This window comes from Gopherus evgoodei, unplaced genomic scaffold, assembly GCF_007399415.2.
Source record: "Gopherus evgoodei ecotype Sinaloan lineage unplaced genomic scaffold, rGopEvg1_v1.p scaffold_31_arrow_ctg1, whole genome shotgun sequence".
In the NCBI taxonomy this organism is placed as follows: Eukaryota; Metazoa; Chordata; order Testudines; family Testudinidae; genus Gopherus; species Gopherus evgoodei.
In genome coordinates, this window is record NW_022059983.1 from 3,957,918 (window position 1) to 4,099,363 (window position 141,446).

Sequence of the window (141,446 nt, forward strand, 5' to 3'; positions counted from 1 at the left end):
CTCTGGACTTTGGCGAGGGAAGCGGGGGGCGGGCCGCGGGCAGAAGGGGTGGACTAGGGTGAGGGGTAGGGGAGGGAGGAAAAGAGGAGACTAAGGAGGGATATGATAGAGGTATATAAAATCATGAGTGACGTAGAGAAAGTGGATAAGGAAAAGTTATTTACTTATTCCCATAATACAAGAACTAGGGGCCACCAAATGAAATTAATAGGCAGCAGGTTTAAAACAAATAAAAGGAAGCTCTTCTTCACACAGTGCACAATCAACTTGTGGAACTCCTTGCCTGAGGAGGTTGTGAAGGCTAGGACTATAACAGGGTTTAAAAGGGAACTGGATAAATTCATGGTGGTGAAGTCCATAAATGGCTATTAGCCAGGATGGGTAAGGAATGGTGTCCCTAGCCCCTGTTTGTCAGAGGGTGCAGATGGATGGCAGGAGGGAGATCACTTGATCACTGCCTGTTAGCTTCTCTCCCTCTGGGGCACCTGGCATTGGCCACTGTCGGTAGACAGATACTGGGCTAGATGGACCTTTGGTCTGACTCGGTATGGCCGTTCTTATGTTCTTATGGGAAGGAGGGGCTCTGGACTTTGGCGGGGGAAGGGGGGGCGTGCCGCGGGCAGAAGGGGTGGACTAGGCCGAGGGGTAGGGGAGGGAGAAGGAGGGGCTCTGGACCTTGGTGGGGGAAGAGGGGGGTGGGTCGCAGGAAGGAGGAAGGGGTGGACTGGGCCAAGGGCTCGCCTCCCCAAGCCTCTGGTTCACCCACTGACAGATTGCATCTGTCTTTCCCCCTTGAACTGAGTACAAAACACTGCAAGTATAGACAAGCTTCTCCACAAGGAGAAATTCTCCCAGTTGCCAACCTGAAGCACTCAAAAATCACGAGTCAGGCCCTAAAATCATTAGAAGAGCTAGGCAAAGAATGGATTTTTCACTCATTGGCAATTCTGAAAAATCCCCCCTCCCCCCAAATTATTTTGGGTTGAACTGAAAATGAATTTTTTCTAAATTTTCAGAGAATCCAAAAGCTGAAAAAATAATCGCAGGCCAAACATAATGTTTCGTTTGTCCTGAAACTAAGTATTTCGTTTCAATCCTTTTGTGACATATTTAATTAAAAAAAAAATCCCGCAGGAAATTTCTAAACAAAAAAGTTCTTTCGAATTGAAAAATTAAGACGTGTCATTTCAAAAATGTCAGAATGTAATATTTTGATTTTTTTTCCCGAATTTTTATATTTTAGGATTTTTGCCCCTGAAGCAATTAAGTGAAATCAACATGATTAATGAAATCTGCTTTTTTAGATGAAAAATATCTGCACTGTTCACCAAAATTAAAAAAAAATGTTTTAGTCAAAAGAATTGCCCAAGTCTAGTCAAAAGATAGGCTTAAAAATCATCCGTTATTTTGAAATAAAAGATTTAAGGTTTTTTCTGTTTGTGTTCTATTTCTGGAGCAATTTGGATTCCTTTTGCTCTGCACTCATGAAGACTAGAAACTTCTGAAAAATCAAAACTGAGATTCTCTTGACTGCACCAATGGAAGCCTTAGAAAAAAAGACCAAATATTGTGGGACTTGGGATAAAACCTCTTCTTTTTCCGGAACAGCTCATAACGTGTGCTCCCAATGTATGCATTATTGGTTGGTTACAATAGGACATGTGATTTAACTCTCATCCCTGATTGGTTATATACAATAAATCATTCCATCAGAAGCAGATGCTGCATGGCCTATTGTTTCTAGCCATAATGATGCAAACTGAATCCTGGCTGATAACTTCAAAGCCATTTAATGCATTAGGATGCCCAATTCCCAGTCAAATAAATGGGAACCGGGCATCAAAATCCAGTGGCTGACTTTCAAATCCCAGCCTAACTCCAGATCATCATTACTATACTATGGTACAGTAAAGGGCTTACATGTTGGGGAAATCAGGTTTGCTAATATGCTAGAAATGACATTTATTGTGACTGGATATTTTTTAGCCAGACCATTTTTTCTGGTGAAAAATCCAGATTCGGCAACACTATTTTACCAATTTGTGTCGGTTTCCAAATGGTTCTATTAAAACCAAAATATGAAAAAATCCAAAATGTTTCATGTCGACAGTTGAAAATTTTGATTATTTTCGTTCAAAATTTCCCTTCATTTGATTTTGAAAAAACATTAAAAAACGCTCAGTATCAAAATGAAATCTTCCGTTTCAGGTCATACAAAACATTCCATCCCACCGAAACAAAAAAGTGTTGTTATACTTTTCGATTTGTTGTACATTGTGAAAAATGTGAACCCCAAACCATTTTCCCCCGATTTTTCAGCAGTGCCAGTGAACTGAAAAATCAATTCTTTGCACAGCATCGAAATGGATATCGAGGAAGAAATTTCCCTTCTGCTTCCAGAACTGCCAACCCCACACATTCCAAAGTTGTGAGTCCAGCCCCACCAAATCACGAGATTGGCGTAAAAATCAGGAAATTACTTGCAATTTTTTAAAACTACAGACCAAATACAGCAAGAAGTGCAGATTTTTATTATTTGTTTAAATTTACCACCTGGTTACAGACTCTTTCAATTTCTCAAATTTTCCAGCTTTTCTCCCCAACTAGGAAGGTGGAAACTTACTTTTCTTGTTACAATGGAAGCCAAGATACTTTCATAATGACTGGACTCCAGGGGCTGGGACTTGGAGAAAAGCACCACTAACCACTGGGGGACTATTGGTAAAATAGCAATGCTGGGCCAGATCCCCCAGTTGGTGGCAATTGGTTGTAACCCCACTGGAGCAAATTTATGCCATTTGACGATCTAGGTCACATTTCCAAGTACCCTATACCGATCAGAGCCCCATTGTGCTGAGCATTGCACAGACCCAGAGACAGACAGCCCCAGCTGAGTTTGGGGCCCTGCTGTGCTGGGCTCTGCCCAGACACAGCCAGGGACAGTCCCTGCCCTAGGTGGGATCAGGGCCCTGTCGTGCTGGGCTCTGCCCAGACACAGCCAGGCAGAGGCGGCTCTAGACATTTCGCCGCCCCAAGCACGGCGGCATGCCATGGGGGGCGCTCTGCCGGTCATCGGGAGGGCAGCAGGCGGCTCCGGTGGACCTCCCGCAGGCGTGGCTCAGGAGGGTGCACGGGTTCCGCGGTCCACTGGTCCAACCTGCGGGAGGTCCACTGGAGCTGCCTGCTGCCCTCCCGGCGACCGGCAGAGCGCCCCCGCGGCATGCCGCCCCAAGCACGCGCTTGGCATGCTGAGGCCTGGAGCCGCCCCTGCAGCCAGGGACAGTCCCTGCCCCAGCCGAGATCTGGGCCCTGTCGTCGTGGGCTCTGCCCAGACGCAGCCAGGGACAGTCCCTGCCCCAGGTGGGATTGGGGCCCTGTCGGGCTGGGCGCTGCCCAGATACAGCCAGAGGGGCCCTGCCTGGAAGCTCTTACACTCCACAAAACCAAGGCCCCAACAAAGAGCAGGAGGAGGTGAAACATGTTCCGAATCTCACACCTCCCACATCCACCAGCACAGCTAGTTATACAGCTCCCATTGCCATAGCGTCTAGGCCTCTTTCCCCTCTCCATCCCCCTGAGAAGCAGAGCAGGGCTGTTATCCCCATTGTCCAGATGGGGGAAACTGAGGCGCAGGCCGGCTCAGTGAGCTGCCCAAGGGAAGTCAGCATCGAGCAGGGAATGGAAGCTGGGTCTCCTGAGCGCCCGGCTCGTGTTCTAACCGACAGCCCCCCCTCCCTGCGTCCCCCCACCCAGCCCTTGGCTCCTTACCGCTTGGTGTCGCAGTGGGCAGCCGTCAGCACCCAACTGGGGTCAATCAACACGCCCCCGCAGCGCACGGTGTTGGGGGAGTCCATCAGGGCCACTTGGTAGGTCTGCTGGTGCCGGCCACAGGACTGTCCCCCGATGATCCGCTCGTCCTCAGCAGCCACTAAAGTGTGTGTGTGTGTGTGGGGGGGAAATGTCAGTGTCCGAACTAGGGTTGCCAACTGTCTAATTGCACCAACCTAAGCACCCTTGCCCTGCCCGTCCCACCCCTTCCCCAAGGCCATGCCCCTGCCCCGCCTTTCCTCTGAGCCTCGCCCCCACTCATTCCAGCCCCCCTCCCTACGTTTCTCGCTCTCCCCCACCCTCACTCACTTTCACCGGGCTGGGGCAGGGGATTGGGGTGGGGGCTGTGGGTTGGGGAGTGGGACTGAGAGGTTCGGAGCATGGGCTGATCCTGGGCCAAGGGTGCAGGAGGGGGCTCCAGGCTGAGCCTGAGGCAGGGGATTGGGGTGGGGGCTGTGGGTTGGGGAGTGGAGCTGAGAGGTTCGGAGCATGGGCTGATCCTGGGCCTGGGGGTTAGGGTGCAGGAGGGGGCTCCAGGCTGAGCCTGGGGAAGGAGATTGGGGTGTGGGAGGGAGTTTGAGTGCAGGAGGGGGGGTCAGGGCTGGGGCAGGGGGTTAGGGTGCAGGAGGGGGCTCCAGGCTGAGCCTGGGGCAGGAGATTGGGGTGTGGGAGGGAGTTTGAGTGCAGGAGGGGGGTCAGGGCTGAGGCAGGGGGTTGGGCTGCAGGAGGTGCTGAGGGGTGTAGACTCTGGCTGGACGGCGCTTACCATGGGTGGCTCCTGGTAGCGATAGCATGTCCAGCAGCGTCTCCTAGGCTCAGGGGCGGCCAGGCGGCTCTGCGCGCTGCTCCCACCTGCAGGCATCACTCCCGCAGCTCCCATTGGCTGTAGTTCCCTGTTCCAGGCCTCTGGGAGCTGTGGAGTCAGCTGTTGGGGTGGGTGCAGCGCGTGGAGACCCCGTGTCCGCGTCTTCTCCTAGGAGCCACTGCTGAGCTGGGCAGTGGCCCCTGGGGCTGGGCTGGGACCTGGAATGCTGCAGGGGGACAGGGCAGAGGGATGGGGGGAGCTGGGATCATGGGGGATCTATGGGGGAGTGCAGGGGTCTAGGGATTGGGGGACACTCACCCCTTGTTTGAAGATGTACAGACATGTACAGACCATATTAAACGGTTGGTGGAGGCTCCTGCTCATGGCAGAGTAGGCTCGAGTGCAGGGGATGTGGGGAGCACAGGGGATGGTGTAGGGGAGTAAGTGGGGTGGGGAGCACTGGGGATGGGGTGGAGGAGTATGTAAGGTGAGGTGAGGTGGGGTAGCGGAGTATGTGGGGTGGGGGATCACTGTGGTTGGGGGCAAGGGAGTACATGGGGCGGGGTGGGGGAGTACATGGGGTGGGAAGCCCGGGAGTAGGGCAGGGGAGTATGTGGGGTGGGGAGCACAGGGGTGGGGGTAGGGGAGTACATGGGGTGGAGAGCACAGGGGTTGGGCAGGGGAGTACGTGGCATGGGGAGCACGGATGGTGGAGCGGGCGAGTATGTGGGGTGAAGATGGGGAGTATGTGGGGTGGGGAGCACAGACATAGGGCAGGGGAGTACATTGGGGGTGCACAAACATTCTTCCTGAGCCATTAACTGCCCTTGCCCAGCCATCCCTTCATGTCTGATCCCCCCCATGTCCCTCCCCGAGAGCCAGCCCCTGAGCTGTCCCTCCGAGCTCTGCTCTGCTAGCACCTAGGGTCACCCAATGGGTGCTCGGCAATGCTGGAGCCTCCTGCCTTGCCTCACAGACAGACAGACACCCTGGTATACACACACGCATGCAGGCACACACAGTAACACATGCATGGTAACACACACATGCACATACAGTAACGCACACACACACAAGCAGTAATGCACACACATAAACAGTGACACGCACACATACAGCAACACACACATACGCAGTAATGGATAAACACATGCATGCATAGACACAGTAACACACACATGGGTATACAGTAAAACACACACACATACAGAGTAATGCACATACATATATTGTAACACACACAGTAACACATGCACAGTAACACACACACCAACACACACATACTGTAACACACGCACATGTGGTAACACACACATGCGTATACAGTAACACACTCATGCATGTGCACGTGCCCCCCACACTCATGTACACATTTAACACGTACACACACACATATACACAGCCCTGTGGCTAGACACACAGACACAGAAACACATGCATGCACATACACAAATACTTGACTTATGTATACGCACACGTGCACACACAGAGACATACACATCCCTGCACACCCTGACACAAACTCATACACAGACACTTGCACACTTGCCTGTGCCATATACAGACACACACGCACACCCTCAAGCACATGGACATTCACACAGTCACCCACACTCACAGGCGCACGCCCACACCCACAAACGCACAGCCGCCCCCTGCACGCACTCAGATGCACACTCACCCCCAGCCCCCTTTCACCTGAAGCCAGCAGCAGCATCACCGCAGCCAGCAGGACCATGTTTCGGGCGGGCGGCTCGGTAGCCTGGCCTCCTGGCTGCACGGGGCTGGGCGGCGGAGAGCCGATGGTTTATTAGCAGGGAAATTCACCACCCTTAAATCCCCGCCGGCCCCACCTTCCTTTGGCACCTGGCCAGTCAGAGCTGAAGTTTCTGTGGCGGAGAACACGCCCTCCCGGTAGGTGCCTTGCCCCAGAGGCAGAGCAGAAACTGCCCTCGCTTTCCCCAGCCTTCCGGAGCCCCCCGATCCATGACTCAGAGGCCACTGGGGTGGGCACCACGAGGCTTGGACACAGGGTTGGCCTTACGGGTGGGAGATGTGGGCCACCACCCAGGGTGCCATGGTTGGCGGGAGGGCTCTGTCAGAGTGCGGCAAACTGGAGGGCCTAGGCTGAGTGTGGGCTTGCCTGGGGGCTGGAGCCCCTGGCCATTCGGGCTGGGGGACCCACCAGCCTGACAAGGAAGCACAGGCAGAGGGGCTGGGCTCTGGGGCCAGGAGCTGGTCCTTGCATCCCGTGCCCCATGCTGCTGGCCTCCAACGCAAAGAAAGGGTGGCAAAAAACATTCACCCAGGGCGCCATGTTCCTTCAGGACGGCCCAGCTCGCACAGCAGTGGCAGCGTGGCCCCAGCAGCCGGCAGGCCGAGCATTAAGGCCCTCACCTGGGGTTGCTGCAGGGCTGCGTTTAATTCCCTCCTCTGCCCCTGACTCCTCAAAAAGGTCACTGAGTTGCTCCATTCCTCAGTTTCCCCAGCTGCCCAGGTGATGCGGGGAAGGCAGGGAAAAATCTGAAGATGGGTAGGATTAATTAATGCATCTAGGTCTAAGCATGTCTACACCTATGCTGCTTTGGTCATGGGTGTCACACATTGGTCTACAAATGTATTTGTCCCCCCCTCATGCCCCAAAGAATGTCAGTGCCTCACAATATTAGTGGACTTTATCCTTACAGTGCTCCCGCACCTCACATCCTTGTTTTAGAGGTAGGGAAACTGAGGCACGATGAGACTCAGTAACTTGCCCCCACAGTCTGAGATGGGAGTCAGGATTCAAACCCAAGTCCTAGGTTGGTGTTTTAATGGCAAAAAAATGGCCTTTCCTTATACCAAAACCAAAGCTGCCCACCTGCAAACCACCCACAAGCCTTTGCAGCACACTCAGAATTACCCATGAACTTTCTTTGCTGGCCAACAGTAAATTACCCACAATCCTTCACTGACCACAGGCAAATCACTCACAATCCTTTACTGCCCGCCTGTGGTTCTGGCATGACAGGGCCCTGATCTCAGCTGGGGCAGGGACCGTCCCTCGATTTGTCTGGCCAGCACCCGGCACAACGGGGCCCTAATCTCAACTGGGGCAGGGCCTGTCCCTCACTGTGTGTCTGGACCATGCCTAGTTACTTAAAGCAGCCTGGATTTCTGAGGATGGACATTCAACTGCTCTGAAAACTGGGCCCCTTTATGTTGTCCTAGAATCAGATATCAGTTGTGGAAACCTTGGGTGTATGGATTTTCTCCTTTACGATGGCCTAGCCCGGTTTCACTCAAACTTGGTTCTAATCAACTTAAGCTAGATAAGTGCTTGGTGTACGAGAGATTAAACTGGCAGCATTGAGGGGGGATTGTTGCAAAGAGGAGGCAGTGAGGTCTAAGGGAGAGAGAACCTGCCTGGGACCCAGTCTGCTGCTGGGCAAAACAGTGGTTGGGTAGAAAAGCAGGACAATGCAATCCCCCAGGGAACAGAAAGCAGGAGACAAATCATGTACCGTTCCCCTGTCTGTTCTTACTTTGCCTCCTTCTTGGCTTCCTCATTCCCGTATTAATTTGAGGCCAGTGGCTGATACCCAGCAGTGCCCCTGAACCAAGGAGACAAGGGCTGAAGTGGCCTCAAAGACAGATCTAGTCATATCTTCCACCACCAACTGCTATGAAATTAGTTACTCCTGATTTATTCCATGAGGAGTGAACAGGGAGTTGGGTTACAAGCAGCGTCTAGAAATAGCCCGGAGAGCTGTTGTACAGCAGGGAGCCGGGCAAGCTAGACTCCCATCTCCCAGAGACAGATCGGAACGGGCTGGCGCTAACTTACGCTCAGGCTGGGTGGGTCGATTGTGGGAGAGTTTTGGAAGGCAGCTCCAGGAGAAGCAGGTCCCTTTTCCCTTGGTAACAGAACAGGGATAACTCTAGGTTAATTAGGACACTTGGGGTCAATCAAGGGCCTGCTAGAACCTGTTATGAGCCTCCCCTCCAGCCAGAGAGAGGTGTAGGATAGAAGCTGTGGGAGGAAGGCGAGCTACTGGTGAGCTGGGTGGTGCAGAAGAGGAAACCAGGAGGGAAACCCCACAGGTACAGGGGCGAAGGGCAGGGGAAACCCTGCCCAACAGGGCGAACAGCACTTTTGGGCCCCTACGGTCTGAGGGAAGAGACCCCACCAGAGGGAAGAGACTGAACGGGGGGTCTGGCCTGTTGCCACCACGCCCGGAGGGGCTACCAGAGACTAAGAGGCTCTCCTTCCCCTCCCCCCATCAAGGAGGCTGGGAGGAAGCCTGCTCTGGCAAGGTGTGTACCCCGGCCCGTCACTAAACGGAAGCGCAGAACCCACCGAGGAGGTGAAGGAGCTCTGTCACAGTTATTTAAAAAATCTCTGAGCTAGATTGATCTAATATAAACGGGGATATTTCTGGTTTCCAAGGCAGTTTTCACGTATTAATTAATTAATTATTCTTGTCATTATGGTGGCAGTGCCTTTGAACCTCAGTCATGGAGCAGGACCTCACTGCGCCAGGTGCTGCACAAACACAGAACAAAAAGATCGTCCTTGCCTCCAAAGAGGTTCCATTCTTAGTAAGTTATTTCGAAGATGGTGGACTGTATCCTGGAGATTGGTGATACTGGGAAGGACCCAGGAGACCTGATGGGGCCAACAGCCCATGAACTCCCTGGGAGATGCTTTGGTTAAGAGGCTGAATGCAACCCTGGGCTGCAGAAGCAAGTGAAGGGCGAGTAGGAGCTGGAAGGTGGGATCTTCTGTGGATACAGCATTGAGGAGCTCATGACTGGAGATTCCCCCAGCTCTAGGGGGCTGCACATCAAACAAGATGTCAGGAAATCGGGGAGGGTTCAGAGAAGAGCGACGGGAGAGATCCAAGAGCTGGAAAACCTGCCTGAGAGCCAGAGACTGAAGAAGCTCGATCTGTGGAGTTTTGCTCAGAGAAGGCAGAGTTGAAGCTAACGAGAGTGAGAAAAAGAAGAAAGAAAGGTCAGAATCAAAACAAAACATTTTGAAATGATCGAAACAGAATGTTTCCATTGACCCATAATGGAGACCAAAAAATCCTTTTTTCGGTTCATGAATATTTTCAGGATTTTGACTTTGTGTCCCAATTCGAGACGGGAAAACATTTTGAACTCCCCAAAAATATTCATGGGAGTTCATAGATTCCAAGGCCAGACACTGTGATCATCTGGTCTGGCCGCCTGCATAACACAAGCTAGACAACTTCTGCCAAATAATTCCTAGAGCCGAGCTTTTAGAAAACCATCCAGTCTGGATTTAATAATGGTCAGTGATGGAGAATCCACCACAACCCTTGGTAACTGTTCCAATGCTTAATTACTTTCACCATTAAAAATGTCTACCTCATTCCCTGTCAGAATTTGTCTAGCTTCAACTTTCCCAGCCATTGGATCATGCTAGACCTATCATGTTAGGCCTATTGGATCATGTTAGACAGGTATCCCCTGATGCTGTGCCTTGTCTTCGCTGTTGGCCTTCGTGAATTCTGGGATTTTTCTCATGGTGCATGGTGGGAAGCCAATGGTCCTCTTGGAGTTGGGGGTCAAAAACTCCCATGGTTCCTTTCTTTCCGGGCAGATGAGCACCATATGGAGAGAAAGAGCAATTTTCAAACTGCTGGTCGGCCATCACGGAGGGTGAAACTGATGACCACTAAACAGAAGGGCTCCTTGGTTGATCTGAGGAATGGAAAACCTGTCTATAAACACATCAGAAAGATAAACACTAGGCAGGGAGAGGAGTTATTTAAACACCAATGTGGCCACAAGAACAAATGGCTATAAACTGGTCATCAGCAAGTTTAGGCTTGAAATTAGCTGAAGGTTTCTAATCCTCAGAGGGGTGAAGTTTTGGAACAGCCTACCAAGGGGAGCAGTGGGGGCAAAAAGCTGAACTTGCTTCAAGACTGAACTGGATAAGTTTATAGAGGGGGCTGCCGACAATGGCACATAGCCAATCTGTGACTGCTGGCAGCAGATATCTCCAACGGCCCAGTGATGGAACACTAGGTAGGGAGGGCTCTGAGTTACAAATTCTTTCCCAAGTATCTGCGTGGTGGGTCTTGCCCACTTGCTTAGGGTCTAACTCGGGGGTAGGCAACCTATGGCATGCGTGCTGAAGGCGGCATGCGAGCTGATTTTTCAGTGGCACTCACACTGCCCGGGTCCTGGCCACTGGTCCAGGGGGCTCTGCATTTTAATTTAATTTTAAATGAAGTTTCTTAAACATTTTAAAAACCTTAGTTACTTTACTTACAACAATAGTTTAGTTATATATTATAGAGTTATAGAAAGAGATCTTTGAAAAATGTTAAAATGTATTACTGGCACGTGAAACCTTAAATTAGAGTGACTAAATGAAGACTCGGCCCACCGCTTCTGAAAGGTTGCCGACCCCTGGTCTAATTGATTGCCATGTTTGGTGCTGGGAAGGAATTTCCCTCCAGGTCAGATTGGCAGAGACCTTGGGGGGGGGTTTCTGCCTTCCTCTGCAGCGTGGGGCATGGGTGACTTGCAGGTTTACACTAGTGTAAATGATGGATTCTCTGTAATGTGAAGTCTTTACATCATGATTTGAGGACGTCAGTAACTCAGTTAGAGGGCAGGGGTCTATTATAGGAGTGGGTGGACAAGCTTCTGTGGTCTGCAATGTGCGGGAGCTCAGACTAGATGATCACAATGGTCTCCCTTTTCTCTGCCTCGGTGCTGCCCTGCATGTGGGAGGAGGAAAATCTACACCGCAGTCCCACTCTGTGGGCAGCGAGGTTGGAAAAAAAAGTCAGTTTAGGGGACAGCAGGGGCTGACGGGGGGCGGGGAATGGGAACAGTTGTAGCAGGGACCCAAGCTCAAGGGGGTCCTCAAAATGCTTCTAATGGCAGAGGGTGAGGGGGGGAAGGTGGCTGAAATGGGAGGGTGTGGGGCCCAGCGAACATGATGTAGCACTGGTCCAAATGTCTCCAGAGGGGCTTAGGGAACAGGCCTGGTAAGGGCTGGCTGGAAAACAGAAATTCCACTTTAGGAACAATTCTGATGCATCCACATTTGTTTTCAGTCCAGAATGAAACCGAGGACTGTTTACACTTTTCAGGAACCCCAGAGCAGGCCACCAAGGCCTAACCCGCAGCCCAGTAGTGGCGGCCCTGCCCTACCCCAGCGACTATCTGATTCTTTAGACAAAGGGGATGAGCACCAGCAGCTCGCTGAGGGTCGATGCGTTTTAAGCTTAGTTGGTTTTTCAACCCAGTGGTGGCTGGGGGGTTGTTTGCTGAACTCTGTGGGGCTCTCCTGCTTCATCACAGGGTGTTTCCTTTTCTTCAGCCCTGCCCTCTTCCCAGCATGACTGTGAGAAATTATGCCCCGCACTGCTCTCTGCCTCCACCCCTACACTGCTGTCTGCCCCTGCCCCCGCATGGATGTCTGACCCCACCCCTGCATGGCTGTCTGACCCCGCCCCCACACAGCTGTCTGACCCCACCCCTGCACGGCTGTCTGATTCTGCCCCCGCATGGATGTCTGACCCCACCCCTGCATGGCTGTCTGACCCCGCCCCCACACGGCTTGCTGACCCTGCCCCCCCCACAGCTCGCTGACCCCCGCCTCCGCACATCTGTCTGACCCCGCCCCCACACAGCTGTCTGCCCCTGCCGCCACATGGTTGTCTGATCCTGCCCCCACACGGCTCTCTGATCCCACCCCTGCATGTCTGTCTGACCCAGCCCCCTCCACGGCTCTCTGACCTCGCCCCCGCATGGGTGTCTGAGCCCACCCATGCACTGCTCTCTGATCCTGCTTCCTCACCCTCGCTTAGGGTTGCCAGGTGTCTGGTTTTCGACCAGAACGCCCAGTTGAAAAGGGACCCTCCCTGCCACGTCTCCACATGGCTCCCAGAAGCAGTGGCATGGCCCCTTCTGGCTTCTATGTGTAGGGGCAGCCAGGGGGCTCCACACGCTGCCACTGTCCCAATTGCCAGCTCTGCAGCTCCCATTGGCTGGGAACTGTGGCCAAGGTGAGCTGCAGGGGCGGCACCTGCAGACAGGGCAGCGCAGAGCTGCCTGGCTGCGCCTCCAGGTAGGAGTCAGAGGGGGGGACATGCCGCTGCCTGAGGTAAGCGTCACCTGGAGCCTGCACCCCGACCCTCTTCCATGCCCCAACCCCCTGCCCCAGCCCTTATCCCCCTCCTGCCCTCCAACCCCTCAGTCCCAGTCCAGAGCATCCTCTGGCATCCCAAAACCCCTAATCCCCAGCCCCACCCCAGAGTCTGCATCCCTAGCCAGAGTCCTCACCACCCCCCCATCCCAACCTTCGCACCCCAACCCCTCAACCCCAGTCCGAAGCCCCTCCTGCATCCCAAATCCCTCATCCCCGGCCCCACACCAGAGCCCACCTCCCGCACCCTGAACCCCTCATTTCTGGCCCCAGCCTGGAAACTCCACCTCCAGCCCAGAGCCCTTCCCTGCCTCAGCTCGGATCCCCCTCTCATGCTCCGAACACCTTGCTCCACCCCCTAGCCTGGAGCCCTCTCCCGCACCCTAAACGCCTCATTTCTGGCCCCATCCCGGAGCACACATCCCCAGCCAGAGCCCTCATCCCCTCCCGCACCCCAACCCCCTGAGCCAGCCCCGTGAAAATGAGCGAGTGAGTGAGGATTAGGGACAGCGAGTGACAGAGGGAGGGGAGATGGAGTGAGTGGGTGGTGGGTCCTCATAAAAGGGGCGAGGCCTCAAAGAAGGGTGTTCAGTTTTGTATGAGTAGAAAGTTGGCAACTCTACCCCTGCTGCTTTCTAGCCCCGCCTCCTTGGCCCACACTGCTCTCTGACCCCACCTCCTTGCCCCACACTGCTCTCTGACCCTGTTCCATGTGAATTTTGGGCTGCTTTTGAGACTCATTTCAGGCTTGCGGTCTTGAAAAAAATCTGGCAACCCTGATGCAAGTGAGACTGAAAGCCCCCACTCCCCCCAAGGATTTCCAGGTACTTAGGGCATGCACCTGGGGGAGGTTCCTGCCCCTCTCCAGAAAGATCCAGGGTCTGCCAGACGAGTGGTCCAATCTGGGCTATTAGTCATTAAGCTCTAGCTTTGACCATAAGTCCCATCCTGGACCCAAGAAACCTTTGTGACAAAAGTTTTGTCAAAACTTTTCTGCCAAAAGTTTCGGTTTTGTGAAATCAGCATTTTCCTGGTGGGAAAAAAAATACTCCCCACTAGCTCTATGGGCCAATGTCTCCCATGAGCCCCACGCTAACATACATGATACATGCAGCTAAGGATGGGCATGCCCAAACTCCAGTGCTTCCTCAGAGTGTCATGGCTCCACCCTGATTTACAGCTCAGCTGCTCCCTGCAAATTAGTGGATGGGTTGTTTCGCCCTGTGGGGATGGTGATGGTGGTGTGTGTGCAATTTCACGTCACTTAACAATTTAACGAGCTGATAAGCGGGTGCGTTCAGGGATGTGAGTGGCTTTTAAGTGCAGCCACAATTAATGGCCTCTGAAAAAACAAAATCTCGTTCTGTATGTTTTGTTTCAAATAGCTCCACCCAGGAAAGAGCGCTGGTTTCGACACCTGAACCCTGGTGTCTGTCTCTGCTCCAAGAAGGGGACGTACCCTGACCTTGTTGCATGCATCCATATCCTGGAACCAAGGTAGGTGCACAAGGCGTCTGCTGGCCTCTGCTGACACTGCCAGAACATGAATGCCTGGAGTCGACCTGCAATGGCGTGAGGGTGTGTCTGAGTCCCACCGGGGCACAGGACAAGCCCGAGCACGTGGCATGGGGTGTCTGTAAGTGCATCGACACCACACGTGCAGGGGTTTCAAAGACGGCTCATGGCATAATGCAAGCGAGTGAGAGCTCCTGGAGCGATGCTGTGTCTTACGTCTTGTCTACACAATGATATGGAGCGTGGCAAGCTGGTGGCAGGGGGGGTGAGATCCTGAGCTCCAGCCTGACCCTGTAATATCCCCACTGTCAGAGATGTCCAGCTGCAGTGTAGACATATCCAAAGACAGCCATTGGTGCTTTTAAGAACAGGTTGGATAAGCGCCTGTCAGGGATGATCCAGGTTTACTTGGTTCTGGGTCAGTGGAGGGAGGCTGGATTTGATGCCCTCTCAAGGTCCCTTCCAGCCTGACATTTCGAAGATTCTACATGGGGAAATTGACCAGATTTGCTGTCTGTGTGGACACGCTTATTCCAGGATAAAAGTGCCTTTTCCAGATTTAGCTTAATCCTCTTGGAAATAGAACCGGGCAAAAAACTCCGTATCTGACCTCTCCATCCTTATGGTCAAAGGGAACCTGCACAACACCTTCAAAAGATGAGCTGGAGAGCTTCAATTCATAATTTTGCTAGACCCTACAACTCCTACAGAGTAAACAAATAAATCTGTTAGTCTTTAAGGTGCCATCGAATTCCTTGTTGTTTTTCTGGATACAGACTAACACGGCTACTCCCTGATACTACAGAGTTAGGTCAGCTCACATCTACCTAACCTTGTAAGTGTCTACGCTCAAATTTCACTCCCGTTGATATAACTACCCTGCTACGCTGACTTAACAACTCCACCTCCACGAGTGGCACAGAGTCACAGTCAACATAGTTAGGTCGACACAGTGCCAGCGTAGATATGGTATCATTTATGTTGACTGTTACTGGCTTTCAGAATCCATCCCACAATGCCCCACCCTCACAGTTCAATCAGTTTTCTTCTTTGTATGGCTGACAGAAATGTAGGGCAACCACTAGACGTTTACATGTAGATGGTAAAGCCAAATAATCACGTCTGGAGTTGCACACTGAGGACGCAAACCGCCGACACAAAGAGCAAAGTGTGGATCCACACATGCGATGGAATTACTGTGGCGGCTGTATGCCAACGTAAGTTAGGTTGACTCAATTGTGTAGTGTCAACATGGCCTCAGTAAAGACAGTGGATTTCTGGCTCATTACAACAATCTGTAACCCACTGACCCGCCTTTGTCCTACGACTGCCAAGGGGTTAGCTGTCCACTTCATTTTGAATGGTCTCTTGCAACATGTGTTAACTGCTTCGGCTAAACAATCTGGTCAACCTTGTATTTAGCTGGAACTTCTCTGAGGGACCTTTCCCAGACTTGAAGAATGAAGGCTCTGCGTAAGCTCAAATGCTTGTCTCTTTCATCAACAGAAGTTGGTCGAATAAAAGATATAACCTCTGCCACCTTGTCTCTATAATTGTTATAACTATAATCAGCATAAATGATAAAGTTTCCCATGTTCCCTTTGAACACGAGTATCCAGTTGGAGGAGGCAAGGAGGACTCCTTTTAGGGCACCTTTTCCAGCCTGATGTTAGTGTCTTGAATCCAGGTCTTCAGGGGTCTCTGGTGCTAGCAGTTTCCAACCTGCCACCCAGGGACCTGCTAAGCACTCACAGATTAGGAGCTGAACTCACAGGGCTCTAATACTGGGAGCTGATTGGCCAAACACTGGGGAGCCCTGATTGGTCCACAGCCTCTATTTAAATCCAGCACAGGAACAGGAAGATGTCCATGCAAATGGGATCCACCCTGCTCTGCAGTGTGTGTCTTCCTCTTCCTTTTCCTCGCCCTTTTCCTCTTCCTGGTATCCTGACCCAGCCTGACTCTGGTTGTTGATCCCTGGTTCTGCCCTCAAGTTTGGCTCCTGCCTCTGATCTCCTGGTAACCAGACCCTGCCTCCCGACACTCCACTCTGGGTTTGCCCTCGGGCTTGTCTCAGACTCTGACCTCCCGGTACGTGGCCCGGCCTGATTTCCCAACTCCTGCTTTGAGCACTAGGTCAGACTGCCCACGACCTGCCCTCCCAATGCAGAGGAGTGGAGTGGGCCCTAAAAGGGCTGCTCGGTTGTGGTTGCGGCTGCCGAGTTGCAGGCTGCCTCTGTGCAAATGCAAAAATGACCCTCTGACAACCACCGCTTGTGTGCTGGTCGGTGACCAGGAGTTTCCGTCACTGATCGCCACAGGACTTAGATGTGACTATGGAAGACACTTGTGTGTGATTTCTTTTAACATGGAGACTCCATTGCACATCAATGTCCACACGGTGCTTGGCAGGATGAGGCTCTTCATCCAAGCACCAGGAAACCGAGGCGATTAGAGATCGCCATCCTCTGCAGCCTTCATCCGCCTTCACAGACATTGAGAGAAATTGTGTCTTTGTCAGCCTGCTCTGCCACTGGGGAGTTATGGGAAACCCAAGCCCTCCAGTGTGTGAAATGGAGAAGGACCTTGTGGGAAGGATCCCAGCATTACGAGACCCAATGAAGAAAACAGGAAATGGAGGAATGGGAAAGGAGGAAAGAATGACGTGCAGCCCGACTCCATAATCCAGATCTGCCCCTTCCACTTGGGGCCGTCTGCCCCATTGTGATAAGATATGCGGATCCAGATTGGTCTTGTCATGGGATAAGAGGGAAGATTCTCTCATGGATTGGTAACTGGTTAAAAGATAGGAAACAAAGGGTAGGATTAAACAGTTTTCAGAATGGAGACTGGAAAATAGTGGTGTTCCCCAGGAGTCTCTACTGGGATCAGTCCTATTTAAAACATTCATAAACAATCTGGGAAAAGGGGTAACCAGGGAGGCGGCAAAATTTGCAGATGATACAAAACTACTCAACATAGTTAAGATCCAGGCAGACTGCGAAGAGCTACAAAAGGATCTCATAAAACCGGGTGACTGGGCAACAAAATGGCAGATGAAATTCAAAGTTGATAAATGCAAAGTAGTGCTCATTGGAAAACATAATCCCAACCATACGTGTAAAATGATGGGGTCTAAATTAGCTGTTACCACTCTGGAAAGAGATCTTGGAGTCATTGTGGAGAGTTCTCTGAAAACATCCACTCAATGTGCAGTGGCAGTCAAGAAAGCTTAAAGAATGTTGGAAATCATTAAGCAAGGCATAAATAATAAGACAGAAAATGTCATGTTACCTCTATATAAATCCATGGTACTCCCACATCTTGAATACTGCGTGCAGATGTGATCGCGCCATCTCAAAAAAGATTTACTGGAATTAGAAAAGGTTCAGAAAAGAGCGACACAAATTATTAGGGGTACGGAACAGCTGCCAGATGAGAAGCAATTCATAAGACTGGGACTTTTCAGCTTGGAAAAGAGATAACTAAGGGCGGATATGATGGAGCTCTGTAAAATCATGACGGGTGTGGAGAAAGTCAAGCAGGAAGTGTTATTTACTCCTTCACATAACACAACACCAAATGAAATTAATAGGCAGCAGGTTTAAAACAAACAAAAGGAAGTGTTTTTTCACACAATGCACACTCATTGCCAGAGGATGTTGTGAAGGCCAAGACTATGAACTAGATAAGTTCCTGGAGGATAGGTCCATCAATGGCTATTAGCCAGGATGGGCAGGGATGGTGTCCCAAGCCTCTGTTTGCCAGAAGCTGGGAATGGGTGACAGGGGATGGATCACTTGATGATTCTCTGTTCTGTTCATTCCCTCTGCGGCACCTGGCATTGGCCACAGTTGGAAGACAGGATACTGGGCTCGATGAACCTTTGGTCTGACCCAGTATGGCCGTTCTTGTGTTCTTATTAGCCACCTGAGGATCCACCAGGAGTAACTAGCTATCATTTCATGCAGGATCATAGAAACAACATATTTTTAGTATAGAAACATAACTTTTCAACATGAGCAAAACATTTTTGGGGGCATTTTTGCCACATCAGCTGTTAAGAAATTTCAGCTTTGCATTCCCGTGCACAACAGATTCTTCCCACCACTTGAAAAGTCTGAATTTCCCATGGAATGAGAGTCTCAGCCCTGGTTTATGAGCACAAACCGAGTCTCTCTTCTTCAATCTCTCCTCTGTCATAGCTTCTTCTCTGAGGTCAGCCTGTGCTTTTCCCACCTCTTCTCTGTGGTTGCTAGTATCTCCTTCCACAAGAGTTCAAAATTTGCAAGTCTTGGCTCACCCAAATTTGTGAGATTGGTGTAAAAATCAGATGATGTAAACTACAAAACAAAACAAAAAAACCCAGACCACTAGTGATTGAGTATTCAGGTTTTTTGAGCCTCTCAGGGTCAGTTTCCCAGCTTTCTCTCCCCAAAACCTAGGTTTAGAAAGTGACTTTTTCTGACAAAAGCTCAGATTCTTATGGAATCACATGACTCCCGGAGCTTGAGGCTTTAAGAAACACACCCACCCTCATGAGATGTGTCATAAAAGAATGTGAGATTTGAGTCACTGAGTCTCACCACTGCCAAGTCTCGCAGTTTTACCCTGAGTCTTGCGGGAATGTTAATGGCTACAGTACATGTAAATGTATCCATGTAGGAACAAAGACTGTCCACCAGACTTAGAATATAGTGGACTGTCTCCATAGAAGCAGTGACGCTCCGAAAGATTTGGGGGCTGTGGTGGATAATCAGCTGAACATGAACTCCTGGGGCTTGTCTATGCTACAGGCGCTGCCGCTATGTTGCTGTAGCTCCGTATAACAAAGCTTGAACTCCATGAGATGTCAGAGTTCATGACTTCAGAGCAGTCACAGCCGCTTACGCCACCCCTACTAATACAAGAGACCAGATCAAAGACTTGTGCGCTATTTATGCATTTTAAAACCAGTCTCATAATTTTTAATCCAACCTCATGATTTTTAAAACCATCTCACAATCGTCAAGCTGATCTCATGATTTTTACAGCAATCTCATGGCTTTCCAGCTAATCCCGTGATTCTAAACCAAATCTCACAATTTTTAAAGTCAACCTCTTGATTTTTGAACCAGTCTTGTGAATTTGAGACTAATTCATGATTTTTAAGCAAAACTCCCCATTTTAAACCAATCTCATGATTTTGTAAAGCAATCTCACAATCTTCAGGCTGATTCATCCTTTTTATAAACCAGTCACACATTTTTAACCCAGCCTCAGGATTTTGTCAGGCCTGGCTAGTAACTGTTAGCTGTTTTGGGCTGACCCACTGCAGCTCCCCCATTCCAGTTCCACCTGGGCCAGCTCTCCCCACCCCATTCAGCACCCCCCAGGTACCGTAGTGAGATGAGGAGAGGTGTGGCTGGGGTGTGTGTTGGTGGGTTATTGTGGCCAGCGTGAAGCGCTGTGAGCTCTCAGGCCGATCTGGCGCACTTCCTCCCTATGGTGCTCCTCATCCACTGGACAGCTTTGCAGACTTTGGCATAGATCCCAGGCTGTCCGGGCAGGGCACAGACAGACTTACCCCAGGAGACCACACTCTGCAGCTGCCCATTGCAGACCAGTGGGCCTCCTGAATTGCCCTGCAGTGAGAGACAACACGGAGCCATCAGCAAAACATAGCCATGCCCCACCTGCGCAAACACCCAGAGCAGGGCTCATCCCCTCCAGCAGGGGGCAGCAGGGACACACACACACACACACACACACACACACACACATATATGCAGAGCAGGGTCCATTCCCTCCAGCAGGTGGCGGCAGGGACACACACACACACACACACACACACACACACACACACAGAGCAGGGCCAATCCCCTTCAATAGGGGGCAGCAGGGACACACACACACACACACACACACACACACACACACACATCCAGAGCAGGGCCAATCCCCTTCAATAGGGGGCAGCAGGGACACACACACACACACACACACACACCAGGGTCCATCCCCTCCAGCAGGGCGCGTCAGGGACACTCCCAGAACAGGGCCCATCCCCTCCAGCAGCTGGTGGCAGGGACACGCGGACAGGAAGGATTTAAGGAGCAAAAATGGGTTCAGATGGCCCCAACTTGCTACACCTGTGCTGGGAATCGGGCACATGAACTGGACTAAGCCCAGCCCTTAGGGCTTGGTGTGGCTGGAGGGCAGATCAGCTGCTTTTACATGGGGCACGAAGGCTGGCTGGGGCCAGGGGCTGAGTGATGACAGCCCCTCAGTAGCAGGCTGAGAAGGATTTGCAGGTCGTAGGTGATAAAGAGTATTGAGCTGTGTGAGCTTCGACACCTGGCACCTACCCTGCTCTCCGGGATGCCCCCTTACCTGGCATGTACCTATGCCACCCTGTTCCACGCCAGCGCACAGCGTATTATCTGTGATCCTGCCCCGGTAACTGTCCTGGCACCTGGCCTGGCTGACGCTATAGACATCTGCACACTGCATGGTGGCTGGGAACCGCCCTGGGCAATGACAGAAGAATAAGAGATCATGAGCAGGGAACAAGGTGCAAGAGAAGAAAACTTGGTGTAAGTCCCTCAACTGGTGTAAACTGGCACAGATCCACTGATTCCAATGGAGGTATGGCACTGACCCCAACTGGGATCTGGCCCCATTGGCTCCAAAGGAGCTGTAGCTGATATGGCCACATTCATTTTCCTGAAAAGGAAATTTTTGATGAATGGAAAAGCCAAAAAAACAAATTGTTTCATTTAGATCCAGTATTTTATGTCATATTATAATATTTCATTGTGATTTGAAGCATGTCTGTAATGTTTTAAAATTGTTTTGAATACGAAAGGAAAGAAAATTTCAAAATAAAATGTTTCAGATAGAACAAAAATCAAGCCATTGTGTCCCAGTGTTTTCAAAATGCAAAGTTTTCACTTTTTTGGAATTTTTTTTCTGAACTGAATGAAAACGCCTCGAATTTGTGGAACATTTTGGTGTTGTCAAAGCTGAATTGTCCACTAAAAATCATTTCAGATGAAAATCCCAGGGAAAGACCTTTGTGAGTCCATTAACAAGATCTCCTTGAAGATCTTCCACTACCTCCCCAAGCTGAGCCAACCTCAACCCCTCGCCTCTACACCCCAGCACACTATACTTTGGGGGGACTTGATGGTGCCCCATCCCGACACACTGCATCATGTTCCAGGAGAGGGACAATGGGTAGTCATGTTGATTGTGTTCACGTAGTTGTTGAGTTGAGCGGGCTCATCCAATTCCAGAAGCATGAAGTCGTTGTCACGAGGGTGGAGGTTATACCCTGGGTGCATGAAGAAGTTGTGGATTCTTCGTATCTGTTCTGTGCCTTCCTTTGCCGGTAGCTTATAATCTCCCAGATGCACCCGCAGAGAGCTGCATGGAGAGAAGGAGAGATCACAGGGTATCTATTCAAAGGTCATAGTGGGCAAGCAACTAGAACTGGGCCAATAATAGATTTTTTGATGCCAGGGTAGCGTCCAAGATCTCATCAACTTGGCTTCTCAGGAATTCAGTTGACTCCAATCTCATCTGATCTCATTTTTTTAGACTCCACAGGGCTGGTCAGAATCACATATAAGGAGTGGGTACGAGGCATACCACAGATCCAAAGAATACAAGTATTGGTTACTTTACATACAAGTTTATCCCTAGTCTAATGTATGTCTAACCCCCACACCTTCTGGATGTGGTGTTCTCAGGGCCGGCTCCAGGGTTGTTGCTGCCCCAAGCAGCGAGAACCCCCCCCCCCGCGATCGGCACTCTACTGCCGCCGCTTCATTCTTCGGGGGCAATTTGGCAGCAGGTCCTTCCCTCCGAGAGGGACTGAGGGACCCGCCGCCAAATTGCTGCCGAAGAGCTGGACGTGCCGCCTCTTCCCCTTGGCCGCCCCAAGCACCTGCTTGCTGCACTGGTGCCAGCCCGGGTGTTCTGTCCCATCTAGTGGTACCGAGACCACTTACAGACACTTACAGCCCATTGGGTTTTGGTTCATGCACTAACCTCTAGAGGTCCTGCCCGGTTTGATCCTGCCCACTGGCAACTGGGGTCTGGCGGCGTTGCATATGCATCCTCCATTTTACAGGATATCATGCACTTTGTCACAGAACCATAGAATATTCGGCTTGGAAGAGACCTCAGGAGGTATCTAGTCCAACTCCCTGCTCAAAGCAGGACCAATTCCCAACTAAATCATCCCAGCCAGGGCTTTGTCAAGCTGGGCCTTAAAAACCTCTAAGGATGGAGATTCCGCCCCCTCCTTCCGATGCCTCACCATCCTCCTAGTGAAATAGTGTTTCCTCATATCCAACCTAGACCTCCCCAACTGAAACTTGAGACCATTACTCCTTGTTCTGTCATCTTCTACCACTGAGAACAGCCGAACTCCATTCTCTTTCGAACCCTCCTTCAGGTAATTGAAGGCTGCTATCATTCCCCCCCTCCACTACACACACACTCTTCTCTTCTGCAGACTAAATAACCCCAGTTCCCTCAGCCTCTCCTCGAAAGTCATGTGCCCCAGCCCCTGATCATTTTTGTTGCCCTTCGCTGGACTCTCTCCAATTGTCCACATCCCTTCTGCAGTGGAGGGACCAAAACTGGACATACCAGTGTGGCCTCACCAGTGCCGAACAGAGGGGAATAATCACTTCCCTTGGTCTGCTGGCAATGCTCCTACTAATACAGCCCAATATGCCATTGGCTTTCTTGGCAACAAGGACACACTGCTGACTCATATCCAGCTTCTCGTCCACTGTCATCCCCAGGTCCTTTTCTGCAGGACTCCTGCTTAGCCAGTCGGTCCCCAGCCTGTAGCAGTGCATGGGATTCTTCCTTCCTAAGTGCAGGACTCTGCACTTGTCCTTGTTGAACCTCGTCAGGTTTCTTTTAGCCCAGTCCTCCAATTGGAAGATTAATTTTAGGCCCAGTTCCTGTACATATCATGCTGTGTTCTCATGCCACATGTACACAGCATATTTTGTTGGTTTTCTCCCTGTCTGCATAGTCACCTTTTGCACATTCTTAGCTACTGTTGCTGACCCTATTTCTTTCACCTGGTTTTATATAGCTGTCCTTGTCCTCGGCTTTTGCATAGATTGACCAGACGTCCCATTAATATTAGGGGTTTTGTCTTATGTATGCCACCATATCCCTTTCAATGAAAATAAGTGTCCCAGTTTTTCACACTTGCTATTTGCTCACCCTACCTTTGGTTATTTTTACTTTTGCCTTATCCTGGGTTACTGAGACTCGCTCATGCCAAGTTAAACCAACACGCAGAGCACTGAGAATTGCAAAGACTTTAAACCTGGGTCAAAGAGTTTTGAAATTTCCACCAAATCGAAAAGTTGAGAGAGAAAAGTTCAGTTCAGTCATCGCGAAACGTTTCTGAAAATCAACTCACAGGGCACTTTGAAAGAAAAAGTTCTTTCCAATGGAAAAATGAAAACATTTATAAAATGCTGACACAAGACATTGCGATTTTTAATGTATTGTTTATGTTTTAATTAGTTTTTCCAAATACAACAAAGATACCAGCTATGTCCTAACACACAAAGAGAGTTAGGAGAAAAGCGGAGGTGGAGGGTGGGAGGACAGATCTATCTGCAGCCCCTGCAGTAATTACGGAGCTCTAAAGAGGCAGCCTGAATTGCTTTCAGGTTTTCTGGCTCTCACCTTCTGCAGCATACAAGGCGTTCATTCCAGGGCTTAAATTCTCATCCGAGTATTTCCCAGAGCCCCCCATGCCCGACCTCCATTCGGGGCTCCAGGCTTCAGCTGTGGGGTGGGGCTACTTGGCCTTTAGCCCTGAAGGGTGCAACAGGGCTTGTGGCTTCAGCCCTGTGGGAGCCACCGGAACGCAGGGCTCAGGTGTTCCAGGCTTCAGCTGCGGGGCCCAGTGGACACCCTGAATCCAGCGGGGGGCCACAGACACCCCCAGTTGAGCGCCAACAGCATCAGGCTGGAGTCAAGGGGAAATATTTCCCAGAGCTCTGCTCCATTCCATCAGTTCCTAGAGCACCTTCACATGACCTGCCAGTGGGATGCTACAAGGGGTAACGCTGGTGAGCGTGGGGTGAGTTTTTCTCTGTACATGCCCCTAGGGAGACTAATACAGGCATGCTGTGTCCAGGGGAGTGTGGAGGGGGAAGGCAGATTTGAAGAAGGACATTGGAAAACCACAGAGGATGTGTAGAAGTGCCACAAAAATGATTTGAAGGATGGGAAAAAATAGAAGAGATTGTGGGGTGCAGAGGGAGACCTGGGCATGGATGGGGGACACCAAGAGAGAAGATAAGGACTAGGAATGTGGGTTATTCCCATGTATCTCCCTCTCTCCCTCCACCCCCGCACTGACTTACCTGATCCGTCTGACCCGTCTGCCGCAGTGCGCAGCAGTTAGCACCCACTTTGGGGCTATCAAGCTCCCACCACAGTAGATGCGGCCGTTCCTCAGGAGCACCAACTGGTAGGGCCGCGAGCGGGAGAGGCAGAAGCTCCCCCCAGTGACCTGGTTTCCCTCTGTGTCTGAGGCTGCAACGGAGAGTGGCAAACATCAGGCACAAGTGGGGTAGTAGGCGGAGCGACCATCGGTCACGTCCGTATGGAGCCATGGAGCCATCGCTTGCATGTGGCCGTGCAAAAGCAGAAGGCGATCCGAGGTTGTACCAGGAGGCATATTTCCAGTCGGGATAAGGAGGCATTAATGTCACTGGGAAAACCTCCAATTCCAGTCACCCATGGGCACTCGGATGATTCAGGGAACAAAGGGCTGATCTTACAAGGGGAGACGGAAAGAACTCAGCTTGTTTAACCTAAAAGGAAGGCTGAGACAACATCTGATTGTTCTCTCTAAATACAGTGGGGGGAAAACACCAGGGAGGGAGAAGATCTGTAGGAGATGGAGACCAGCGTTGGCCCAAGAACAAATGGGGATAAGCACCATGGATAAATCTAAGCTGAAATTAGAAGACAGTTATTAACCATCAAAGGAAGGAAGTTGTGGAACAGGAGTGGAAGGCAAAAAACCTCTTGAGTTTGAAGATGGAGCTCAATATGTTTCTACGACCGAGCTGCCCATGGTAGCAGGGACTGGTCATGATGACCCAGGAGGACCCTTCATTTTTTAATATTCAAATGATTTTCCAACCACTTTTTGCAGTGCTCTAATGCCTTGGCAGCAGGGACTTGAAATTTTGCAAGGGAATAGCCCTGGAGTCAGGGAGGTGCCTTTTGCTGTTCACATGAAAATTCACCTAGATTTGGTCAGATTATAAACCTCTGGAAATCACAATTTACACATGCTCAGAAGAGTAGGGGTTGGTCAGTGACTGGCATTTCTAGGCTTTTCGGCATTACAAATGATTAAAACTGTCAAACTTTTCCGGATGGAATGCTTTCCCATCGGAAAAATGCCATTTTGTCAAAATTGAAATTTTTCACAGGAATGTGTTGATTGTGATGCATATTCTTTTAAAAAAAGTTTAATAAAGCAGTCTCCTCTATGGGCAGGGCTCCATAATCAAAATACTTCTCCCATGATGCCTCACAGCCACGAATTTCCACGATGCACTAACTTCTCCTCACCAAGTGGTGCGTGGTCCTTCATGGGACAGGTAGTCTCACCAGAGCATTGAACAGTATCAGAAAGGGCCATTTTGATTTGTTTTTATTTTTTTAAATAGTTTTTGTTCCCACGTTTTTCTTAAAAGTAGTAACATTATATTAGAAATGATGCTCTGTAAAAGTTATATATTTTCATATATGCTTTAAATTTAAAGACATCAAAATCTCAGCAAAACAGATTTTTTTTCCCCAAAAAACATTTTGTTTTGTGGGAAATTTCAAAATTCTTTTCTTCTGTCCTGATTCAAGACGCAAATAGATTGTGAAATCATGGCTCCCTGCCTGCTCTACAAACAATAATGAATAATCAGAGATGAGGCCAGAACATATTAATTATTGTTCGCAACACATGGAAGTGATAACAGGACTGCTGGGAACTTGGTAAGCAGCAACCTGTCTTAAGCAACATCTCTGAGACCATCCTGGAAGGGCCTGCGGTGAAACTGCTGAGCCTTCTCACCCAGCCCAACCTTGGCGTCTCTCTTCACTCTTTTTCCTACCTGCAGCTGCCCCGAATACCAGCATCGCGATGATCAGCAGTTCCATGGTGGTTGTGGCGATGGATATAGTCGGCGGAGTCATTGGCTTTCCTGCAGGGAAAGAGATCGGAAGGGAATTGTTGGCCAAGGGCGTCTTGAGGAGGACGGATGCCTCGTGGGGAAGGTGCACGCTTAGGATTCAGTAAAATCAGGCTTGAGTTCCTGTTCTTCCACAGACTCCCAAAAGCAGCGGTTTCTCTGCACCTCTGCTGCCCTGCCTGTAGCAGGAGATGACAGCACTGCCCGACACGTGGAGGGGAAACACTCTGTGATTGTCTGTTGGCAACGGGGGCCCAGTGTCCCCCAACTCAGCTCCATCTTCCACTTCCGCCTGGTCCCAGATGCCCCCAGCGGCATGTTCCATGAAAAGATGTGATCTGTTGGTGGGTGTGCGGAGAGAAACTAAAAGTCAAGCCAGATGACAAAGATTTCCGTGAGCTGGCCTGAGCCCACCCCGTTGCCACTAGTTCCCCTTCTAACAATAACAGAGGAGGGTGAAACCCTCACAGTCAGCTTAATAACAGAGAAATTAATAGATCTGAGGTGGTATCTGGCATATTACATGCTATATTATGGTAGTATCTGAGCACCTCCCAATCTTTGCTGTATTTATCCCCACAGCTCATTGGTGAGCAGGGCAGGGCTATGATCCTGACTGTACATATGGGGGAACTGAGGCACAAAGAGGCAAAGAGATTGGGCCAAGGTCCTGCAGGGAGGCAGCACCAGACCAGAGATTAGAATCCATGTCTTCCAAGTACCAGCTGAGCAGCCAAACCACCAAGTCATCTATCTTCATTGAGTGCCTCATTCCACCCTATAATCTCCCCAATAACAGAGCAGAGCCCCCATTCTATCCCATCCACAGCCCCAAAACAGAGCAATGCCCCCTAGCAGCCCATAATTACTCCCAATAACAGAACAATGCCCCCTTGGATTCCATAATCACCCCCAATAACAGAGCAGAGCGCCATGGCAGACCATAATTATCCTAATAACTGCAAGATGCCCCAAAACGGCACCCCATGTTGCTCCCCAAACCACAGTTATCTCTTTTCCACCCCAGCACCCTGCTGCCCCCCCCCCAGGAATCCCAACAACAAAGGCTGGACTGGCCCTGCTTCACCTGTAGCTCCCGGCTGGGGGCCCTCGGAAGTGGAATAGACTCCGGTGTTTGTATCTTGGACAAAACTAAGGATCCTCCGGGATGGGCCACTTCATATGTTGCGAAAATGGGTTGTCCCTGTGAGTCAACATGATTGCCATATCTGGGGAGCTGCCCTGCATGTTGGCATGCAGGCAACTCCCTCCGCCCTCGTGCTCCAGTAGGTTGTATCTGGGGGAGTTGCAGAAGCAAGCCAGGCTTTGTTCCCGATTCTGTCCTCTGCCGAGGATCCTGGCAGGAATTAGCCCTTGGAACGGCACTTTCTCCATTGCCAAAAGCGACTCCTCGAACCTCCACTCAGCTCTGGAGTCTGTGCCTTCCTCTTCTTCATCCGCTTTCTGGTACCCTGACCCAGCCTCACTCTGCGTGTTGATCCCTGGTTCTGCTCTTAAGTTTGGCTCCTACCTCTGATCTGCTGGTAATCGGAGCTTGACTTCCAACGCTCGACTCTGGGTTTGCCCTCGGGCCTGCCTCAGACTCTGATTTCCTGGTTCATAGCCTGGCTTGATTTCCCAACTCCTGCTTTGAGCACTAGGTCATACAGCCCATGTCCTGCTTGTAACAACCCCCAGCACCCCGCACCCTATGCAGGGGAGCAGAGCGGTCCCTGAAAACAGTCGCTCAGTTGTGTTGCAGCTGCTAATTTGCAGGCCTACCTCTGTCCCAATGCAAAAATGGCTCCCTGATAGCTGCTGCCTGCATGTCGGTCGGTGAATAGGAGCTTTTGGTCATCGCTGTCCCACTCCCGTCACCGATCACCACAGGACTTGGACATGGACAGTGGCGGATTAGTGCACAGGCCAACGGGGCCCACGTCCAGGGTCCCGGGCCAATTTGGGGCCCCCAGAACCGCAACCACCACTGCAGGCCTGAGGCTGGGGGAGCCCTCGCTTCAAAGCTTCTTCGGTCTCAGGGTGGAGGCGGAAATGAGCATCTGGGCTGTGGGCAGAATGGGGCGGGGTCATGAGGGAGGTGACAGAAAGTGGCAGGGTGACGAGGAGGGCGGAATGGGTCAGGGTTGGGGCAGAAAGGGGCGGGGCTGTGTGCAGAAAGGGGCGGGATCATGGGGGAAATGGTGGAATGGGTCAGGGTTGGGGCAGAAAGGGGTGGGGTTTTGGGGGGATGGGTGGAATGGGTCAGGGTTGGGGCAGAAAGGGGCAGGGGTGGAATGGGTCAGGGCTGTGGGAGAAAGGGGCGGGGTTGTTGGGGGGAGGAGTGGAATGGGTCAGGGCTGCGGGCAGAAAGCGCGGGGAAGTGGGGGGAGGGGCGGAATGGATTGGGGCTGTTGGCAGAAAGGGGTGGGGTCATGGGGGGAGGGGCACAATGGGTCTGGGCTGTTGGCAGAAAGGGGTGGGGTCATGGGGGGAGGGGCGTAATGGGTCAGGGCTGTTGGCAGAAAGGGGTGGGGTCATGGGGGGAGGGGCGTAATGGGTCAGGGCTGTGGGCAGAATGGGAGCGGGGAGATGGGAAAGGGGCAGAAGAGGGTGAGGCCATGGGCAGGGCCATAGGCAGAAGAGGTGGGGTGAGGACAACTTCCTGGACCCGGGGCCCCCTCACTTGTTCCAGCCCAGGGCCCCAGGAGACCTTAATCAACATCTGGACAATGATGTGAATATGGAAGACACCAGTGCGTGATTTCTTTGAATGTGGAGACAGGGGCGACAGAAGCTCCAAAAAGTGGGAAGGCCACTGGTGCGTGAACCATGGTCCCACCCTCACGCTGGCCTTTCCCCTGAGCTCCTGCCCCCACACCACCCTTCCCCCCGAGGCCTCGTGGTGCTCATTCCCCCCTGAGGCCCTGCCCTCGCACCGCCTCTTCTCCCCAACACCCTGCCCTCCGCGCGCACCTCTCCACCTCCACCCCCTCTCGTTCGCCCTCATGGCCAGTACAAAGCGGGAAGGCCATGGCTTCTTGACCCTGCCTGTTCCAGTGCCCCTGCGTGGAGATGCCATTTCACACCAGAGTCCACGTGGTGCTTGGCAAGATGAGGCTCTTCATCCAAACACCAGGAAACCGAGGTGATTGGAGATCTGCATCGTGCTGCAGCCTTCATCCACCTTCACAGACATTGAGAGAAATTGTCTCTTTGTCTGCCTGCTCTGCCACTGGGGCGTTATGGGAAACCCAAGCCCTCCAGCGCCTGAAATGGAGAAGGACCTTGTGGGAAGGATCCCAGTATTACGGGGCTCAACGAAGACGACAGGACATGGAGAAATGGGAAACAAGGAAAGAACGCTGTGCAGCCTGATTCAATAATCTGGATCCACCTCTTCCACTGGGAGCCATCTGCCCCAATGTGATAAGATCTGTGGATCCCAGATTGGTTTTACTGGCCACCTGCAGACCCACACCAGTAGTAACTGGCTATCATTTCATGCAGGATTATAAGAATGACATGATTTTATTACAAAAACATAACTTTTGAACATGAGCAAAACAATTCTTTTGGCATTTTTGCTGCATCAGACATTAAGAAATTTAAGCTTTGTATACCTGTTCACAATGGATTCTTCCCCCCATTCCAAAATATCTGAATTTCCCATGCAATGGGAGTCTCAGCTCTGGCTTATGAGTACAAGCTGCCTCTCTGTTTGTCACTCTCTCCTCTGTCACAGCTTCTACTATGGAGTCAGCCTGTTCTTCTTCCACCCGTTGTCAAGGGTCGCTAGTATCTCTACCCCAAGTGTTCAAAATTTACAAGTCTAGGCCCAACCAAAATTGTGAGATTGGCATAAAAATCAGAAGATGTAAAAAGAAAAACAGCCCCCAAACTACTAGGGTTTGTTTATTCACAGTTTTTTTGAGCCTCTAAGGGTCAGTTTCCCAGCTTTCTTTCCCCAAACCCCAAGTCTACAAAAAGTGACTTTTTTCGACAAAAGCTTAGATTCTTATGGAATCACATGACTCCAGGAGCTTGAGGCTTTAAGAAACAAACCCACCCTCAAGACATGTCATAAAATCATGTGAGATTTGGGTCACTGAGTCTTCATGGGGATGTAAATGGCTGCATATAAATGCATGCATCCAGGAACATAGCATGTCCACCAGACTTAGAGGATGGGGGACTCTACCTGGAGAAGTGGTGACTGTCAGAAAGATTTGGGGGTTGCGGTGGATAATCAGCTGAGCATGAACTCCCGGAGCTTGTCTATACTACAGGCGCTCCATTGCTCTAGCTATGTTGCTGTAGTACTGCACAATGAAGCTTGACCTCCATGAGACGTCAGATTTCGTGACATCAGAGCAGTTATAGCCGCTTATGCCAACTGTACCAATGCAAGAGACCAAATCAAATATCTATGCGCTATTTATGGCATTTTAAAACCCGTCTCATAATTTTTAATCCAGTCTCATGATTTTTAAACCCATCTCACAATCGTCAGGCTGATTTCATGATTGTGAAAGCAATCTCATGGTTTCAAAAGCACTCTCATGGCTTTCAAGCTGATCCCATCATTCTAAGCCAAATCTCATGATTTTTAAAGTCAACATCTCGATTTTTGAAGCAGTCCTGTGAATTTCAGGCTGATTCATGACTGTTAAGCCAATCTCTCCATCTTAAACCAATCTCATGATTTTTTAAAGCAATCTTTTGAATTTCAAGCTGATCTCATGATTTTTAAAGCAATCTCACAATCTTCACACTGATTCATGCCTTTTAAACCAGTCACACATTTTTAACCCAATCTCAGAATTTTGTCAGGCCTGGCTCATAACAATTGGCTGCTGTGGACTACGGCTCCCCCATCCCATTCACACCCAGGCCATCTCCCCCTACCCCATTCAGCATCCCCCAGGTGCTGCAGTGAGATAAGGAGAGGTGTGGCTGGGGCATGTGTTTGGTGGGTTATTGTGGCAGGTGAGAAACCCTGTGATCTCTGTCTGATCTGGTGAGCCTCCTCCCTATGGTGCTCCTCACCCACTGAGCAGCTTTGCAGACATTGGCATAGACCCCGGGCTGTCCAGGCAGGGCACAGACAGACTTCCCCCAGGAGACCACACCCTGCAGCTTCCCATGGCAGACCAGTGGGCCTCCTGAATCGCCCTGCAATGAGAGACAACACAGAGCCATTAGCAAAACACAGCCATGCCCTATGTGTGCACACACACAGAGCAGGGCTCATCCCCTCCAGCTGCAGGCATCAGCGACACACATACACACACACACACACAGCGGGACTCATCCCCTCCAGCATGGGGCAACAAGGACACACCCATAAACACACAACACACACACACACATGGTTCGTCCCCTCCAGCAGTGGGCATCAGGGACACACACACACTCACACACACACACAAACACACACAAAGGGTTTAAAGAGCAGAAATAGGTTCAGGTGGTCCAAGCTTCCTACCGAGAGCTGGGGATCAGGTCCAGAGGTGCTAAAACTAGGGGTGTTGAGCACCTTTGTCAGGCCCAGGTGCTGGATGAAGCTCAGCACTTAGGGCTCCGTGTGGCTGGAGGGCAGATCGGCTGCTCTTCCACAGGGCACGAAGGCTGGCTGGGGGCAGGGGCTGAGTGATGACGGCCCCTCAGTAGCAGGCTGAGAAGGGTTTGCAGGTCGTAGGGGATAATGAGTATTGAGCTGTGTGAGCTTCGACACCCAGCATCTACCCCACTCTCTGGGATGACCCCTTACCTGGCAAGTGCCTATGCCGCCCTGTTCCACACCAGCGCATAGCATGTTCTCCGTGATCCTGCCACTGTAACTGGCCTGACATCTGGCCTGGCTGATGCTATAGAGATCAGCACACTGCATGATGGCTGGGAACTGCCCTGGGCAATGACAGAAAAACAGGAGATCATGAGCAGGGAACAAGGTGCAAGAGAAAAAAACTTAGTGTAGGAACCTCAACTGGCCGCATTGACTCCAATGGAGCTATGGCCCATTGACCCCAGCTGGGATCTGGCCCATTGACTCCAATGGAGTTACAGCCGATTAACCCCAGCTGGGATCTGGCCCATTAACTCCAATGGAGCTACGGCCCATTGACCCCAGCTGGGATCTGGCCCCATTGACGCCAATGGAGCTACGGCCCATTGACCCCAGCTGGGATCTGGCCCCATTGACGCCAATGGAGCTACAGGCGATTGACCCCATCTGGGATCTGGTCCCATTGACGCCAATGGAGCTACGGCCCATTGACCCCAGCTGGGATCTGTTCCCATTAACGCCAATGGAGCTATGGCCCATTGACCCTAGCTGGGATCTGCCCCATTGACTCCAATGGAGCTGCGGCCCATTGACCCTAGCTGGGATCTGCCCCATTGACTCCAATGGAGCTGCGGCCCATTGACCCCAGCTGGGATCTGGCCCATTGACTCCAATGGAGCTGCGGCCCATTGACCCCAGCTGGGATCTGGCCCATTGACTCCAATGGAGCTGCGGCCCATTGACCCCACATTCATATTCCAAAAAAGGAAATTTTTGAGGAACAGAAAAACCAGAAAAAAAGCCCTCATTTCAGGTCAAACAAACTGTTTCATTTAGATCCAGTATTTTATGTGATCTTATAATATTTCATTGTGATTTGAAGCACGTCTGTAACATTTTAAACTTGTTTTGAAAAAAAAAGGAAAGGAAATTTCAAAAGGAGACATTTCAAATAGAGAAAAATATTAAGCCATTGTGTCCCAGTGTTTTCAAAATGCAAAGTTTTCACTTTTTTTGAAATATTTTTCTCTGAAATGAATGAAAATGCTCCTAATTTGTGGGACACTTTGGTGTTGTCAAAGCTACGTTTTTAATTAAAAATTGTTTCCCCCAGGAAAAGCCAAAGACCCTTGTCAGCCCGTTAACAAGGTCTCCTTAAAGAGCTTCCACCCCCTGCCAAAGCTTAGCCCAAGCTCAACTGCTCCCCTCCACACTCAGCACACCATACTATGGGGGGACTTGATGGTGCCCCATCCTGACACACTGCATCGTGTTCCAGGAGAGGGACAACAGGTAGCCAGGTTGATTGTATTCACGTAGCTGTTGAGTCGAGCAGGCTTATCCAACTCCAGAAGCATGAAGTCGTTGTCACGAGGACGGAGGTTATACCCAGGGTGCATGAAGAAGTTATGGATTCTTCGTATCTGTTCTGTGCCTTCCTTCACCTGTAGATTATAATCCCCCAGATGCACCCGAACAGTGCTGCATGGAGAGAGGACAAAGGAAGAGATCAATGGGAGCTATTCAAAGGCCATCGCAGACAAGCAAGTACAGCTGGGCCATGTCATGAACATACAGCTAAGGGTAGCATAAAATCCTCCTTTACGTGTAAAGGGTTAAGCAGCTCAAATAACTGGTTGGCACCTGACCAAAAGGACCAATAAGGGGAGAAGATACTTTCAAATCTGTGGGGGAAGGTTTTTGCTTTGTGCTCTGTGTTGTTCTCTCTGAGACAAAGAGAGAGACCAAGTAAGTAATCCAGCTCCTCCTGAAATGATATATTTAATTTTACAGAAATAGTAAGTAATAGCAAGGAAATGCATTAGATTATCTTTTGTTTTAGCTTGTGAATTTTCCCTGTGCTAAGATGGAGGTTTATTTCTGTGTTTTTTTTTTGTAACTGTAAAGTTTTGCCTAGAGGGGAATCCTTTATGTTTTAAATATTACTACCCTGTAAAATTACCCGCTATCCTGATTTTACAGAGGTGCTTCTTTTACTTTTTTCTTTATAATAAAGCTCTGTTTTTAAGAATTCGATTGGGTTTTTAGTGGCCTAAAAACCCAAGGGTTTGATCTATGCTCACCTTGGTTACCTATTTGGTTGGTATATTATTCTCAAGCTTCCCCAGGAAAGGGGGTGAAGGGGCTTGGAGGGAATATTTTGGGGGAAACAGGAACTACAAGTGGTCTTTTTCCTGAATCACTTGGTGGTGGTAGCAGTACCATCCCAGGGCAAGGAATTTGTGCCTTGGGGAAGTTTTTAACCTAAGCTGGTGGAATATAAGCTTAAGGGGGTTTTCACGTGGGTCCCCACATCTGTACCCCAGAGTTCAGAGTGGGGAGAGAACCCTGACAGGCCAACAGTGGATTTTTGATGCTGGAGTAGCCTCTGAGACCTCGTCAGCTTAATTCTTCAAGAACTCAGTTCGACTCCAATCTCATCCTTTCTTGTGTTTTTCTTGGCATACACTTAGACTGCACAGAATTGGTCAGAGTCACCTGTAAAGGGTAGGTATGGAACATGTCACAAAGTATTGGTTACTTTATATACAAGTTTAACCCTATTCTGACACATACACCATCCATTTTACACGTACTTTTTGGTTGGTCCAGTTATTTTCAAGCCCAATTGCTGTACATATCATGCTTTGTTCTCATGCCACATGTACACAGCATATTTTGTTAATTTTCTCTCTGTCTGCATAGCCACCTTCCACACATTCTGAGCCATTGTTGCTCACACTATTGTTTCTTGCCCTTTGTTTTACACACTGGATGAATACTGGTGAAATTGCCCCAGATTTGTGGGATAGTTTGTTATGAAAGCTGCAGTTTTCACCAAAATTCATGAATTCCTTGTCCTTGGCTTTTGGGTAGGAGGGCCAGACATCCCAATATCGGGATTGTCACAATACTAGGGGTTTAGTCTTATATATGCCACCATACCCCACTCAATGAAAAACACTGTCCCAGTTTTTCACGTGTGCTATCTGCTCACTCTACTTTTGGGACCCACTTAACATGTTTATTTTTACTTTTGCCTGGTCCCAGGTTACTGCGGCTCGCTCGTGCCAAGTTAAAACCAACATACAGAGCACTGAGAATTGCAAAGAGTAAACCTGGGTCAAAGAGTTTCAAACTTTCCACTGAATCGAAAAGTTAGGGAAGAAAAGTTCAGTTCAATCATCGCGAAATGTTTCTGACAATCAACTTAACAGGGCACTTTGAAAGAAAAAGTCTTGAATGGAAAAATGGAAACTTTTGAAAAATGTCAACGAGACATTGTGGTTTTTAATGTACTATTTATATATTTTCATTAGTTTTTCCAAATAGAACAAAGATACCAGCTTCGTCCTAATAGAGAGTTAGGAGAAAAGCGAGGGGCGGGGAAGGACACATCTATCTGCAGGCACTACAGTAATTACAGAGCTCTAAAAAGGCAACCTTAATTGGTTCCAATTCTTCTGGCACTCCCCCTTTGCAGAATGCCAGGTGTTTGTTTCAGGGCTTATATTCTCATCGAGTATTTCCCAGAGGTCCCCACATCCCTCCTCTATTCTGGCTCCGGGCTTCAGCTGCTGAGCAGGGGGACTTGGGGCTTCAGCCCTACAGGAGGTGCCAGGACTCAGGGCTTCAGCAATGGGGTCCCACTGATGCCCTAAAACCAGCAGGGAGCAGCAAACCACACACTCACACACACACCCCGGGTTGAGAATCAACAGCATCAGGCTGGAGTCAAGGGAAAATATTTCCTGGAGCTCCGCTCCATTCCATCAGCTCCTAGAGCACCTGCACATGAACTGCCAGTGGGATGCTAAAGGGGCTGATGTTGGCGAGCCCGGGGTGAGTTTCCCTCTGCACACACCACTGGGGAGACCGATACTGGCGTGCCGAGGCACATCTGTACGAGGATGCTGGAAAACTGCAGAGGGTGCACACAAGAACCACAAAAATGATTTGAGGGCTGGAAAAAAATGGAGGAGGATGGGGCTGGGATTTAGACAGTGCAGAGGGAGACCTGGGCATGGATGGGGGACACCAAGAAAGAAGATAAGGACTGGGGACGTGGGTTATTCCCATGCATCTTCCTCTCTCCCTCCACCCCCGCAGTGACTTACCTGATCCGTCTGCTGCAGTGCGCAGCAGTTAGCACCCACTTCGGGGCTATCAGGCTCCCGCCACAGTAGATGCGGCCGTTCCTCAGGAGAGCCACCTGGTAGGGCCGCGAGCCGAAGAGGCAGTTTCTCCCCCCAATGATCCGGTGTCCCTCTGTGTCTGAGTCTGCAATGGAAAGTGGCAAACATCAGCTGGAAGCAGGGCAGGGGGAGGGGCAAGCATCAGTTATGTCTGTGCAGATTGGCCGGTGGCAGGATGACCATGAGCTGCTGCTCCCACATGGCCATGTAAAAGCAGAAGGTGATCTGAGGTTGTACCAGGCGAGGTATTTCCAGTAGGGACAGGGAGGCATTAATGCCACTGGGAAAACCTCCAATTCCTGTCACCCATGTTCCAGAAAGAGGTATTCCAACTGGAACTCATGAAGAGAAGGGGGCTAGGGTGATCAGGGGAATGAAAGGCAAATTTTACAAGGGGAGACAGAAAGAGCTCGGCTGGTTTAATCTAAAAGGAAGGCTGAGAGGGGATCTGATTGTTCTCCCTAAATGCAGAGTGTGCGGGGGAGGGGATGGGGGAAATACCGGGGAAGGAGAAGAGCTAGAGACCAGCGTTGGCACAAGAACAAATGAGGATAAAGTGGCTGTGGATAAATCTAGGCTGAGACTTAGAAGAAGATTACTAACTATCGGAGGAGAGAGGTTGTGGAACAGGAGCTGGTGGGCAAAAAACCTCATTAGTTTGCAGATGGAGCTCAATATGTTTCTATGACTTGAGTTGCCCATGATAGCAGGGACCGAACATGATGCCCCAGGAGGCCCCTTCCAGCCCTATGATCTTACGTTCAACTCTTCTAACAGGGATCAGGGCTGGAACCAGGAAGGACGCAGGTTTTTTATGTTGCAGGAAATCCCACAAGTTCATTTTTTTAGTCCATGTTCTGTTACGGAGCGGAAGCAATCCCTCCCCCCCCGCAAATTTCCCATGAAATAAATTCAGGGTGTGTGGGGAGGAGGAATCAATTTCAGGTTGATCAGAAGAACTTTTTGCTTTTGACAAAATCATCGCATCATAGATATATGGGGTTGGAAGGGGCCTCAGGAGATCATCAAGTCCAGCTCCCCGTGCTAAGGCAGGACCCCCCAAAAGATCTAGACCATCCCTGACAGATGTTTGTCCAACCTGGTCTTAAAAACCTGCTGTCATAAACAGATAAGTAAGAGTTAATAGAACAAAAGTGCTTCATGTCTCTTTTGCCTGGAAAGGGTTAACAAGAACAGTGAGCCTGAGGACCAATCAGGGGACAGGATACTTTCAAATTTTGAGGGAGGGAAGTTTGTGTGTGTGCTGCTAGTGTTTGCTTGTTGTTCACTCTGGGGGCTCAGAGGGACCAGACGTGCAACCAGGTTTCTCTCCAATCTCCCTGATACAGGTTCTTATAGATTCAAAATAGTGAGTACTAGGTAGATAAGGTGAGTTAGGCTTATGTTTGTTTTCTTTATTTGCAAATGTGTATTTGGCTGGAAGGATTTTAATTTGTACTTGTATACTTAGGCTGGGAGGGTATTCCCAGTGTCTATAGCTGAAAGACCCTGTACCCATTCCATTTTAAATTTACAAAGAATTTTTACTGTTTTTCCCTCTTTAATTAAAAGTTTCTTGTTTAAGAACCTGATTGTTTTTTAATTCTGGTGTGAGACCCCAGGGGACAGGGTCTGGATTCACCAGGGAATTGGTGGGGAGAAAGGAGGGAAGGGGGAGAGAGAGGCTAATTTCTCTCTGTGTTAGGATTACTGTCTCTCTCAGGGAGAATCTGGGAGGGGAAGAGAGAAGGAGGGGGGAAGGTGCATTTTCCTCTCTGTTTTAAGATTCAGGGAGTTTGAATCACAGTGATCTTCCAGGGTAACCCAGGGATAGGCAACGGTGAGGGAAAGGGTTTACTTTCCTTGTGTTAAGATCCAGAGGGTCTGGGTCTTGGGGGTCCCCGGGCAAGGTTTTTGGGGGACCAGAGTGTACCAGGCACTGTAATTCCTGGTTGGTGGCAGCGCTACTGGTTCTAAGCTGATAATTGAGCTTAGAGGAATTCATGCTGGTACCCCATCTTTGGGACACTAAGGTTCAGAGTGGGGGTTTATACCATGACATCTGCAATGATGGGACATCCTCAAGCTGCCTTGGAAGCCGATGCCAGAGTTTAACTATCCCAAGAGTTAGAAAGTTTTCCCTAATATCTACCCTAAATCTGCCTTGCTGCAGATTGACCCATTGCTTCTTATCCTACCTTCAGCGGACATGGGGAATAATTGATTATCAGCCTCTTTATAACAGCCCTGAACATGTGTGAAGACTGCTCTCAGGTTCCCTGTCAATCGTCTTTTCTCAAGACTAAACGCTCCTCGTTGTTGTAACCTTTCCTCACAAGGAGCATTTTCTAAACCTCTGATCATTTTTGCTGGTCACCTCTGGACTCTTTCCACTTGGACACAATTCTGCAGCCGAGGTCTCACCGTGCTGAGTAGAGCAGGACAATTACCTCCTCTTTCTTTCATAAGACACTTCTGTTAATACACCCCAGAATGATATTAGCCTTGTTCAGATCTGCATCACAGTGTTGGCTCATATTCCATTTGGGATCCACTTTCCCCTCAGATCCTTTTCAGCAGTGCTGCCACCTAGCCAGTTATTCCCCATTTTGTAGTTGTGCATTTGATTTTTCCTTCTGAAGTGAAGTACTTGGCAGTTGTCTTTACAGAATTTCATCTCGATGAGTTCAGACCAATTCTCTAATTCGTTGAGGTCATTTTGAAATTGAATCCTGCCCTCCAAAGTGCTTGCAGCCCCACCCAGTGTGGTGTCAGCCCACATTTTATCAGCATACTTTCCACTCCATTATCCAAGTCATTAATGAAAATATTGAATAGTACCAGACCCAGGACTGAGCCCCGTGGGACATGGCTAGATACACCCACCCAGTTTGACAGTGAACCATTGATAACTACTCTTTGAGTACGGTCTTTCAACCAGTTGTGCAGCCACCTTCTAGTAATTTCATCTAGACCATTAAAGTGAGGCTGCCTGGTCTGTAATTCCCCAGGTCCTCTTTGTTCCTCTTTTTAAAAAGAGGAATTATGTTTGCCCTTCTCCAGTCTCCTGGGACCTCACCTGTCTTCCAGAAGTTCTCAAAGATCATTGCTAATGGTTCTGAGATTGCTTCAGCTCATTCCTTAAAGACCCCAGAACAAATTTCATCAGGTCCTGCTGACTTGAATACATCTAACTTAGTTAAATATTCTTTAACTCATTCTTTCCGTGTTTCGGCTTGACTTCCTTCCCCTGGTTGTTAATATTAATTGTGTTGACTATCTGGACACCATTAACCTTTTAAGTGAAGACTGAAGCAAAATAGGCATTAAACAGCTCATCCTTCTTGATGTCATCCATTATTAGCTCTCTTTCCCTGCCAAGTAGAGGACCTACACTTTCCTTGGTCTTTCTCTTGCTCCTAATGTATTTAAAGAAGCTCTTCTTATTGCTTTTTATATCCCTTGCTAACTCATTTTGTGCCTTAGATCTTCTGATTTTGTCCCTTCATGCTTGTGGCTATTCTTTCGTTCTCCTTCTTAGCAATTTGTCCGGATTTCCACTTTTTGATTTTCAGGTCCTTAAATTGCTCCTGATGGAGCCCTATTGGCCTCTTGCTATTCTTCCTATCATTCCTTCTCATCCAGATAATTTGCAGCTGTGTCTTCAATATTGTCTCCTTGAGAAACTGCCAGTTCTCCTGAACTCCATCTTCCCTTAGATTTTCTTCCCATGGGATTTTCCCATGCCTATATGTCCTTCATGAATAAACTTTAAGATCCTGTTTTTCCCCCTGAAGATAAATGGAAGCTTAACATACTTCTCTTTGAAGAGAACATTATCCACCACCGCAGGATTCTACAGCACAGTGTTTAGGCATGAAATGCATTTCCCATCCAGGATGTACAGCATGTATCATTGACTCCAGTATGTTTTCCTCTGCAGTTGCATCTGCTCAGATGTCCCACATACAAGATGACACACCATCTGAGTAGGTTGATATGGAGGTCAACTTTGCAGCTGGTTCTGGATCCTGGTCTTGATGGATCTCATTTCAGATTTGGACAAAGCATCATCATCCCACAATTATTTGACTTCCTGAAGCGAATTCAGTGGTAGCATCATAATTCTGAAGAGCGAGTGCTGGGATTTGAGATGGCACTCAGCTTTGAAATGGTTTTTTTTAATCATGAATGATCTATAGACACAGTGGGAGAAGCTTGAAGACCAAGAAAAATGTCAGTGACTGGCGTTTCTAGGCTTTACCACAATACAAATAATTAAAGCTATCAAACTTTTTCAGATGGAACATTTTCCCATCGGAAAATGGCATTTTGTCAATATTTAAAATGTCCACAAGAATGTGTTGTTTGTGATGCAAATTCATTTTAAAAAAAGATCAAAATGAAGCAGTCTCCTCTATGGGCTGGGCTCCACAATCAAACTACATTTTCCATGATGCACTAACTTCTCATCAAAAGGTGCATGGTGCTTCATGAGATAGGCAGTCTGACCAGAGCATTGGACATTATCGGAAAGGGTCATTTTGATTTGTTGTTTTTTTAAATAATTTTTTGTTTTATCTTTTTTCTTAAAATAATTAACATTGGATTAGAAATTATGCTCTCTAAAAGTTATATATGTTTTAAACTCAAAAGACATTGAAATCTCAGTGCAGATTTATTTTTTCCCAAAAAATATTTCATTTTGTGGGAAATTTCAAATTTCATAGAATCATAGAATATCAGGGTTGGAAGGGACCTCAGAAGGTCATCTAGTCCAGGGCTTTGTCAAGCCTGACCTTAAAAACATCTAAGGATGAAGATTCCACCACCTCGCTAGGTAACCCATTCCAGTGCTTCACCACCCACCCTTTCCTTCTGTCCTGATTTGGCACGCAAACAGATTGTGAAATCATGGCTCCCTGTCTGCTCTACAAACAATAAAGAATAATCAGAGATGAGGCCTGAATTCCCTTTTGCAACTTTTGAACTGATCATGGGAGTTCTGGGAACGTCACTCTTCCTGAGCAGGAACCTGTCTTAAGCAACGTCTCTGAGACATTCCTGGAAGGGCCTGTGGTGAAACTGCAGAACCTTCTCACCCAACCCAACTTTGGCTTCTCGCTTGACTCTTTTTCCTACCTGCTGCTGCCCCGACTACCAGCATCGCGATGATCAGCAGCTCCATGGCGGTTGTGGCGATGGATACGGTTGGCAGAGTCACTGGCTTTACTGCAGGAAAAGAGATCAAAAGGGAATTGTTGGCTATGGGTATCTTGAGGAGGATGGATGCTTCGCGGGGAAGGTGCACGCTTAGGATTCAGGAAAGCCGCACTTGAGTCCCTATTCTTCCACAGGCTCCCATGAGCAAGCGGTTTCTCCGCACCTCGGCTGCCCTGCCTGTAGCAGGAGATGACAGCACTGCCCGAGATGGGGAGGGGAAACACACTGTAATCATCTGTTGGCAATGGGGGCCCAGTGTCCCCCAACTGAGCTCCATCTTCCACTTCCACCCGGTCCCAGTTGCCCCCAGTGGCATGTTCCATGAAAAGATCTGATCTGTTGGTGAGGATGCTGAGAGAAACTAAAAGTCAAGCCAGATGAGAAAGATTTCCATGAGCTGGCCTGAGCCACCCCACTGCCACTCGTTCCCCTTCTAACATGTCACCCCAATAACAAAAGAGGGAGTAACCCCGATGACCAGCTTAATAACAGAGAAATTAATAGATCTCAGGTGATATCTGGCCTCCATTATAGCAGTACCCGAGCACCTCCCAATCTTTATCCTATTTATCCCACAATTCCTTGATGAGGCAGGGCAGGGCTACAATCCCCATTGTAGAGATGAGGGAACTGAGGCACAGAAAGGCTAAGTGATTGAGCCAAGGTCCTACAGAGATGGAGCGTCAGACCAGAGATTAGAAGCTATGTCTTCCAAGTACAAGCTGAGCAGCCAATCGCTAAGCCATCCATCTTCATTTAGTGTCCCATTCCACCCCATAATCATCTCCATTAACAGAGCAATGCCCCCTCATATCTCATAATCACCCCCAATAACAGAGAATTGCCTTCTCGTACCCCATAATCACCCCCAATAACAAAGCAATGCTCTCTTGTATCCCATAATCACCCCCAATAAAGAGAATGCCACCTCACACTCCATAATCACCCCCAATAACAGAGCAGAATCCCCATTCCATCCCATCAATACCCCCAAAACAGAGTAATCCCACTGGCGGCCCATAATCATCCCAATAACTGCAAGATGCCCCAAAACACCACCCTATGTTGCTCTCCAAGCCACAGTTATCTCCTTTCCACCCCAGCGCCCTGACCCCCCCAGCCAGGCATCCCGACAACAGGGACTGAATTGGCCCTGCTTCACCTGTAGCTCCTGGCACGGTTGTGTCTTGGTCAAAACAGGATCCTCTGGGATGGGCCATTTTTTATGCCGGGGAAATGGGCTGTCCCGTGAGTCAACGTGATTGCCATATCCGGGGAGCTGCCCACATGTCGGCATGCAGGTAACTCCCTTCACACTCATACACCTGGCACAAGCAGGTTGGATCCCAGGGAGTTGTGGAAGCAAGCCAGCCTTTGTTCCTGCCTCTGTCCTCTGCAGGGGAACCTGGAAGGAATTAGCCCTTGGAACGGCACTTTCTCTATTGCCGAAAGCGACTCCCTGAACCTTCCGCCCTGTTCTGGAGTGTGTGCCTTCCTCATCCTCTTCCTCTTCCTGGTACTCTGACTCGGCCCGACTCTGTGTGTTGATCCCTGGTTCTGCTCTCAAGTTTGGCTCCTACCTCTGATCTCCTGGTAACCGGATCCTGCCTCCCATCGCTGAACTCTGGGTTTGCCCTTGGGCCTGCCTCAGACTCTGATCTTCCGGTATGTAGCCTGGCCTGATTTCCCAACTCCTGCTTTGAGCACTAGGTCAGACTGCCCATGTCCTGCTCGTGACACCTCCCCACCCCCCCTCCACACCCCATGCAAGGGAGTAGAGTGGGCCCTAAAAACAGCTGCTCTGTCGCATTTGTGGCTGCCGAGTTGCAGGCCTGTCTCTCTCCAAATGCAAGAATGGCCCTCTGACAGCTGCTGCCTGCATGTCGGTTGGTGACTAGGAGTTTCCAATCATTGCTGTCCCGCTCCATCATCGATCGCCACAGGACTTGGACATGGATGTGAATATGGAATCCTACAGATGTGCGCTGTAGTAAGAAAAGGGCCTGAAACATAAGCCCATGTATCAGAGGCCTGATATGAGGCCTGAGACCTGGGGTCAAGTAGTCAAAACTTTGCTGATATAAAGCAAAGTTACATTGTGAGCAAGAGACAGGCCCTGCTCACAGACTCTGGCAAGAACAGGGCTGATATTTCAAAAACACACATTCCTAAGTAGAGGGTTCAGAGTAGCAGCTGTGTTAGTCTGTATCCATAAAAAGAACAGGAGTCCTTGTGGCACCTTAGAGACTAACACATTTATTTGAGCATAAGCTTTTGTGGGCTACAGCCCACTTCATCGGATGCATAAAATGGAACATGTAAGAAGAGTAGAGTTAGGCACAAGAAAATATATGCAAACACATGCCAGAAAGGTGGTACCAAAACACCTCGATACCAAACACATTTCCCAAAGAGAACAGGAACATGCCAAGTCATCTGAAGGATAAGGTCAGGATGACAGCATGATGGATAGAGATGTTTTGATCAAACCAACATGTACAAGGTAATGGTTGGCGCCCTAATAAATCAGAGGGCACCACACCAGTGTCCACACAGTGCTTGGCAGGATGAGGGTCTTCATCCAAACACCAGGAAATCAGGAGATTGCCATCCTGCTGTAGCCTTCATCTGTCTTCTCAGCCATTGAGAGAACCTGCCTCTTTGTTTGCCTGCTCTGTCATTGAGGACATATAGGAAACCCAAGCCCTCCACCCACTAAAATGGAGAAGGACCTTGTGGGAAGGATCCCAGCATTTCAAAACCCAACTAAGACACCAGGAAACAGAGAAATGGGAAAGGAGAAATGGGAAAGGAGGAAAGAATATGTGGCAGCCTGACTCAATAATCCGAATTGGTCTTATTGGCCACTTGTGGACCCACCAGCAGTAACTGGCTATCATTTCATAGAAGATGATCATGTGTCAATTTTGCTGAAATGTTTCAGTCAAAAAATAACACCCCCTCTCCCCCCAAAAATGTCAAAAAACCCAAAACATTTTGTTTCAAAAATTTCTGAATCAAACATTTCCCAGTGTGTACTTTGACTGTTTAGAAATTTCCTTTAACTTTTAGTTAAAAAAAAATAAATTAAAATGTTTAAAAATGCTGAATGTCCAAATGAAACATTTAGATTCAGATAAAACAAAATATTTTGCTTGATCCCAAATGATTTTTTTTCCAAAATTGCCAGTGAAGAGAAAAATCCATTATCTGCCCAATTCTCTGCGTCAGTTTTGATATTTTGGATGACAAAAAGCCAAAATGATCCTTCTGTTTTGATGGTGTGAAAACGATTCATTTGAATAAGGTTGCAATATTTTGGTTCAACTTGAATATTTTGCTTGATTTCTTCTAGACCTTTATGTGACATATAATATTAATTTTAATAATATATTTAATATTCTATATTGTCAATAGAATCATAGACATGCAGGGATGGAAAAGCTCCGACTGTCACCTAGCCATTTCCACATGTCTCTGCAGGATCTATCAATCCATCCATAAATAAGGAAGTGTTATTTACTCCTTCTCATAACTCAAGAACTAGGGGTCACCCAATGAAATTAATAGGCAGCAGATTTAAAACAAACACAAAGAACTATTTCTTCACACAACGCACAGTCAACCTGTGGAACTCCTTGCCACAGGATGTTGTGAAGGCCAAGACTGTAAAAGGGTTCATAAAAGACCTAGATAAATTCACAGAAGAAGGGTCCATCAATGGCTATTAGCTTCCAGTTCTGCAGTTTCACATTGGAGTCTGTTTTTGAAGTTTTTTTGTTAAAGAATTGCCACTTTTAAGTCTGTTATTGAGTGACCAGAGAGGTCGAAGTGTTCTCTGATTGGTTTTTGAATGTTATAGTTCCTGATGTCAGTTTTGTGTCCATTTATTCTTTTGCGTAGAGACTGTCTGGTGTGGCCAATGTACATGGCAGAGGGGCATTGCTGGCACATGATGGCATATATCACGTTGGTAGATGTGCAGGTGAACGAGCCCCTGATGGTGTGGCTGATGTGGTTAGGTCCTATGATGGTGTCCATGAAAGTGCAGAACTGGAATTAATTTGCAAACTGGATACCATCAAATTAGGCCTATATAAAGACTGGGAGTGGATGGGCCATTACAAAAACTAATTTCCCCCTATTGTTACTCACACCTTTTTGTCGACTATTTGAAATGGGCCACCCTCATTACCACTACAAAAGTGATTGTTCCTCCCTTGGTATCCTGCTGTTAATTGAATTGTCTCGTTAGACGGACCCCCCGACTTGGTAAGGCAACTCCCATCTTTTCATGTACTATGTACCTGCTCCAATATTTTCCACTCCAGGCATCTGATGAAGTGGATTGTAGCCCACAAAAGTTTATGCCCAAATAAACGTGTTAGTCTCTAAGGTGCCACAAGGACTCCTCCTTGTTTTCACAACGTTCAGGCTCATTCATGCTTTTCAAACCAGTCACACACTTTTAACCCAGTCCTAGGATGTTGTCAGGCCTGGCCCAACTGCAGCTCCCCCATCCCAGCCCCAGCTGGGCCAGCTCCCCCGACCCCATTCTGCATCCCCTGGGTTCTGCAGTGAGATGAGGAGAGGTGTGGCTGGGGCGTGTGTTGGTGGGTTATTGTGGCAGGCATGACGCGCTGTGAGCTCTCAGTCCGATCTGGCGCACTTCCTCCCTATGGTGCTCCTCACCCACTGGACAGCTTTGCAGACATTGGCGTAGACCCTGGGCTGTCCCGGCAGGGCACAGACAGATTTCCCCCAGGAGACCACACCCTGCAGCTGCCCATTGCAGACCAGTGGGCCTCCTGAATCCCCCTGCAGAGACAATGCGAAGACATCAGCAAAACACAGCCATGCCCCCAGCGTGTGCGCACACACCCAGAGCAGGGTCCATCCTCTCCAGCAAGGTCACACACACATACACAAACACACAGACTCACAGAGCTCATCCCCTCCAGCAGGTAGCGGCAGGGACACACGGACAGGAAGGGTTTATAGAGCAGAAATGGGTTCAGGTACCTACAGCTGGCTGCACCTGTGCTGAGATCAGACAGGCCCAGGAGCTGGATGAAGACCAGCATTTAGGGCTCGGTGCAGCCGGAGGGCAGATCAGCTGCTCTTCCATGGGACATGAAGGCTGGCTGGGGCCAGGGGCTGAGTGACGACAGCCCCTCAGTAGCAGGCTGAGAAGGGTTTGCAGGTTGTAGGGGATAAACAGTATGGAGCTGTGTGAGCTCCGACACCCTTCACCCATCCCATTCTCCGGGACGCCCCCTTACCTTGCATGAGCTTAAGCCACCCTGTTCCACGCCAGCGCAGAACATGTTCTCCGTGATCCTGCCCCTGTAAGTGGCCTGGCACCTGGTCTGGCTGACGCTATAGAGATCTGCACACTGCATGATAGCTGGGAACTGCCCTGGGCAATGACAGAAAAAAAACAGCAGATCATGAGCAGGGAACAAGGTGCAAGAGAAAAAAAGCTTAGTGTAGGACCCTCAACTGCTGTAAACTGGCTTAGATCCACTGACTCCAAAGGAGCTATGGCCGATTGACCCCAGCTGGGATCTGGCCCCATTGACCCCAATGGAGCTACGGCTCATTGACCCCAGCTGGGATCTGGCCCCATTGACCCCAATGGAGCTACGGCTCATTGACCCCAGCTGGGATCTGGCCCCATTGACTCCAATGGAGCTACGGCCGATTGACCCCAGCTGGGATCTGGCCCCATTGACCCCAATGGAGCTACGCCCCATTGACCCCAGCTGGGATCTGGCCCCATTGACTCCAATGGAGCTACGGCCGATTGACCCCAGCTGGGATCTGGCCCCATTGACCCCAATGGAGCTACGGCTCATTGACCCCAGCTGGGATCTGGCCCCATTGACTCCAATGGAGCTACGGCCGATTGACCCTAGCTGGGATCTGGCTCCATTGACCCCAATGGAGCTACGGCCGATTGACCCCAGCTGGGATCTGGCCCCATTGACTCCAATGGAGCTATGGCCAATTGACCCCAGCTGGGATCTGGCCACATTCATTTTCCAAAAAAAATTAATTAATTTTTGATGTACAGAAGAGCCACAAAAAACTCTTCATTTAATGGCAAACAAATCGTTTCATTAACATTCAGTATTTTATGTTATATTATAATATTTCATTGTGATTTGAAGTACATCTGTAACAGTTTGAAAAGAAAAGGAAAGGAAACATTTCAAAAGGAAAAAAAATGCCATTGTATCCCAGTGTTTTCAAATGCAAAGTTTTTTCAGAATATTTTTTTTGAAATGAATGAAAACCCCCCCAAATTTGTGGGACGCTTTGGAGTTGTTGAACCTGAGCTGTCCACTAACAATAGTATCGGATGAAAATTTTCCCCCAAGAGACTCCAAAAACCCTTGACAGCCCGTTAACGAGGTCTCCTTCAAGAGCCTCCACCTCCATTCCAAGCTGAGCCCAACCTCAACCCCTCCCTCTACACCTCAGCAGCTCATACTTTGGGGGGACTCAATGGTGCCCCATCCCGACACACTGCATCGTGTTCCAGGAGAAGGACAACGGGTAGCCAGGTTGATTGTGTTCACGTAGCTGTTGAGGAGAGCGGGCTTATCCAACTCCAGAAGCATGAAGTCGTTGTCACGAAGACGGAGGTTATACTCGGGGTGCACAAAGAAGTTGCGGATTCTTCGTATCTGTTCTGTGGGTTCTTTCATCCACAGATTATAATCCCCCAGATGCACCCGCAGGGAACTGCATGGAGAGAGGACAAAGGAAGAGATCAATGGGTGACTATTCAAAGGTCATATCGGACAAGGAACTAGGACTGGGCCGATAATGGATTTTCGATGCTGGAGTAGCTTTCGAGATCTTGTCATCTTAGTTCTCCAAGAACTCAGTTTGACTCCAGTCTCGTCCGATCTTGTGTTTTTCTTGGCATATACTGGCATACACTCCACAGAATTGATCAGAGTCATGAGTAAGGGGTGGCTATGGGGCATACTACAGATCCAAAGAATACAAGTATTGGTTACTTTACATACAAGTTTAACTATGTTCTGATGCATGCGTCCTCCATTTTACCTGAAATCATGCACTTTATGGTTTGTCCGGTTATTTTCAGGCCCAATTCCTCTACATATCATGCTTTGTTCTCATGCCACAGGTTCACAGCACATTTTGGTGACATTATTGTTTCTTGCACCTGGTTTTACAGAGCTGAAATGAATAATTTGATGACTTCACCCTTAATTTGTGGGACACTTTGGTGTTATCAAAGCTGCAGTTTTCACCAAAAATCGTTAATTCCTTCTCCTTGGCTTTTGGGTATGGTGACCACACATCCCAATAATATCGGGATTGTCCCAATATTAGGGGCTTTTTCTTATATATGCAAATATACCCCGCCCCTGAAAAAAAGTGTCCTGGTTTTCCACACTTGCTATCTCCTCACCCACTTTTATGACCAACTTAATTTAGTTATTTTTCTTTTCCCTTGTCCTGGGTCACTGTGGCCTGCTCATACCAAGCTAAGCCAACATGTAGGAGCACTGAGAATTTCAAAGAGGCAAATCTGAATCTAAGAGTTTTGTGCTTTCCAGCGAATTGAAAAATCGGGTGGCAATAGTTTGTTTCAGCTGTTGCAAAATATTTCTGAAAATAAACTAACAGGGCCCTTTGAAAGAATAAGTTGCGAATGGAAAATGGAAAAGTTTAAAGAATGCCGACACGAGACATTGTGATTTTTAACGTATTATTTATGCCTTTTACTTTGTTTTTCCAAATACAACAAAGAGACCAGCTTCGTCGTAACACACAAAGAGAGTTAGGAGAAAAGGAGGGGAGGGGAAGGACAGATCTATCTGCAGGTCTTTAAACCACGATTTGAGGATTTCAATAACTCACACATAGGTTAGGGGTTTGTTACAGGAGTGGCTGGGAGAGATTCTGTGGCCTGCGTTGCGCAGGAGGTCAGACTAGATGATCACAATGGTCCCTTCTGACCTTAAAGTCTATGAGTCTATGAGGAGCTGCAGAATTACAGAACTCAAAAAAAGCAGCTTGAATTGCTTTCAGTTTTTCAGACACGTCCCTTCTGTGTGTTTGTTCGAGGGCTTAAATTCTCATCGAGTATTTCCCGGAGCTCCCCACAGCCCCCCTCCATTCGGGGATTCAGGCTTCACCTGTGGGATGGGGGCACTTGGGCTTGTCAATTCAGCGCTCTGGGAGGCGCCTGGACTCAAAGCTTCAGCCCTGATGCGCCACTGCTCTGGGCTCCTGGCTTCAGCTACAGAGCCCAACAGACCCCCTGAAACCAGCGGGGGGCCGCAGATCTCCATGGTTGAGAACCAAGAGCATCAGGCTAGAGTCAAGGGGAAACATTTCCTAGAGCTCCGCTCCATTCCATCAGCTGCTAGAGCACCTGCACATGACCTGCCAGTGAGATGCTAAAGAGTCTGATGCTGGCGAGCCTAGGAGGGAGTTTCCCTCTGCGCACGCTGCTGGGGAGAGTGTTGCTGGCATGCAGAGGCACATGTGAACAAGGATGCTGGAAAACCGCAGAGGATGCAGAGAAGAACCACAAAAATGATTTGAGGGCTGGAGAAAATGGAGGAGGATAGGGCTAGGGATTTAGAGGGTGCAGGGGGAGACCTGGGCATGGATGGGGGACACCAAGGGAGAAGATAAGGACTGGGGATGTGTGTTACTCCCATGCATCTCCCTCTTTCCCTCCACCTCCGCAGTGACTTACCTGATCCGTCTGCTGCAGTGCGCAGCAGTTAGGACCCACTTCGGGGCTATCAGGCTCCCACCACAGTAGATGCGACCGTTCCTCAGGAGAGCCACCTGGTAGGGCCGGGAGCCATTGCGGCAGTCTCTCCCGCCAATGATTCGGGCTCCCTCTGAGTCTGAGTCTGCAATGGAGAGTGGCAAACAGCAGCTGAAAGCAGGGCAGGGGGCGGGGTGGGCAGCAGTCATATCCAGATTGATTGGCTGGTGGCAAGATCAGGGCCGCCCAGAGGATTCAGGGGGCATGGGACAAAGTGGGGGAGCTGCGGCGCTAGTACTCACCCGGCGGCAGTCCGGGTCTTTGGCGGCATTTTGGCGACATGGGGCCCTTCAGTCGCTCCGTGTCTTCGGCAGCACTGAAGGACCACCCGCCGTTGAAATGCCACCCAAGACCCAGACTGCCGCTGGGCCAGGGCCCGTGGGGCCACTGCGGGGCCCAGGGTCTGGGGCAAATTGCCCCACTTGCCCCCCCCAGGCAGCCCTGGGCAAGATGACCATGAGCCACTGCTCACGTGTGGCCTTGCAAATGCAGAAGGCGATCCGAGGTTGTACCAGGTGACGTAGTGTAAAACGGGGGGGGGATAGCTCAGTGGTTTGAGCATTGGCCTTCTAAATCCAGGGTAGTGAGTTCAATCCTTCACGGGGCCATTTAGGGAACTGAGGTAAAAATCTGTCTGTCTGCTTTGAGCAGGGAGTTGGACTAGATACCTCCTGAGGTCCCTTCCAACCTTGATATTCTATGATTCTATGAGGTATTTCCAGTAGGGACAGGGAGGCATTAATGCCACTGGGAAAACCTCCAATTCCAATCACCTGTGTTCCAGAAAGAGGAATTCCAACTGGAACAGGTGTTGAAGAAGGAGCTAGGATTATCATGGGAATAGAGAGCTGCTCTTACAAGGAGAGACAGAAGAGCTCAGCTGGTTTAACCTAAAAGGAAGGCTAAGCCAGCATCTGATTGTTCTCTCTAAATACAGGGTGAGGGTGTGGGTGTGGGTGTGAGGGGGCACCAGGGAGGGAGAAGATCTGTAGGAGATGGAGATCCAGTGTTGGCACAAGAACAAATGAGCATAAGCACCATGGATAAATCTAGGCTGAGATTAGAAGACAGTTACTAACCATCACAGGAAGTAAGTTGTGGAACAGGAGTGGGAGGCAAAAAACCTCTTGAGTTTGAAGCTGGAGCTCGATACACTTCTACGACCAAGTTGTCCATGGTAGTAGGGACTGGTTATTATGACCCAGGAGGATCCTTCATTTTTTAATGCTCAAACAATATTCCAACCACTTTTTAAAGTGCTTTTAAAGTGCTGCCTTGGCAGCAGGGACTTGAAATTTTGCAAGGGAATAGCCCTGGAGTCAAGGAGGTACCTTTTGTTGTTCTCATGAAAATTCACTTTGATTTGATCAAATTATAAACCTCTTGAAATCACAATTTACACATGTTCAGGAGAACAGGGGGTTGATCAGTGACTTCTGTTTCTAGGCTTTACTGCAATCATAGGCACCAACTTTCCCTCTGCCCGGTGGATGCTCGATCTCCACCCCGCCACTGGTTCTGCCTCTGCCCCCGCCCCTGCCCTGCCTCTTCCCTCCCCTGCACAGTCTCTCACCCTGCACCCATTTGACCCCTTCCCTAAAGTCCCTGCCCCTGCCATGCCTCTTCTTTGCCTTCTCCTCTGAGCGTGCTGCATCCCTACTCCTCCTGCTCCCTCCCAGAAAGTCTTAAGTGCCACCAAACTGCTGTTAGGCGGAGGGGGAGTGGGAAGCGCTGGGAGGGAGGGGGAGGAGTGGGGGAGCACAGCACGCTCCGGGGGTGGGAGAAGGAGGTGAGGGTGGGGGACCTTGGCTGCTGGTGGATGCGGAGCACCCAAATTTTTTTCCCTGTGGGTGCTCCAGCCCTGGAGCACCCATGGAGTCAGTGCCCATGACCACAATACAAATTGTGACAAAGTTCCTCCTCTGCCTTGGTGGATCTTATGCTTTCCGGCAGATTTGCTCACCTCAGAGGTTCACGGCAGCCCTCAGTTTGGCCACTTTTGCTACTGGCTCAAACCTGCCATTCACTTCATCACTGGCCAGCATGAGGGAAGGGAGGAGAATAATCTCCACAGTCTCTGTTGTCCCACCTAGTGGGTTGGGGACAGGCCAGAGACCTTCCCCTCTGGTGGGACTCACAGTCCAGGTCAACTCCTCTTGTAACAAATAGGGAGCTGGGGGGATGGGAGGGAACCCGAGCCCGCCCTCTACTCTGGGTTCCAGCCCGGGGGCCTGCAGATCACAGCTGTCTACAATGTCTCCTGTAACAGCTGTGTGACAACTACAACTCTCTGGGCCACTTCTCCATGACCTTCCCCCAGCACCTTCTTTGTCCTCACCTCAGGACCTTCTTCCTGATGCCTGATGGTGTTTGTATTCTTCAGTACTCCAGCAGCACGTCCTCCAACTTCCAGCTCCTTATGCGTTTCTCCCTAACTGAAGGGAGGTCTTTCTTTTAACCAGGTTCCCTGATTAGCCTACTTGCCTTAATTTGTTCTAGTAGCTTCCTAACTGGCTCATAATTAGGTGTCCTAATTAGCCCACCTACCTTAATTGATTCTAGCAGGTTCCTGATTGTTCTCGAATAGTCCCTGTTATTTTACCCAGGGAAAAGGGACCTGCTTAATCTAGGGCTAGTGAATCTACCTTCCACCACTCTCCTGTAGCCATCTGGCCTGACCTTGTCCCAAAATAAAAAACTGCCCAACTTTTTTGGATGGAACTTTTTCCCATAGGAAAATGCCATTTTGTCAAAGCTGATAATTTCTGCGGGAATGTGTTGGTTGTGATGCACATTCTTTAAAAAAAGTTTAAAACGAAACAGTCTCCTGTAAGGACTGGGCTCCACAATCAAACTACATCTCCCATGGTGCCAGACAACCAGAGACTTCCATGATGCACTAACTTCTCCTCACCAAGTGGTGCATGGTGCTTCATGGGACAGGCAGTCTGACCAGAGCATTGACCATTACCAGAAATGGTCATGTTGATTTGTTTTTTATTTTTTCAATAATGTTTGTTTCCACATTTTTTTTAAAAGAATTAACATTATATTTTGAAATGATGCTCTGTAAAAGTTATATATTTTTATAAATGCTTTAAATTTAATGACGTTGAAATCTCAGTGTAACAGATTTATTTTTTTTCCCAAAAAACATTTTCTATTGTGAGAAATTTCAAAATTCTTTCTTTCTATCCTGATTCAGGATGAAAACAGATTCTGAAATCATGGCTCCCAGCCTTCTCTACAAACAGTAAAGAATAATCAGATACAAGGACTGAATATATTAATTTCCTTTTGCAACCACTGAAATGGATAATGGGAGTGTTGGGAACTTTGCTCTTCCTGAGCAGGAACCTGTCTTAAGCAATGTCTCTAAGATATTCCTGGAAGGGCCTGTGGTGAAACTGCTGAACCTTCTCACCCAACCCAACCTTGGCTTCTCGCTTGACTCTTTTTCCTACCTGCGGCTGCCCCGACTACCAGCATCGCGATGATCAGCAGCTCCATGGCAGTTGTGGCAATGGATACGGTTGGCGGAGTCACTGGCTTTCCTGCAGGGAAAGAGATCGAAAGGGAATTGTTGGCCATGGGCATCTTGAGGAGGACGGATGCTTCGCGGGAAAGGTGCATGGTTAGGATTCAGGAAAGCCACACGTGAGTCCCTCTTTTTTCACAGGCTCCCATGAGCAAGCAGTTTTTCTGCACCTCGGCTGCCCTGCCTGTAGCAGGAGATGACAGCACTGACTGATACGGGGAGGGGAAACACACTGATTGTCTGTTGGCAATGGGGGCCCAGTGTCCCCCAACTCAGCTCCATCTTCCACTTCCACCTGGTCCTAGATGCCCCCAGGGGCATGTTCCATGAAAAGATGTGATCTTTGAGAAGGATTTCCATGAGCTGGCCTGAGACCACCCTGCTGCCACTCGTTCCCTTTCTAACAATAACAGAGTAGACTGAAACCCCCGTAGCCAACTTAATAACAGAGAAATTAATAGACCTGAGGTGCTATCTGGGCCCCATTACGGTAGTACCCGAGCACCTCCCAATCTTTATCCTATTTATCCCCACAACTCCTTGGTGAGGCAGGGCAGGGCTATGATCCCCATTGCAGAGATGGGGAAAGTCAGGCACAGAGCGGCGAAGTGATTGGGCGACAGCACCAGACCAGAGATTAGAAGCCATGTCTTCCAAGAACCAGCTGAGCAGGAAAACCGCCAAGTCATCCATCTTCATTGAGTGCCCCATTCCAGGCCACAATCCTCCCAATAACAGAGCAGAGCCCCCATTCTATCCCATCAATACCTCCAAAATGGAGTGATCCCACTGGCAGCCCATAATCACCCCAATAACCGCAAGATGCCGCAAGCCACCACTCTATGTTGCTCCTCAAACCAGAGTTATCTCCTTTCCATCCCAGTGCCCCAATGCCCTCAGCCAGGCATCCTGACACAGATGTTGGACTGGCCCTGCTTCACCTGTAGCTCCCGGTGGAGGCCCTCGGGAGTGGAAGAGGCTCCGGCAGTTGCGTCTTGGACAAAACTAAGGATACTCTGGGATGAGCCACTTTTTATACTAAGGAAATGGGCTGTCCCTGTGAGTCAACATGATTGACCTATCTGGGGAGCTTCCCCACATTTCTGCATCCAGACAACTCCCTCCACCCTCATGCTCCAGGAAGTTGTATCCGGGGGAGTTGCCAGCCTTTGTTCCCGACTCTGTCCTCTGCCGGGAATCCTGGCAGGAATTAGCCCTTGGAAAGGCACCTTCTCCATTGCCAAAAGCGACCTTGAACCTTCCACCTTCCTCATCCTCTTCCTGGTGTAAGGAGACTGTTGGCCCCTTACTAAAAGTCAGTGGGGTTTTCGGTTGGCTAGCTCCCAGCACTAAAGGGAAGGGGAAGGGTCGATGGGAAATCAGGACCCTGAGACTGACAGTCCCCATGCGCAATGGGGAGAGGCCAATGCTCCAGGCCAATGAGGGAGTCAGGAGGCCAGGGGGGTCCTGTCCCCCCTGTGAGCTGGATTTGCCTGGGTCAGACCGAGTGGGGCTGAGCTAAGGGGAGAGCAGGGGCCCGAGCTGAGCTGGGGAGCACAGCCGGGCCGGCCAGAGAAGCAGAGAAGCAGCCCAGGGAGCAAGTCAGTGCTGGGAGGAGAGGTGCAGGACCCAGAGCCAGAGGGGCCAGGAAAGCAGCCCAGGGCAGCAGCAGCCACCGCGCTGAGGCAGAGTTGAGCTGAGGCATTGTGGAGCTGGAGCTGGGACTGGGGCTGGAGCCATCCAAAGCCGGCTGCGGTGAGCAGCTGGGGAGAGTGAGGGGGACCCTGGGCAGGGGGCCCAGCTCCGGGAGATGCCCCCAGCCAAGGGGCCTGGCAGGTCAGACTGGGAGGGGGATTGTCACTCTGATGGGAGGGGGCTGACACTGGGAAGAAGGGTCCTGTCGCCTAGAGCCTGAGAGCGTGCGGCCACTGCCAGAGCAAGTGTCGAACTGTGGCATCTGCACACCCAGGGATGTGTGAGGAACAGGCTGTGAACTGCCCTTACATCCCAGAGATGCTGGTTGCGATGTCCCCCTGTTACAGAGCAGGGTGACAGGTTTTCCTTTCACCTACCCATTTTCCCCCTATTTTTTTTAATTTGTTGCCGTTTAATAAATTGTATTTGCTTTGAACTGTATGAAATGCTCAATGGGTCAGGGAAGTATCCAGTGCAGAGAGAGCACCCCGGAGTGGGGACACCCTTGCGCCTGCCCTAAGTGACCACGACAAGGTTGGGGGTCGAGTCCCCCAGGAATGCTGGGCCCAGCCTTGTCGGGGTTACGAGGACTCTGCCAGACAGGAGATGGAAGGGGAGCCCCTGAGGTCAGGCAAGCCTCTGGGTAAAGGGCGTGGGAGTGAGAACTCAGATCCTTTCGTTAACCCATCTCATCGGAGTGGTGCATAAACCAGGAAAGTTTCCCACAATAGCAAGACCATTCCCCCGCTTACAATGGTATCCTGACCCGGCCTGACTCTGCGTGTTGATCTGTGCTTCTGCTCTCAGGTTTGGTTCCTACCTCTGATCTGGTACCCAGACCCTGCTGCCTCACATTCGACTCTGGGTTTGCCCTCAGGCCTGCCTCAGACTCTGATCTCCCGGTACATGGCCCGGCCTGATTTCCCAACTCCTCCTTTGAATACTAGGTCAGACTGCCCACATTCTGCTCATGCAGAGGAGCGGAGCGGGCCGTAAAAGCAACTACTCAGCTGTGTTGCGGCTGCTGAGTTGCAGGCCTGCCTCTGTCCCAATGCAGAAATGACCCTCTGACAGCTGCTGGCTGCGTGCTGGTTGTTGACTAGGAGCTTCCAAACATCGCTGTCCCTCTCCCGTCGCCACAGGACTTGGACATGGACAGAGGCGGATTACTGCACAGGCCAACATGGCCCATGCCCAGGGGCCCAGGCCAATTTGTGGCACCTGAAAATTCCCCCCAAACCCAGCTGCAGCCCGGAGGCTGGAGTTGCTCTCACTCCCTGCTGTGGCTACAGGACACAAAGCTTCTCTCCACTCTCAGGACTGCAGTGGAGTGGGTGCGTGATGGAAATCAGCAAGCGGGGGTGGGGAGCAGACATGGGAAAGGGGCAGAAGAGGGTGGGACTGTGGGCGGGGCCATAGGCAGAAGGGGCAGAACTGCAGGCAGAAGAGGTGGGGTGGGGACAACTTTCTGGACCTGGGGTCCCCTCACTTGTTCCGGCCCAGGGCCCCAGGAGACCTTAATCTGCATCTGGACATTGATGTGAGTATGGAAGACACCTGTGCGTGATTTCTTTAAATGTGGAGACAGGGGCGATGGAAGCACCCAAAAAGTGTGTGTCGTGGGGAGACCACTGGCATCTGTACCATGGCCCCACCCTGACCCCACCCTTTCATCTGAACCCCAGCCCCCACACCACCTCTCCCCCTGAGCCATCATCCCCATACCACCTCTTCTCCCCCAAAACCCACCTCCCCACTCGCTCCTCTCCACCGTCACTCACCCTTATGGCCAGTAAAAAAATGGGAGGGTCATGGCCCCTTAGCCCCGCCTGTTCCAGTGCCCCTGCATGGAGATGCCGTTGCACACCAGGGTCCACATGGTGCTTGGCAGGATGAGGCTCTTCATCCAAACGCCAGGAAACCGAGGTGATTGGAGATCGCCATCATGCTGCAGCCTTCATCCGCCTTCACAGACATTGAGAGAAATTGTCTCTTTGTCCGCTTGCTGTGCTGTTGAGGAGTTATGGGAAACCCTCTACCAACTGAAATGGAGAAGGACCCTATGGGAAGGATCCCAGCATTACAAGACCCAATGAAGACAACAGAAAATGGAGAAACGGGAAAGGAGGCAAGAATGCTGTGCAGCCTGACTCAATAATCCGGATCCGCCCCTTCCACTGGGAACCGTCTGCCCCAATGTGATGAGATCTGTGGATCCGAGATTGGTTTTACTGGCCACCTGCACATCCACCAACAGTAACTGGCTAGCATTTCATGGAAGACTATCCTGTCAGTTTTGCTGAATTGTTTAGCTGAAAAAATAAAAACTAAAAAAAATTCCAAGAAATCAGAATATTTTGTTTAAAAAATTTCCGGACAAATCATTTCCCAATTTTCACTTCCTAATCACTTTTTGTTCAGAAATATCCTTTAACTTTTATTTTAAAAAAATTAAAATGTTTAAAAATATTCAACATCCAAATGAAATATTTAGTTTCAGGTCAAACAAAATGTTTTGGTTGACCCCAAATGATTTTTTGTTCCAAAATTGCCAGTGAACAGAAAAATCCATTATCTGCCCAATTTTCGGTTTCAATTTTGATATTTTTGATGGGAAAAAAAGAAATGATCCTCTTGTTTTGGTGATATGAAAACAATTCTTTTCAATAAGGTTCTAATATTTGTTTTGACTTGTTTTAGGCCTTTATGTGACATTAAAATATTAATTTCAATAATTTATTTAATATTCTATATAGTCGATAGAATCATAGAACTGTAGGGATGGGAAGAGACCTCAAATGTCACTGAACTATTTCTACATCATGTCCAGGCAGGATCCATCTATCTGCCCACCCAATCACCCCTCCACCCACTCATCCATCCATTCATCCATCCACCCACCTACCCATCCTCCTGTATTCTATGCTATCCATAAAATCATAGAAATGTAGGGATGGAAGGGACCTTGAAAGATCATCTAGTGAAGTCCATGCCCTGTGCTGACACCGCATTCGGTACATTTAGACCATCCCTGACAGGTGTTTGTCTAACCTGTTCTTGAACACCTCCAACAATGAAGATTTCACCAAAGTCAAAGTCAAAACTCAATGACTCAAGATGACAATGTTGACACAAAACATTTGTTTTTGCTTTTCTGAAATGTTTTATTAAGGCAGAGTTATAATAGCACTTTAACACAGTCCATCTCACGTTACTTATCCAGGATCGGATTAATGTTCAGAGAACCAGGCTAAAAATTCTGGTTTGATCCCTGGGCCCTCTTCTGCTGAGTATGCTAGAAAAGCTGACACATCTCTAAACACCTGTCCTCTTTTGGGTGCTTCTCTTGTGTACATACTTGGTGTTAAAGGTTTCTAACAGTATCATAGAATGATAGAATGGGAGGCTCAGGAGGGACTGCAAGGGGCATCCAGTCTAACCCCCTGCCAAGAGGCAGGAGTATAGAAATGACATGCTTTCATTATAGAAACGGACATTTCAGCATGGACTGGGAGCCTTATTTTCCAACCAGGTGTGGTTTATGAGCACAAACTGCCTCACTCTTTGTCAATGTCTCCTGTCCCAGCTTTTTCTCTAGGATCGGTCAGTGATTTTTCCACCCCTTGTTGCTAGTATCTCTTGCCTCTAGAGTTTAACATTTGCAAGTCTGGGCCCACTCAGAATTGTGAGATTGACTTAAAAAAAATCAGAAGATGTGAAAAATAAAACAAACCCAGTAGGGTTTGTTTATTCACTGTTTTTAGCACCTCTAAGGGTCGGTTTCCCAGCTTTCTTTCCACAAAGCCTAGGTCTACAAAGTGACTTCTGCCAACAAAACCTCAGCTTCTCACAGTCACGTGACTCCAGGAGCTCAAGACTTTAAGAAACAAACCCACCCTCATGAGACGTGTCATAAAATCATGTGAGATTTGAGTCACTGAGTCTCACCACTGCCAAGTCTCACCGTTTTACCCTGAGTCTCGTGGGGATGTAAATGGCTACTGCAAATGCATCTCTCTCAGACCAAAGAATGTCCACCAGACTTGGAGGATGGGGGACCCTCTCCATAGAAGTGACACTCAGAAAGATTTGGGGGCTGCGGTGGATAATCAGCTGAACATGAACTCCTGGGGCTTGTCTACGCCACAGGTGCAGTAGCTGTGTTTCTGTAGCACAATATGACAAAATTTGAACTCCATGAGACATCAGACTCGGTGACTTCAGAGCCGTTATAGCCGCTTATGCCACCCCTACTAATCCAAGAGACCCGATCAAAGACATGTGCGCTATTTATGGCATTTTAAAAATTATGAGACAGGTTTTAATCCAATCTCATGATTTTTAAATCCATCTCACAATTGCTGGGCTGATCTCACGACTTTTACAGAAGTCTTGTGGCTTTCAAACTAATCCCATGATTCTAAACCAAATCTCCTGATATTTAAACTCAACATCTTGATTTTTAAAGCAATCCTGTGAACTTCAGGCTGATTTGTGACTTTTAAGGCAATCTCGTGATTTATTAAAGCAATCTCATGAATTTAACACTGATCTCATGATTTTTAAAGCAATCTCACAATCTTTAGGCTGATTCATGATTCTTGAACCTGTCCCACATTTTTAACCTAGTCTCAGGATTTTGTCAGGCCTGACTCATAACCACTGGCTGCTTTGGGCTGGCCCACCGCAGTGCCACCATCCTAGTCCCACCCAGATCAGCACCTCCTGGGTGCCGCGGTGAGATGAGGAGAGGTGTGGCTGGGGCATGTGTTGGTGGGTTATTGTGGCAGGCGTGACCCGCTGTGAGCTCTCAGTCTGATCCGATGCACTTCCTCTCTATTGTTTTCCTCACCCACTCGGCAGCTTTGCAGACATTGGCATAGACTCCGGGCCGTCCCGGCTGGGCACAAACGGACATCCCCCAGGAGACCACACCCTGCAGCTGCCCATTGCAGACCAGTGGGCCTCCTGAATCACCCTGCAGAGACAATGTGGAGCCACCTGTAAAATACAGCCATGCCCCCAGGCCCGCCCCCCCCCATAGAACAGGGCCCACTCTCTCCAGCAGGGGGCGGCAGGGACACACCCCCACACACCAGCACTCATACCCTCCAGCAGGGGGTGACAGGGACACACAAGGACACAGGAATGGTTTAAAGAGCAGAAATGGTTTCAAGTGGTCTGAGCTTTCTACACCTGTGCTGGGGACCAGACAGGCCCAGGAGCTGGATGAAGCCCAGCCCTTGGTGTGGCCGGAGGGCAGATCGGCTGCTCTTCCACGGGGCATGGAGACTGGCTGGGGCCAGGGGCTGAGTGACGATGGCCCCTCAGTAGCAGGCTGAGAAGGGTTTGCAGGTCGTAGGGGATAAAGAGTATGGAGCTGTGTGAGCTTCGACACCCGGCACCTACCCTGCTCTCCGGGATGCCCCTTTACCTGGCATGAATCTATGCCGCCCTTTTCCACGCCAGCGCAGAACATGTTCTCTGTGATTATGCCCCCGTAAGTGGTCTGGCACCTGGCCTGGCTGATGCTATAGATATCTGCACACCGCAGGACACTTGGGAACAGCCCTGGGCAATGACAGAAAAACAGGAGTTCATGAGTAGGGAACAAGGTGCAAGAGAAGAAAACTTGGTGTAAGTCCCTCAACTGATGTAAACTAGCAGAGAGCCACTGACTTCAATGGAGCTACAACTCATTGACCCCAGCTAGGATCTGGTCTCATTGACTCCAATGGAGCTGTGGCCGATTGACCCCAGGTGGGATCTGGCCCCATTGACCCCAATGGAGCTACAGCCCACTGACCCCAGCTGGGATCTGGTCTCATTGACTCCAATGGAGCTGTGGCCAATTGACCCCAGCTGGGAGCTGGCCGTATTCCTTTTGCAAAAAAGGAAAATTTTGATGAGCAGAAAAGACAGAAAAAAAATCCTCATTTCAGGTCAAACATATCCTTTCATTTAAATCCAGTATTTTATGTGATCTTATAATATTTCATTGTGATTTGAAGCACTTCTGAAACGTTTTAAAATTGTTTTGAAAACAAAAGAAAAGGAAATTTCAAAAGGAAACATTCTGAATAGAAAAAAAAAAATCAAGCCATTGTGTCCCAGTGTTTTCAAATGCAAAGTTTTGACTATTTTCAGAATATTTTTTTTCTGAAATGAATGAAATCGCCCCGAATTCGTGGGACACTTTGGTGTTGTCGAAGTTGCGTTTTTCACTACAAATCATTCTGTTGAAAAATTTCCCCCAGGAGAAGCCAAGAACCCTTGACAGTTCATTAACGAGGTCTCCTTAAAGAGCTTCCACCCCCTCAGCAACCTGAGCCCAACCTCAACCTCCCTCTAAACCCCAGCATGCCATACTTTGGGGGGACCTGATAGTGCCCCATCCTGACACGATGCATGGTGTTCCAGGAGAGGGACAACGGGTAGCCAGGTTGATTGTGTTCACGTCGTTGTTGAGTTGAGCTGGCGCATCCAACTCCAGAAGCATGAAGTCGTTGTCATAACGGCGGAGGTTATACTCGGGATGCACAAAGAAGTTGCGGACTCTTCGTATCTGTTCTGTGGGTTCCTTCGCCCGTAAATTATAATCCCCCACATGCACCTGCACGGATCTGTATGGAGAGAGGACAAAGGAAGAGCTCAGTGGGTGGCAATTCAATGGTAATATCTGGCAAGCAACCAGAATTGGGCCAATAATGGATTTTTTCAGTGATGGGGTAGTCTCTGAGATCTCATCAACTTGGTTCACCAAGAACTCAGTTTCATTCCAATCTTGTGTTTTTCTTGGCATACACTTAGACTCCTCAGAGCTGATCAGAATCATGTGTAAGGAGTGGGTACAGGGCATATCACAGAGCCAAAGAATACAGGTATTGGTTACTTTATATACAAGTTTAACCCTATTCTGATGCATGCGTCCTCCATTTTACATGCAATCATGCACTTTATGGTTTGTCTGTTTTTTTCAGGTCCAAGTCCTGTACATATCATGCTTTGTTCTCATGCCACATGTGCACAGTATATTTTGTTGGTTTTCTCCCTGCCTGAATAGTCTCCTTCCACAATTCTTAGCTATTGTTGCTGACACTACTATTTCTTGCACCTGGTTTTACACAGCTGAGATAAAAAAATTGGTAAAATCGTTCTGAATTTCTGGGACATTTTGATGTTATCAAAGCTGCAGTTTTTACCAAAGATCATGAATTCCTTGTCCTTGGCTTTTGAGTGAGGTGACCAGTTGTTCCAATAATATCGAGATCGTCCCAGTATAAAAGGTTTGTGCAACTCTACCTCTCTCCCTGAGCAAAAGTTTCCTGGTTTTTCACACGTGCTAGCAGCTCATCCTACTTTTAGGACCCATTTAACATGCTTATTTTTACTTTTGCCTTGTCCTGGATTCCTGCGGCTTTCTCATGCCAAGTTAAACCAATATGCGGGAGCCCTGAGAACCACAAAGAGTAAAACTGGGCCAAAGAATTTTCCAGTGAATCAAAAAGTCAGGGGAGAAAAGTTCATTTCGATCATGACGAGACATGGCTGAAAGAAGAAGTCTCAAATTGAAAATCGAAACGTTTTGAAAATGTCAGCATGAGATATTGCAATTTTTAATGTCTTATTTATACTTTTCAATTAGTTTTCCAAATACAACAAATATACCAGCTTCATCCTAATACACAAAGAGAGGTGGGAGAAAAGGAGGGGAGGGGAAGGACAGATCTATCTGCAGGATTTGCAGTAATTACGGAGATCTAAAAAGGCAGCCTGAATTGCTTTCGATTTTTCAGGCACTCCCCTTCTGCGGAACACCAAGCGTTCATTCCAGGGTTTAAATTCTCGAGTATTTCTCGGAGCCCTCCACAGGCGCCCTCCATTCAAGGCTCTGGGCATCAGCTTCAGGGTGGGGGTTGTGACACTCTGCACTCCATATTCATCATAGTGATATGATTATGATATGAGTATGACATAATTATGATGCATCTTGTGCACCGTGGCATGTGAGGTGTCAATGGAAAATGTATGCTTTGTTTGCTATGTAGGCTTTGCTAAATATGATTATCCTGTTTGCAGGCAAGTAGCATTTTTGTATCTGGAGTTATGAATATTGATTATGTATCTGTATTTCAAATATGTTTGCTCCTGGGGTAGCACCCTCAAGGCAATTTGCTTCTAGTTTGGCCAGCATATCGTGAAGGAACTATTCAAGTTGAATGGCCCATCAAAGAATGCTTAACTCGCAATGGACCATGGAAGAAGCCTATCCACACTTGATGGACTTTCCTGAGGACATTCTAGGGCTAATGGCCCCTGTTATGACTCAGGGAAGCATGGGTGTGACCCCTGCCTGTGGATGTTGGTGTGAGGGCAAGCTTGGAGGGCTTTGCAGCTTGTCACAACACAGTGTGAGAGGGAACCCAGATTGGTAAAACAGCAGCACCCCAGTTCCAGTTTGCATCTGGGGGGGGTTGCCAGAGGGGGGCTTGGGGCTTTAGCGCTGCAGGGTGCACCAGCCCCATGGGGTGCACCGGGGCTCAGGACTGGGGCCCCAAAGACCCGTTGTAACCAGGGCCACAAAGACCCCCTGTAACCAGTAGGGGGCTGCAGACCCTCCGACTGAGAACCAAGAGCATCCGACTGGAGTCAAGGGGAAATATTTCCCGGAGTTCTGCTCCATTTCATCAGCTCCTAGACACCTGCACATGACCTGCCAGTGGGATGCTAAAGGGGCTGATGCTGGCGAGCCTGGGGGCGAGTTTCCCTCTGCACATGCCGCTGCGGAGAGCGTTGCTGGCGTGCCGTGTCTGTGCAGGGGTGGGCACATCAGTATGAGGATGCTGGAAAACTACAGAGGGTGCAGAAAAGAGCCACAAAAATGATTTGAGGGCTGGAAAAAAATGGAGGAGGATGGGGCTGGCTGGGGTTTAGAGGACGCAGAGGGAGATCTGGGTACGGATGGGGAACACCAAGGGAGAAGATAAGGACTGGGGACATGGGTTACTCCCATGCATCTTCCTCTCTCTCTCCACCCCAGCACTGACTTACCTGATATTTCTGTTGCAGTGCGCAGCAGTTAGCACCCACTTCGGGTCTATCAGGCTCCCGCCACAGTAGATGTGGCCGTTCCTCAGGAGAGCCACCTGGTAGGGCCGGGAGCCATTGCGGCAGTTTCTCCCGCCAATGATCCGGTCTCCCTCTGAGACTGAGTCTGCAATGGAGAGTGGCAAACAGCAGCTGAAAGCAGGGCATGGGGCGAGGCGGGGCAATAAGGATTGGCCCGTGGCAGGATGCCCATGAGCTGCCGCTCGCACGCGGTCATGCAAAAGCCCAAGGCGGTCCGAGGTTGTACCCAGCGAGGTATTTGCAGTAGTGATAGGGATGTATTCATAGGCAACATGTGGGGGGGCGTGGGGGGTCACGTGCCCCTCCCCTAGATTTCTGTTGGCCTGCCAGGAGGGAGGCTCTGTCCTTCTCCAATGCGCCTGCCCCCAGCACGCTCGGCCCCTCTCCCAGGCAGGGAGCGGAAAGGGTGGGACCAGCCACTCCGGGTCGCTGCTCTGTGCAGTGCGGCGGTTGCCTGAGAGAGAGTCCGGCAGAGGATGTGGCGGCTTCCACCCCCCACCTGGGCCTAGCTGTCAGGGACAGAGGCTGAGTGAGCAGAGCCCCCTCCTCCCCCTGCACATTTCCGGCTCACTCGGCCTCTGTCCCCGGCAGCCTGGCCCAGGCAGGGAGAGGAAGCCATCGCCTCCTCAGCCAGCCACCATCCTGCACAGAGCAGCGACCCTGAGCAGCCACCTTCAGCCACGTGAGAAGGGCTCTGTCCTGCTCCTGGTCCAGACTCTGGGCTCGGCTGCCAGGGACAGGGGCCAAATGTGCCCCCAATATTTCCCATGAAACAAATTCTAGGGGGGAGGGGAACCCCCTTTCAGGTTGTTCAGAACCTTTTGGTTTTGACAAAATCATAGTGTCATAGATATATGGGACTGGAAGGGATCTCCAGAGGATGTCGAGACCAGCCCCCTGAGGCAGAACCCCCAAAAATATCTAGACCATCCCTGTCAGATGTTTGCCCAACCTGGTCTTAAAAACTTCCAATGGAGGATTCCTTGGAAGCTGATTCCAGAGCTTAACTATCCTGAAAGTTGAGAAGTTTTTCCTAATATCTACCCTAAATCTGCCTTGCTGCAGATTGAGCCCATTGTCTCTTGTCTTGCCTTCAGTGGACATAGAAAGCAATTGATCACTGTCCTCTTTATAACAGCCCTTAACATGTGTGAAGACTGTTCTTAGGTCTGACCTCAGTCTTCCTTTCTCAGGACTGAACATACCCAGTTATCTTAACCTCTCCTCACAGGTCAGGTTTTCTAAACCTTTGATCATTGTTGTTGCTGTCCTCTGGATTCTCTCCAATTTATCCACATCTTTACTAAAGTATGGTTGCCCAGAAGTGGACACATTTCTCCAATTGGGGCCTCACCAGTGCTGAGTAGAGCGGAACAATTACTTCCCATGTCTCTCATATGGCACTCCTCTTAATGCATCCCAGAATGCCCAGAATGATATTGGGCTTTTTCGTAGCTGCATCACACTGCTGACTCATATTCCATTTGTGATCCACTATCACCCCCAGATCCTTTTCAGCAGTGCTGCCACCTAGCCAGTTATTCCCCATTTTGTAGTTGTGCATTTGATTTTTCCTTCTGACGTGAAGTACTTTGCAGTTGTCCCTAACATGCTTCCCTTTGAGGAGAACATTATCCACCACTGCAGGCTCAGATGGCATAATGTTTAGGCATGAAATGTGTTTTCCATCCAGAATGTGGAGCAGGCATCATGGATGCCAGTATCTCTGCAGTTGCACATCCCACATGTGACACACCATCTGAGTAGATTGATGTGGAAGTCAACCTTGGAGTTGGTTTCTGGAGCCTGGCTTGATGGGTCTCATTTAGATCTTGGAAGAAGCATCATCCCACAATGATTTGACTTCCTGATGTGAATTAAATGGTGGAGTCATAATTCTGAAGAATGAGCACTGGGATCTGAGATGGCACTCAGCTTTGAGATAGGTTATTTCGATTGTGAATGATCCATAGACACAGCTGGGAGAAGCTTCAAGACCAAGTCAGATTTCTCAGACTTTCCTTCTGAAGTGGTGTGTGTTTGGAGACTGCATTTGTGAAGACTCTGGATGCTAATGATACACATCCCCAGCTGCAGTCTTTGCCCCTAGCCCATCTGGCAAATTTTGCACAAAAAGACAGAATATTGTAGCTGAGATGCATAGGCCAATAGTCTTTTCAGTTCTTCAGATTCACCATCCATGGTCCACATCCAGCAGCAGCACTATTATCCCATGTGTTGTGTTATCAGAGATGTCATCAAACGATTTTTCCCAAGAAAATTGGCATATCTAGTGCATGCCACACTAGCATAGGGCCCTTACCTAATAGCTACACTAGAGGATAGAAGCTCAGGGGTACAGCTGGTTGGAAAATATCCAGTGGAACAGCTTTTTTTATTGGAAAATGCCATTTTGTCGAAATGGAGACATTTCACAGGGATCATGTCAATTTCAATGAAATTTTGTTTGGAAAGAAATTGACATGATCGGAATGGAACATTTCAATTTTCATTTTGAAATGACAATTTGTTTTGCTATTTTACTACCTTATTTAATTATTTAAATTCTTTACAAATTAAAAATTGGAACTAAACTCTTCAATTGTGTCAAAATTAAACAATTTTCATTGATCAGAAGTAGTTTTTTTGAAAATTTCATATGAAAATGTCAGAATTTGTTGGTGTGGTTCTGATTTGGAATGAAAATAAATTTCAAAATCACAGGATGTCTTGCAGAAGATTCTAGTTCCTGCCCAACTGCATGCGCAAATCTACAGGTGCACTGAGCAGGATCCTTTCATTTAGAGAGGAAAGGCTTATGGTTTTACATGTTGGGTCCTGGATCTTATCCCTGCAGACAAGCTAGCCCGGGGCATCATTAACAGGGATGGATAGAAACTGTTTTAATGGACAATCAGGTTTCAGCAAAACAGAGCTTTTCTATTCCTGGGGAAATTTTTGATTTTTTTTTATTTGGAACTACTGCTGGCACCCTTCTGCAGTATTGCAGTTTGGGTGCCCCATATTCCTCTATAAGCCATGTATCACAGAAGGACTACATCTCCCATGATGCATCACAGCCAGAGACTCCACCTTCCCTCACTATGACTGGGAGATGTAGTCCAACCACAGAGGTTGGCCAATAGAGAAGGATGGGGGCCTCAAGCCCCCATACTACAACTCCCATGAAGCATTGCAGTAGTATTTCCAGATCACAATGTTTCAGGGTGGTGGTGGTTTGTTTTTGTTTGTTTGTTTTTGGTTTTTTGGGGATGTTTTTGGAAAAGTCAAATTTTTTTGGGTGGGGGGAGCAGAAATAATTTGTTTTTTTGAATAGACAGTCACAGGCTAGCTGGTGTTCTCTGCTAATGATGTGTACAATTTGCTTGAGCTGAATATTTGGGGAGGCAGAATTTACATATAAAACCAACTTGCTCAGGCAGGGATGATAAACTATTGTAGGCGGTGTTGGTATCAACACCTAGAGTCAAGGTTACCTAACACTTTCCGTGATCAAACCCTGTTTTCAGTGGCTGAAAGCTTCTCCAAATTTTAACTCTTCAGGCAGAGATTTTCCACGCTTGCTCTATGAATATGCTCTGGAAAGATCTAATTCAGCCTTTTCCAAGAATGAGGTTTGGAAGTGATAGGTCAGTTTTACAATGTTCAAACAATTCTCCAACCACTTTTTGAAATGCTCTAGTGCCTGGGTAGCAGGGACTTGAAGTTTTGCAAAGGAATAGCTCTGGGGTCAGGGAGGTACCTTTTGCTGTTCCCATGAAAATTCCCCCAGACTTGGTTAAATTATAAACCTCTGGAAAGCACAATTTACACATACTCAGGAGAGCAGGGGGTTGGTCAGTGACTGGCATTTCTAGGCTTTATCGCAATACAAATAATGAAAACTGTCAAACGTTTTTCTTCCCATCAGAAAATGCCATTGTGTCAAAGTTGAAAATTTCTGTGAGAATGTGTTGATTGTGATGCAAATCCTTTAAAAAAGTTCAAAACAAAGCAGTCTCCTGTATGGACTGGGCTTCACAATCAAACTACATTTCGGATGATGCTCACAGCCAGAGACTCTCCTAATGCATTAACTTCTCCTCACCAAGTGCTGCGTGGTGCTTCATGGGATAGGTAGTTTGACTAGGCCATTGGACATTTTTGGAAAAAAACATTTTGATTTTATTAAAATAATTTTTTGTTTACATGTTTTTATATTAGACATGATGATCTATAAAAGTAATATATTTTGATATATGCTTAAAATGTAAAAGCATTGAAATCTCAATGAAACAGATTCATTTTTTGAGAAATTTAAAAATTCTTTCCTTCTGTCCTGATTCGGAATGAAAACAGATTGTGAAATCATGGCTCCCTGCCTGCCCTACAAACAATCATGAATAATCAGAGACGAGGCCTGAATATATTAATTCCCTTTCATAACCCATGGAATAGATAATGGGAGTGCTGGGAACTTCACTCCTCATTAGCAGGAACCTGTCCTAAGCAACATCTCTGAGACGTTCCTGGAAGGGCCTTGCGGTGAAACTGCAGAACCTTCTCACCCAACCCAACTTTGGCCTCTTGCTTTTCCTACCTGCTGCTGCCCCGACTACCAGCATCGCGATGATCAGCAGCTCCATGGCGGTTGTGGCGATAGATAGAGTCGGCGGAGTCACTGGCTTTCCTGCAGGGAAAGAGATCGAAAGGGAATTGGGAGGTGCTCAGGTACTACCATAATGGGGCCCAGATAACACCTCAGGTCTATTAATTTCTCTATTATTAAGCTGGTTACGAGGGTTTCGCCCTCCTCAGTTATTGGAGTAACACATTAGAAGGGGAACTAGTAGGAGAGGGGTGAGCTCATTCCTGTTCATGGAAATTTTTGTGATCTGGCTTGAGATTTAGTTCCCCCTACAGATCAGATCTTTTCATGGAACATGCCGCTGGGCGTCTTGAGGAGGATGGATGCCTCACAGGGAAGGTGCGCGCTTAGGATTCAGGAAAGCCGCACTTGAGTTCCTGTTCTTCCACAGGCTCTCATGAGCGAGCTGTTTCTCTGCACCTCGGCTGCCCTGCCTTTTATCAGGAGATGACAGCACTGCCCGACACGGGGAGGAGAAACGCACTGTGATCATCTGTTGGCAATGGGGGCCCAGTGTCCCCCAGCTCAGCTCCATCTTCCACTTCCGCCCAGTCTCAGCTGCCCCCAGGGCATGTTCCATGAAAAGATCTGATCTGTAGGGGGAACTAAATCTCAAGCCAGATCACAAAAATTTCCATGAACAGGACTGAGCTCACCCCTCTCCTACTAGTTCCCCTTCTAATCTGTTACTCCAATAACAGAGGAGGGCGAAACCCTCGTAACCAGCTTAATAATAGAGAAATTAATAGACCTGAGGTGTTATCTGGGCCCCATTACGGTAGTACCTGAGCACCTCCCAATCTTTATCCTATTTATCCCCACAATCTGTTGGTGAGCAGGGCAGGGCTAAGATCCCCATTGTACAGATGGCAAAACTGAGGCACAGATCCTACAGGCCAAGGTCCTACAGAGAGGAGCAGCAGACCAGAGATTAGAAGCCATGTCTTCCAAGTACCAGCTGAGTGGCCAAAATGCCAAGCCATCCATCTACATTGAGTGCCTCTTGCCATCCCGTATAATCCCCCCAGTAATACAGCAATGCACCTTGGCACCCCATTATCACCCCCAATAACAATGCAATACCCTCATGTTACTCTATTGTCCCCTGAAACTTGAGAGATGCCCCCTGGTACCCCATAGCCCCCCAATAATAAAGTGATGCCATCGGCAGCCCATAATCACCCCTATAACAGTGAGATGCCCCAAACCACCACCCTACATCACTCTCCAAACCACAGCTATCTCCTTTCCACCCTATCACCATGACATCCCCTCCACCCACCAGCCAGGCATCACAACAGGGGCTGGACTAGCCTTGCTTCACCTGTAGCTCCTGGCAGGGGGCCCTCGGGAGCGGAAGAGGCTCTGGCAGTTGTGTCTTGGATAAAGCTCAAGATCCTCTGGGATGGGTCACTTTTTATACCAGGGAAATGGGCTGTCCCTGTGAGTCAACATGATTGTTGTATCTGGGGAGCTGCCCCACGATTTGGCAGCCAGATGGCTCCCTCCGCCCTCATGCTCCTGGTTTCAGTAGGCTGGATCCCACGGAGTTGCAGGAGCAAACTGGCCTTTGTTCCTGCCTCTGTCCTCTGCAGGGGAACCTGGCAGGAGTTAGCCCTTGAAATGGCACCTTCTCCATCGGCGAAAGTGACTCCTTGAACCTTCCACTCTGTCTCCTCGCATGAGGACAAGGGGGAAAAAAAAAGGAGATGGAGAACCGGGGCGGGGAGGGGAGCAGAGATGAGCCACAGGGACTCAGGGGAAGACGGGCCTGAGGGCTTGCCTACACTTGACACGCTCCAGCGAGGGGTTGGCCCATTGGCATAGTCAATCCATCTCCCCGAAAGGCAGGAGCTAGGTAGATGGGAGAATTCTTCCATAAACCTATAGCTGTCTACATGGAGGGTTAGGTTGGCTTCATTACATCACTCGGGGGTGTGAATTTTTCACACATCCCTGAACGACATAACTGGGTCAACTTTGTTTTTTAGCATAAACCCCGCCTACACCATGTGCGATGGAAAGAGCTAGATCTGTTCCACTGATCCAAAAGCAGAGCAAGAGGTGGCTTGGTCACGGCGTGTGCATATCTTCACAGGAAGAAAAACCTGGGTACCGATGGGCTCGTGAAGGAACGAGAACAAGGACTGGTGGCTGGAAATTAAAGACAGACACATTCAGGTTAGGAATAAGGCACCAGTGCGGGTTGATTAGCCGTTCCCTGATGGATTCTCCATCGTTTGACAGCTTCCAGGGAAGCGCAGGTGCCATCCTGGGAAAATGCTGACTATGGATTGGACTCAATGCAGGGGGAACTGGGTGAATTTCTCCGACCCGCATTAGACAGGAGGCCAGACTAGATAATCTCTAAACCTCATCTGGCCTTAGAATATATGAGTACACCTACATTGTGATGAAAGACCCCCAGTATGGCCACACCTGGCCTGGGTCAGCTGACTTGGGCTCACAGGGCTTGGGCTGTGGGGCTGAAAACAGCAATGTAGATGTTCAGGATTGGGCTGGAGTTTGAGCTGGGCAACCCCACGTGAAGGGGGGGTGGGTTGGTCTCAGAGCCAGGGCTCCATTCCAAGTGGGAACCTCTGCGTTGCTATTTTTAGCCCCACAGCCCAAACCCTGTGAGCTCGAGTCCAATGATCCGGGCTCTGAGACGTGATGCCGCTGGGTTTGAATTGCGATGGAGACGCAACTGAGGAATCTGTGAGTTCAGTGCCCATAAAAGGGCTTGTATTTTTCACGCAATGTGTAGTTGACCCATGGAACTCACTGCCACAGGAAGCTGTTGAAACCAAAACCCTAAGAAGATGAAGAAGGGAGTGAAATAACCGGAATTATCACAGTACGTGATTGCAAACCAATTAGTGTCTGGGACGATCAATCCTCCTCTTTCAGGTTTGAGTTAATCTCTAATTATAAGAGAGCAGGGTGATGATTAAGATGTGTTTTCTGGGAGGGGGACAGATTATCTCCTATCAGGCACTGCAGGGGGTCTCACACCTTCCAATGAGCGCTGGCAGTGACCAGATGCTAGACCAGATAGGGAGATTGCTTTTTTGTAAAAATAAAAGTGTTGGATTCTGTTTATTTGCCTTCGGGTTTCGATCTGCTCATTTTAGGTCCTTATCGGGCCTCCCATCACCTTGGTATCTGGGCACCTCACATTCTTTAATATATTTATCCTTGCACACCCCTGAGAAGAAGGTAGAGGCTGCTACTCCCTTTAGGGTGACCTAATAGCAAGTGCGAAAAATCAGGAAACTTTTTTTTGGGAGGGCGGGGAGGGCATATTTGCCCATATAAGACAAAACCCCTAATATTGGGACGGTCCCAATAATATTGGGAACTTGAGTCACTCCAGTTAGGGTGGGGCAGGGAATGATTTTCCCATCCCAGGAGAATGCTCAAGATTTTGAAAAGCTTTCCCATCTCAAAAATCTTGACAAATGTTGCCATTCGACAAAGGAAAACAAAACCCAACTTGATTTGGGTCAGCTGCAACATTTCATTGAGAACATTTCTAAAGCTTTCATTTTGCTTTAGCCCTTTTAACTCCATTTTTAAAATGGATATAAATTCAGTGACAACACTTCGTCATGCCGGGATGTTTTGACGTCACATCTTTCTCCCCCCCAGCCCCAACTTTTTTGGCATTGGGAACTTCACCCAAACAAATCCTGTCCTGGGAACAGTTTCAGTTTTGACACCTTGGCATTTTATGGGGGGGGAAAAAGTCCCAGCCACTCTATCCATTGTGCCGATAGGGAAACTGAGGCAGAAAGCGAGGCTGAATGCCTTGTTGAGAGTCACACGGGTAGCTGGGGGGTGGAATAGATCTCCACCATGACCTGGGCTTTTAAGGAGAATGTAGGTCATGTTTTCCAGCTTTCTTTTGGAATCACAAGCGCTTGTTTTGATTCTGGGCCAGCCACAGGACTCCAGCTGCTGGGGCTTGGAGAAAAGCCCCAGCTGTCAGGAGACCTGGCAACCTTGCTCCTTGTGAATGTTGGCTGTACCCAGTATTAGGAAGGAGCCACTCTGAGTAACTGGCCCACATCCAGTGCCCCAAACTGGTGCTGTGCCAGCCCGGTGTTGACAGTGCTGGGGGCTGATAAAGGGAAGGCTTGGGTTGATTCTACCATAATACACCTAATAAATGACAATGTACAGCGTCTAACACAAGGGTGTCCTGGCCGAGGTCTGCGGCTCCTAGGTGCTATCGTAATACACCCAGTTAACAATGCACAGCACATAGCACAATGGATCCCAGCCCAAATATGGGGTTCATGGGCTCTACCGTAATACACCTAATAAATAACAATGTTCAGTGCTAAGCAGAGTGGGGCACTGATCTGTGACTGGAACTCCAAGGTGCTACTGTAATAGGAAATGCTGAGCACCAGGGGGGTGGCCTATACCCTGCCACTCAGAGCATCTTAGGCACCTATTTCCATGATTGAGTCTCCTCTGGAAGCCATCTCCCAGTGTTAGACACTTAAAGCATTTTGTTCCCTGTGGAAGGCCGGTGGGGGAGCATTCTCATCTCATAGAGTCATAGAATGTCAGGGTTGGAAGGGGCCTCAGGAGGTCATCTAGTCCAACCCCCTGCTCAAAGCAGGACCAATCCCCAGATTTTTGCCCCAGATCCCTAAATGGCCCCCTCAAGGATTGAGCTCACAACTCTGGGTTTAGCAGGCTAATGCTCAAACCACTGAGTTAGCTAGCCCTCCCCTCAGTGCCCCCCTCTGCTTTCTGTGAAGAAGGGATTTGAATGTGGGTTTCCTGTCTCCTAGAAGACCACCTGGGCTATAGAGTCATCCTGACCCGCTTGCAAGCTTCAAGTCAGGCTTCTCACTCTCCATAGCCCACGGCACTTAAAAATGTTTCACAGAGTGAAAGCAACGAATAAGTTTACGGTCAAAGAACAGAGCTCCAGGCGCTAGAGATTAAGAACTTGGGAAGCAAAGGGTCATAGCAGAAACCAAATTGTAGCTCACTTCCTGGAGCTGAAACGTCACTCGCAAAAACGTTCCCCCATCTCCGGCAGGATGGTTTGCCCCATGTCCTTTCCCCAGTGTTTGCAACCAGGTTGGCTCAGATTCCCTTTCCATAAAATCAAGCAGGTTGGTAGCTAATCTTTGCAGGTGGAAGGATCTCAGGGTGACTCTCTGCACCCCCAATAGAGCTTCAAGGTTCATCTGTAAATAGAGTCCTGCTGTTTACCTCTTCCTGTTAATTTCCTTCGGCAGCCTCCAGCCACTCTTCGTTAGCATTTGACTTAGTGTGCCGATCGACTTCTGTTGTACACCACGCAGTACAGAGGTGTTAGGATATAGATATTCAGGCCTGTCTGTAAAGGGCGAAGGATTAAGCCCCCTAACAAGGGGTCTGGCAGGCCACCCGCTGGCTGGAGAAGTTTGTCTCAAGACGCGATACCTTTGGGTGACCTGCTTGTAGCTGCAGACCTAGAGAACACAACCGTTACCATCACCATGAAGTTCTGGAACAGCCGTCCAAGAGGAGCAGTGGGCGCAAAACACCGAACTGGCTTCAAGACGACTGAACTGGATACATTTATGGAGGGGATGGTATGACGAGACTGCCGACAATGGCATGTAGCTGATCTGTGACTGCTAGCAGCAAATATCTCCAACGGCCGGTGATGGGACACTAGATGGGGAGGGTCTCTGAGTTACTACAGAGAATTCTTTCCCAGGTGTCTGCCCAGTGGGTCTTGTCCACATGCTCAGGGTCTAACTGATCATGAGATCTGGGGGTCGAGATGGAATTTCCCCCCAGGTCAGATTGGCAGAGACCTTGGTGGGACATGGGCGGAGGCACGGTTCTCACCTTCCTCTGTAGCATGGAGCACTGGCCACTTGTAGGTTTCAACTAGTGTAGATGGTGGATTCTCTGTAACTTGAAGTTTTAAATCATGATTTGAGGACTTCAGTAACTCAGCCAGTGGTTAGGGGTGTATTACAGGAGTGGGTGGGTGAGGTTCTGTGGTCTGCAATGTGTGGTAGGTCAGACTAGATGGTCATGATGGTCTCTTCTGACCTTAAAGTCTATGAGGCTATATCTCCTCACATTTTTTCCATATGTACATCGTGCAATGATTAGCATGACCAGTGTGACTCAGACATCAAGTAGAGAGAGACCTTCCATGACCTCTTTTGGGGAACCTATGGGATCCCTGTACCCCTATGTACTCCTCTGCCAGTTGGCATCAAAAGGGCATTGGTCACGCAAACATAAGGCTGGAAGAGCTGGAGATATACCACAACGTTAATTGGAAGCTAGACACTTTTGAAAATAATTCCTGGCCATTGGCTGGAAAGACTTCTTCGCCAATGAAGAGATCAGAGGAACCGGCAACCAGCAGCTTGTTTCCACCAGAATCTGATGGAAAGGCTTGACATAGCTGGGGAGTGTGGACTCTGGATGCCAAGGCACGGGAAGCTGTCAAGCAGAAACTAACTGGTGCGAGGACAGATGGGCACCCCCAGGAAACCTTCAGAAGAACCCTAAGTAGGGAGGGCAGAACAGTTGATGTCAACAGCACAAAGAGATGGAAGCAGCAGCAAATGACAGAGAGAAATGGAAGAGGCTAGTTTCTGCCCTGATGGGGATGAGGCGTTGGTAAGTGCCCGGCTTGGGGTGGTGCCTTGGGGCGGGGCGGCACTCGGGTTTGTTTGTTTGTTTTTTGTTCGGCAGGGCTGCGCTGGAGGGTTTTTTTGGTTTGTTTTTGTTTCGGCGGCGTGGCGTTCGGGGAGGCAGGGGCTTGGGCAGCGTGGCATGGTGCTCGGGGGGCGGGGGCTTGGGCAGCACGCCATGGTGCTCGGGGAGGCAGGGGCCTTGGGCGGCGCGGCGCTAGGGGGGTGAGGGGCTTGGGCTCGGGGGGGGGTGAGGAGCTTGGGCTGCGCGGCGCTTGGGGGCGGGGGCTTAAGCAGTGCAGCGTTCAGGGGGCTTGGGTGGCGCAGCGCTCAGAGCGGTGGGGGGCTTGGGCGGTGCGGCGCTTGGGGGGTTCGGCGGCACGGTGCTCGCGGAGGGGAGTGTTACGGCAGAGTGGCATTCTTTTTTTTTTTTTTGCTTGGGGCGGCAAAAAAGTTAGAGCCGGCCCTGGTGCCCAGACTGCTCCCTGGCAGAAATCCAGGTATCTAGGACTTTAGATGTCTAGAGGTTTGGATGGCAGCTGAACAGCAGTGGTAAGGATCTCAGTGGCACAGAAATGTTCACTAAGGTGCCAGATTTTTTTGTGGCCGTAGCCTTTACAGTCTAAATAGACAGGAAGGACAAAAGGGAGAGGAGAAACTGAGGCCTGGAGCACAGAAGTGATTTGCTCAGGACAACTCAGGAGGTCAGTGGTAGAACCAAGGATGGCCAACGCCCACTGGGCTTTTCCTGTTTATTTGCATCTGCTAAAATTCACAAAACTTTTGGGAGCTGTTTAAATGCTGGTGAATCGCTGACGACAGAAGCCTGGCAAAATGTTTCAGCTGAAATTTTTTCTGGGAGACACTTTGCGAATTCATGTCTGTGCCAGTGAATTCGTTGTTTCTAAACCAAACCAAAATGAAGAGATTGCAAAGGGAATGAAACGTTTCATTTTGAAATGTATTTGGTTTGTTGGTGCTGAATGAATTTTCTTGTCAAAATTTCTCTAAAAGAAAATTCGAGCACATTTAAAAATGGATGAAATCGAAACGAAACGTTTTGATTTTGATTAAACTGAAAGTTTCATCTGACATTAAACCAACTTTGTTTCCTGATTTTTCCAATTCACCAAAAAATTCAAACCTTTCTGTTTCTGGTCCAACTCAAAACAATTCCTCCCACACCCCAACTTTACGAAATTGCTGGCAGACTGAAAACCCCATTATTTGCCCATCTCTAATCATACAGAAGAAGTAGTTAGGTACTGACATTTTGATCCCTAGGGGAGTTAGGCATCTCAATATTTTGCTTGCTAGGAAAGTGAGGTCTGTAAATACCTTTGATTTCTATGGCAGTTCAGCACCTAAATACCATTGGGATCCATGGGAATTAGGTGCCTAACACTGTGGAGGATCTGGGCCTTGTCCCAAGTAGCCCAACGTGCCCCATGGCACATTCTAACCAAGCCCAAGGAGAAACTTATTTTGAGCATCAGCAAAATCGAGTGTGACCGCCCCCCTGCCCCATTTTGGTTCTGTACATGGGTGGGACTTATAGGGTGGGTGGAGCTGGGATGGTCATGCCCATCTCTTCCTCCCTGACCTGGCGAATTGAATAGGAGCATTGTCAAACCGAGGGCTCCTGCTCTGCTCCGGTGGGAGGATGTTTCATTGGGGTGATGAGCCCGCTCCCCTGCCGGTGATGGAGCAGGGAATGGAAAGCTAGTGCTCTAACCACTGGTCCATCTGTCCTTTCTGAGCCCAGCAGGTCAGCTCCCCCTTACCTAGCCATCCTGTCAGCTCCACTCGGCCAGATTCCTTCCCAGCAGGGTCCTCCAGATCCTATCAGAGGCAGATTGAGATTTATTGGGGTCCTGGGCACAAAGAACATTTGCCCCCCCCGTACCCCACTTGCCCCACCCCCTGCTTCTCCTCTTCCCCCCAAGACCCCACCCCCTGGCCAGGATGGAAGTTGGAGCCGAGCCACAGTAAGAGCTACCCAGGGAGCCCCAGACCCTCTACCTGCCCCGGGTGGTGCACCCTGGGGGGCAGGGACAAGGGCTGAGAGATGCTCTCAGGTGCCCGGCCCCCCGGTCCAGGGCAGGTGGAGCATCTGAGGCTCCCCGCAGTGGCCTGGACTCCCTGGATAGCTCTTACTGCAGCCCCCGCCTGGCTTCCGGCCTGACCATGGGGAGGGGCCCAGGGGGCAGGGGAGGAGCAGGAGGTGGGGCCTTGGAGGAAGAGGAGGAGCAGGGGGCAGGGCCACAGTCCTGGCACCGGTGGCCCCCTACTTCTACGCAGGTTCCGGTGCTCTGGCGGGGGCCCCCCATTGGCCAAGGCCCCTGTGTTCATCCCCCACTTTGCAAGGGTAGGACTCTGCCAGACCAGGTCTGTGGCTGGGAAATGACCATGAGCGTTCGGTACGACGGTAAGTGATTCACTCCAGGTTAGGCTTGCCAGTTTGGGCTGCGCGTCTTCCTGGAGGTTCCATCACCCACCATAGTCTTTAATTAAAGGCTGCTCTTTAATTCCTGGTGACTCCCGGACAATCCTGGAGGGTTGGCAGCCCTACTCCAGGCTGGCTTGTGAAGCGAGCGACTCCTTGCAGCTGCTGGGCAGCGTTTGGTACCCGTGACCCTCGAGCTGCTGATGAGGGTGGATGCCTAACTGATGTCTGAACCCTTGGGTGTCACCTCAGGCCAGTGGTAGGGAGCACTGGAAGATGCACAACTGTTAGAAGGCATCTATAGGGCTATCACCCTCTCCTGCCCTAGCCCACCAGACCCCACTTCCTGTCCAGAACCAGGGATAGAACTCAGGAGTCCTGGTTCCCTCCCTCCCCACCCACTCCAACCACTAGACCCCACTTCCTGCCCAGAACCAGGGAGAGAACTCAGAAGTTGTTTCATGGGAGAGTTCAAAATTTTTGTTTTTCCTTCCGATTGGGAACGAAAACAAATGTCCAAATGTTGAAATTTCCCAATGAACGCAGATGCAGAGTTTTGACGGATGTGAGTTATTTCTTTGTGATGAAGAATGTTTGTTGCCCTTTTGGAAAACAACAGGCCGCACGTGGATGTGGTGCTGGAAATGTTTTTCATTATCAGGGTGTAGTATTGGGAAGCCTTTTGCAATCACAGGCCGTGGGCGTCATTCCCTCATCTCAGCCTCATTCCCTCGACTATTTAAACACTTCACGCTTTCTTTCAGCAGGTGTTTGTGAAGGACCCTGTGATTTCATCGATTTTAAAAATCACAAGGAAACTGTGATCCATCCATCCTACCGTCCTGCATAGCCCAGGCCGGAGAACCTCCAGCAGGGAGAGATTTCTGTTTCCAGTTACAGACGAGCTCCAAGTGTGACTCATAAACAGGGGAATCTCGAGTGGGAGCAGAGAGGTTATTTCACCTCTGGAGTTGGCACTGCTGTGACTGCTGCTGGAATTTTGTGTCCTGAATAGAGACTAGGAGTGGCTGGGTCACTGCAAAAAGTAATTTTCCCTCTGCTGATATTCACACCTTCTTGTCAACTGTTTGAGATAGGCCACCTTGATTGCATTGGTCTCGTTAGCACTACAAAAGTGATTTTCCTTCCCTTGGTACTGGCCCCTTGTTATCGACTGTTGAGAATAAGCCACTTCCATCTTAATTGAATTGGTTCGTTAGCACTGACCCCTCCCACTTGGTAAGGCAACTCCCATCTTTTCATGTGCTATCATATGTATTCTGCTTACTGTATTTTCCACTCCATGCATCTGATGAAGTGGGTTCTAGCCCATGAAAGTTTATGCCCAAATAAATGCATTAGTCTCTAAGGTGCCACAAGGACTCCTTGTTGTTTTTGCTGATACAGACTAACACGGCTACCCCTCTGAAACCATTCATTAGGCAGCAAACTAATATTAATTAAATAACTGGGTCGTTTTTGCAATCCAGCCCTGTGCCATTATTCTCTGTGCCCCGAATGATCTTAAAACCAGGACAACACCGGCTCTTCAAATGTGGCGCGTAATTCACATAGACTCGTGAGCAAGAAGGAGGTGCACGGCCGCTGCAAAAAACTGGCTCAAAAAAATAAAGAAACACTGGCTCTTTTGTTTTGAGTTCTGGCGCTGGAGGATGGACAGGTCACATTTTCAAGCTTTTCTCCGTAAGGGCAAGAAACTTTCTTTTTTTCTTAATGAAACCTGCCACTGATGATACATACAGCCTGATGACCGTGACAACTTATCTGTGTCACACTTACGGTCAGCTTAGACGGATCATAAACTGAAGGCTGCTCCTGGGTCTTTCATTGTCTCACTCATCTGACGCTGAAGAAAACCAGCTCTGCGCCACAGCTGACAACTTTCGTGCGGTAAAGAAGCCCCCCTCAACTTTCACAAAGAGCCAAAAATCCAGCTAATCCCATTTAAAAAAAAGGCGCAAACAAGCCACTCCCTGAAAATGCCAACACTGTATGTGACTAGATTCCCCCGGCGTGCAGGCTGGGACTGTGGTGAGCCCGCTGGGCACCCCTGACTCTCCCTCCCCCCCCTTGCCCCTGCTTGCTAGGGTGACCTACAAGAAAAAGACCCAAATATCAGGACTGTCCCTATAAAATCGGGACATCTGTTCACCCTGCTGCTTGTCTGGAGATGATTGGAAAAAAATAAAAAGAAGCTACAAGCCAAACAAGCAACAGGCTACAAGCCAAAAACTAGCCAACAAGCAACTTACAAGCCAGTTAAGCTAAACCCAAGCCCAATGTCTGCATTTTTCCCACTGGTTTAGCATGTCTGCTCCCCGCTGATTGACAGCTCAAAGCTTCCCAGAAGTAGAGGAGCAAACCAGTCACTGGGCAGGGTTGTTCCCAGCTGGTTCGACCAGACCTTTCATGCCAGGGCTGGGTAATTACCTTGTAATTGGCTCTAATTAGCTCTGCTGCAGCATTCCTAACCTGGAGCTCTTCCAGAAGGTTGATTCACGTATGAGCCCGCAAACAGGGCTGGCTCCAGGCACCAGCCGACCAAGCACGTGCTTGAGGTGGCACCTTGCAAGCGGCGGCCAATCTTCGGGTGGCGGGGCGGCGCTCGGGGGGGGTGTTATGCTGGCATGGTGCTCGGGAGGGTTGCTTCGGTGGGGCGGGGTGGCACTGGGGGGGTTGTTACAGTGCAGTGAGGAGGCGCTTGGGGGGGTTGTTACAGCCCAGCGGGGCGGTGCTTGGGGGGGTTGTTTTGGCGGTGCAGCACGGCGCTCGGGGGGTTTTCAGTGGGGCAGCGCGGTGCTCGGGGGGGGGGTTGTTATGGCAGAGTGGCGCTTATTTTTTTTTTTGCTTGGGGCGGCAAAAAAGTTCGAGCTGGCCCTGCTTGCAAACCTCGGAAAGGAAACTGTGTCCCATCACACCCTTGGCCAATGGATCCCTCCCCCATGGTCCACGCTGAGGCTGATCTTTTCCACTCGCCACTTGCCGATGCCCACGCTGGCTGTGCAATGGAACAATGGTGCAGAGCCCAGTGAGTAGCCGGGTGGCCGATTTCCCCACGCATCCTGCATGCACATCAGTGTCACATTGGGAGACCAGGTGTCTTGATTTTATAGGGACAGACCCGATTTTGGGGCTTTTTCTTATATAGGTTCCTATTACTCCCAGTCCCTGTCCCAATTCACACTTGCTGTCTGGTCACCCCAGTGTCACAGGGTCCACGACCTGCCCCTCCCCCTGGGGCCCGCTTGCTTCCCCCACTAAGGCTCAGAGAGGCTTTGGCATTGTGCAACACCCGGGTCTTTATTCACTTAAGATTATCCCACCACCAGTGTCTATTTATAGACAAGTCTTGCAGGATTGGTCATCTCCTTTACAGGCAGAGGCAGTCTTCAGCTGGGAGTCCTCCAGTTCCCTCCCTGACTGACTTCTCCCTGGGTGCCTCCCCCTCCCGACTCTCTCCCAGCCTTTTTAGCCCTTGGCTTGTCAGGCCAGCAGGTGTTGCCAATCCTCAGGCCGGCATCACGCCTTTTCCAGCAGCCCCCATCAGCTTCCCCTGATTGGAGCTTACTGGGCAGGGGCTAATTAGGTGCTTTTGCCCCAACACCCTGCTACAATCAGCTTACGCTGAGTGCTTTGCAGTTGGGTGTTATCCTAGTTCTCGTCCTAGCAGCAGTGTCGCAAGGATGCACCTTGTCAAGGGATTACATGAGTCATACTGGCCTGGGCGCGGAGGGAAGGCAGGACTGCCTAGCGATTAGGTACACAAGAGCAGAATGGGGCAAAGAATGGAGTTTTTGGTTCTCTAACCATTCTGAAAAAGTTGGGGGGGGGGATTAATTTTAGGTTGGCCCAACAACAAAATGTTTCAACATTTTCAGCCAATCTAAATGTTGAAAAAAAAATCATTTCGGGTCGAATGAAACGATTTCAGCTCGTTTGAAAGATTTTCAAACTGTTGTCAAAAATGAATCTGAAGGTGATTTTGAAAGAAAAGGCATTTTGACTCCAAACCATGGAACGGTTTGGTTTAGAAATGCCAAAAATGGAACGTGTGTAAGGTCTGTTATTTCCCCCGCCAAAGCGATTCAGTGAAACGGACATGAATTCGCAAGATGGTGCGGTCGACCTGAATCTGCATTTTTTTTTTTTTGCCCCAAAAAATTCTTCTCAGGAGAGCTGGATTCAATTCCTGGCTCTGATACTGACCTCTGTCAAGTCACTTTGTCCCCCCGAGCCTCAGTTTCCCCATTAGGATAATGATATTGACCCTCTGGTGTAAAGTACTTTGAGATCTACAGATGGAGATCTGTAAAGTCATCATTTCATCACCTCTCCCAAAGCTGCCTCTTCTCTTCCCCACTCTTTCCTCCCTGGTTCCCTAAGGAAACCTACACCTACGCTGTGAATCTACATCTGCTAGCACCTGTCCTCTCACAGAGGCAATGCCTCCTAGTGAAGGCACCTGGAATTGCTCCTCCTGCAATTTTCCAGCTGCTTCTGCAAGTGATTGTGAGTAGCTTAAATGTCACTAGATTAAGGGTGTCAAACTCAGTGGGAGGAGAGGGCTGTACTCCAACTTTAGTTACGGTTGCAGGCAGGGATTTAAAATCAGAACTGGAGCTGGAGGGGAATTTTCCATCAAAGCCATTTTTGGAGCAGAAAAAAGTGGTTTCTGTGAAATCGACCTTTTCCACGCGTTGTGTTCCAATATTTGCATTGTCCACCACGCAAATTATAATGTAAACATTAAAGTGCATCTTCCCAAGGTGCCTTATGGGAGTTGTAGTTCGTGTCACACCCTCATTCTCTTGTGGGAGCTGGAGTCCTTGGCTGGGCTACAACTCCTACGGTGCACCACTGGCTGGCTGGGCCACATGGTGCATCATGGGAGATGTGGAGTAGTCAGGGAGTCCCCAATGCTCCAACCACTAGACCTTATGCCCCTTCCCAAGCCAGGGATGGAACCCAGGAGTCTGATACCTAGCCCCTTGTGCTCTAATGCACTAGACCCCACTCAGATCTGGGGACAGAACCCAGGAGTCCTGAACCCCTAGCCCCCTGCTCTAGCACACTAGACCCAGCTCACCTCCCAGAGCCGGGAATGGCAGACAGGAGTCCTGACCTCCAGCCCTCTCATGATCTAACCACTAGACCAAACCCCCATCTGGAATCTGGACTCAGTGACCCAATCCTATGGGCATATAGGTGCGTTCCAACAGGTTACCCAACCACAGGCCAAGAAGTCTCGGGTTCCAACATTAGTTCGGTATCCACCGTCATCAGCAGGCCAAGATCCACTCATCTCAAACGCTGCCTGGCAACACGGCCTCTTTCACCATCCGCATTGCTGCCATGAGTCACTCTTTTCAGAAGCCACCTGGAGTGATTCACCCACTGTCATACCAAACACTTATGGTTGCTTTCCAGCTGTAAAGCATGCCTGGCAGCCACCTACCTTAGCAAAGGGTGCGAGACGCAGCTGGGAAGGAAGATCGTGAGGTGTCCAGATGCCCTGGTGATTGGGGGTCAGATAAAGAAAAGGATCCCAGGACAGGGCTGGCTAAATGCTCATGTGCGACCCGCATCACCACAGTGGCAAGATCATCTCCTGGATATTTATGGACTTAACTCACCCCTGGAAGGAAGGGATTTTTATGTAGCGATAGTTGAACAAAAATGATTTTTTTCTATTAGATTTTTTGTAGAAAAAAGTTCATTTTCGATGAAATTTTTCGTTTTCCAGAATAGTTTTCAAAAGAGAAAAAAAATGTTGGGGGGAAGGGTTAGTTTGAGGGTGTTTCTGACATCTTTCCATTTTGAAATGCTGGGTCTCCCCTCCCCACCTTTCAACAGAAAACTGTTCCATCGGCAGGTTTCGTCACCAGCTGTAGTTATCATCTGACCAGGAGGGTGTTTCAAAAGTGAAAAGTGGGAGTTTTCCCCAAACATTTTCTTTTTTCCCCCTGGAGGAAAACACTCCAAAAATGTGGAAAGCCACCCATTTCCCCAGGTTTCTAGACTGCCCGTAGGAAACCTGGAATTCCCCAGTGGGAAATGTTTTTCCTTTGAAAATTTATACTTGGGAAACAGACCAGATTTCCCACCCAGCGTCATTAATAAATACTTATCTAGGACTTTCCACCCAGAGATCTCTAAGCACTGTACAAAGGAGTTCAGTATCATTACCCTATTTGCCAGGGGGGGAAACTGAGTCACAGACAAGTGACGTGATCCACAGCAGGCCAGTGGAAGAACTGGCACTAAAACTCAGGCCTCTGAAGGCCCAGCCTGGTGTGCTATCCATTTGGTCACATTGTCTCTTGGCTATAAAGAGCAAAGTTTGGAGAGCTCAGCTCTGTGCTCATGTTATGCTGAAATGGCTGGCTCAGTGGGATATTGGATCCAAAGTCAGTCACAGGACCTGCTAAGCCAGTGGCTGCCCCAAACTCCCTGCTTCAGGCTCAATGGAAGGAGAAATCAAACCCCATTATGGTGCAGAGAGAGCTGCATGCAAAGGAAGTTACCACCCAAGATCCATGGTGGCTCAGAGCTGAGCCATGTGGGTTGAAGGGTTTCTCTGGTAGCCAACATGGGGGCGAGGCGATCGGCTGCAGCCTGTGCATGTGGGAAGCAGGAAGCCAGGAGCAGAAGCTGCAGGTGGGACTGTGGGTGGAAGCAGAGAGGCAGAGATTTTTGGGCAAAGGGCCTGCTGGAGGGACAGGTGTGGGGATTTTAGAACTACGGAACTGCTTGCTGCACTCAAGAGAACACGCCTGTGGGGACGTATTTCTGGGAGTCAACGAGATTCCTCCAAGCACAGGCCAGACTCCTGACAGGAATGACCCTGCCAGGCCGCAGATCTCGGTGAGGGGCTCAGGGCAAAAAGGGGTGACCCTACGAGTAAAGGACACAGGCAAGCCACCCAGGAGCGATTCACCTTTCCAAGGGTGGGTGAGCTGATGGAGGATTATTTCATTCTGCAGAAGCTCTCTGACGCTGCCAGGATCTACCTGGGGTAGGGGATGAGTGTTCTCCTCCTCCGCAGCATTATTGTGACAGATTTTAGTTACCAATCTGCCTGAGGCGTCAGGAGATTGGGCTGAGGCCACAGGATTGTTGGGGGAGGAGATGACAAAACACACCAAGGGTTTAAATTGTAAAGCTTTATTAATAAAATAATAACAGAACAGTGGAGAGGGATGGGTGCTCTCCACGTCTCTCAGAGGAAGGAAGAAAGCGTTAGTGCTCCAAGCCCTAACCCATTTTCATACTCTCACACGTTTTACCCACGGCTGGCCAAGCCTGAGTGTAATGCAAGAACAGGGGGACGGGAGTTTTGTCCTGGGCCCAGGTCATTTGGAGTCCGCTGTAATCTCCGAGTTGCTCCAGCTCTTAGGAGGGTTTTAAGTCCTGGCTTCTCTTTGGGGGTGTTTTGTTTAGGGACCTCTGCTCCTGATGCTTTTTTGTACCAGTCCAAACTGGCTTTCAGTGGTTTCCTCAACTTTTTCAAAACCCACCGGCTCCAGACACACCGGCGGGACTTTGTTTTCTCCCGTGTTGGCCTTTGCTGTATTGTTTGTTTTGGGCTCCCTTTGAGGCTTGTTTAGCTGGATACCCCTTTCTTATGGCTGGTTGGGGCAAGGGGTGGAAATCCAGGCCCCCCTCTTTCTTGGCAGGCAGCTAAGGGTTGGCTGTGAGCTGCGGCCTTGGGCCAGAGTCGGTGTTTTATCTTTTGACTAAGTGAGCTGGAGTATCAGGTTAACCCATTCTCTGCTCTTCTCCTCCTTCCCCCTCTTGGCCTCTCGCTCCCTGCAAGGGAACCTTCCATTCTACACTTACACCTTTGACCTTCCTCCCTCCATCCCCAAAATGCCTTGCGATGCTCACAACCGCGTTAGCAGCACTCAATGCTGATCTGTCTTCCCATGGGACCGCCTGAGGGAGGGAGTCCTTGGGCCTGGAACGGTCTCCACCTTGATCCCAAATCAACATTTTGTTGTGAGGGGTCACCAATTTGGGTTTTACCCTTTTTTTGACACGGTGGCTAGGGTTACCATTGGCCTTTTATATATATAGCAATATAGCATGCCTGGGCTATAGATTTGTTGGGTTACATATTGTTGGAGCTGGGAGCACACCGAATTTAATGTCGGTTGGTTTTGGGCTTTAATTATGGATTTAATTTGTTTTTGTAAGGCGTTTTGCATGTGGAGGGCCATTTTGTCAGTTTGTTTGAGGATGGCAGTGGCCACTGTTGGTGGGTGAGATTTGCACTTATGACCAGTTTTATGGCTGTTTTTAATTGTTTTACACCTCTACCCCAATATAACGTGGGTTCGCATACAAAGCGGTAAAGCTCTGACACGCTGCTCTGAGCAGGGCCAGGCCGGGGCTGAGAGGTTCAATAAGGGGCAGAGGGTCTCGGGGGCGGTCAGGGGCTCTCCCCCCAAGAGTCTGGGGGGCAGGAGCTGGGAGGGAGCACTTTTGGGGGCCCCGCAGTCCAAGTGTGGCCCAGGGGATTAGCAGGGGTCCGAGAGAAGCTCACTCTGCTTCCCTCGCCCCAGCCGTGTCGCTCAGGGGTGGGCACTTGGGAGAAGGGATCCTCCCCGCACTCACCAGTAACGGTGGGAAGCAGAGCAGCCCAGCCCCAGCCAGCTCCATTCCGCCAGCTCCCAGCTGTGTCGCTCCACTTCCCGCCGGGCAGGTGAGTGCAAGGGGGCGTCCTTTCCCCAACCTTCCTCCGCTCACCTGTGGCGGGAAGCGGAGCGCCACAGCTGGGAGCTGGTAGGGTGGAGCTGGCTGGGGCCGGGCTGCTCCGTTTCCCACCGCCGCCGGTAAGTGCCTGTCGGGGGCGGAGGGACGGGGTGGATAGGGGTCGGAGCCGTCAGGGGACATGAGAGTTGGATAAGGGGTGGGGTCCTGGGAGTCTCTGGGGGGAGCGGTCAGGGAATGAGGAACAAGGGGGCAAAGCAAATTTGATATAACACGGTCTCACCTATAATGCGGTGAGATTTTGAGGACCGTGTTATGCACAAGGAGCCCATTAGGGTTTCCTTTTGGGGGTGGGACAAGGACACTGTATCCCTGAGAGAGCAAGTTGGAGGGTGCCCCCCCCCCCAGTACAATTGGGAAGAAAGGCTGGGACCTGGAAGCGTGTTAGGGGCAGGTAAATGTTTAAAGCTCCCAAGGTGGCATTCAGGAGGATTTAGCGTTGAATGGCTGCCTTTTATTTGGTGGCTGGTAAAATTTGCTACCACCGCTGGTGAGACAATGGGACGTAACATTGTCCTGTGTGGTGCTGCCTGCCGGGGTACGGAGCTTTTTTGGGTTAATTTTATTTGGGACCTAACTGGGGTGGTGATATGCAGAGCTAGGGGAGCTGGAGCTTTCAGCCGGTGGCCGCTTTTGGAAAATACCCAGAAAAAATGTTGTATTACAATGAAAGAGGATTTTGCAGGCCTGAAGCAGCAAGAGCGGTTTTACCACTTTTGTTTAGGGTGTTTCGGGGCTTTTGCTATTGTTGCTTTGTTTTGTTAACATACATGAACAACATACATGGGGAAACTGAGGCGTGGATGAAATTTTTTTTTTTAAATTATGAGGGTTTTTTATAGCTTTTTTTAGCTTTTGTTTTGGGTGTTGTTTGCTTGGTTTAGTAGGTGGTTACAATAATATTGCATTTAGGGATTGCTATTACTTGCCAAAGTGCTTTTTATATTATTTTCATTTTAGGCCATTCTAGGAGGAACAGGGTTTGTTTCTATGGGATTTAAGGGAGGGTTGGGACCACCCACCAGGTATTTTGCTGTGGTCCTGCTGTGTTTATTTGGATTATGCGCTGTTTTTCAGACTTTTTTGTTTGTTTGTAGCCTTGTGCTACATGATGGTTTGGGCTTTATTAGCAGCTTGAGACAGAGAGAGCCTTTGGAGGGGTGGTTTTTTTCTTTTAATTCTTATTATTGTTTTTTAGATAATTTTATGGACAGCTGGAAACCAGGAGAGTTTAGGTAGGTGGCTGGTTTATAACCGAGCCATGTGATGCTATGACCAGAAATTTAGGGAGAAACAAACATATGTTGTGAGCTGATTGGCATGCACTTATTTTAGTTTGCTTGGTTGCTAAAGCTGGTACGCTGTTGGGGGTGGGGGGTGTGATTTACAATGGAGTACGGACCCACCCACTGGACATTTAGAGTAAATTATTTTTACAATTACTCCACCCCATTTGACGATTAAAAAGGATGCGCCAGGGGAATTATTTCTGGCCAGGGGAGAAATGGCAGTGGGCTTTTTAAAGATTTTTTTAAAAAATATTTTTATACTGAGGTTTTATGGGTTTGGAGGTAGTAGTGGTTGAGCAGCATTTTATGTTTCGAATTTTAGGAGGGTTTTTTTTGTAAAAAATGTAAGACATTATTCAGGATGCAAAAGATTTGATTTGTGAAATACCAAGAAATGGACAATTCACTACTTCCACACAGTGTTTGTTCCAATGATCGATCACCTGTGCTGGTAAATATTTGAAATGTATTTCTAAGTTGAATATGTCTGGCTTCAACTTCCAGCCAAGGGATGGTGTTTGACCTTCCTTGGCTAGAGCGAAGATCCTGTTATTAAATATTTGTTCCCCACGTAGGTACTTATAGACGGGGATCACGTTACTTCGGAATCTTCTCCTTGTGAAGCTAAACAGTTTGAACTTCTGTCCTCTATCATTCAAGTACCCTGTATTTCCACCACCCCCCCAAAAGGTACCTAGTTACCATAAATCATCACTTTTTGATCTTTGTGATCAGCTAACCAGAGCTGAGCACCCACGGAAAAAAATAGCAGGTGCTCAGTGTGACGGGTTTGGTCACAGATTCTCCCTTGGGACTGTCACTTGATGTGCTGGAATTACCTCTGAGGCCATTTTCCCTGCCAGCTTGGGACTCCAGAACCCTGCCTTGTTGAGCCAGACATGCTAGCCTGCTGCAACACAGACCCAGGTCTGGTCCATGCCCCCAAAAGCTGCAGGCTTTAACCAAAAACTGCTCAGGTCACCTATCTCCAGCACCCCGACACCCAATTCCCAACGGGATCCAAATCCCAAATAAATCCATTTTACTCTGTATAAAGCTTATACAGGGTAAATTCATAAATTGTTCACCCTTTATAACACTGATAGAGAGATATGCCCAGCTGTTTGCTCCCTCAGATATTAATCACTTAGTAGATTATAAACTTTGTAGCGATACCTTACAAGAAACCTTTTGCATAAAGCATATTCCAGTTACATTATAGTCACACTCATAGGCATATTTCCATCAAACACGTGGAGTGCAACGTCACACTCGGCACCCACCGGCAGCCTCGCGGATCAGCTCCTTCTCCACCCCCCAGTGCCTCCTGCCCACTGCGATCAGCTGTTCAGTGGCGTGCAGGAGACACATGGGGGGAGGAGTGGGGGCAAGAAGAGGTGGGGGAGGGGGCAGAACGGGATGGTGTAGGGGTGGGAAGAGGCAGGGCAGAGGTGAGGGCTTGGGGGAAGGGTGGAGGGGGGTGGGCGTGGAGCAGAGCGGGGGTCGAGCTCCCCCCCGGGAATTGGGGAAGTCAACGCCTCTGATACCAGGGACCAGCTTGCTGCCTTTCCAACCTGTGTCAGGGAGATTTCAGTGAGTGGCAAGGAGGCTGCCGCGGACCGGTCCTTGAGAAACACACTGAGCTAAGCAGACTGAGCACTTCTCAGCAAGTCTCTCACTGTCAGACCATTTCTCCAGCCCTTGAATTGTTTTTGTGGCAATTATTCTACACATCTCCAATCATCCAACATCACCACTGATTATAATGGAACTGCCTAGACCAGCTTATTATGAGGTGGGTGCACAACTGGTTGGAAAAGCTGACTCAGAGAGTCGTTATCAGTGGTTCACAGACAAACTGGAAGGGCATCACGGGTGGGGTCCCTGGGGGATCAGTCCTGGTTTGGTCCTGTTCAATTTCTTCATCAATGATTTGAATAATGGCATAGGGAGAACACAGAGAAAGTTTGCGGACGATACCACGTGGGGATGGGTTACGAGTACTTTGGAGCACAGGGTCAGAATTCAAAATGATCAGGACACACTGGAGAAATGGTCTGAAGTAAATAGGATGAAATTCAATAAGGACAAATGCAAAGCACAACATTGAGGAAGGAACAACCCATTGCAGAAATACAAAATGGGAAAGGCCTGTCTAGGAAGGAGTCCGGCAGAAAGGGATCTGGGTGGATCACAAGCTACATAAGAGTCAACAATGTAACACCATTGCATAAAAAGCAAACACCATTCTGGGATGTATAAGCAGGAGTGGTGTCAGCAAGACACTCGTTCATATGAGGCATATTTCTGATAAAAAAGTGACGCATGAAAGCGTGGGAGTCGGCTTATAAACGGTCGACACCAAAATCTGATGATTTTAAACTCTATGGCATCATGGAATTGAATATCTAATACATTGTCGTTTGTTTACCCGGAGAGTCTGCAGGCATGGAGCCCCTCAACTCCCTGTGGCTGCGGTTCGCCGCTGAGAGGCTCCATGCCTGCAGACACTCCAAGTAAACAAAATGTCCCGACCTGCCAGCGGCTTACCCTGATGGTCAGGAGCCAAAGTTTGCCAACTCCTGAAATATAGGGTCGGCTTATGATCGAGGAGGAAAGATTGAAACATTTGGGTTTGTTTAGTCCAGAGAAGAGACGACTGAGAGGGGACATGAGAACAGTTTTCAAGTACATGAAAGGTTGTCATAAAGAGGAGGGTAATAAATTGTTCTCCTTAATCTCTGAGGGTAGGACAAGAAGCAATGGGATTAAACTGCAGCAAGGGAGGTTTAGGTTGGACATTAGGAAAAACTTCCTAACATTCAGTGGTTAAGCACTGGCATAAATTGCCTAGGAAGGTTGTGGAATCTCCATCACTGGAGATTGTTAAGACCAGGTTGGACAAACACCTGTCAAGGATGGTCTAGATCAGGGGTTCTCAGGACACATTTTTTGGTGGCCTCAGACTTGGCCACTCTCACACTTTTCCCTAAAATACTTTATTTGGTTTAGGAAAAACAAATAAATATGCATGCAGACATGTCCAAATCATTGTAATTTGGTTATTGCTAGCTAGTAGGGTTGTCAACTTTCTAATTGAACAAAACCGAACACCCTTGCCCCACCCCACTCCTGAGGCTCCCCTGCCCTGCCCCTTCTCTGAGGCCCCACCCCCACTCGCTGCATCCCCTCTTCCTCCATCGCTCACCCTCCCACACCCTCACTGGGCTGGGGCAGGTGGTTGGGATGTAGGAGGGAGGTGAGGGCTCTGGTTGGGGGTGCAGGCTCTGGGGTAGGGCTGGGGATGAGAAGTTTGGGGTACAGGAGAGGGCGCCGGGCTGGGGCAGGGGGCTGGAATGTGGGGGGGTATGGGCTCTGAGCTGGGGGTGTAGGCTCTGGGTGGGGCCAGAAATGAGGGGTTCAGCATGTGGGAGATGGCTCTGGGCCAGAGCAGGGGTGTGGGAGGGAGTGTGGGCTCCAGCTGGGGTTGTGGACTCTGGGTGGGACTGGAGATGAGTGGTTTGGGGTGAAGAAAGGGGCTCCAGGCTGGGATAGGGGTTAAGGTGTGGGAAGGGGTGTGATCTATGACTGGGAGTGTCAGCTCTGGGGTGGGGCCATATTTGGGTTTTTGGGGTGCAGGAGGGGGCTGTGGCAGGGGTTCAGGTGTTGGGGGAAGGTGCGGCCTTTGGGAGGGAATTCAGCTGGGGCAAGGTGTTGGGGTATGGGAGGAGGTCCTGGCAGTGGTTACCATGGCTCCTGGGAAGTGAACATCAGGTCCTTGCAGCCCCTAGATGCATTGGCAGCAGGGGAGGCTTCATGAGCTGCCCTCGCACCCACAGGAACCGCCCCCACAGCTCCCATTGGCCATGGTTCTCAGCCAATGGGAACTGCGGAGCCGGCACTCAGGGCTAGGGCAGCACGTGGAGCCTTTCTGGCTGCCCAGATGCTGAAGGGACCTGGTGGCCACTTCCAGGAGCCACACGGAACTAGTGCAGGCAGAGAGCCTGTCTTAGCCCTTGGCCCCCGCTGCGCCGCTGATAGGCTAACAGATGTATTGGAGCATAAGCTTTTGTGGGTGAATATCCACTTTGTCAAGTGGGTGTTCTTGCATCTGATCAAGTGGGTATTCACCTATGAAAGCTTTTGCTCCAATACATCTGTTAGTCTATAAGGTGCCACAGGATTCTATGTTGCTTTTTACAGATCCAACACGGTTACCCCTCTGATACTCTCTGTCAGTGTTACAGAGGGAGGGCAATTTATGAGTTTACCCTGTATAAGCTTTATACAGAGTAAAATGGATTTATTTGAGGTTTGGATCCCATTGGGAGCTGGGTGTCTGGGTACTAGAGACAGGAGCACTTGCTGAGCTGTTTTCAGTTCAGTCTGCAGCTTTGAGGGTGTGGTTCAGACCCTGGGTCTCTGTTGCGTTTTATCTGCTAGCTTGGGCAGGGTTCTGAAGGCCCAAGCTAGCAGATAAAACGGGCTCAGAGGTAGTCTCAGCACATCCGGTGACAGTCCCAAGAGGGTCCCTGTGACCGAACCCATCACAGTGGCGTAGTCGGCAGGATCTGTGCACAGCTGATTGTTTTGAGACACTGGTAGTGACTGTAAGTGAGTTTTGAGTGTGGTGGCTGGAGAACAGACAAAGTGGTTACTGGTTTGTTATTTTCGGTTTGTTTATTTCGGGTGAGGGAAATAAGCACAAGAAAGCAGGAAAATGACTACCAGTGAGAAAGCTGCAAAACTAGAGCTGGCCAGACTGGGAGCAGAAGAGAAGGCAAAGGACCGTGAGTTTCAGATGAGGCTCAAAGAAGCAGAGGCAGCCAGGGAGGAAGCTGCTCACAAAAGAGCCATGGGCTTAAAAGAAAAAGAGCTTGAAGCCCAGAAAGCTGCCCAGGAGGACAAGGAAAGGGAGAGGCAGCTAGCCCTGGGATTAAAAGACCGAGAAATACAGGCCCAAATTGAGACTCAGAAGCATGAACTGGCTGTAATGAAGTAGAAGAGGCAAAACCCTCCAGAAGCTGGCCCCACTTCCCCAAAAATCCATAAATGGGAGCAGTTGTGTCCGCAGTATGATGAATCCAGTGATATTGCTGAATATTTCAACACCTTTGAAAGACACTGCACTCTCTTTTCAATTCCTGAAGATGAGAAGATGACCACTTTGGTTGCAAAATCGACTGGGAGAGCTTTGGACATATTTAATAAGATGCCTATTGCTGATGCTTCAAACGGTGGTAAATTTAAGGAACTGGTTTTGAAAGAGTTCCAGGTTACATCTGAAACCCACAGGGTGAAATTCAGGAGTCTTAAGAGGGGATCTGAATTAAGTAATGTGGCCTATGTAAATGAAATGAAAGATTTGTTAGACACAGGGGTGAGGGGAAAAGGCATTACAAGCTTGGAAGAAATGTGTGATTTGGTTACTCGAGAACAGTTCCTGAATATGTACAGTGATGATGTAAAACAGTGTTTGTGGGACAAAAAGGTAGGTTCTGTGGGTGAATTAGCTGGGTTTGCAGACTCTTTCGAACAGTCACAAGCTGCAATTAACCATAAACCACTGGCAGAAGGATATAGGGTTCATGGAAAGCGGAATCACTGTTTTACCCGTGAGAAAAAGGCGTCTGGGCGTTCACCTCCCCCCCATTCCCCTATTACTTGTCCCAAATCTCCTGTACAAGCAGAGGAGCCCAAGAGGTGCTATCATTGTAAGTCCACTGAGCACCTGAGGAATAAATGTCCGAGGCTAAGTGGGAACAGGCAGCAGGTAACACATGAAACTGCTGCTTCCCAGAGCACAGGGGTATCCCAGGCCACTGCCTCTTATCACACAGGATTTGTAAAGGTTGCTTCTGCACAACCAAGCAGTGAGCATATGCATGCTGTTAAGCTTAATGGCAAAGTGCTCCAAGGCTGGAGAGACACTGGTGCAGAAATTTCTGTGACCAGGAGAGATTTGATCCAGAAGAAGGATTTGTTACCAGAAAAAAATGGCAGAATTTGAATTGTTCAGAGGTAACAACATCCTTGCACCTTTAGCTAAGGTACACATGGAAACTGGTGGCTAGCAGGCTGAACGGTGCAGCGCTGGCACACAATTTTGCACTGTTTCTATTGGGAAATTATTATTATTATTATTTTTTGATGTGGCAGAATCTGTCTCATAGACTCATAGACTCATAGGTCAGAAGGGACCAATCTGATCATCTAGTCTGACCTCCTGCACAAGGCAGGCCACAGAACCCCACCCATCCAATTTTATAACAACCCCTAACCCAGGACCGAATTATTGAAATCCTCAAAACTGGTTTGAAGACCTCAAGCTGCAGAGAATCCACCAGCAAGCGACCCGTGTCCCACGCTGCAGGGGAAGGCGAAAAACCTCCAGGGCCCCTGCCAATCCGCCCTGGAGGAAAATTCCTTCCCGACCCCAAATATGGCGATCAGCTAAACCCTGAGCATGTGGACAAGACTCACCAGCCAGCACCCAAGAAGGAATCTTGTGCTGAAAGCCCCAGGGGGGAGGCTGGAGTCGCTGGAGGAATAGGAGAGTGTCTCTTTAATTCCTTTATAGCAGTGGAGAATGCGACTTTGGGGAAAAGGGTGGTCAAAACCAGTTCCTGTAGCCCCTGGGCTCAAGGCAAGTCCCTGTAGGAAGGGCTGGATAGAGCCAGCTCCTGTCTGTGATCATCTCCCTGGGGGAGGGGGATGTTCCACCTTGTAACAAGGGGAGGCCTTCCCAGCTGTTGACTGACAGGAAGTTGCAGGTCAGCAGGGGTCCTGCCATGGGGTGCACAGAGACATGTATCCCAGAGACGGAAGTTGGGGTTCTGGGGACCACTGCAGTGGGAACAGACCCCAAGGGCTCTGTAGCGGGGAGCAGGCCCAACCTGAGGGAAAGGGGGGGATTTTGCTGGCCAGTGAAGGGTCTGTCTTGGCTGGTAGCCCATGACTGGATTAGTGTTTGTTAGGGTATACCCCCCCCTCCCCAGATCTGAACTCTGGGGTACAGATGTGGGGACCCACATGAAAGACCCCCCAAGCTTATCTTCTACCAGCTTAAGTTAAAACTTTTTCAAGGCACAGTTTTTTGCCTTGGACAGATATTGCTGCCACCACCAAGTGATTTTTACAAATATTCAGCGGTCACTTGGAGCCCTATTTCCCCCCCCAAATAACTCTCCCAGTCTCTTCACCCCCTTTCCTGGGGAAGCTTGAGAATAAAATACCAATCAGTTGCCTTAGCAATGTGAGCACAGACCAAGCCCTTGTCTAAGGACTTTGGAATTAAAGGATTTTTTTTAAAAGGTAAATTTTATTAAAAAAGAAAAACAACATCTGAAAATTCAGGCTTTAGGGATTAAAGACCAAAAATATTTTGGGGGGGTTCAGTTTAAAGGGTACACGCAAAACAAAAGCACCTGGGATTAGCACAGAGGAATCCACAAACCAAAACAACCAGAAAGTTTTCTAATCACATCTGTCTTAACTTTTTCTGTGCTACTTACGTATCTGGGGTTCCAAATGAGCAGTTTCGAGGTATGATGCTGATGATTTCCACACCTGGCTTAAAGCTTACAGCTTGGTGCTGCCTTCCCCTCTCTCCAGTCTGAGACACAAAGCAAAAAACCCACACCCAGCAATTTTTCAAATTTGAAAGGGTGCAGCCTCCCTGTTGGTTCCCCTGGTCAGGTGCCAACTCAGGTTAAGCTTCCTGTAACTTTTTACTGTTAAGGGCCTAACTGTCTGGGTGTCCATAAAAGGGAGCGTTACCTTCCCTCATTTATCACAGGGTCACATTCCCTTCTGGGGGACACAGGAGTGTCTGCCTCAGAGGGGGGCCCGGAGAGGAAAGTCCAGATGGAAGGTGAGAGGGGACAGGGGAGTCTGCCCACATTTGTAGGGAGGCTTTTCCCCACGAGGAGGGTGGAGGATCTGCATCTGAAATGCCAGACCCCTCACCTGTGGATCAGGTTTTAAGGGAACACTGGGGGTCAGATCTCCTGGAGGGGAGAGTCCCCCCAGCTGACCTTTTGGGAACAGAGAGTGGGGTGACCGAGGGGAATCTTACCAATCCAAAGCACTCCATTGAAGGATGTTGTTCCTGCTATGCTTGTAAGAGAGAAAACTGCCTCTTCAAGGTAGGCAGCAGGAAAACTTTGCATTGGGGAAACTTCTCAAGGGGGTGGGGTCCAACACAGAGATTCCAGAGGGAGGGGCCGAGGGCAGGCATGGTTGCAGTTCACCCTTTCCTTGCCAGAAACTCAAACACACGCCCGTATTGAGAGCCTTCTCCTGAGAGGCAGGAGAATCTGTGTCTGAGCCCCCAGCATGGTACACAAAGGGATTGGGAAATACAGTGGATGCTGGGCAAGTCAGGCTGCGTGAACAGAGTCTGTCCATCATAAGCTGGCTGTTAATCTTGTGTCTTTTGCTACTTCATCTAGGGGTCAGGACAAAGGAGTTAATACTAATGGATAACCTTTAAAGATGTGGGACATACCTGATTTGTGGGAAAAACTTTTGTCCATGCTAGGAATGGTGACAAGACGTGCTTGTGGGACTGTTGTTTTCAGCTTATACCTGTAAACAGGCTGGAAGCTTGGCACAGCAGCAAAAGCATAATCGGCCTACGCTGCTGTGTGGAAGGGAAAACTGAGGCACACTGCCTCATGGCACTGGTGACTAAATGCCAAGACACCTACACTTGAACAGATATTGCTATCTGCATTCTGTAAGCAATACTACACCCCAACCTGTTTTCAGGCACTTGCGGATCCAGAACTTTGCAAGAACATCTATAAATTACATCATAGGATTTAAAAGTACTGGGAGGGTGTGTAACCAGAGACAAACAGGGATTTTACACATACTGCCTCCCCCACAGACAGTGTCCAAGCCTCCAGCAGTAAGTTCATAAGTAGCGCGTGATGTTGCCCTCCATATGTTTTATGGAAATGTGCTGATGAGTGTGAATATAATGTAACTGGAATATGCTTCACGCAAAAGGTCTCTTGTAAGGTATCGTTACAACGCTTATAATCTACTGAGTGTGTTCAACCTATTTGTATGAATGTATCATTCTTGGATCTGAAACTAGAAATATAAAGTTTAACGCTGAAGTGCTATTGTAATTATGCGAAGTGTGGGCCATTAATGGTGGCTTGGAATCTTGACAGCTCCCATTGACTAGGACAACTGGTTGTAGATGGCTCTGTTTACCTGAAAGCCTCCACTGCACGCGTGCGGGCCAGTCCTGGAGGAATGGAGGGGGGCTTACAGGACATGTGAACATGTCACACGATGCTAGAATCCATCTTTAAGCTGGTGCTTTTCCATTTAGAAGGAGGAGTGGGAACCCACAGAGAGACCAAGGATTCCTGCCTTGTGCCAAAGGTGTAGAAGCGGGTGGAGCAGAACAAAGGGGCTGTAGTCATGGAAATCCCCTAGGTACCACCTGAGCTGGAACTAACAAGGGCTGTACCAGGGGAAGGTTTGGGCCCAGACTAGGAAGGAGTCTAGTCTGTGAAAGAAGCTTATTGGACCATCTCTAAGGGTGAGATTTACTTGTATTCAGTTTCTTAATATATTAGGCTTAGACTTGCGTGTTTTGTTTTATTTTGCTTAGTAATTTACTTTGTTCTGTCTGTTATTACTTGGAACCACTTAAACCCTACTTTTTTACACTTAATAAAATCACTTTTTTGTTTATTAATTGACCCAGAGTAAGTGATTAATACCTGGGGAAGCAAACAGTTGTGAATATCTCTCTGTGTTATAGAGGGAGGGCAATTTATGAGTTTACCCTGTATAAGCTTTATACAGATAAAAACAGATTTATTTGGGGTTTGAATCCCATTGGGAACTGGGTGTCTGGGTGCTGGAGACAGGAGCACTTACCGAGCTGTTTTCAGTTAAGTCTGCAGCTCTTGGGGGTGTGGGTCAGACCCTGGGTCTGTGTTGCAGCAGGCTAGCATGGCTGGCTCAACAAGGCAGGGTTCTGGAGTCCCAAGCTGGCAGAGAAAATGGGCTCAGAGGTAGTTTCAGCACATCAGATGACAGTCTCAAGGGGGCCTTTGTGACTGAACCTATCACAGTAAGTGTCAGGACCTGCTGCAGAGCTAGTCTCCAGGCAACCTAATGAGCACAGCTGGCCTGTTGGAGGCTGCCTAATTGGGCTACTTTGCCTAATTGATTGGGAGAGTCAGTAGCCAGCCACATTAGCTCCTGCACCCGCTTGTCCCCAGCCTTTCTCCCACCCTGCCTCATTCCAGAGGACCCCTAACTCCAGTTCTGACTCTGATTCCTGGCTACTGATGCCAGCCCTAACCACTAGACATGACTGCTGCTCCCATCATAAGGCGCAGCCCCCCCGCAGACTGGTCTCATGACAGCATGGGAGCATGCTTGAGAATCACGCTGGGATTTAGGCATGAGCAATTGGCGTGATGGAGCTTGTTAGAGGTCGGGTGATCCGCAGACTCAGGCAGGACTGGCCAAAATGTTGGTGCCTAGGGGGATTAGGCACCTATGGGGTTAGCTGAGCAAGGGTCTTGTGCACATCAGTGTTGCATGGGCACTTAAGTCCCTTGGTGGATCGAGCAGCAGGCGTGGCCATGCGGGAAGGAGACACCAGAGAAGCAGGGCCACGGTTGTCACTGGTTTATTCTGTGGTCTCCCTGCCAGTGCTCCCATCCCGGCCGGCGTGGTCAGCCAGACCTCATGGTGTCCTGCAGCCAAGTCAAGTAGTTGCACACCTTAACGAACACACCCGTCTGGTTGGGCCGGGAGCATCCTTCGAAGCCCCAGGAGGCGATGCCCTGAAGTTCTCTCTGGCAGACGAGCGGCGAGCCGGGGTCTCCCTGCAGGGCAAGTGCCGCAAAGTGCGTTAATAGGATAAGCATCACACGTACAGAGCCCAGTCCAGGCCCCTATTGTGACAGAGCTAGCCTTTGCTCCCCAGCTCTGCCTTTCAGAGTGAATGTGCCATGCCTACCATAGAATATCAGGGTTGGAGGGGACCTCAGGAGGTTCTAGTCCAACCCCCTGCTCAAAGCAGGACCAACCCCAACTAAATCATCCCAGCCAGGGCTTTGTCAAGCCGGACCTTAAAAACCTCTAAGGATGGAGACTCCACCACCTCCCTAGGGAACCCATTCCAGTGCTTCACCACCCTCCTAGGGAAATAGTGTTTCCTAATATCCATCCTGGACTTCCCCCACTGCAACTGAAGACCATTACTCCCTGTTCTGTCATCTGCCACCACTGAGAACAGCCGAGCTCCATCCCTTTTGGACCCCCCTTCAGGTAGTTGAAGGCTGCTATCAAATCCCCCCTCACTCTTCTCTTCTGCAGACTAAACAAGCCCAGTTCCCTCAGCCTCTCCTCATAAGTCATGTGTCCCAGCCCCTAATCATTTTCATTGCCCTCTGCTGGACTCTCTCCAATTTGTCCACAGCCTTTCTGTAGTGGGGGGCTCAAAACCGGACACAATACTCCAGGTGTGACCTCACCAGTGCTAAATAGAGGGGAATAATCACTTCCCTCGATCTGCTGGCAATGGTCCTACTACTACAGCCCAATATGCTAGTAGCCTTCTTGGCAACAAGGGCACACTGCTGACTCATATCCAGCTTCTCATCCACTGTCATCCCCAGGCCCTTTTCTGCAGAACTGCTGCTTAGCCAGTTGGTTCCCAGCCTGTAGCAGTGCATGGGATTCTTCCTTCCTAAGTGCAGGACTCTGCACTTGTCATTGTTGAACCTCTTCAGATTTCTTTTGGCCCAATCCTCCAATTTGTCTAGGTCACTCTGGATTCTCTCCCTACCCTTCAGCGTATCTACCTCTCCGCCCAGCTTAGTGTCATCTGCAAACTTGCTGAGGGTGCAATTCATCCCATCATCCAGATCATTAATAAAGATGTTAGAACAAACCAGCCTCAGGACCGACCCCTGGTACTCTGCTTGACACCGGCTGCCAACTAGACATGGAGCCGTTGATCACGACCCGTTGAGCCTGACAATCTAGCCAGCTTTCTATCCACCTTATATCAGGGGGCAGCTGTGTTAGTCTGTATCCACAAAACAACGGGGAGTCCGGTGGCACCTTAAAGTCTTTAAGGTGCCACTGGTCTCCTCATTGTTTCTATCCACCTTATAGTCCGTTCATCCAGCCCATACTTCTTTAACTTGCTGGCAGGAATCCTGTGGGAGACCGTATCAAAAGCTTTGCTAAAGTCAAGATATGGGCTTGTGTAACCCACTATGTCCGACACCTTGCGCCAGTCACAGAGGATGTGAATCTATTACACTGGTGCTGAGCTCTCCAGCTCAGGAGGGCCCAGCGCTGGCCCCAGGCAGGCTGTATAACCAGTCCCTGCCCTCAAGGGGTTACAGTCTATATGGACTAAGGGTAGGAAGAGAAGCAAAGGCAGGAAGGGACTTGCAGGAAATCAGCAGAAGAACTAGGAATAGAACCCAGGAGTCCTGACTTCCAGCCCCCATGCTCTAACCCACTAGACTCCACTCCCCTCTCAGAGCTGGGGCTAGAACCCACTGGGTTAGGGTGACCAGTTGTCCTGATTTTATAGGGACGGTCCAGATTTCTGGGTCTCTTTCTTGTCTAGGCTCCTATTACCCCCCACCCCTGTCCCTATCTTTTCATACTTGCTGTCTGGTCACCCTACACTGGGTGCTTCTGCAGAAGGGCTGGGGAAGGGAGACCGTTCAGAAGCCAGCGAAGACAGCTGGTCATCAGAAGAATCCCAGCATCATTAACGAGGTCCCCTGCTAACGACCCAACGTGGCTGCGCAAGAGCTGCCCAGCAAACATCCATGTCCAGCTCAGGAACCGCTGCTTCCTTCATGTCCTTGTTTGCCCTGGAGAGCGGAAACCCGCCATTTCGGGGGAGGGTTCGGCTGGAAAAGTCGCATCCGTCCCACGCGGCTGTATCTGTATTGACCGGATGCTGAGAGAGTAACCCCAGTCTTTGGTCACCCCAGTTTTAGCCCAGACGACCCAATCTGAGGGGCTTTGTTTATATACACAACGATACCCCCACCAAAAAGTGTCCCAATTTTTCACACTTGCTATCTGGTCAGCCCAGCTAAGACACTTTGGCCCAAATGCCCTTAAGTGCTGTGGGGAATCGCAAGGTCACCGCGCGCGTTGCCCGAGCCAGGCTGAGGTGACGGGACAGTTGATGATTTGCAGTGTTTTGGAGAGAGTTAATTTGGCATTTTTCGCCAGTGATCTGTCCCCACCAGCCCCTTCCAGTTGTTTTTGGATGAAGCAGAAGCAGAAGGGACCGAGAGAGGACAGCTGTGATCACTGGCTCTGAGCTCCAGGACAGCCCAGACCATGGGAATCTCAAACACTTCTGCAGGCTTGTCCCACCCACTCCATCCTGCCCCAGCGGGGGGCTCCACGCCCTATAGAGCCCCCAGCCCGCCTTGTCCTGCCCCCTCCATCCTGCCCCAGCGGGTGGCTCCACATCCCATACAGCCCCCAGCCCGCCCTGTCCCACCCCCTTCATCCTGCCCCAGTGGGGGGCTCCATGTCCCATACAGCCCCCAGCCCACCCTGTCCCGCCCCCTTCATCCTGCCCCAGTGGAGGGCTCCATGTCCCATACAGCCCCCAGCCCACCCTGTCCCGCCCCCTTCATCCTGCCCCAGCGGGGGCTCCACACCCCATAGAGCCTCCAGCCCGCCCTGTCCCACCCCCTCCATCCTGCCCCAGCGGGGCGCTCCAAGCCCTATAGAGCCCCCAGCCTGCCTTGTCCCGCCCCCTTCATCCTGCCCCAGCAGGGGGCTCCACGTCCCATACAGCCCCCAGCCCGCCCTGTCCCGCCCCCTTCATCCTGCCCCAGCAGGGGGCTCCACATCCCATACAGCCCCCAGCCCGCCCTGTCCCGCCCCCTTCACCCTGCCCCAGCGGCGGGCTCCACGTCCCATACATCCCCCAGCCCGCCCTGTCCCGCCCCCTTCATCCTGCCCCAGCGGGGGGCTCCACGTCCCATACAGCCCCCAGCCTGCCCTGTCCCGCCCCCTTCATCCTGCCCCAGCGAGAGGCTCCACGCCCCATCCTGCCCCAGCAGGGTGGCTCCACGCCCCATAGAGCCTCCAGCCCACCCTGTCCCACCCCCTCCATCCTGCCCCAGTGGGGGGCTCCATGCCCCATACAGCCCCCAGCCCGCCCTGTCCTGCTCCAGCGGGGGGGGCGTATCCCATACACCCCCTGGCCCTCCCTGTCCTGCTGCCTGCATCTTGCCCCAGCGGGGGGCTCCACATCCGATTCACACCCCCACTCACCTTGTCCTGCCCCATCCTGTCCCAGCAGGGAGCGCCACACCTCATACACCCCCTCCAGCCCACCCTGTCCTGCCCCTCCATCCTGCCCCATTGGGGGGGGCTCACATCATTCACCTACCCCCGTACCCCTCACCTGGCAGGAGTCAGTGCCCCCGTGGACCACACCGGCACAGATCATGTTGGGGGTGATGCGGTTGGGGTGGCTGTGCTGACACTGGGCGTCAGCCAGAACCGTGATATTCCCACAGAGTAGGACGTCGGAGTGCAGCAGCTGGCGGGTGCAGAGAGGCTGGTCGGGAGACTTGTGGGCTGCGGGAGAGACAGTGGGTGAGAGTCTCCTGAGGTCTAGGAAATGCTCAGCCCAGGCTGGATCCAGGAGGTCTATGTGGGGCTCTTATCTATCTACATATCTATATATCTCTATACACCCCCTCTATCTATCCCCATACACCCTATCTATCCATCCGCAGACACCACGTCTATCCATCTATCTATCCATCCGCAGACACTCCCTCTATCTATCTATCTATCTATCCATCCGCAGACACCCCCCTCTATCTATCCATCCATCTATTCCCCCCCCCTTCTATCTATCTAGGGCCCCTTTCTCTTGTAGCATCTATCTCTGGGTGACAGCCTGGTGCCTCTCACTGCTTTAGTGTAGGCTCCTAGGGGAAGAACACAGCTTCAGCCGATGGATTCCCCTTCATCCGCATCCCAGGGTATGTCTACACTACCCACTGAACAACGGGTAGTTATCCATCTATCAGGGATCAATGTATTGCATCTCGTCTGGATGCGATACATCAATCCCCGAACGCGCTCCCTGTCGACTCTGGAACTCCACCAGGGCGAGAGGCGGAAGTGGAGTTGACTGGGGAGCGGCAGCTGTCGATCCCGCGCCTCGAGGATGCGAAGTAAATCAGTCTAAATCAAAGATACGTCGACTTCGGCTATGCTGTTCTCGTAGCTGAAATTGCGGATCTTAGATCAATTCCCCCCACCCCCAATGTAGACCAGCCCCAGATTCCTGTCTCATGCTCCAGCTCTTTTGCTGAGCTCCTAGATTCATAGAGTTTAGGCCAGAGGGGATTGTTCGATCGTCTAGTCTGATCTCCTGTATAGCAGAGGTCAGAGACTCTCATTCCATTACCCTGCACTACGCCCGAAGACTTTAATTAGACCAACACATTTCAGTTCTCAGGAGATGAAAGTGCTAAGTGCCACAGGCAGAGAACAGGAGAGATTGAGGTGCTACCAAAGCAGAAGATCATGGTAACTGCAGGGAATTCATCACCTGAGACCCACGCCCCACATTGCAGAGGGCGGCAAAAAGTCCACCCATGGTTTCTGCCAATCCAACTTGGGGAAAATCTCTCCTTGACTCCAAATCTGGAGATCAGCTGAACCCTGAGGAGGTTGCTTTTTGGGGGATCCTCATTCAAAAAATGGCGATTTGTTGAAACTGAATCTTTCCCGGCAACAAGGCTGTGGATGCGATAAATTTCCCAGTTTGCTAATTCTGGAGATAAAACACCATTCAAAGTGGTGGAAGGGTCGGTCCCCTTTTGACATTTTCCCAGCAGGACTCACCAGGGTTTTTTTCACTTCAAAAAACCACTTTTCATTTCAAAATTGAAATGAAAAAAAATTTAAACTCAAAATTGAAATCCTGGATTTTTCATTTGGGAAAGTTCAAAATTGAAAACCAAATCAGATTTGTTTTCACCCTGCTGCCACTTTTTGGCTTGGGAAAGTTTGAAATGGAAACACAAATTGGATTTTGATCTTTCCCCTAAGATTTTCAGCTTGGGAAAATTTTCGAGATCTCAAGATTGTTCAAAATCTCCCAAATTTGCCTGGGACTGGAACCCATTTCATAGAATTATCACAGGGCGTAAGATCAGAAAAAAATGCCAGATCATATTCTGAGCTGGACAATCCAGGCCAGAGAAGTTCTCCCAGTTCCCTCTGTCCTCAGCTCAATAATTTAGGTTTAATGGAAGCATTTTAGAGATGGGCCTCCAGGCTAGATTAGAAGATGCCAAGCACAGGAGAATACACCATAGAACCATAGTACCGCAGGGTTAGAAGGGACTGCACGGGTCAGCTAGTCCAATCTCTTGCCAAGATGCAGGATTAATTGTGTCTAAATCATCCCAGACAGACGTTGTCCAGCCTCCTCTCAAAACCTCCCAATGAAGGAGCTTCCACGACCTCCCTGGGCATCTGGTCCATTGCCCGACTGCTCTAACAGTTAGGCAGTTTTTCTTGTGGTTTAATCTAAATCTAGGGTGACCAGACAGCAAGTGTGAAAAATTGGGACAGCAGTGGGGGGTAATAGGATCCTATATAACAGTGGTCCCCAACCTTTTAGTCTGGTGGGCACCAGATGATGGACCACTGTGGTGGTGGAGCACCCGCTGAAATGCCGCCGAATTTCCGCGGCATTTCAGTGGCGACACCTCTCGATGACGCCACTTGCCGTTGACAAGTGATGTCATTGAGAGGCGACCCTGCTGAAAAGCCACAGAAATTCGGCGGCATTTTGGCAGGTGCTCTCCCGGGGGCCAGGACGCGGGCGCATTAAGATGCCCCCGCGGGCGCCATGGCACCCACGGGCGCCGCATTGGGAACCCCTGCTATATAAGAAAAAGACCCAAAAATTGGGACTGTCCCTATAAAATCGAGACATCTGGTCACCCTATCTAAATCTGCTCTGCTGTAGTTTGACCCCGTTGTCTCTTGTTCTGCCCTCTGTGGCGAGAGAGAACAACTTTTCTCCATCTCTTATATGGCAGCTTTTCAAGTATGTGAAGGGACCTCCTTTCTATACACAGTACTGGGTTTACAATGGTGCCACGGCACCCGGACCATGGGCCTGCCCCCTGCTGCGCCCTGAGGCCCTGCCCACCACTCGCTTCTCTCCGCTCCAACACTGTGTGACCAGTGGTGGGGCTTCGGGGGAAAGAGGCCGGGGGGTGGGCAGGGTCTCAAGGCAGAGTGCAGGTGGGTGTCAGGGGGAAGAGGCCGAGTGAGAGAGGGAGCTGGGCCTCAGTGCAGAGGGACCATGGTCCAGGAACCGGAGTGACCAAAACTGGACACAGTCCTCCAGCTGAAGCTTCACCAGCACCGAGGACAGCGGTGCTATCACTCCCCCTGACTTGCAGGCAATGCCTCTGTTAACACAACCTACAACTGCATTCACTTGTTTGGCACCAGCATGGCATTGCTGACTCCAGCGGAGATTCTGATCCACCCCAGCTCCCAGATCCTTCACGCCCCTCCCTGGGAAGTTTGCTTCAATGGTTAATCACCCTTCCTGGTAAAAACCTGGGCCTTGTTTTGGGTTTTTTGGGGGTTGTTTGTGCTCCTCTACCTTTCTGGAAGACGCTGCTGCCCCACCCGGAAAGCACACAGGTCGAATCGGGCCTGGGGCAGTTCCTGGGCAGCGGGAGCGGCTTGACATCGCGGTTCAGGATGGCCGGCGCCAGGAGTTTCACCAGCATGATGTTGTTCTGGCTGGTGCTTCTGTTGTACAAGGGGTGCGGGATGAGCCGGGAGCTTATGATCAGCTGCTCTGACCAGTCTAGATGCCAGAGGTTGTGCTCCCCGAGGCGGACGTTCAGGGTGCTGCAGTAGAAAAGAACCGTGGTCACGGGGTACATGGCTGCGTGAAGCGCCGGCCACACTGAAGCCCAGGGCAAAACTCCACTTGACTGTGAGGGGGCCAGGATGGCACCCATAGGAGGCCAGGAAGTACCCTCCAGTCTAAGCCCCCTGCACAGCCCAGTCCAGAGACCCTCCCACACAGATTTCTGCCTCCAGCGCAGGTCGAGCTAGAGCACCCTCAATGCATCCTTGAGGGAGGTTCTCCGGCCTGAGCTATGCAGGAGGGGCAGGATGGATGGGAAGAACGGTCCCTTCTGGCCTTAGAATCTATGAGACAATGAAAGGGGTGGAGTAAAGGGCATTTAGACAAGGGGGGAGCTAAGGACGTACATAGACTGCCACACACATATATAAGGGGCAGAGTTAAGGGCATTCATCTAAGGGGTTGGAGTTAAGAACACACACAAGGAGGAAGAGTTAAGGACACACACTTACCCAAGAGGGTGATGGAGTTAAGGGTATTCATCCAAAGTGGGAGACTTAAAGATAAACATACCTAAGGGGACAGAGTTAAAAGCCACACATCCAAAGGGGCAGAGTTAAGGACACATCCACCCAAGGGGTGGTGTTAAAGTCATTCACACCCAAGGGGTGGAGCTAAGGACATTCCCATCCAAAGGGGTGGAGTTAATGTTACTCACACCAAGGGGGTGAATTTAATGTTGCACACACAAGGAGACAGGGTTAAGGGCACACCCACGCACGGGGGTGGTGTTAAGGACACATATACCCAAAGGGGCAGAGTTAAGGGCAGACTGGAGAACCTCCTTCCATTGGAGGAACAGTCCCTGCAGTTCAAAGGATTCCCCCCTGCCGACCAGCCCCTTGACCCTCCCAGCCCATGGACAGACTTACCGGCCGGTGTTGCACCGAGCAGCCGTCACCACCCACTGCCTGTCTATCAGGGTGCCGGTGCACCGGAAACGGACCCCATCAAAAAGCGCCACGATCCATGGATGGGTGTGCTCCTGGCACTGGAAACCCCGCAGCATCCGGGGGTTGTCCTGCGCCATGGCTGCAGGGGAGAGGGGCAGGAGTTACAGCTGGATGACCAATGGGCATGTCACATGCTCACACATGCGGAAGCCCACCTCCCCAGCACCCACAGACCCCCACAGAGAGAGACAAGTACAGACACACACACTCACCCCCAGTTACCAACAGCAGCACAAGGCCCAGCAGCTTCATGGTGCTCAGTTGCGGTGATGGGCAGGGCAGAAGGCTGCTGGTTCTGGTGAGGAGACAGAGAGCGGCTTGTGAATGGAGAATTGACCCCCAGATCCCACAGTCACCCCACAGCCTCCACCCACTTAGACCTGCTGATGGTTCTGATATTGGCATATGAAAAGGATAGCGTCTATGGGCCAGATCCTCACATAACCTCAACAGAGCAGTGGCCTATTGACCTCACCTGGGATCTGGCCCCATTGACTCCAATGGAGCTACGGCCAATTGACCCCAGCCGGGATTCGGCTCCATGGACCCCAATGGAAATTAATTACACCTGTAACCTGCACATCACCAGATGATTTCTGGTCCCCCTTGGCAGCTGGGTACTGCAGATGCTTATGAATCTGCGGCTGGTTCCTCAGCTCAGCAGGCAGACGATCAGTGCTCCAGACCCAGCGTTGCTGAGTGCAATCGGTCAATGAGCCCCCCGCCCACAGACAGGTCTCCACACGCACTAGTCCATGGCCCACCCTCCGCGTTGAGGTAGTGGTGCCTAGTGGAAAGAGCACTAGAGTGGGACTCAGACAACCGGGGTTTTAGTCCCAGTTCTGCTTCTCGCCCCATGCCTCAATTTCCCCATCTGTGCAATAGGGAAAATGACCCCACCCGCCTAAATGGCCTGATGCAAAGCTCTGACGAGAGCTAGGTGTTATTACCTATCTCCAGTGCAAACAGAAATGCCCACACATCTTTAAATATGCTCACACGCCCATACATGAACATGCACAAGTAATCCACATAAGCACGTTTCAACACACATTCGCACACGCCCACTCCCCCCCACAATCACAGACCCATTTTCATACACATTTATATGCACATTCAAACTGCCCACATGTGAATATCCACATGCAAGTACCCACATGGACACACATGTGCACAACACACACAGACACACACAGATGCACACTCCCACATGCAAGTGAACACACACACACACACTCTAATACACATTAAATACAGAAACATGTGCAAGCATATGCTCCCCCCCCAAGCACACACATTTAAATATACTCACAGGCACGCATATAAATACATACACATATTTAAACACACACAGAGTCACAAAAACATGCATCAAATATACACGAGCATACATATAGACATACAAAGAGGCACACAAATGTATCACACACACATGTATGCCCCACACATACGTGTATAGTTAAACTCATGCAGAGACACATGTGTGAACATATATTTATACCACACAGAGGCACACACATACATGTGCACACACAGAGATACACACACACACCTACACACACAAGCATGCTAACATGTGGAGGCACATAAACACAAACATACACCACATATACATGCTCACAGATATATCTCAACACACACAGCGGCACACATCTCATACACACATGTGCACACACACACAAACATATCAATACATGCAGTGGCACACTCAAACACACATCACACATACATACATGCATACATTTAAGTACACAGAGGCACATACATGACACCATGTGTTCATACACATGATCCACATATATGAGTGCACACCCACACATATAGCCATGCAGAGGAGCACACACACATGTAATACATACATGTTCACAGACATGTTTAAATACCCAGGGGCACACACATATGGCACATACATGTGTGCACACGTGATCATAGCAAAACATGCATATACACAGAGAGTTAAACAGAGGCACACTTATCACACATGTGCGGGCACGCGCACACACACACACACACACACACACACATATATTCGCTTCACTGCCGACAGACCCCAGCTCCCTTCCCAAACCTACGAGGTGGCTCTGGTGCAAAGCAGCCAGTCTTTCCAGAGGAGCACCCTGCCACGGCGCAACCAGCCACTGCCTCCAGGACGAGTCTGGACTCAACCCAGCAGCAATATGCAGTCCCAGGTGACCAAGCCCGCACTGCCCTCCTCCTGCAGACCTGGCCTGGCTATCTCCCGCTCGCCCGCACCGACCTGGGTTCAGCGAGTCAGATCCTGCCCCACCGCTTCCACAAGTAGCACTCACCCCACGCCCTGCTTGGCACCCAGGCAGCTTGGATCCAGCCCGGCTTAGCTCCCCTGTCTCGCCCGCCGCGCTCCCCGGGCCGCCTGCTTTTAACCACCAGCCAGCCCGTGGCCCCAGGCAATGGTGAGCATTCGCTCCCTTGGAGACGCCTCCTTAATTTAGCCCCCTCCTTGCAATAAAGCAAAAATGTCCCTATGTGAGTCATTTTTATTGGGGCGGAGGCCCAGAGAAACTGACATGCAAGCAGGCCATTGGGGATATAGGTCACTAATGGAGCAAAGCTCACTGGGGTCCCTAGGCTGGACAGTTTAAGCTCAAACAACCATCAGGTTCAGACAAGCGGAAAGACGCTCTGGTTGCAACACATGGTGCCTCAAGACTGGCCCCTCCCCAGAATCACTCGCCTCTGTGTGCTGTGGAATTCCTAGATTCCCAGGGCAGAAGGGCCCACTGCGATCGTCCAGTCTGACCTGTATCGCGCAGTCCGGAGAACCGCCCCAGAATAGTTCTTAGAGCAGAACTGTTAGAAAAACATCCCGTCTTGATTTTAGACTTGTCTCCGAGGAAGAATCCACCACAATCCCTTGGTGAATTGTCCCAGTGGTTAATTACTCTCACTGTCAAAACTGTCTGCCTTATTTCCAGTCTGGATTTGTCTAACTTCAGCTTCCAGCCGGGGGGTTGGATTAGACCTTCCTCTGCTGGATCGAAGAGCCTGTTATTAGGGATTTGTTCCCCGGGTAGATACTTATAGATGGGGCCCCAGTGATCCCTCAGCCTTCTTTGTGTTAAACTGAACAAATTGAGCTCCTTGAGTCTATTACTATAAGGCCGGTTTTCTGATCCATTCATCGTTCTCCTGGCTTTTTTCCAAACCGTCTCCAATTGATCAACATCCTTCTTGAATTGGAACTGGAGGCAGGATTCCAGCCATTGTTGCACCACGGCCAAACACAGAGGTCAAACTAACCTCTCTGCTCCCATTTGAGAGTCCCCTGTTTATGTCTCCCAAGATTGCATTAGCTTTTGTGGACACAATGTCACACTGGGAGCTCGTGTTCAGCTGATTCTCCATCACAACCCTCCCCCCCCAATCTTTTTCAGAGTCACTGCTTCCCAGCATAGAGTCCCCCATCCCGGATGTATGGCTGAAGTTCTTTGTTCTCAGATGGATACATGGATCCATGTGTGGGCCCCAGATCCAGATCACTCCGAGTCAGTGTCCTGTCCTCTTCCGTATTTACCACATCGTTATTTACCACTGCCACTAAGATGCATTAGCTGAAGGGCCCATCTACACTCCAGTTGCAAACAAAGAGAGGCCGCTTCATTTCAAGACATTAAAAGGCTACGGGGTGCAGTGGGGGAGTTTTTAGTTTGTGATGGTGCGTGTTGTGTTAGGCCCTACAATAACACAGAAGTACTTGGAATGTTTGACAGACCGAGGGCCAAACGAGATGAGATTGGGTTAAACTAGGCTATTGAGTCATGACAAGTGAAAGCAAACAGAAATTAAATTCACTCTCAGTATACTCAAAGGACAAAGGGTGGCGTAGATTTTAAAAGTTATTAGGGGTATTATGGTAGCATCTAAGAGTTACAGCCAAAATATGAGCTCCATTGTGCCAGGCGCTGCACAGACTCTGACCAAGATCAGGGATCCTATTGTGCCAGACACTGCACAGACCCCGACCAGGTACCCAGAGCCGGCTCCAGGCCCCAGCGTGCCAAGCACATGCTTGGCGCAGCATGCCATGGGGAGCGCTCTGCTGGTTGCCGAGAGAGCGGCAGGAGGCTCTGGTGGACCTCCCGCAGGAGTGCCTGTGGAGGGTCCGCTGGTCCCACGGCTCCTGTGGAGCATCCTCAGGCACGCCTGCGGGAGGTCCACCGGAGCCGCTGGACCAGCGAGCGGCAGAGCGCTCCCCGTGGACTGCCGCCGTGCTTGGGGCAGCGAAATGGCTAGAGCCAGCCCTGCAGGTACCAGCCTCAACAGGGCTGAGGTGCAGAATGATTCTGTTGTTATGGGCACCCGGTGGCGCTCTTACATATGCTCTTACAAGCTCTTCCCCTTAATGCATAGGCAGTGGCCGGCCTTTGAAGAAGTGCCTGTTGTTGATTTTGTGCTGTAGTTTTCTTTGTAGCAGAGCTGTTGCAAGCAGCAAGGAAATTGGCTCCTTCCTTAATTACTCTAATGAGGGCCACTTGCTCCCTGGTTGTTGGTGCTTGAGCTGAGTATACCCGCTGTGGCCATTTGCGACCACCTGTGCTCTAGGACTAGTAGCTACAGTATAAATCAACAAGTTGCACAAACAGCCACCCTCTGCTCAGAAGGGGAATTGTTGCGTGAAACCACTGGAGATATTTCCAGCAACAGGCCAGGGGTAATCTACACAGGGAGCAAATTTTTAATAATGGGCTCTGCAATCTAGCGGAGAAAAGTCTAGCGCAATCCAACAGCTGCAAGTTGAAGCTAGACAAATTCAGACTGGAAATCAAATGAACTTTTTAACGGAGAAGACAATTGACAAGGGTTATGGAGGGGGTGTGCTCTCCATCACCGGCAATGTTTACATCATGAGTGGCTGGTTTTCTAAAAAAGCTTCTCTAAGAATTATTCTGGGGAAAGTTTTGGGCTATACAGGAGGTCAGACTAGATCAGGGGGTCTCAGACTGTGGGTTGGGACCCCTAAGTGGGTCACGATGTTATTTTAATGGGGTCACCAGGGCTGGTGTTAGACTTTCTAGGATCTGGGCCCAAAGCCAAAACTCAAACCCCACCACCTGGGGCTGGAGCCCAAGGCCTTCAGCCCTGGGCAGTGGGGCTCTGGCTACAGGCCCCCTGCCAGGGACTGAAGCCCCTTGGCCTTCAGCTTTGGCCCCACTGCCCGGAGTGTGGGGGCTCAGGCAGGTCCCTCCTACTGGGGCCATGTAGTAATTTTTGTAGTCAGAAAGGGATTGGGGTGCAGTGACATTTGAGACCCGCTGGACTGGATGCTCACAGTGATCCCCTCTGGCCTTGGTATTTATTAATCTGTGACTCAAGGCATGCAGCCCAGTGCCTCTGTAGTTACCTGCTGTGACAAAGTTCCTCCTCTACCTTGGTGGGTCCTGCGCTTATTGGCGGATTTGCTCGCCTCACAGATTCACCCTGTGGGTCGGGAAACAGCCCAGAGATCTTCCCCTCTGGTAGAAGCCACAGTCCAGGTCAATTCTTCCTGTGTCTGACCAGGAGTTGGGAGGTGTGGGGGGAACCCAGGCCTGCCCTTTACTCCTGGTTCCAGCCCAGGGCCCTGTGCACTGCAGCTGTCTAGAGTGCCTCCTGGTACAGTTGCGTGACAGCTACAACTCCCTGGGCTACTTGTTTGTCCTCATCACCAGACCTTCCTCCTGAAGTCTGATAATACTTGTACTTCTCAGTCCTCCAGCAGTATGCCTACTCACTCTCAGCTCCTTGCACACCTCTTGCTCCCAGTTCCTCACACACATGCACGCACTTCCTCTCCTCTGGGTCCCTGACTCCCTCTAGCCTGACTGGAGTGAGCCCTTTTATAGCATCAGAGGGTCTTAATTAGAGTCAGGTACTTAACAGCCTCACCTGACTCTTAGCAGGTTAATTAGAGTCAGGTGTTCTCAGGGGGAGGGATAGCTCATTGGTTTGAGCATTGGCCTGCTAGACCCAGGGTTGTGAGTTCATCCCTTGAGGGGGCCACCTAGGGATCTGGGGCAAAAATCTGTCTGGGGATTGGCCCTGCTTTGAGCAGGGGGTTGGACTAGATGATCTCCTGAAGTCCCTTCCAACCCTGATATTCTATGATTAGCCTGGAGCAGCCCCTGCTCTGGTCACTCAGGGAACAGAAAACTGCTTATCCAGTGGCCAGTATATCTGCCTTCTACTAGTCTGCCATTCCCAACTGGCCTGGGTCTATCACATTGCAGTCAAACCACCCATCATGAGTCCCACTCAAAAGCCCAGGAAAAGCTTTGTGATTCCAAATGATTTTTTCCTGTCTCAAGATGAAACAAAAATCAAGTCAGCTCCTCTGAACCATTTTGTTGGGGTAATTCCAAACTATTTCCTTGTTGCCTCGAGCCTTTTTTTACAGTCTTTTTGGACACAAGCTGAAATTTTGAACTGACTTGTTCGTTCTGTGAAAAAATGGTGATGTTTTGGGACCCCCCCAGAAATGATTGAAATATTGGAGGGAAACTTTGGAAAACTGGAGGGGGTGGATGGAAAAAGGGAATGTTCCAGTAGAGACATTTGTCAAAACTGCCCCTTATTCCCACACAAACAAGCTGTGACACCATGTGCCCTCAGAGTGTTTAGCCCGGTGAATTTTTTTCCAGCAGATTGTTTCATTGAGAAATTCACTTTTCAGAGTCCAAAACGATTGGCGGCGGCAGGGGGATTTCAAGAGCCAAAATGTTTCATTTCGGCTTTTTCATTTCTAAATGGCATTTCAGATTTGTCTGGCCATTAAAACACATACACAGAGAGCAGGGCCCAGCCCTTCCAGCGGGATGCAGCCCCCGACCCACAGCATGGCCCAACCCCTCCAGCAAGGGTCAGTCCCAGGACCAATCCTTTTCAACTTATTCATAAATGATCTGGAGAAAGGAATAAACAGTGAGGTGGCAAAGTTTGCAGATGATACTAAACTGCTCAAGATAGTTAAGACCAAAGCAGATTGTGAAGAACTTCAAAAAGATCTCATAAAACGAAGTGATTGGGCAACAAAATGGCAAATGAAATTTAATGTGGATAAATGTCAAGTAATGCACATTTGAAAAAATAACCCCAACTATACATACAATATGATGGAGGCTAATTTAGCTATAATGAATCAGGAAAAAGTTCTTGGAGTCATCGTGGATAGTTCTCTGAAGACATCCAAGCAGTGTGCAGCGGCGGTCAAAAAAACCAACAGGATGTTAGGAATCATTAAAAAGGGGATAAAGAATAAGACTGAGAATATATTATTGCCCTTATATAAATCCCTGGTACTCCTGCATCTTGAATACTGTGTACAGATGTGGTCTCCTCATCTCAAAAAAGATATTCTAGCACTAGAAAAGGTTCTGAGAAGGGCAACTAAAATGATTAGGGGTTTGGAACTGATCCCATATGAGGAGAGATTAAAGAGGCGAGGACTTTTCAGCTTGGAAAAGAGGAGACTAAGTGGGGAGGATATGATAGAGGTATATAAAATCACGAATGATGTGGAGAAAATAAATAAGGAAAAGTTATTTACCTGTTCCCATAATAAAACTAGGGGCCACCAAATGAAATTAATGGGCAGCAGGTTTAAAAACAAATAAAAGGAAGTTCTTCTTTACACAGCACACAGTCAACATGTGGAACTCTTTGCCTGAGCAGGTTGTGAAGGCTGGACTATAACAGCTTTTGAAAGAGAACTGGATAAATTCATGGAGGTTAAGTCCATAAATGGCTATTAGCCAGGCTGGGTAAGGAATGGTGTCCCTAGCCTCTGTTTGGCAGAGGGTGGAGATGAATGGCAGGAGGGAGATCACTTGATCATTGCCTGTTAGGTTCACTCCCTTTGGGTCACCTGGTATTGGCCACTGTCAGAAGATAGATATTGGGCTAGATGGACCTTTGGTCTGACCCGGTACGGCCGTTCTTATGTTCTATGTTCACCCACACACAGTAGGGCCCAGCCCCTCCAGCAGGGGGCAGCAGGGACGGACACACATACGCACACACACACACACACACACACATAGACAAAGCACACAAACACACATACACAAAGCAGAGCTCAGCCCCTCCAGCAGGGGACAGTCCCCCCCCCACCCCACACACACACGGTAAAAAATATCCACAGTGGCCAAAACTGAAAAGATGTGGTGTAGTTCAAGTCTAATGGGATATCGTTTTCTCCCGGATTTCTCGGGTCAGCTGAAAAAGCCATTCCCCACTTGGCTCTGCTTTGAGCTGCTACCACAAATACTAGGCTGGGGGGTGGGAAACACATGGGAAACAAAGGGATAGGGGAGGCCAAGAGGCCCACTGTCCTGCCCAGACCTTGGGTGGTCAGATCTAGTGGTCAGAGCCCAGGAGACAGGAACCTGAGCCAGAAGCTGACCCGAGGGGCAGAGCCTGGAGACAACCCAAGGGTCAGAGCCAGGATTCACAGGAGGGAGCTTGGAACTGGAGCCGAGAGCTGAGCCAAGGGTCAGAGCCAGGATTCACAGGTGGGAGCTGGGAACTTGAGTCGGGAGCTAGGAACTGGAACCGGAGCCAGGATTCACAGGTGGGAGCTGGGAACTGGAGTCGGGAGCTGGGAACTGGAGCCGGGAGCTGAACCAAGGGTCCGAGCTGGAGCTGGCGTCAGGGACCCGGTCTGGGATCAGGAGCCAGGCACAGCTCAGGAACCGGGGAGCAAGTCCAGCTCCAACACAGCAGCCGGCCAGGAATTCGCCCGGTTGCACAGACAACTTCTCTTGCCTCCCCCAGCTTAAATAGTGCAACGGGCTCCTCCAGTCAGGGCATCGTCACGAGTGGGCCAGGATCCCATCAGCCGCAGCCTCCGGGCCAGCCGTGGAGAGGCTACCAGGTTATGACAACCTGCTGTGGCTCTGCAGAGCGGGGTTCAGACCCCGTGGAGCCTCGCGCCCCTCTGGTGCAGGAATCAAACTCAGATCAGTATTCGACCCAGCTGGGCTGGAGATCAGAGCTGTGGAGGGAGGAGACCTGGAGTTACAGCGACTCTGATGACAGGCCAAAGCAGAACTGGACATTGATTCAGGGCTCCAGTTAGACCCAACCACCCCACTGCCTGAGACAGGTGAATGTGCCTCAAGGGGGCACTCCTGGGCCGGGAGCCCCATGATATAGCTGACGCTACTCAGCCTTCACGTGGGTGAGCTGGCCCTAGTCAGACTTTGCAGCTGACTGGCAAACAACGACTAGGAGAGGGCAGTGTTACAGAGTGACCTGAAGCATGGGGGAAACGGCCCTGACAGCCTAAATCCAGCCAAATGCGAGCAAGTACTGCAGGCCATACCTCCTGAGTGGGGGCTATACCTTGGAAAACAGGGGCACCGGAAAGGTTCTAGGGTTCGCAGCGGATAAGAAACTCAACAGGAGCTCCCAGGGTGTGGCTGGGGGGAAAAGGAGCCCCCGGGTGCAATCCTTGGGGATGTAAATGGGGCCAGTGAGGGGGAGCCTAGGAGGGCACTGGAGAGAGCGACTCTGGGATGATGCGCCCAGCTCTGGGGTTTGTTTTGGAGAGGGGCTTGATCCGTTTAGCTGATCAAAGCAGTCGTGAGGTGTGTAAGGACCTTCGTGGGGAAAAAACTCCAGGTCCTAACAGGCTTTTGAAGCTGGGGAGAAAAGGCTGAACAAGAACCAACAGCTGGGAGTTAATGCCAGACACATTCCAGTTAGAAATCAGGCACCTGTTTTGAACAGCCAGACGATTAACCACTGGGACAAACTCTCCAGGGCAGGGCTGGATTGCCCATTTTCCAGGCCCTCCTGGAAGACACTTTAGTCCGGAACAAGTTACTGGCTCAATCCATGGGGGAGTGGAGTGAATTTCTCTGACCTGTGGAAAAATTGGAAAGAGTCGAGCAGAGGGCAACGAAAATGATTAGGGGGCTGGAGCACATGATTTATGAGGAGAGGCTGAGGGAACTGGGATTATTTCGTCTGCAGAAGAGAAGAATGAGGTGGGAATTGACAGCTGCTTTCAACTCCTGAAAGGGGGTTCCAAAGAGGATGGATCTAGACTGTTTCAGTGGTACCAGATGACAGAACAAGGATTAATGGTCTCGAGTTGCAGTGGAGGAGGTTTAGGATGGATATTAGGAAACACTATTTCACTAGGAGGGTGGCGAAGCACTGGAATGGGTTACCTAGGGAGGTGGTGGAATCTCCATCCTTAGAGGTTTTTAAGGTCAGGCTTGACAAAGCCCTGGCTGGGATGGTTTAGTTGGGAATTGGTCCTGATTTGAGCAGGGGGTTGGACTAGATGACCTCCTGAGGTCCCTTCCAACCCTGATATTCTATGATTCTATGATTCTATGGCCAAGCTGCTGTCTTCTGGACTGAAATACGATGAAACTATGAACTAAAATCATACATCATCAGAACAAAATGTGGAGGGGAAACTGGCCCCATGGACTCCAATGGAGCTATGGCCCATTGACCCCAGCTGGGATCTGGCTCCAATGACCCCAGTGAAGCTACGGCCCATTGACCCCAGCTAGGATCTGGCCACATTGACTCCAATGGAGCTACGGCCCATTGACCCCAGCTGGGATCTGGCTTCATTGACCCCAATGGAGCTACAGTTGATTCACACTGTACCCTGTGAAACTGGAATCTGGCACAGGGCCTGCAAACTCCTTGGAGTAAAGAAATTGCCAGGCACCATGCGGCTGTTGACAAGCTATTGATGGTCACACCCAAGCCCAGTAAGCCATGGCAGAGGACTGGCACCAGCCCCTGGTCACGCGTGTTCTCATGGCACCAGGCTGGGATTTAGGTCATTGCCTAATGGGTTTTCGTTCCTCTTTCTGCCCAGGCAAGCTGTGGATATTAACTGGCAATCTTTGAAGTTCTACCACACCTCTGAGGGACTATTCCCATGATTGCAAGCTGGCTAATTACTAGTATCCCAGCATCCATAGAATGCTCAGTAAGGTGCTGGATAGAGTCTGGAGTGGGCAGGGCCAGGCGTCATGCCAATGCGCTGGATGAGTGGGATGCTGCTTCTGCCACCTTGCTCTCAGCCCATGTTAGCTCCATGCATGGGTGAGGCCAAGACATCTAGTCTAGCAGCAGAATAATCTCTTCTTGGATGGGTGTCAATGGCTTTTGATGCAGCACATGATCGGCAGAGGGACAGGAAGGGCAGCTCCTACCCAGGACAAGGACTGAGAAAGCCTGGCCCATCGGCAGAGAGGAAACAGCAAACGCCATGAAGGAAACACTCAGCTAAATGGGCATAAAGCATTGGGCATGAGTGGAGCTAAGGCCGATTGACCCCAGCTGGGAGCTGGCCCCATTGACCCCAATGGAGCTACGGCCGATTGACCCCAGCTGGGATCTGGCCCCATTGGCTCCAATGGAGCTACGGCCCATTGACCCCAGCTGGGATCTGGCCCCATTGACTCCAATGGAGCTACGGTCGATTGACCCCAGCTGAGACCTGGCCCCATTGACCCCAATGGAGCTATGACCCATTGACCCCAGCTGGGAGCTGGCCCCATTGACTCCAATGGAGCTACGGTCAATTGACCCCAGCTGAGATCTGGCCCCATTGATGTCAATGGAGCTACGGCCCATTGACCCCAGCTGGGATATGCCCCATTGACTCCAGTGGACCTAAGGCCAATTGACCCCAGATGGGAGCTGGCCCCATTGACCCCAATGGAGCTATGGCTGATTGACCCCAGCTGGGGTTTGGCCCCATTGGCTCCTATGGCGCTACAGCCCATTGACCCCAGCTGGGATCTGGCCCCATTGGCTCCAATGGAGCTACGGCCCATTGACCCCAGCTGAGGATCAAACAGTGAGTATGGGACATCCAGGCAGAAGGAAATGGAGCTGTTTATCATCAGCCACTAGGGGGCTCTCCACAGCAACTGTACACAGCTGTGCCCTGCAGCTGGCCTGCCGAGCACCCTTGAGAGGGGCTGTGGCCAATGTCCTCTGTTCCACTGCTAGCCATGGGCCCCAAGTATCTATCTATCCCCATACACCCCCTCTATCTATCTATCTATCTATCTATCTATGCTGTTTCAAACACCCCGTGGATCAATCCCAGTTTCTTTGGATTTGATATCCCTAAATATTGACCATGAGATTTATGGCAATAAATTTCAGCCAAGGGGTGTTTGCAAACTATGTGCTTGCCATTATTCACCACGTGGCATTGGTCATGTGAGTCACATGGCTCTGCTTCTGTTCCTCGACTGGTGGGCTCCGACATTTTCAGCAGGGGAAGGGTCACTAGCGAATCACAGCGTCATTTCAGCCATCTGGGTCTGTTGGCCTGTTCCAAACACCTGATTTAGGCAGGGTCAAGCCCATGGGAGGCAGGGCTGCCCAGAGAATTCAGGGGGCCTGGGGTCTTTGGCGGCGGGGGGCCCCGTGGCCGAATTGCCACCGATGACCCGGCACTTCGCTGGCGGGTCCCAGGGCAGAAGGACCCCCCCGCTGCAGGCCTTCGGTGCACTTTGGCAGTGGGTCCTGGAGCTTAAGGACCCCCTTACTGCCGAAATGCCACCAAAGACCCAGAGCAGAAGAAGCTCTGGGGGCCCGGGCCCTGCGAGAGTTTTCTGGGGCCCCCAAAGCGAGTGAAAGACCCTGCTCCAGGGGCCCCAAAACACTCTCATGGGTTTTCCCCACTTGACCCCCTCGGGCGGCCCTGATGGGAGGTGTGACAATTGTTAATTGATCATCTATGTCTAGAGTTATCAGAGCATGTAGGCCCCCCACTCCTGGAACAGGCCCCCCCATTCCGCTAGGTGCTGCACCAAAAGAGGACCCCGCCCCGAAGAGCTGATAACTTAAGTCTGAGACAAGCGAGAACAGGTGGTTACAGACAGGTGAGCCCCTGGAAGCAACCATGAGACCCTGCCAGTCTGCCTGACAGACAATGGCCTCTGCACACTGCGGCCTGAGCATTGGCAAGGGTTTTGCAGGCAAAGCAGATTCGGGGGGTGTCTGCAGGGCCCAGGAGGGGCAGCGTGGGAGCTGCCATGGAGGGGCTTGTTTGGAAATACAAGTGGGGGCTGTGGCGGTGGTTGCTCCCCTGCAAAGCTTAACTCTGGGGCTCCTACCAGGGACCTCGCATGCGCAATGTGCTGGGTGGAAGATGCCACTTGGAGCACTGTGCATGACGGAGCAGTTGACTCCTGGTGGGCTAGATCTGGTTGACAAAAAGCTCTCCCCCCACCTCCACCTGCTGGATGCCCAGCGCCTCCACTGAATAGGCGACAGAGGCTGAAAATGTCATCGGAAAAGGCCACTGCAGCGAAATCGATGCTGGCGGAGGGCCAGAGTTGCTGCCACGAAGCTCGCGTTCCCAAATGAGTTTTGCAAGGCAGTTCGGGCGTTGTTGAAACCTTCCACCTCCCCAGGTGGGGCAGACACTAATCCCCACTGCCCTCTGAGCTCCAGTCTGGAGTGACTGTTCCTCCGGGGAGGGGAGAAGGGAAATTCAGAGCCAGGTGTATGTATGGAGGTGGGAGGGTGGCTGTGAAGATTGGGGGCATGGCTGGGCAGGGCAGAGGGCTGCTGAGTCCCGCAGGGAAGGCTGGATGAGCTTAGGCAGGGGAAGTGGGATGCTCACACTTGGGGCCAGCTCAACGGAGCATGAATTTAGGGTTGCGTTAGCATGGAAAGGACATGCACAGAACACGCCACAGGCTGGGATCAGCTATGTGCATTCTTGGCAGGGCCCAGGTCTTTGTTTAGGGCGGTATCTAAGCTCCCACTCTGAGAGCAGGACTGTGGAATTCCTGGAGTTGGAATAACAAGGAGACCGGTGGCACCTTAAAACCTAACAGATTTATTTGGGCATAAGCTGTTGTGGTAACAAAACACTTCTTCAGGTGCATGGAGTGAAAATTACAGACACAGGCATAGATATACTGGCACATGAAGAGAAGGGAGTTGCCATACAAGTGGAGAACCAATGCTGAAGGCCAATTCGATCGGGCTAGAGGTGGTCCACTCTCAGTCATTGATGAGGAGGTGTCAATACCAAGAGAGGGAAAATTGCTTTTGTAGTGAGCCAGCCACTCCCAGTCCCTATTCAAACCCAAACTGATGGTGTTAAGTTTGCAAATGAATTGAAGTTCTGCAGTTTCTCTTTGAAGTCTGTTTTTGAAGATCTTTTGTTGAAGGATGGCTACTTTTAAATCTGTTATTGAGTGTCCAGGGAGATTGAAGTGTTCTCCTACGGCTTTTGTACATTACCATTCCTGATGTCCAATTTGTGTCCATTTATTCTATTACATAGATCCTGTCCGGTTTGACCAATGTGCAGGCAGAGGGGCATTGCTGGCACATGATGGCATATATCACATTAGTAGATGTGCAGGGGAATGAGCCCCTGATAGTGTGGCTGGGTCCTATGATGGTGTCACTAGAGTAGATATGGGGACAGAGAAGGCAATGGGGTTTGTTAGAGGGATTGGTTCCTGGGTTAGTGTTCCTTTGGCGAGGTGTGTAATTGCTGGTAAGTATTTGCTTCAGGTTGGGGGGCTGTCTGTAAGTGAGGACTGGCCTGTCTCCCAAGGTCTGTGAGAGTGGGGAAATTGTTTTCCAGGATAAGTTGTAGATCATTGATCATGCGCTGGAGAGGTTTTAGCTGGGGGCTGTACGTGATGGCCAGTGCTGTTCTGTTATTTTCCTTGTTGGGTCTGGTCTGTAGTAGGTGACTTCTGAGTACCCATCTCGCTCTGTCAATCTGTTCCCTCACTTCCCCAGGTGGGTATTGTAGTTTTAAGAATGCTTAATAGAGATCTTGTGGGTGTTTGTCTCTGTCTGAGGGACTGGAGCAAATGTGGTTGTATCTTAGGGATTGGTTGTAGACAATGGATCGTGTGATGTGTCCTGGATGGAAGCTGGAGACATGTAGGTAAGTATAGTGGTCCGTAGATTTCCGGTACAGGGTGGTATTTATGTGACCATCACTTATTTGCACTGTAATGTCCAGGAAGTGGATCTCTTGTGTGGACTGGTCCAGGCTGAGGCTGATGGTGGGGTGATATATGCCATCATGTGCCAGCAGTGCCCCTCTGCCATATACATTGGCCAGACCAGACAGTCTCTAGGTAGAAGGATAAATGGACACAAATCAGACATCAGGAATGGTAACGTACAAAAGCCAGTAGGAGAACACTTCAATCTCCCTGAACATTCAATAACAGATTTAAAAGTAGCCATCCTTCAACAGAAAAACCTCAAAAACAGACTTCAAAGAGAAACTGCAAATTTAATACCATCAATTTGGGTTTGGATAGGGACTGGGAGTGGCTGGCTCACTACAAAAGCAATTTTCCCTCTCCTGGTATTGACACCACCTCATCAATGATTGGGAGTGGACCACCTCCACCCTGCCTGAATCGGCCTTGTCAACACTGGTTCTCCATTTGTAAGGTAATTCCCTTCTCTTCATGTGCCAGTATATTTATGCCTGTATCTGTAATTTTCATTCCATGCATCTGAAGAAGTGGGTTTTTGCCCATGACAGTTTATGCCCAAATGAATCTGTTAGTCTTTAAGGTGCCATCCGACTCCTTGTAGTTTTTGTGGATACAGACTAACACGGCTACCCCCGGATACTTGGAGCTGGAATGTGCAGGGAAGAGAATATCTGCCAGGATCTGCTTCACCCATAATTATCCCTGATTAGCACTCGCACCAGCTCCACCAGCAGCGTCTTCCAAGAGGGATTATTGGCGGGGCAGAGATCTTTATCGCCCAATGGATTCACACTTTGATAATCCACTCCCACAGCGTGATGCACAGACATCTGTTTATTGGACAGGAGATGGAGCTCAACACCCGTCCGGCACCTCCAGAAAAGATGAATCAAGAACTGACAATTTTACTTTGGAGGGAAAAATCAAACACACGATGACAAAAAGGCGACTAGCCAGCCAGGTGGTCGTCCTGTTGAACAGGACTGGGGGGTTATAGTGGGTCAGAATGAATAGGTCAACAGCGGGAGGCCACTGGGGAAAAGGCTGATATCACTGTGGGGTGGATTAACAGGAATGTTGTAAGTAAGACATGGGAGGTACCTGTCCTGCTCTACTCAGCACTGATGAGGCCTCAGCTGGAGCCCCGTGTCCAGCTCTGGGCACCACACTCTAGGACAGATGTGGACAAGCTAGAGAGCAACAAACGCGATAGAAGGTTTAGAAAACTGGACCTGTGAGGAAAGGTTTAAAAAATGGTGCATGCATAGGCACCGATTTCCTCTCTATCCGGGGTGTGCTCAACTCTCCCTCCACCCCAGGCCCTTCCCCCCCTCCATCCCTTCCTCAAAGCCCCCCCGCCTCTTCCTGCCCTACTCCTCTCCCCTCCCCCTCAGCGCCTCCTGCACACCGTGGAACAGCTGATCCATGGTGGGTGGGAGGCAAGGGAAGGGAGGGGGAGGTGCTGATCAGCGGGGCTGATAGCAGGCAGGAGGCACTGGTGGGAAGGGGAAGTCCTGATTCATGGGGCTGCCAGTGGGTGCTGAGCACCCGCTGTTTTTTTCCTGTGGGTGCTCCAGTCCAGAGCACCTCCGGAGTTGGCACCTATGGGTGCACGTTTAGCCTTAAGAAAAGACGACTGACCCGGGACCTGATAATGGCATTCAAACATGTTACAGGCTGTTATAGAGGCTGGGAATCAGTAGTTCTCCATGTCCACTGAAGGTAGGACAAGCAGGAATGGGCTTCATCTGCAGCAAGGGAGACTGAGGCGAGATATTAGGAAACACTTTCTAACTCTCAGGGGAGTTCAGCTCTGGAACAGACTTCCAAGGGCGGCTGCAGGATCCCCATCACTGGAGGTTTTAAAGGACAGGTTAGACAAACCCCATCAGGGATGAGGTTACTGGGTCCTGACACAGCACAGGGGACTGGATTATGAATTATGAACTCTCAAGGTCCCTTCCAGCCCCACATTTCTATGGTTCTACAGAAATAACTGATTCATGGAGTTTAAGGTCAGAAGACCAGCATCTAATCAGGCCTCCTGCAGAGCACACTTGCCAATACATTCCACCGAGTTACCCCACCTGGAGCTCAATAACTTCGGTTTGTCAAGGTGCCAAGATCCGTGTTCAGAGATTCCCCAGGCCAGAAGGGAGCATTGGGATCTTCTAGTCTGACCTGCTGTGTAACCCTGGCCAGAGACCTGCCCCCCAAATCACTCCTAGAGCAGCTCTGCTAGGCAAACATCCAGCCTGCTCTTTGAGCCACTGACCGTCTGAATTTTGAGGTTTTAAAAATGCAATTCTTGGCGCCTTATATCCTTATTGACATAGTGAACAAGGAACAAAGATGCCAGGTGTTCCTTTGCCTGCAGCCAGATAGGGTGTTTTAATGCAATGTGGAAAGATAAGACAGAGTGTTAAAGTGTTGCTGGATGTGGTGGGAGTTTACTATACGACTGTATAACTCCTTTCCCAAGACAAGGTCAAGCAACCAGCTGGGAGGGGTGAAGGCGATGTGTGTGGGGGGTATAAGAAACTCTACAAGCCAAAGAGAAGGTGGCCATGGCCAGTACATAACCTCACTCCCTACCCCTCCCATGGGGTACAAAAGAGGTAGTGCCAAAGCCCCCAGATTCAAGACCCTCCAAAATGGAACATGACCATAAATTGCAAGGGATGGGACCAGAGGCAGGCACTACGGGTATAATTAAGCCTATTAAGAAGGAGGAGGGGGAAGGGAAAAAGCTCTACTGCTGTAAAGAGCTATGAATATGTTTGCCCTAACATCTGGCCTTTTCCACAACCCTCGGATCATTTCCGTGGCTCTTCTCTGCACCCTCTGCCGTTGTCCAACTTCCCTTCAGTAATGTGGACACTGGAGCTGGTGAGCCGGCATTTATTATTTTTGTAAAGATCGCATGATTTTTAAACACAAGCTCGTGATTTTTGCTTGTTCCGAGCTGGTGATACAGGGGCTCATGCACGGAAGGGAAATGAGGATTATACAAGCCTCAAAGATCTGCATGAGCCTCTCCTGTTTCTTTTCTTAAGCGGTGTGAAAACCGCATGCTCTCTCTTTCATGGAGTGCAATGCTGTGTTTGGCACTGATGCGATCGCTGCTGGAATACTGCACCCAGTTCTGGCATCCGTAATTCAAGAAGGCCGATGATCAGTTGGAGAAGGGGCAGAGAAGATCCACCAGAATGAGTAAAGGATTCGAAAACATGTGTTATAGTGACACACACAAGGAGCTCAGTTTATTCAGTTCGACAAAGAGGAGGTTAAGGGGTGACGTGATCCCTGCCCTTAAGTAGAAATTTGATCAAGGAGGCCTCTTCAATCTAGCTAAGATGTAACAAGATCCAATGGCTGGAAGTTGAAGGGAGACAAATGCAGACTAGAAATACAATGCTATATTTTTAACAGGAAGGGTAATTGATTATTGAAAAAATGTACCAAGGACCATAGGGGATTCTCCATCACTGGCCGTTTTTAAGTCAAGATGGGATTTTTTTTTCTAAAAGATCTGCCCTAGTTCAAACAGGAAATAAGTAAATAAATGTAGTTCAGGTGCCTTGTACCCTCATTTTCCTCTATGGGCCAGGCACTGTGGTTTGACTACAGCTCCCATGATGCACCATGGTCTCCCCCCTTGCTAAACCACCATGGTGCATTATGGAAGTTGTAGTTTCAGGTGCCTCCTTTTTCTTTTTCTGGCAGGACTAGATCTTCCAAGATGCAATCTACATTTGCCCAACACCTCCAGGTTCCTGTGCTGAGCCCAGCACTGCTGGGTCAGAGATACTGGCCCGTTCTGAAATGGCAAAAAGGGTTTGCACGCTGGGAGCCTGGGATCAAATGTGTCTCCACTCAGTGCCTGATCCAAAGTCAATGGCTCTCGGTGTTCAGCAGATTTTTCACACTGGAGAGGGGAGAGAATACCTCCTTCTGAAATTTTCCCACCAGGAAATTTCTGTTTCCCAGTGGGAAAACGTTCAAAAAAGAAAGAAAATGCAGGGGAAAACCTACTGTCTCACATTGTTTCCCAACTTTGGCCAGCACCAAAGAATGAGAAAGTGGGAAGGAGCTTTCACAAACTTTTGTCCCGTTTTCTGCCCATCGGGGAAAGAGAAAGTAGCTGTTTCCTGCTTACCCAAACTTTGGAATCTTCCCAGATGGGAAGTTCTGCATTTTCTCATGGAACGTTCCATTTCTCACCCGACCCACTTTTCCAACCAGCTAACAGGGAAGGAGAGCACAGGATGGCCTAGAAGTTAATGCACACACCTTGGTCTTGGCGACCCGGGTTCAAGCCACTGCTCTGCTACAGACTTTGTGTGAGCATGAACAAATCACTTAGCTGCTCCGTTCCTCAGTTTCCCCAGCTATATAATGGGGAGAATAGCCCTGCTTTGCCTCAAATGGGTGTGTGAGGATAAAGACCTTGGTGACTGCGAGGCACCCAGATGCTGAAGTGACGAGTTACACTTACAGGGCATGGTGCTACACTAAGAAGGCAGCATGAAATCATGTGGTGCATCCATGAACTAACCGCTCCCAGCAGCAGAGGGCATTTATTATTTAACATCTGTGCACAGAGCCAGGAGGGACAATCCGGTTAATGCGCCTGCAATGGCACCGTATGGACCCTATGTGGCAACGCAGGTCGGAGAGGGAGGGATACCGTGGTCTCCTGAGGGACTGAGGATCAGTTGTTGTTTATGGTCTCCCGGATCCAGTCGACATATTTACAGACGGCGACATAGACACCTGGTTTGTTGGGCAGTGCGCATGTCTGGGTCCCCCAAGACACAATACCCTGGAGTTTCCCGTTGCAGAGTAGGGGTCCCCCGGAATCTCCCTAGAAGGAGACAAGACAACACTACATCACGGCCAAGAACGACAGGCAAGAATGCACCTCAGAAACAACATTATCGAATCTACAATGCCGTGACGAAAGTTCTCTGCTCTATGGGTACAGAGCAAAGCACACCTGAAAAGGCAGCTCTTTTCCAGTAGAAACAATCAACGAAAATGATAACAAATTTCACTTTTGCCCATGTTTTCCACCCTACTTCTTGATTTTCTTCATCAAAAATTCAAATATCGAAGTAGTCTGGCCCCAACTGAAATATTTCAACTCGGAAATGATGGGAAGCGACGTGCAGGGGAAGTCTTTTGTAGCACAATGCGTTTGACTGGTTTTATAACATCCAGCAAGTGTTGCATACCCTTAAGCGCCACTTATTGGCACCATTTGCCTTGATGAACTATTTGCTAGGGACATTTTCCATAGAAACCGCTTTTCGATGGAAAATTGGGGCTTCGACTAACGTAAATTTTGGAGGAAAGTATCTGCTGGCTGTGAAAATTTGGCAAAGAACCAACTGCCTGAAAACCATTATAGTTCCATCTGGAAAGGACATAAGAACATAAAAATGGTCAATGGCCCATCTAGTCCAGTATCCTGTCTTCTGACAGTGGCTGGTGCCAGATGCTTAAGAGGGAATGAACAGAACAGGGCAATTATCGAGTGATCCATTCCCTGCTGTCCAGGCCCATCTTCTGGCAGTCAGAGGCTGAGGGACACCCAGAGCATGGGGTTGCATCCATGACCATCTTGACTAATAGCCACTGATGGGCTTATCTTCCATTAACTTCTCCAGAAGTTCTCTCTTTTGAATCCAGTAAATTTTTTGGCCTTCACAACATCCCCTGGGAACAAGTTTCACAGGCTGACTGCGGGTTGTGTGAAGAAGTTGTGTTTGTTTGTTTTAAACCTGTGATACTTCATGGGAATTGTAGTTCAGATACCCCATGTTCTCCTCTATAGGTCAGGCTCCCCAGCCGGACTACACCTCCCAGGATGCACCACAATCTCCACTCTTGGAGACGGGTTATGGTGCATCATGGAAATCCTAGGTTGTGGTGCATGATGGGAGAAGTTGTCTGGCTGAGGAGTCCAGCCTACAGAGAACAGGGACATGCTACCTGAACTACAACTGCTATGAAGCATCACAGTGGCCTTTCCAGATTTTTGTTTCTCTGGCATTTGGTTTGTCGCCAAAAAAATTAAATTTTCGTAGAGAGCAGACACTTTTCACCATAAGCTTAGTTTAGTCGAAAACCCACTTTCACCATTTCTTTGGAAAATTTCCGACCAGGCCTAGCAAATAGCTCGTCAAGGCAAAAGGTGCCAATAGGTGGCGCTCAAAAGTATGTAACACGTGTTCTGGGTGTTGTAAGACCCACCAAATGGCTTTTCCCATCAGCAACTTTAATTCCTCTTTGTGGCTGAACAGAAGCCCTGAGACCTTTCAGCAATGGCCAGGAGCAAAATTCCCCACCCTGCTGTGATGCAAACGCACAGGGTTACACATGAATAGCTTCTTCTGAGCCTCATCAGCAGACCCCGAAGTGACTGCACAGCTAGGGAACAAAAGCTTGGGCAGTATCTTTCTTTTCTGCCACCAGGAGCCCATGCAGCAGCCACTAGAGGGGGCTGCGAGCCGTTTGGTGTCCACCTGTACTGTGCATAGTCACTTTCTTCTGATGCTGAACAAGGGGCTCTATTCTAATAAAGGAAATGGCGTTATCCTCGGAAGTGGCTCTGTCTCCTTCGTCTGCTTCATTCCTGATTATGACGATCCCCAGCCCCTCCCGTTGACTGGATTCTTGCTACCACTTTAAAACTACAGGCCAACATTTTTCAAAAACGCCTTTCGTTTAGGTTGCCACTAACCGGCTAGGAAAAAGAGTCTAATGGTTAAGGTGCCAACTGGGGTTCTGGGTGCCTGGCGTTCAATTCCTCCCCCCTTTACAAAAAAAGGAGTCTAAGCAAACGGGGTGGGGGTGGGCTGAGGTAAGGAGAGAGGAGAAGTGATTTGCCCAAGGTCACCTGGTGGCAAAAGAACCCAAGTGTCCTGACTTCTAAGCCAGCACCTTTGTCTAAGTCTCTTGATGGCTACTTGCATGGGCATAGCATGTGTTTGTTCCCTTATTCTCCATTATGCAGAGGGGGAAACTGAGGCACAGAGTGGGGAGAAGTGATTTGGCCAAGGTAACCCAGAAGGAACTGAGAACAGAACAAAGGTGTCCTGACTCCTTGCTACACTGATTCTAGGCATGGGAGGAGCAAACATTTGTATTATACCCAAGATGGGGAAACTGAGTCACATAGCAGAGCAATCACTTGCCGCAGCAGGTAGGGCTGGGATTTTCAAACCCAGCTTGGGGGACGGGTGGGGGAAGGAAATGTGGTTGTTCCGCTTCTATTTAAATTCACAGACAGTGGAAGCACAGATCCCCAGCGCCTTCCCTCCCCTGCTCTAACGTGTGGACCACGCTGCCGATATGGGGGCAGAATGGGAAGATCCAGCTTTTTGCTGTCATAGGAAGCTCCCACCCAGCCACCTCAGGGGCACAAGAGGTGTGGCAGGTTTATGCTCCCTTTCCCTTGTCCAAAGCAGAGCACAGGGAGATTTCAGAGAACTTCTCGTCTTTGCAGCCACAATGGGATCATTTTTGTGACTGGGGTTACTCCGGGCTACCCCAACCCTCCCCTGTCAAGACATGTCTGCCCATTAGTTACTCAGATCCTACTGCAACAATCAGATAAGCAAGTCCCACCCATTATAATTGCACTCATTCGCTCCTGCTCTTTGTCCCCGGTTTCTGAGAACTTTGGAATTCATCTCCAAACTTGCCAAACTCTGGTGAGGCTCAGGATGTTCAGGGATTTCTTTAACCCCTCCGCTCCCAGAGTCACTGGCAGGGCCGGCTCCAGGCACCAGCGCAGGAAGCAGGTGCTTGAGCCGGTCAATGGAGGGGGGCGGCATGTCTGGATCTTCAGCCGCAATTAGGCAGCGAGTCTCTCAGTCCCTCTCGGAGGGAAGGACCATCCACTGAATTGCCACCGAAGAATGAAGCGGCGCGGGAGAGCTGCCGCCGAAGTGCCGCCGATTGTGGCTTTATCTTTTTTTTTTTTTTTCATCACTTGGGGCAGCAAAAAAACTGGAGCCAGCCCTGGTCATGGGATCCTCGCTGTAATAATTTCGTTTAATTTTGGTCGTTGGCTTCAGTGCTGATGGCCTGTGATATACAGGAGGCTAAATGGGCTGGTGATCTCATCTAGCCGGGAACTCTATGACTTTATGACTATGCTAGGAGAGCTAAAAATTTTTTCACACAAAGCTTTCTTTCGGTGAAAAGTGGCGGTTTGGTGACACGGACCCATTCTGTGACTTCACCTTGATTTCATCCAATTTGTTTCAGACGGACAGAAACTGACCCAACATTTCTGAAACATCAAAATGTGTCGTCTGGCCAATTTGGAAACCAAACCTGGCCATTTTCCGGCTCGCAATGACGTTGCTCTTCACAATTTCCTTTTAAATCTAACCCTAGTTACAAAGGGTCACAACTGAAAGGAAATATTTTGATGTTGTTGAAATGAAACCTTCCCCTCGACCCAAAGCTATTTTTTCGGACTTTTTGATTGACCAAAAATTATGAAAATTTTCATATGTGGTTGGAGCAAGAATGACTTTTTTTTCCTGATTTTCTGGAATGTCCAGAGACCTGAAAAATCCATTATTGCCCTGGTGAGTGTAGGAGAATTTCAGCTCTGATTTAAAAAATAAAGTAGCTTTCTAACCCTCTTGGGCTGGAAAAATGTGATCCCGGAGAGGGTCAATAACCAGACAGCAGAGAACAGGTCAATTCTTCAGAGCCATCTGGATTGCATAGTAAACGGTGCTCACGCAAACAACACACATCTCAGTGTAGCTCTAAGCAACTGTGTACATCAAATTTGGGTTGATACAGGAGTATATGGGTGAAATTTTCCACCCTAGTTGACAAGGCCGCCCAGAGGATTTCTGGGACGGAAGGACTCCCTGCCACGGGTCTTCGGGGCATGTCGACAGTGGGTCCCGGAGCAGAAGGACCCCCCACTGTGGGACTTCAGGGCACTTCGGAGGCAGGTCCCGGAGCGGAAGGACCCCCCGCCGCTGAATTGCCGCCGAAGACCCGGAGCGGAAGAAGCTCTGGGGGCCTGAGCCTCACGAGAGTTTTCTGGGGCCCCCGGAGCGAGTGAAGGACCCCGCTCCAGTGGCCCCGAAAAACTCTCGTTGGGGCCCCTGCAGGGCCCAGGGCTGGGGCAAATTGCCTCACTTGCCCCCCACTCTGGGTGCCCCTGCTAGTTGATCTAATCATCCATCAGAACTCGGAACTGGGCAGAGTTAAGAGCAATCACACAACGAGGTGGAATTACGGATGCTCTAGCTAGACCTGCCAATATGGGCTGAATGCAGGAATCCCTGGGGAGGTTTTCTAGCCTGGGCTCTGCAGCAGGGCACCCTAGGTGGGCAGACTGGTCTGTTCTGGCCTGGAAAGCTACACCTCTACAGAAAACCACTCAAGAGTGCATCCGAGTTGGTCTCACCTTCCACCCATTCCCTCTTCCCTCTCTTGGTCCCATCCCTGCACCAGCTGCCCCCAAGGCAGTAGGACCACAAAGCCAGCTCCCAAATCCCGCCCTCAGCTGTGCCATCCCCTCACCTGGCACGAGTCTATTCCCCCTTCCAGCACCCCAGCACACAGCATGTTCTCGGTGTAGTAGCGAGGGTAGATACTGCGGCACTGTTCCTGGGAGAAAATGGACACCTTGCCACAGTGGAGAACAGGTGGAAAGTACACTACAAAAAATGACAACACAACACAATGGATATTTTGTCAGTGGGAGAAAGTCTTAGAGTTAGATCCAGGGCCAGAGTCAAGGGACACAGCCCCAGTAACGTAGGGTGAGATCCAGGGCCGGGGTCATTGGACACAGCCCCAGTGACTTAGGGTTAGATCCCGGGCCGGGGTCATTGGACACAGCCTCAGTGACGTAGTGTGAGATCCCGGGCCGAGGTCATTGGACACAGCCCAGTGTAGTAGGGTCTCTTATTCACACATTAACCTTAGATAAACCTTTCGTAAATCAAACTATTGATAGTTGGAAAATGGAGGGGGGGATTTCATCTTTTTCTCAAAGAAATACACAATCTCTGAATTTTTTTCTGTTTTTTTGCCAAAAATTTTCCTTTTTCATCCCTCAAAATCTACAGCTTTTCACCAACAAAACTCCCTTCAGGTTCTGGCCAAAATCTGGTTTCATTTTTAGCCAAAAACTTTCATTAATGGCCAAAGTCTTCTCCAATTTCCAACGAAAATGTTTTTGGCAAAAGTTTTTCAGCGTTCCTTTTTTCAACCACAAATCAAACTTTTCCCAGGAAGCAGCCCCATGCCATGGACATTTTCAGCTGATCAGCCACCCAATTTTACCCTGGGTGGGGGGGAGAGATACAATTTCGATGGCAAATTTCCCAACGGCTCTAAATGGAACCTCAGGAATGCTCAATTGCTGAAAGAAAACAACAAAATAAATACATTCCTGGGAACGTTTTCAGGGGAAACGGCCACAGAAGTTGCTGAGGCAAATAGGGATGTGGCAAGAAAGAAGAAGAAATTTTAGGGGGCTGTTCAGAAGGCTAGTAATGTATCTTTTTCTTGTTTTTCCGACCTGCTGGCTCCTTCCCCCTTGAAGCTAAGACCACCCCGCAACATTGGTGTTACCGTACATTGAGGGCTTTTTGTTGTTCCCCATCCGGACACCACACATTCCTCCTTGGGTGAGGGGCAACTCGTAGGTAGCTCCAGGGGCTGGACATTTTTGTTCAAGTTAGCCGGGGTGAGCAATTTGATGAGCATGATGTCGTTGTCCTTGCTGGCAGAGTTATAGCCGGGGTGGAGGATCGTTTTCTCTGAGAGTCGCAGCTGCTCTGTCCAATCCAGATGCCTGATGTTGTGCTCTCCCAGGCGCACGCTGATGGAGCTGCAGAGAAACAGATGCATGTCAGAAAAGTGTGGGGTGGGAAACCTAGTCCATGGTGGACACTGGGCACTGCTTGTTGGGCTGGAATCCGTGGGGGAGGTTCCTTGGCCTGGGCTATATAGGAGCTCAAGCTGGATGGGTAAAACATGAATCTATGTAATCCGTGAATCTCTGAAAGTGGAGTTAAGGGTACACACACAAGGGAGTGGAGTTAAGGTTGCGCTAGCTCAACCATCAGATATGGGCTGGATGCAGAAATCGCTAGGTGTGGCTATGTGGTCAAACACAGGCACAATCCCATGGGCACAGAAACATCCTTTTACAAACGCACATATACACAATCATGTATACACTCTTCCCCCCAAAATTTACACATGCTCTCCCCAAACACTCAAATGCACAATTTCACTCTCACACTAACTCCCAATCACACACTACTCAAAATACACACATGCACAATTGCACTCTCACACTCATAATCACACATGCCCATTCCAAAACATTCACAAATCCTCAAGCACACTCTCACAATCACACACCCCCTCCCTTCACAACATGCACAACCGCACTCTCAGACCCACTCACAATCACACATGCCCTACCCAACACACGCACACACATATGCACAACTGCACTCTCACACCCATTCACAATCTGACATTCCATTCCCAACACATGCACAACCGCACCGTCACACCCACTCACAATCACACACCCACCCAGCTACACACAGACCCTCTCCCCTACACACAGACCCTCTCCACCTCGCCCGACGCCTCCCACAAACCCACACTCACCATTGGACGTGGCAGTGGGCCGCGGTGACCACCCAGTTCCTGTCAATCAGGGTCCCTCCACAGTTGAGCTGGGAGCCCATAAAGAGTGCGGCCTGCCAGGGCATGGAGTGGGGTGTGCAGGGGGCACCGCCGACGATCCGGTTATTCTGGCTGCTCACTGGGAGGCAAGCAGAAAGGTTCACAACTGGCGAGGGAGGAGAAGCTCTGTGATGCTGCAGCGCTACCCTGCTTAGCCCCAGCTCGGATCAGGGTCCCCCAGCTCCTTCCTCCTTTTGCTTCAGTGTCTGATTCAAATCCGCCCCAGATGCAGCCAGTGGAAATTAGAAGACTCCACCAAACCATGCCCTCGCCGTTAGCCAGCTCAGTCCCCCGGCATTTCTGTCTCCGACCCAACCATCACTGCAGCCTCTGGGCGCCTCACCCCTTTAGTGCAGTGACCCTCCCCACCACTGCTATTGTCCTCTTTGTACACTAGAGGATGTAGTAAGAAGAGGGCCAGAAACATAAGTCCCTGTATCAGAGGCCTGGTATAAGGCCTGAGGCCTGAACTAAAGTAGTCAAGACTTTGCTGACATGAAACAAAGTCAGGTTGTGAGAAAGAGGCAGGCCCTGCGCCCAGAATTTGGCAAGCACAGAGCTGATATTGCAAAAACACACATTCCTCAGAGCAGGGCCAGATTAACTTTTTGTGGGCCCAGCGCCAGACATATTTGTGCCCTCCCTCCCCCGCCCGGGGAATGAAGAGGCCGGGGGCAAGAGCACAGCGGGCAGGGTGGATTTGATTTAAATCATGATTTAAATCACAAGTCAGGAAGACAAAATTTAATCATGGGTTTCTACATAAAAGTCCATTCTTGTTGGCTGTGATAACCTTAAAACATAGCCTTCTCAACTCAGAGATAGATGTAGGCTTCATTTTTAGAAGATACACACTATACATTTTTAAACCGTGATTTATTTTGAAAACTTTTCAGATGAGTTTTACACAGGGGCGGCTCCAGGTATTTTGCCGCCCCAAGCATGGAAGGCAGGCTGCCTTCGGTGGCTTGCCTGCTGGAGGTCCCCGGTCCTGTGGATTCGGCGGCACGCCTGCGGGAGGTCCGCCGAAGCCGCGGGACCAGCGGACCCTCTGCAGGCATGCCGCCAAAGGCAACCTGCCTGCCGTCCTTGCGGTGACTGGCAAAGCGCCCCCCGTAGCTTGCTGCCCCAGGCATGCGCTTGGCGTGTGGGTGCCTGGAGCCGCCCCTGGTTTTACAGCTATATCAGAAAATGAATGAGTGTTTGGTTATTTCATTTACCAAAGGTAATTGAAGCAGATATTTATGAAGTCATTGGGAAGTGAACTATCTCCAGTTCGAGAGGTAAATCATTAATATTTGGAGGATTTTCTTGCCAGGTTGTGAGAGGAGGAGAACATCACCAGGCAGATATTTAATTGTTTTATTTAACTAAAATAATAACGTTAAATATTCTGGACTTTTCCCCTTCAACAGCAAACATAATATTTTAACAACAAAAAAATGTCCCTCACTTCTCATATTTATCTCCAGACTTCTCCTTGTCCAGATCTATGCTGCCCCCAACAATCTTCTGTTCATTGAACTTTTTGAAACTTTTCACTTTTAAAGAGAGATCAGGGATTGACCCTGCGTACATACATTTGCAGAGGGACAATAGAGTTGAGGTCTGTTATTTCTCACCTCAATACATTATTCATTTATTTAAAAACATTTTTGCTTTTAACAAGCATGTTACCTCTGGAGACACAAATCCACAGTTTGAGAACTGCAAAACTAAGTGTCTCTGATGGTATCTTCTAGACTGAGCACTGAGTCCCATTGAGTAGATAGAAAAATTAACCTAAATCATCTATACAGAAGTCTGTGGAACCCCATAAGAATGGATCCCTAAGCCTGTGGAATTGATGAATGAAATTGTTTTCAATTGTTCAGTTTATTAATGTAACTTCATAAGTAAAGTGTTATGAATGAAACAACATTCATTCAGAAAGCTGGTTACCCCAATAACTGGCTATTTAACAATTAAGATGCTTTTTAAGACCCATAGCTGTTCAGCCAGTTGCTTTTGTAAGTTTCACTGTCAATCCAATTCCTGCTTAAATCACAGAGACTTGCGCTGTTTCAGTATTGTAACTTCTGTTCACTGTTTGCCATATTGTAATTCAAACTCCATTTTACAACGCTTACTCCATTTTGTAAAAGCTTGCGGCAACCTTCATTTTTGCAAACCCTGCTGTAATCGTATTAGTCTAGTTTAGATGTGTGAATGAGATATGGATGGATGATGGAATCAACCTCCAGCACCAGCCCATCCTGATGAAACAGAGTTCAAACACCAACGGCTGAAGATGCAGAAAAGAGCCCTAACAAAGTAGAGAAGAGCACATCCGATGAAGTGGGGATTCACCCATGAAAGCTCATGCTCCAATACGTTTGTTAGTCTATAAGGGTACGTCCCGACTACCCGCCGTATCAGCGGGAAGCGATCGATATAGCGCGTCTAGATGAGACGCGATATATCAATCCCCGAACGCGCTCCCGTCGACTCCGGAACTCCACCAGAGCGAGTGGCGGTAGCAGAGTCGACGGGGGAGCCGCGGACGTCGATCCCATGCCGTGAGGATCCGAGGTAAATTGATCTAAGATACTTCGACTTCAGCTACGCTATTCACGTAGCTGAAGTTGCGTATCTTAGATCGATCCCCTGCCTCCAGTGTAGACCAGCCCAAAGATGCCACAGAACTTTTTGCCGCAAAGTTAGAAGAGTTTACCCTAAGAAGAAAAGAACAAAGGGACAACAGAAAGAAGATCAAAGCCAAGCTGAAAGTCACATCTGCAATTGACGGGTGATCAGTCACCAAACCCAGAGGCAGCGTGACACAGCAAGACCTACAGACTCTGGATTCTAACTAAAGCCTACAAAAAGAATGGGTGAGATGGAAGACTTGGAAGGGTAACGTTCTGCTGCCTACATGGGAAGACAGACCCAGCCCTTCCTTGTGCGTGGCTTTCCTGGCCAGTTAGCTGCCACACGCTACGATCCCAAGCTGCAAACTTAACCCACGAACTCAAGCTACGTTCAGGACTGGTAACTATACGGAAGCTGCAGAACATCTGGTGTGTGTGTGTGTGTAAGTATTAAGGTATTAGCTAGTGGTTATAGATCAAATTGTTATCATAATAAATGTGGCATCTTTGCCTTGCCCCTGTGTAGTTTTGTCTGCATAACAAGCCATGAACTGTTAGAACTCATTTACAAAACTTTTCTTAACCATTACATGACTATATTGTCTCATACTATAGAATCAGAATGTATAATCCCTATTCCATGATATAATGTACCTTAATTAAAACTATCTTTAGATTGGATTTTTGAGGGGAAAAACTATTTAAATTAAAAAATTCTGATTTTTTTAAAGTAATTGATTTTTATCCATCCTGACAGCTGTGCATGGGGGGTGGGGAGAAGGATTGGTCCCCAGCTGGAGTGAGGGAGGGCTAGGGTGAGATGAGCACAGTGGGGCATAGGGGGAGGATTAGTCCCTGCTGACTGAAGCAAGGCAGGGGCTGGGGGCAAAAACACAGTGGGGAGGAAGCTAGGGTTGGTCGTTGGAGCAAGGGAGAGGCCGGGAGTAAACTGCAAGCACAGCAGGGCTGGGGAGGGGGTAAACAGGATCCCCCCTCACCCCTGCTCACATAGAGTGGGTGCCTACCGTCTCCCTGGTTCTAGCCCATTCTCTTCGCCTCTCTCTGCACCGAGCTGAGGGTGGGAGTGCAGAGTCTAGGAGAAAGTTAGGGTGCAGGAGCAGGCTGGGGGTTGGGGTCTGGCCAGAAGCTAGAATGAGGGAGGGGGGCTCAGGGTTGAGGCAGGAGGTTGGGGTGTGGAGTGCTTACCTGGAGCAGCTCCTATTTGGTGTGAGGGGTGCAGGTGGGTATGTGGCGGGGGGGGGGTACAGGAGCTCCTACTTGGTTCTCAGGGTGGGGATGTGGGGGGGGTGCAGGAGTCAGGGCATAGGGTGTGGGGTGGGGGGCCTGGGTATGTGTGGAGGTGTAGGAGTCAGGGTTGGGGTCATGGGGGTGGTGCAGGAGTCAGGGCAGGAGGCTGGGAGTTTGTGAGGGGGGTTCAGGGGGCAGGGCTGGGGAAGTGGGCTGAGGTTGTGGGGGTGCTCCCAGCCCCCTGCCCTAAGCAGTTCACAGCAGGGGGCTGGAGAGGGGTATGCCCCAATTCCACCCCCTTTCCCAAGGCCCTGCCCCCACCTCTTCTCCACTTCCTCCTCTCTCTCCTGAAAGTTATTAAATATTCAATGGCAAGGAGCAGATGGGGTAGAGGACTGAATTTTCCATGGCCTCCCTCACAAAATACATGACCTCTTTGCCTTTTGAGGGGAAAGCCGGGCACATCCCTCTTTTTGCAAAGTCTTTCAGCTAAAGAAAACTTGTGAGTCCTGGTGATGCAATAGCTCCTGACCCTCTCCCCTTATAGCGGTGGGGGATGAGTAAAGGTGGGGGTGCAGTGTTAAGGCCCCCCTGGCCCCCAATGCCTGCACACTTCAGGGGACAGCAGCTGCGGTTGGAAGGGGCATTTCCCTCACTAGCGTTAAGCTGCCCGATGCTCCCAGGACTTGGAGGGACAGCGTGGCTGCTAACTACTCTGGCCCAGGCTGGAGCTGGGCGGAAGGACACGGGTGCTGCTGTGCAAAGTCCCTCGCCCCCATCAGGAGTTGGAGCAAGGATGGGGAACCAGGGGCAAAGAGTGGAGAAGTGGGAGGGGTGAGCTGAGGGGGCCCCGGGCAGGGGGCGCAGAGGGAGGAGGACGGGGAGGAAGATCTGGGAAAAGGGAGCAGCCTGCAATGCTACCCCCCCCCCCACAAACAGCTGATGGGGGCAGAATTGAAGCCATGTCCCCCCGATCCCAGGCCTGTGCGCTAACCACTGGGCCATCCTTCCTGGCTCCTGTTTGCAATCGATCGTTAGCCATTAAAATTGTCTCGAAGGGGGGACTCCTTATTTGCTTCACAGGCACCTGCTTAAAGTGCAAAGCCATTCCCACCCCGTCTCTCACAAAACCGCGCACACAGACCAGAAATCAGCGTACACTCTGATCAGCGGGAACAATTCATCCCTGGACCCACTGCCCGAGGATTCTTCATCACTGACAACTTCGACATCAAGACGGGGCCTTTTACAAAAACATCAGCCTAGGGGTGCCATTTTCAGGCCTGCGTGATGCAGGAGGCCAACTAGATTATCACACTGGTCCCATCTGGCCTTGAAAACACCCCCACCTGGGTGCACACGCAAGCCTGCAGATGATACTAAGAAATACACCCTCCCACGCACTAGGGTTGCCAACATTCTACTCGCACAAAACCAAACACCCCTGCCCCACCCCTTCTCCAAAGCACCGCTCCTTCTGAGGCCCCCCCCACTCCATCCCCCCTCCCTCTGTCGCTCGCTCTCCCCACCCTCACTCAGTTGCTCATTTTCACCAGGCGGGGGCAGGGGGTTGAGGTGCAGGAGCAGGGGGGAGGGTTCTGGCTGGGGGTGCAGACTATGGGGTAGGGCTGGGGATGAGAGTTTTGGGGTGCAGGAAGGGGCTCTGGGTTTGGACCAAGGGGTTCAGAGGGTGGGAGAGGGATCAGGGCTGGGGAAGAGGGTTGGAGTATATGAGGGGGTGAGGGCTCCAACTGGGGGTGTATACTTAGGTGGGGCTGGGGATGAGGGGTTGGGGTGCAGGAGGGGGCTCTGGGCTGAGACCGAGGGGTTCAGAGAGTGGGAGGGGGATCAGGGCTGGGGCAGAGGGTTGGGGCACGGGAGAAGGGTCAGGGGTGCAGGCTTCCAGCAGCACTTAGCTCAAGCAGCTCCTGGAAGCAGTGGCATGTCCCAAGGCCACCCAGAGGATTCAGGTGGTCTGGGGGTAAAGAAATTTTGGGGGCCCCTTCTATAAAAAAGTTGCAATACTATAGAACACTATATTATTGTGGGGGGCACTGTGGGGCCTGGGGTCTGGGGAAAATTGCCCCACTTGTCCCCCCAGGGGGTCCCTGGCATGTCCTCTCTCTGGCTCCTACATGGAGGAGCGGCCAGGCGGCTCTGCGCACTGCCCCATCCGCAGACGCCACCCCTGCAGCTCCCATTGGCCATGATTCCCGGACAATGTGGGCTGCAGAGCTGGCACTTGGGGTGGAGGCAACATGTGTAGCCCCCTGGCTGTCCTATGTGAAGGAACAGGAGCGGGGGAACATGCCATTACTTTCAGGAGCTGCGCAGAGACACGGCAGGCAGGGAGTCTGCTGTAACCCCACTGTGCCATTGACCAGACTTTTAAAGGCCTGGTCAGCTGTGCTAACCGGAGCTGCCAGGGTCCCTTTTCAACTGGGCATTCTGGTCAAAAACCAGACAGCTGGCAACCCTACCCCCCACACGTCCATGCTCGCATATTCACACACGTGCATTCAAACACAACCATGCACCTCTGCATTCTGCAAATACGGTAAGGGCTGTTCTAAAGAGGACGGGAATCGACTGTTCTCTGTGTCAGCCGAGAATGAGAAGGAAACAGCTACATCTGTATCAAAGGAGATGGAGGGTAGATATTTGGAAGCTGCTTTCTCAGCTCTGGAATCGACTTCCAAGACCCGTCACTGGAGGTTTTAAAGAACAGGTTGGGCAAACACCTGCCAGGGATGGTCTACATTTACTTGTTCCTGCCACAGTGTGCGGGGATGGACCCGCTGACCTCTCGAGGTCCCATCCAGCACGTCATTGCTGTGATTCAATGTGCACACAGCCCCACACCTCCGCAGATAAACACCAGCGCACCAATAGAATATGGAACGCCCAGCCATGCAGGCAGGCACTCAGTCTTCTTTGCACAATACTTGTGGATAAACACACAGTCATTTGCTCACACTTACACATGCTCACAGATAAACGCAATCACGCACACGCACGTACTCACCGCTTACCACACACACACACACACACACACACACACACACACACACACACACACACACAC

At 49.9% G+C, this 141,446-nt stretch overlaps 6 protein-coding genes and 1 pseudogene across 8 annotated transcripts in view; all 7 read right to left on the reverse strand.

Moving 5' to 3' along the window:
- The window catches only part of LOC115640540 (trypsin-like), a 22,743-nt gene extending 16,372 nt beyond the window's left edge, over window positions 1-6,371 (reverse strand). Inside the window, exons 1-2 of the mRNA XM_030543388.1 lie at window positions 6,332-6,371; window positions 3,769-3,928 (exon numbers count right to left, since the gene is read on the reverse strand). Coding sequence (XP_030399248.1) covers window positions 3,769-3,928; window positions 6,332-6,371 — 200 coding nt within the window. The remainder of the gene's footprint in view (window positions 1-3,768; window positions 3,929-6,331) is intronic.
- A 13,412-nt stretch (window positions 6,372-19,783) lies between these two features.
- On the reverse strand, window positions 19,784-26,531 carry LOC115640405 (annotated as a pseudogene).
- Window positions 26,532-30,529: 3,998 nt separating this feature from the next.
- LOC115640406 (trypsin-3-like) lies at window positions 30,530-41,732 on the reverse strand. The gene is made up of 5 exons (XM_030543146.1): window positions 41,687-41,732; window positions 36,467-36,629; window positions 33,577-33,830; window positions 32,334-32,470; window positions 30,530-31,735 (listed from the first exon to the last, which is right to left on the reverse strand). The coding sequence occupies exons 1-5, from the start codon at window positions 41,730-41,732 to the stop codon at window positions 31,538-31,540; spliced, it is 798 nt and encodes a 265-aa protein (XP_030399006.1). The 3' UTR covers window positions 30,530-31,537.
- Window positions 41,733-46,417: 4,685 nt separating this feature from the next.
- On the reverse strand, window positions 46,418-54,227 carry LOC115640407 (trypsin-3-like). Its single transcript, XM_030543147.1, has 5 exons — window positions 54,059-54,227; window positions 50,517-50,679; window positions 48,264-48,517; window positions 47,050-47,186; window positions 46,418-46,585 (listed from the first exon to the last, which is right to left on the reverse strand). The coding sequence occupies exons 1-5, from the start codon at window positions 54,225-54,227 to the stop codon at window positions 46,418-46,420; spliced, it is 891 nt and encodes a 296-aa protein (XP_030399007.1).
- A 4,782-nt stretch (window positions 54,228-59,009) lies between these two features.
- Window positions 59,010-97,795, reverse strand: LOC115640548 (trypsin-3-like). Of its 3 annotated transcripts, XM_030543397.1 has the most exons (8): window positions 96,881-97,795; window positions 96,318-96,418; window positions 70,929-71,758; window positions 69,557-69,646; window positions 64,879-65,041; window positions 62,197-62,450; window positions 61,262-61,398; window positions 59,010-60,805 (listed from the first exon to the last, which is right to left on the reverse strand). In XM_030543397.1, the coding sequence occupies exons 4-8, from the start codon at window positions 69,600-69,602 to the stop codon at window positions 60,638-60,640; spliced, it is 768 nt and encodes a 255-aa protein (XP_030399257.1). In that variant the 5' UTR covers window positions 69,603-69,646; window positions 70,929-71,758; window positions 96,318-96,418; window positions 96,881-97,795; the 3' UTR covers window positions 59,010-60,637. The 3 variants fall into 3 exon arrangements, with proteins under 3 accessions (XP_030399257.1, XP_030399258.1, XP_030399259.1); XM_030543398.1 differs by having other exon boundaries at window positions 96,318-97,795; XM_030543399.1 differs by lacking the exons at window positions 96,318-96,418; window positions 96,881-97,795 and adding an exon at window positions 84,198-84,223.
- A 1,723-nt stretch (window positions 97,796-99,518) lies between these two features.
- Window positions 99,519-107,979, reverse strand: LOC115640549 (trypsin-like). Its single transcript, XM_030543401.1, has 5 exons — window positions 107,940-107,979; window positions 107,647-107,806; window positions 106,499-106,752; window positions 103,253-103,428; window positions 99,519-99,671 (listed from the first exon to the last, which is right to left on the reverse strand). Exons 1-5 carry the CDS (start codon window positions 107,977-107,979, stop codon window positions 99,519-99,521), a joined length of 783 nt encoding a protein of 260 aa, XP_030399261.1.
- Window positions 107,980-127,287: 19,308 nt separating this feature from the next.
- On the reverse strand, window positions 127,288-135,005 carry LOC115640550 (cationic trypsin-like). The gene is made up of 4 exons (XM_030543402.1): window positions 134,406-135,005; window positions 133,355-133,608; window positions 132,291-132,427; window positions 127,288-127,590 (listed from the first exon to the last, which is right to left on the reverse strand). The coding sequence occupies exons 1-4, from the start codon at window positions 134,507-134,509 to the stop codon at window positions 127,438-127,440; spliced, it is 648 nt and encodes a 215-aa protein (XP_030399262.1). The 5' UTR covers window positions 134,510-135,005; the 3' UTR covers window positions 127,288-127,437.
- Window positions 135,006-141,446: the final 6,441 nt, after the last annotated feature.

Bases quoted from the DNA above. Each gene is read 5' to 3' on its own strand.
- LOC115640406 (XM_030543146.1), bottom strand. From the start codon at position 41,732: ATGGAGCTGCTGATCATCGCGATGCTGGTAGTCGGGGCAGCAGCAG. The intron at 32,471-33,576 runs GTATGGTGTGCT...GTCATTGCCCAG, and splicing joins CACCATCAAGTCCCCCCATA to GGCAGTTCCCAGCCATCATG. The intron at 31,736-32,333 runs GTAAGGGGTCAT...CTCTCATTGCAG, and splicing joins GCGGCATAGGCACTTGCCAG to GGCGATTCAGGAGGCCCACT.
- LOC115640550 (XM_030543402.1), bottom strand. From the start codon at position 134,509: ATGCCCTGGCAGGCCGCACTCTTTATGGGCTCCCAGCTCAACTGTGGA. The intron at 133,609-134,405 runs GTGAGTGTGGGT...GTTTCTCTGCAG, and splicing joins GCCCACTGCCACGTCCAATG to CTCCATCAGCGTGCGCCTGG. The intron at 132,428-133,354 runs GTACGGTAACAC...CATTTTTTGTAG, and splicing joins AACAACAAAAAGCCCTCAAT to TGTACTTTCCACCTGTTCTC.
- LOC115640549 (XM_030543401.1), bottom strand. From the start codon at position 107,979: ATGAAGCTGCTGGGCCTTGTGCTGCTGTTGGTAACTGGGG. The intron at 107,807-107,939 runs GTGAGTGTGTGT...TCTCCCCTGCAG, and splicing joins GCTGCTGTTGGTAACTGGGG to CCATGGCGCAGGACAACCCC. The intron at 106,753-107,646 runs GTAAGTCTGTCC...TTTCTACTGCAG, and splicing joins GCTCGGTGCAACACCGGCCG to CACCCTGAACGTCCGCCTCG.
- LOC115640548 (XM_030543397.1), bottom strand. From the start codon at position 69,602: ATGGAGCTGCTGATCATCGCGATGCTGGTAGTCGGGGCAGCAGCAG. The intron at 65,042-69,556 runs GTAGGAAAAGCA...TCTCCATTGCAG, and splicing joins GGTAGTCGGGGCAGCAGCAG to ACTCAGTCTCAGAGGGAGAC. The intron at 60,806-61,261 runs GTAAAGGGGCAT...TTGTCTCTGCAG, and splicing joins GCGGCATAGATTCATGCCAG to GGTGATTCAGGAGGCCCACT.
- LOC115640407 (XM_030543147.1), bottom strand. From the start codon at position 54,227: ATGCACCTTTCCCGCGAAGCATCCGTCCTCCTCAAGATGCCCATGGCC. The intron at 47,187-48,263 runs GTATGAGCTGCT...GTCATTGCCCAG, and splicing joins CACCATTGAGTCCCCCCAAA to GGCAGTTCCCAGCTATCATG. The intron at 46,586-47,049 runs GTAAGGGGGCGT...TTGTCTCTGCAG, and splicing joins GTGGCTTAAGCTCATGCAAG to GGGGATTCAGGAGGCCCACT.